Source organism: Lycorma delicatula, chromosome 11 (assembly GCF_047948215.1).
Source record: "Lycorma delicatula isolate Av1 chromosome 11, ASM4794821v1, whole genome shotgun sequence".
Lineage (NCBI taxonomy): Eukaryota > Metazoa > Arthropoda > Insecta > Hemiptera > Fulgoridae > Lycorma > Lycorma delicatula.
This window is the reverse complement of record NC_134465.1, coordinates 81,282,869-81,427,047: the sequence shown is the minus strand read 5'-3', so window position 1 is coordinate 81,427,047 and position 144,179 is coordinate 81,282,869. Positions and strand designations below refer to the sequence as shown.

The 144,179-nt window shown below is 28.8% G+C and overlaps 5 protein-coding genes and 1 long non-coding RNA gene across 20 annotated transcripts in view; 3 read left to right on the top strand and 3 right to left on the bottom strand.

Moving 5' to 3' along the window:
* The window catches only part of LOC142331981 (uncharacterized), a 19,187-nt gene extending 12,569 nt beyond the window's left edge, over nt 1-6,618 (top strand). Inside the window, exons 2-4 of the mRNA XM_075378031.1 lie at nt 2,170-2,323; nt 4,555-4,684; nt 6,188-6,618. Coding sequence (XP_075234146.1) covers nt 2,170-2,323; nt 4,555-4,684; nt 6,188-6,307 — 404 coding nt within the window. The 3' untranslated portion in view covers nt 6,308-6,618. The remainder of the gene's footprint in view (nt 1-2,169; nt 2,324-4,554; nt 4,685-6,187) is intronic.
* Nucleotides 6,619-13,808: 7,190 nt separating this feature from the next.
* On the bottom strand, nt 13,809-44,233 carry LOC142332565 (uncharacterized). Of its 5 annotated transcripts, XM_075379049.1 has the most exons (7): nt 43,821-44,229; nt 39,259-39,380; nt 36,630-36,833; nt 22,747-22,839; nt 21,693-21,775; nt 20,141-20,345; nt 13,813-14,257 (listed from the first exon to the last, which is right to left on the bottom strand). In XM_075379049.1, exons 3-7 carry the CDS (start codon nt 36,711-36,713, stop codon nt 14,165-14,167), a joined length of 558 nt encoding a protein of 185 aa, XP_075235164.1. In that variant the 5' UTR covers nt 36,714-36,833; nt 39,259-39,380; nt 43,821-44,229; the 3' UTR covers nt 13,813-14,164. The 5 variants fall into 5 exon arrangements, with proteins under 5 accessions (XP_075235161.1, XP_075235162.1, XP_075235160.1 ...); XM_075379046.1 differs by lacking the exons at nt 22,747-22,839; nt 39,259-39,380 and adding an exon at nt 22,623-22,661 and having other exon boundaries at nt 13,809-14,257; nt 43,821-44,233; XM_075379045.1 differs by lacking the exon at nt 39,259-39,380 and having other exon boundaries at nt 13,811-14,257; nt 43,821-44,231.
* Nucleotides 44,234-45,195: 962 nt separating this feature from the next.
* Nucleotides 45,196-47,073, top strand: LOC142331980 (protein FAM200B-like). The gene is made up of 2 exons (XM_075378030.1): nt 45,196-45,949; nt 46,649-47,073. The coding sequence occupies exons 1-2, from the start codon at nt 45,196-45,198 to the stop codon at nt 47,071-47,073; spliced, it is 1,179 nt and encodes a 392-aa protein (XP_075234145.1).
* Nucleotides 47,074-57,351: 10,278 nt separating this feature from the next.
* Nucleotides 57,352-143,124, bottom strand: LOC142332566 (putative prefoldin subunit 5). 11 transcript variants are annotated; one of them, XR_012758329.1, is made up of 6 exons: nt 142,980-143,124; nt 139,341-139,472; nt 128,724-128,798; nt 126,304-126,409; nt 102,492-102,714; nt 57,352-57,476 (listed from the first exon to the last, which is right to left on the bottom strand). XR_012758329.1 is itself a non-coding variant. In XM_075379053.1 (5 exons), exons 2-5 carry the CDS (start codon nt 139,359-139,361, stop codon nt 57,409-57,411), a joined length of 270 nt encoding a protein of 89 aa, XP_075235168.1. In that variant the 5' UTR covers nt 139,362-139,472; nt 142,980-143,124; the 3' UTR covers nt 57,352-57,408. The 11 variants fall into 11 exon arrangements, 7 of the variants coding, with proteins under 7 accessions (XP_075235168.1, XP_075235166.1, XP_075235171.1 ...); XR_012758328.1 differs by lacking the exon at nt 102,492-102,714 and adding an exon at nt 64,273-64,390; XR_012758330.1 differs by lacking the exon at nt 57,352-57,476 and adding an exon at nt 90,041-90,444.
* On the top strand, nt 75,497-96,841 carry LOC142332432 (uncharacterized). Its single transcript, XM_075378878.1, has 4 exons — nt 75,497-75,568; nt 78,138-78,275; nt 83,666-83,854; nt 96,768-96,841. Exons 1-4 carry the CDS (start codon nt 75,511-75,513, stop codon nt 96,839-96,841), a joined length of 459 nt encoding a protein of 152 aa, XP_075234993.1. The 5' UTR covers nt 75,497-75,510.
* Nucleotides 96,855-101,639, bottom strand: LOC142332568 (uncharacterized). The gene is made up of 2 exons (XR_012758331.1): nt 101,576-101,639; nt 96,855-101,088 (listed from the first exon to the last, which is right to left on the bottom strand). It is a non-coding gene; the product is annotated as an uncharacterized LOC142332568 (long non-coding RNA).
* Nucleotides 143,125-144,179: the final 1,055 nt, after the last annotated feature.

Genomic DNA, 144,179 nt, shown 5'->3' with positions numbered 1-144,179 from the left:
GTCCACACTGAGAACACATCTCAGAATCTACCAGGCCGAATTTCTGCAGTCTGTTCCTAAAAGTACCATGACCAGAAAGAAATTGCGTCACATATTTATTAGAGTGTACCCAAGAGGCGTCCGCAAACCAACAACATTTGGAAAGAGATCATGCATGTAATACCCACACTCTGTCTCATCCCATCTAACTTGCCACAAGACATTGGCATGTTATTCAATTTCTCGAACTTTATCCAAAGTCAACTCACTGGACTTCATAGCAACATACCACTGCTGCTTCTCAGATGCAACAGGAAGTGCCAGACATAATTGAGGTTATAAAAGAGCAAATCGTTTTATATGACTGTTAGAAAGGCTGTGCTGATATTACTTTCACAGTCCTGCACATTAAGTACTATCAAGCTTCAATTAGTTCCCTTCATCATATTAAAACACGGCTAAGAAGCACCGCTGGTGAAAACAGGTTAAATGGATTAGCTATGTTAAGCATTTTCCAACAATGGGTTTTCACTAATGAGGAGCAATTAGTTGAAGCTGTAGTCAGTCAATTTGCATCGAATCCTTGCAAACTATTGTTACAAAATTAGATTTTTTAAATAAATATTTTATTCTTCCTTTTGTTATTATATATTATTGCATAGTAACCCCCCTCCTCATGGACTACCCTTACCCAATGAAGGAGATTACATTCAGAAAGCTGCCCCTTCCGTTTTGAACTGGTTATGTTCCTGATTATAATTAATGTATATGTGTAATATTATCATAACTACAATGTTTCCTCCAATTACTCCTACTTCTCTAATCTACAAGTCTAATGCAGCTCCTCTGTGGGTTGTTCATCTCTTCATATTCCATCTCCTTTACTTATCCTTTATCCCTTCAATGGGAATCAGGTCAGCTACCATCTTCATTCCATCAATAACATTACATTCTAATAGCTGATAGGGTAGCCACTTTCCACTGCTTTCTTGGGTGTAGTGGGATAGTGACTCTGTCTATTGAACTCCAAGTACTTTTGTTTGTTATTGAGGATTGTACAAAGTCTTAACTAAAAGCCAATTTGCTCAGTTGTTAAAGCTAAGCCTCTTATTCCTAATAAAACCTAATCTAAGAACTAACAATATTGTAATATGCTTTTTTCTTGCAAAAAATCCACATAAATCAATTTTAAGTGGCTTTTATTGAATTACTGTATAGCATATTTTCAAACAAATGGGCCATATTTTTTTCAACTATTAAATTATTTTGCCTCTCACATTATGGCAATTATTATTATTATTATCAATATTTGTTAATAAAATTTGTTTAAATATATTTAAAATTACTAAATGATTAGCCATTTTATGTAAACTGTTTGGCAGGATTTTTATAATCCATAATAAAATATTAATGTGAAAAAGTTATGCTTTATGTTAGAGTTCTTTAGAAACTTTACTAACTTAGACTATGTATACAGCTTTTGAATCTCACCCAAATTCAAAACAGTTTTGTTTAATGATTCTTTATGTAAAAAAAATTATTCATGTAATAACAACTGAATGTGTTATTTTTGCTAAAAAGAATAACCACTTATTAAGAAATAACAAACAATATCCACTTCTATCAAATCACACAACAGAGCTGTTTTCATATAACTCAATATAACACATCACTTATGAGAAAAGGCCTTATTATGCTGCCATTGCCATTTTTTATCAATTTATTATTGAACTACAGTATTTAAAAAATGTTTCTTCAGTTTATTTAAAATACATAAAAAGTTTTTTTTCTCTAAGAATTTTTAAAATTATGCTAATTAAAGACGCTCAGAATTTTCTATACTTCTGTTCAAAGTATATATACAATATGTACTCAAATATTTTTCATTATACTTTACAAAATAAATTGTTAATAATTTTGTATTATTTTTTATATTTATTACCTTCATGTACAAGTATGTAAATTACTTCATAATTTAATTTAATTTCATATATGAATCGCAACAATTTTTATTTTATAATTAATTATATATTTTGTGATGCTGCCCAGGAAATTACTGGAGCAGTGGTCTACTATAATCAATCCATTCATAATGTATTCATGTGATCAAAATAAAGATTTAACACTATTTCATTGTATAATAATAAGCAAATAAACTAAAATTTTCCTAAAGATTGCTTTAATTTTCAGAAAGTGTCATTACTGAACCGTTCAATGAACAGAAATTCTTAGAAAATTGTTCTACTAATGGAGAAAGCAGATCATTAAAAAATTTACAGTTTCCATTTTTATATTTTGAAGAGTCATGTGCAGAACTTTATGAAGAATGTGCCAAAAGAAAAAAGTATGTTTTAAATTTATTATTTAAATCATTAAATTGGTTAATTTATTATTACTACTTTTTTTTTTAATTTTAGAAAATTATTCACTGCAAAAGCTCAAGGATATTATCGGATTTGTTTTGTAAATTATATCAGTAGCATCTGCTGTGGTTATAGGTAATTAAATCCCATTATGTACAAAGTTCCCCATTCAAGAGGAAACTAAATTTTATTTTATCTTTCAGTTTTAATAGGTGAACAATCTGGAAAATGGGCCCTTTTTCTGAACAAAAAAACCATCTTAGCATTTTAACAAAAATAAATTCTATTCAGAAAAAGAAAATATCCAAAAGAAAAATTTCAAACCGGTGTGTAGAAAATAAAAAAGAAGAAATAATACTGTGAGGTTGTAATAACAGTGTGTACGATTTTGTTCATTAGGATTCAGTTATCAGCACTGTCTGCAGTAGTTAGCAGATAATTTTATAAGACCATCACCCAAATGACAGTTTTGCTGTTGAAGGTAAGGTAATAAAACTTAAATAGTAATAAAAGCATTAAATTACACTAAAAAAATTTAAAATTTTTCAAAAAATATATATTAACTTTCACAGTTATAAAGTTATACTGTGCAGCTGTACAGTATACTATATAAAGTAAAGTATGCTAAAAATTTAATGAAGGAACACGTAAATCTTGAAATTTCATGACCCCTTTAAGAAAAAAGTAAACAATTTTACAATTGAAAAACTCCAGAAGAATAAAAGTATGTATATTGGTCTGTTTTTGCTTGACATCTTCATCCTTCATGAACAAATTTGAATGAAATTTGGCATGATTATTTCTGTATATGGAGCATTGATGCCAATTCATTATGGTCACAATCGATCAAGGGAGCAGGGAGATTCATATTTCAAAATATTGCTCAAAGGATAGATGTATTTTTTTTACATAATTTAATGTTCCTTAAGTAGCCAAGATATTTTTTGATAGTTTTTGGTCTTATTCAAAGCCCAATAAAGGGCAATAAATTGGGTGGGGGGTTAACAACTTTTCCTTTTTTATAGTTTCCGAACTCAAACTTAGATTCTTATACTAATTAGATGATTCTACTACATTAGTATGTCACTTTAGCTATGTAGTAGGGGAGTTTTTCTCCCCTAGGGGAGTATTCAGGGGTGGGGATAATACTTTTTTTTTTTCTTTTTTTCATCAGTTATTGTTTTGTTTGATATCTACTGAATAACTATAATGAAATTTTGTACAATGACTTCTGAATATGGGTCACTGTTGTGACTTAACTTTGGTTACAACCGGTCAAGGCGGTAGAGAGGTACAGTCCCATATATCAGAATGTCTAAATCAGAATTGTACTTAAAAGTAGAATAATTTTTTTTACGTAATTCATTACTTGTGTACTTACATATAAGATTAATTATTTTTTATTAATTTATTAGGAAAAAATATTTAATCTATATTAAACATTAGATATATTTTTCTTTTTCTAAAATTGATCCTTTAGGGAATCATATTCCTGCACTATACAAATTATATTAATCCGATCAACCCAAGTACAGAATTAATAAAATAAAATAAAATAGGATGACACTTACCTTATTCCATAATCCAAGCAGGAGCGCTTTCGCGAGTATCTTGCATCATCAGTTGCTTTATAATTTTTCAAATCTTTTGTTGCAAATTACACATTAAAATTCAAATTGAGATTTAAAATTGTTAAAAGATCCTTTTCCAATTAAATCAAGACAGAAATAAAACTAAACTTTTTTTTTATATTCAAAATTTTAAATTGTTAATTAAAATTAAAAATTGCATTTATACAAAATATGAAGTCATTAATAAAAAATTAAAATCAAGGAAAGATTTGAAGAATTATAGAGCAACTGATGACACAAGGTACTCGTGAAAGCGCTCTTGCTTGGATTATGGAATAAGGTAGATGTCATCTTATTTTATTTTATTAATTCTGTTATTTTGATCGGATTAATATAATATATATATATATATATATATATGTAATTAGTAATTACTATTACAGCATAAGTAATATGTTTACTACTATAACTGAAGATGGATATTATGATTCATTACTTGTAATGTTCTTTGATTTGTATTTATTGATAATAAACAAAGTGCTAGTAAGGTAACCACTTGAAAGAATAGAATTTTATTATTTAAAGTAGACAAAAAAAATTTTTTCATTCATAATATATTACTTGATTTATTGTTGTTTAAGAGTGTTTGAAGAAGCATTAACACCAAAAAAGAAGGTAATGAAAGAAGAAAAACTAACTGATGTAAAGACTACAGTAAAACCAGAAACAAGTAAATCAAAGAAAGCAAATGAAATTATTTATGATGAAGAGGTAAGTAATTTTTACAATAGGATTCAATATTTGATACAACATATCAAGACACCTATTCTAACCTCTTAACTGATTAAAATGTATTGTGTTACACCTACTAGAAACAGCGTGCATAATTTGTTAATTGAAAACAGACAGTAGTATATATTTTTAACAGATTATTAATTCACCATAACATAACCCGACATATGTGAATATGTAGGGAATAATGATTTAAGGTAATATATTTATATGAACTGAGGTCAGATTATGTCAAAAGAGGTACCGACTGGAGTCACTTTCTCTGTGAGTAATAATGGTCACATACAGTCAACCAGTAACTGTGATGTACTGTACTGAGAAAGTTTTTACTTGTAAAATTTTACATCATCACTAGCATTTATATAGACTTGGAATACTAATGTGTAATAGTATATTTGTCTCAGAAAAGGGAACATGAAACCACTTAACTCCTAATTTTACTTAGTGGGCATCTGATACAGATTGTTTAATATTCTTGAGAGGGGCTGTGACATTTCAGGAGCCTCTACATTGATAATCATAAAACTGAAAGGTTGTTATTATCAACATTTAGAGCCTTCCAATCCTATTATCACGGTATTTTTTAAACAGCAGTCAGTTTCAAAGCCATCACATCTGATTATAAAATCTGACACGTTAATATATTAGTCAAAAAGTGTAGAATTTTTTTTATACTTTTCAAATAAATTATTGAATTTTTTCATAAGCTCTCTTTACAGAACTATTCCAAAAATGAACTTCCAATTAACTGTTAGAAATAAATCTGTAGCTAACAACACAGTGCATAACCACCAGTAATTTCTACATGCTTATCTACTGTCATTCTATTTTGTGCTGTTGAAGCAAAGACTGGTAAAATAGAATATTATTGTCATTTCTACCAAGAGTAAGGCACATGACAAGATTTATTTTTCACACGTTTAGTACCTAATGGCTACAAAATCCATTGACAATTGAACCTTGTTAATGGTAAGAATGAGTGAATTACAAGTATTCCATTTTCGGCAGTAGTTGAAAACAACTGATGAGTTATCTGTGAGTATTCTATTAGTATTCTATTAATTTATAAAGTGTACAGTAGTTGTTTTATAAACAGTAAAAATGAATTATTCTTGCATTGAGTGAATTGTTGATTTTTTTTTATAGTTATCTTACTGTTAATTCAATATTAGTTTCTATTATTTAATGTAAAGTTTTTAGTAAATTGGAATTGCATTTTAATATTAATAATTTAATTATTACTAAATTAACTTTGTGATTAATTTGAATTGCTATTTTGTATCTATTATTTAAGAGTAATAAACTGTATTTATAAGAAATTCTTTCATGCACTATCTCAATATCCTTGTTGAATTACAAATATTATATATATTTATTATAAACAAGCAATTAGAACTCAATTTCTGAATAGCTCTCATAATTTATTACATAGTTTTCTAAATATGTCTTATTATTTCTTTTAAATAAATACTTTTGTTTCAGGAAGAAAGCGATGATGAAACTTATTTTCCAATTGGTAAAACTGAAGTCAAACCAGTTATAAAAACTGAGGAGAAAAAATCTCTTGCTTTCAAAAAGAAAAGACGTTTAAAAAATCTTTAAATATATATACATAAATTTAATTTTTATACTATTAGCATTATGGAAAATTAATTGTAATTATGCTAGTATATAAATTTATATTATTGCATGATAAATTTAATCATAAGCAAAACCAGTATGTACTATGTTTAATTTTTCTCATTGTGCCAATGAGTTATATCATTAATTAATGCACTATGGGATTGGAACAACTGCTTGCTATGTACATTTTTCCATATAATAAAAAATAGGTTTAACCTTTATCTATAATTTTATTTAATTTTTTTGTTAATCTATCAAATGAAATTACAATAAATTATAATTTGAAAAACATACAAGAATTGTTCGTTATTTTAAACTTAAAAGAAAAATATGCCCACAGTCACAAGTACAATACTGTTATTATTAATTTCATTATTCGGCAATACATAAAAGAACTACCAACTTCCTTGTAAAATAAAAAAAAGTTATCCAAGTAAAAGATAATTTTGTTATTTTAATAAAATTAAATGAATAACCTTTATCAACCCATGCACGACATAATGTAGCATCACTAAAAGACTGATAAAAAAAATGAACTATTATTCAGTAACTTTCTACTGTTACAGAATATGAGAGATGACAGTTAATGATATTGGTTAGTACCACTGTTTTTTTTTTTTATATATATATTAAAAAAAAGTAATTTTTATTAGTTTTTTTAATAAAATTGGAGTTAAAAAATTTAATTTGTGTTATTAATTTATAAAATGATCAATTTCCAGCACCAATTAAAAATGATTCATTGTATTCACTATTATTCATTGATTTAACAAGTAAGCTAAAATTAAAACAGTGTCCTAGAATTTACAGATATTTTAAAGAAAACAAACTTGTATTTCAATGACCTAAAACCATTTCATTCCTGATATTAGTAAAGAGAAATATATTACTATATAGTATACACAAATAATGATTTATATTTATGATAAGTGGACATAAGTTTTATATAATAAAACATATGGTTTAATAACTAATAAAAATGTAAGTAGTAAAAATTCAAAATTGACTTAAAATTGCATAATTATTAAAACTATTACACATTAAAGTTTATAAAGCATAAATATGTAGATCCACAGTAGTTCTAAATACGGTGTCTGAAGTAATATTTATTTTTATTTTTTTACCCAGGATTCACACGTGGCTTCCAGTAGAAATTCATCTGTGTGTTGTGATGATTTAATTCAGCGATTGTATTATATATTTCAGTGACAATAGGATGTCTGGAATACATTGGAATTCCAAACGTTGTCTCAAAGTAGGTTAAGTAACCCCTACCTGTTGCACAGACGACTACTATGTTTTATTCAAACTATTATTTGTCGAACTGTCATTATTTTTTTGTACCTTTGTTTAAATTTGAAATTACTGTTAAAGGTAAAGAATGAAATGGTTTATAACCTAATATGAATTTTTATGTAGTAGAATTTATAATATTAAGTAATAGTTAATAATTAGTTTTATTTGTATTAAAAAAATTAATTAATACAGTATTATTAAAAATACTTTTTTTAATAATTTTTTCATAAATATTGTCATGTTTATTATGTGGAAAATTTATCCAGCATATGAACTTACTTTCTAATTAATGCTTCGTTATTGCTTTTACGTGACTATTATTTTGAAATATCTAATGCAGAATTGATTTATTATAGATAATTTTATCATAAACTAAAATGAGTATGTCCATTCTACAATGCAGCTTAGTACATGGGAACCAGCTTAGTTCCGGTGCTCCAGAATCTCCAATACATTTAGCGTTACTGGCTCAGCTATTTGGTGCGAGGCTGGATCTTTCCCCCTGTTGGGAGATAAGATCCGAACAAGTGACCAGTTCGTGGCAATCGCCTTCCCGCCAATTATAATATTGGTGGGTACAGGAATATTGACAACAGTGTGTATTTTATACTTTAATAAATTTGTTATCTCTTTCATTCGTTCCTCTCCCCTTTTACAGAATCTAGATTCTTGGTGAAAATTTTAATTTTTTCATTCGTAATAAATTATAAGGGCTCGTTGGTTTTTTTTATTAGTAACTAACTGTTCTTTTACCCTATAACAAATCCATTACCTCTGCCAAATAAGTTAGCGATCTGAATATTGTTTATTCTGTTTTTTATGGTTATTCTGCTGAAATAAATTAGACCTATTTACTGCTTTATTATTATAACTATATTACATAGTTTCGTTTATCCAAATTATTTTTATCTTGATTTTTTAATTACGCATATAATTTTTATGTACCTTTTTAATTTGTATTCTATTATTATTCTAATTAAAATTAACATTTCAATATTTAAATAAACAAATACTTTTTTATTGAATTATATAAAATTAAGTTTTTGTCCCAAAATTACAAGTACTTGGGAAAATTTTATAAATTAAATTAAGAAAACTAATTAATTATCCAAAAAATTGAATGTATTACATGTTATATATATATTTTTTAATAACCTGATTAAATTTAATAACCTGTCGAATCTCGTTAATTCAAATCTGAAAGTAAGAGAAAATTCCTTTCAGTCGTGGAGATTTTTATTTGAGTTTTTTTTATAATTACGAAGTCAAGAAATAAATTTCAGATTAGTGTGGCTCAAAATAAATTTTGTTTGGCTCAAATTTATGTTTTTCTTTTTTGAAGAGAAACTTGTTTTAAAAAATTGTCATAATTTTTTTTCCAAACTTGCCAGTTTTGTGTTTGTTCTACATATGAAGAGAAAGAAATATCAATCATTGGATTTCTAGAACGTCTGTAGCATTTTAACGTTGTTTTTGATTTTCTTTGTCGGAGTTGCTGATTTTCCTTCCTTAGCATTTTACTTTTTTTATGTCTTCCGTGTTTTTGTTATTAATTATGCCATCTTCTGTCCTTTACGGTAGATATCGGAATAATATTTGTCCGTTCCTTGTCAACCATTTGCACAGTCTTCAATTTAATATATAATATTGAGTTTTCCCTGTCTTCAAAGAAGTGAGAAATAATTTTTCTTATTATTTATTTTTTCTGTATATTATTTTGAATTTCCTGTTTCCTGGTACACGAGTGGAAAATTTGGTGTAGCCTATTTTTTACATATACATTTTACTTTTACGTGTGACACAATTGTCACCGAGTAAGATTATTTTACATTTCCTTTTAGGTCTTGTGCTTTTTATGTATAATCAATTATTACTTTCACAATAATTTTGAATTATCCTAGTTATTTAAGTTCAGTTTTATTTTGAATTGTAGACTGTTTTCAAGGTGAATGGATCCAATTTCAAATTTTAGAGGTTTCTTTTATTATGATCACTTCAGAAATGGGTATGTAGGCTACTTCACGCATAAAAAAAGAAACTTTCCCATCATTTGGCTGGTTAGTTCAAGAGAAACCGTAGAAAAACCTTGATCACAAAAATATTACAGAATATACCATTAATTATAAAATAAAAAGTTCATCTGATTAGCATCCAAATTTATAATTTAAGTATAACTCACCAGGTTGGTCTAGCGGTAGAGATTCGTAGTCGTAAATCAGCTACTCTTGAAGTCAAGAATTATTGTATCCTAATAAAAGTAGTTGCATTTATTTGGATGCTGGATCGTGGATATCGGTGTTCTTTGGATGTTTGGATTTCAGTTGGCCACGTCTCAGATATGGTCGGCCTCTTCTTTTTCTGTTTAGTCTCCGGAACCACCGTAAGATATTACTTCAGAGGATGATATGTATTAATGTAAATAAAGTGTAGTCTTGTACAGTCTCAGGTCGACCGTTCCTGAGATGTGCAGCTGATTGGGGCCCAACCACCAGAGAACATCAGTGCCCACGATCTAGTGTTCAGGTCGTATGAAGATCCTTTACTAGGATTTAAACCTTAAAACTCTCTCGGCTTCAAAATCAGCTGATTTGTGATGGCGAGTTAACCACTAGACCAACCCTGTGGGTAGATAAGGTCGACCTGAGTCTGTACAAGACACCTCACTCACACGCCACAAAAAAGGGATGCAGCTGTGTATGGTCTCCGAATGCAGAAAACTGCATGGAATATCTGGAGACTTCCAGGTATTCATATAAGAATAATAATTTAAATATTATCATACAAGTAATAACTACAAAATAAATCACAATTCACAAAACGTTAAAAAAAAATTATTTGAGGCTCGTTTACATGCACATTGAATGGTTTGCAAAAAGTTCAGGGTTTTTAATTTTAAATAGTATAGTTTAAAAATTCATCGACAGTAATATTGTCTCTTTAAAATAAAGTTTTTTAATTATATTTTAAATAAATTAATATACTTTTTAAATGGTTCAGTAATTTATTTGAAGGGTATTAAAGCCCTTTCTTGTAAGCTGAAGTATTGTGTTAAGTTACACGAAAACTGTTCGGTATGCTTTTCCTTTTCCCCCCACACTTTTTTCACAATTTTCAACTTAAAAATTACTTAATATAGCACGTTTTATAATGATTAATGAATGAAACATTAGAGGAAACACACTAATGTGTTGTTTTATACTGGTCATTTTAAACATTCTCCATATTAATATACTTTACAAATTAATAAAATAACAAGCTTATTAGCCATCATTACTGAATTTATTATTTAAATAATCAAAAACTTATTGTTAATTAGTCAAGGTTAGGGAACAAAGCGTGTGTAGGTTAAGTTTGGTTAGATTAATTTGGTTACTGATGAATCGTACATATATCACATAACTGAACCAAACATATTTCGTTTAAACAAAATAAACACACTAACTTACTAAACTGAAATACAAATAACATCAAATAAAAAAAAAAATTTCATTTCACTGGATAGGATTCACTAATGTATTTTAATATAATATTAAATAAATGTTCATTTTTATGCCTATTACGCCATAAGAATTCGCACAGATATGAATCCAACATTAGCCAAGCAGTTCCACTTTCCCTCATATTACGTTTTTTGGAACAAGCCCACAAATTTTCAATATTTTGTGTATGAGCTCCGGTGATGGGATCTACAAAATTTTCTGAATGATTTACAATGTAATGTTGAAAATTATATCCATCCAAATGAGAAATACCATCATAGGTTTTCCACTTGTCAGACATTATTGTTGATCCTTTTTGAATGCATGCTCTTATTGTCTGAATTAATGTATTTTCAGTAAGATTCAGAACAGCATACATGAAACAATTAAGTATTTCTCTGAAACTATCTCTAAAATACCCACTGTTTTCTGAAACCCACTGCTGTTTCTGAAAATGAGGACTCATCTATTTCTACAGTCACTCCTGGACCACCGTTTCAATAAATGATCATCATACATACAACTCTCTCAGGTACATTTAACAATCCGTTATTGCTTATTTGACATTTGTAATTCTTTCGAACAAAACATAGTTGTACATAAATGTACATAAAACAGTACATAAACAGCACAATGTTTTCATCGCTACAAATTATATAAAATTGATAAATTTCTATCAAACTGCAAGTTTATAACAAAAAACTACTTTTAAAAAAACAGATCATTCTACACCTCCAACAGAATGCATTCTACATGTATGAATATTGAATTAAGCACATTTATTTATATGAATAAAATGATTTGAACGAAGTGGTACAATGGTACTTATACAGCAATAAATTGACTGCAGAATGTAAAACAGAAGTTAACAGGATTACCAATGTGGTTTTTTCTTAATGATTAGTAGTAGTAGTGGCGGCGGTGGCAGCGGCATCAGCACCAATGTTATGACGCACAAAGCACCCACTGCTTTACCTGACTGAGTATGATCTTGTAGAGGGACGGTGGTCCATATCATTCTGTACAGGCTTGGGAAGGAAGGTTCCTGGCTGAAAAGCCAGGATCAACTTCGCTCTACCTTCCATACAGATAGTGTGTGGTCTCAGATCAGGTTAGATACTTTCGAAGTTGGTTGTTATCGATGACACATCTTTTCCTTCAGAACTGGATCAAGTGTGGTTGAATGACTGTATTGAGCTAGGGAAACTTATGGTCAGTCAGACCAGAACTGCCTTAATGTTCTATTTTGGATAGTTGTTTTGATTGGGATATTATCTCTTTTTCCTATTATTTATTAATGTTACTTTGTTGTTTGTTAGATAGCTAAATGTGGTCCAACTTATACGGTTGTTGGTACAGAAGAAAATGCTATCTACTTTTAGGGTGCAAGATACACACCATCATGTTCTTCTGAAAGTAATAATTAATTGTTTAGTACTATCAGTTACTTAGTTAAAAAACTCATGAATAATTTTTGTTTTTTTACTTTTTACAGTTTGATGTTATACTCATTCGGTATTATTTACTGTTTAATGTTAGTGTTAATCTTCTTTCAGTGTATTAATTTTGTTACTATATATTGGTTTTATTAAGTGTAACTGATAAATTAAACAAATTAACAATTTAGTGTTTATTGATAATTCCAGCTTATTAGCTCTAATTTTCAAAATAATTTATGTTTTTGAGATTGTTTTTTTAAATAAATATTTTTAAAAAATGTTAATACTAAAAAAAATTAACTAAGTAAAGAAAGTAACTAAAAAAAAGTAAGCAAGTAAGTACAACTTGAACATTTTAATACTACACAGTAAATTGAGTGTATTGTCTTTAATTTGTTTAGAACATTTAGAACAAGTGAAAAAATGCCTTTTCACTCTGAACAATTTGTTATATGAAAAGTATTGATGCAGTCATTGTTATGTAACACAGTGCTGCAGTTTGAGTGGCATTGTGTATATATATATATATATATATATATATATATATATATATATGTGTGTTTTATTGAAAATAAATATGACTTGGATACTGACGTTTAATATTTTCCCAATTACCTTTCTCTCCAGGATTGTTATGTCCTGAGAAACTCATATTTCAAATGTTATTCAAACATCAGTTTTTACAAGCAATAGACTAAAAATACAATGATTAGACGTAAGACACGAGGTATATGGAACGCTGTATCCATGTATTCAGAGAAGTAAAAAGAATAATTTATTCCGTAATCAAAAATAAATATTTTGTTTTCATCTTTTGCCATAAATGTCTTCTTTTATACCTCAGCTATTTGCCTAATTACAGTTTTGCCATAATAGAAACCAAGGATTAGAAGTGTGAGTAAATTTTTGGGCCAGAAGATCAATATAAAAATGACAAATTTTGTTTGAAGTAATTAAAGTTACAAACACTAATTTTTTTATTGGCCAAAAATCTTAAAGTTGATATTATTCACAGGAAGATCAATAAAGATGCAGTAACACCAATGGAAACTTAAAAGTTCAGAGGTTTTGATATAGTAAAGGGCAACCTAACTAAAATACATTTTAAATATACTTTAATGAAGAGATGCTGTTTTCTATAATTAGCATCAAGAAGTCTTCTCGAGTTGGTAAGCTGCTTCAACTAAAGAATAAATAAACAAAGAGGTAAAAAATATGTGAAATTATCAACAAACCAAGTAAGTCACAATTTTTAATTTTGTTATAAGTTGAATAATTTTATGTTTTGATTTTCTATTTCTAAGATTATAAATAAGATTCTACATTTTCTCTTAATATTGATATAGATTTTGTTTAATTTAGTATATTAATGAATAACACATTCTTATTCTAATAAAAGGATTAAAATGATATTTCTTATTGATGATTTACACTAATTAGCTTCTGACCATCCACAGGTAAAATTGTAAGTAGCAGACTATTGCTCTATGTATCTTAATGCTACTTGTAGCTTTTATTGTAACTGTATTACAGAGAAAATTAATAATAAATAATACTTCAGCAAATTAATTATTTGAACACTTAATTAGAAATAGAATATAAATATCATTTGAAAGAAGGAATTAACTATTCAAAAGACTGCTTGGTACATCATATATGTCTGGTCTCCAGGAATTATTATCTTCAGCCAGTTCAGCCTTTATCCAGCTTGGAACCTAAGAAATTAAGACAAAACAAGCATTTAATAAATAAATGAGAAAAAATTACATCAAAGGGCTTAAAATAACACAAAGTGAGTACTGGAAGCTGACAATTTTACATTACAAAAAACACAATGGAAATGATGCTTTTGACATCTTAGTTCTACCATGGTTCATTCACTGAAATTCAATTACTAATTTTTTTTCAATCAATCATTTGGTCTGTTCCAGTTTCTGTTTATATTTTGATTAAAAAAAAAATTATACTTTATTTATTATTGGACAAAAGGAAAGTAATTTTCAATTTTTACCCTTTTTAAATAATTTTTTCCAGCTTTTCTTTGTTTTATTCAACTTATCTTACATGATTTTGTTCAGAATTAAATTCTCTTCAAGCTTTGTTTAAAATTTGTACATGTTTATTACCCACTTAAGAAAAATTATTTTATGACAAAAAAACACGGTTTTTACCCCAGATTTCTCAAACACTACTGCAGATATGGTTCTAGAACCTAGTTTATTCGATTTCTAAAATCAGAAACCATAAGAAATCGCTAATTCTGCTCCTTAATTAATGCTCTAAAAATTTCAGTACAATCTCATTTCACTGGGGTAGATGAAATCCGAGCGTAATCTTCCACTAACTTGCAAACGAAGCATTTTAGGACATATGTTTAAATGAGGTTTCTTCATTGCTATCACAAGTAGGATAGCTTATAAAAGTCCTGGGAGAACTTCATGATACAATCTGTATATACCTGGGTGTTTCATTTTAATCCCCACAAATGATTTCTTCAAAAACTATGCACAATAAAACAAAATGATCTAATCAAAAGTTACTCAGACTGGAGGGGGAGGCACTTCATGGTGATCTTGACTGTTATTTAATGTTAACATAAATTTTTTTAAATGGGATGACCTACTTTTGGCCCCACCAATGAAAAGATCAGAAATTTTACATTGGAATATCTGGTCACACATATGATCTTAAAACTTTTTTTGAAGGTCATACTGCTAACTATGAGAAGTAGTGGTATATAGGTGGTATATAGGTATATAGGTATATAGGTGCTGGATTCTCTTCACAGATATTTACAGTCACTGCTTTCTAAGTTGTGAGAAGACGTTAACTGGTACTGTCTTTGAAATTCAGCAAATTGTTTAATCGGATACCGTATGTGATTAATTCCTAAACCATGAATTTCAAAAAGCTGGAAGAAATAAAACATAATCTTAAAATGTCATGACTAAATTCAAGGGTATGTTGACGTGACGTTTGTCGCTCTTTCCATTGGCGCTATCAAAAAACCTTGGCACGACCTGCAAAGGGGACCTCAAGATCATGATCAAGTTCACTGTCAGATATTCCCCTCCTATCCTCGTTAACTTCTGTAAAATCATTTTTATGATCTTTCCATAGTTTGTGAGACAAATGGCCTAGTATGAATATTACATTGTATGACCTTCAAAAAATGTTCCAAGATCATATGTGTGACCACATATTCCAATGTAAACTTTTCCAATCTTTTCATTTGTGGAGTCAAAAATAAGTCATTCCATTAAAAAAAAAATTGTGTTAACCTTGAAATAAATTGTGTTAACAGTGAAATCCAAGGTCACCATGAGGTGTCGCCCCTTCAGTCCAAGTAACTTTTGTTGAAGACATTTTTTTTTTGTATTGTGCGTAGTTTATGAGAAAATCGCCTGGGGGATTAAAATGAAACACCTGATATACCGGATATTCAAAAAGGACTTCATAACATAAAAAGCATATAAAAATCTATTGAGATAACTTACAGATTTGGTTGATGTCTCATTTCATAGAAAAACACATCGTTTTTTTGAGTTTTAATGGATGGAAAACACTTCTGCGTTATCATCATCTGAACACAATATATTTGTTGTAATAAACAAAGACAGCATACAGCCCTCGCATTGAGATAGGTGCAGAGCATTTCTGTTGTAAGCCTATGATTGAGATTACACAAAAGCCCAGTGGCAATCCCTTAATGCCTTCCTGCATTCTTCATTCCATCAAGGAACTTCTTGGTTTTCCAGATGTTAAGGGGATATATTCAGACATGGAGTCTGAACCACATGGAGTCTGGGACATGGAGTTAGATGAACCACCATTAGTTTTTCTAGCAGAAGTTACATTCTTGCCCAAGCTCAATGTTGTAATCGCAGCAGTGAGGGTCTTTATTTGTTCTGACAAAACTTGGACCAACTTGTAACTGCAGGGACAGTTCCTTTGTTATCTCTGAGGGTTCAATTCCAGCCAAGTCACGGTGGAAGATAATCCCCTTGCTGGAATTTAAGGTATTATGTGGTTCCACCACCACCTCTTCCTTCCCAATGAACTTAAGGACCACTAGTTTCCGACTCTATTTGTCATCAGTAACCTCAATCAACAGGGCGCCAGTCCTAAGTTATTTAATTGATTTTGCAGATCCACACGCTGCAACAATGCACTTGAATTAAGAAAGCTGAAACCTTTGTAAACTATTTACCTTCTTCCTTTTATTTCACTACAATAAAGCAAATTACTGATGTTTTAGCATTCATTACATTATTTCTCTTATCATCATCAGACACACCCTCAACTGATAACGTCGGTCGAAGACTCTTTAAGCTTCAGTGTTTGTTGGTTTTTTCAAGTGAAACACAACCATCGAGGAAGAATTTAATGGGATAGACATACAGTTCCCACAAGCACCAACTATATAACAGACCACCCCACCAGAGCGCACACATACCTCCAGGAAGAAGAACGGACGTACAGTCTTTATTTGCTTAGGAATCAAAAACCATTCACCTTCGGGCTATCACAAATGTACTGCCAAGTTTCATGAGGGTTTTCGCTACCCCGTATTCAAGAGTTATGGGTGTTCACATTGCCACACTGGTGTAAAAAATTGACCCATCGTTAAAAATTACACTGTCTAAAAATGTATTATTGTCTGCAATTCTATCCATCATTTCCACCGAAAACTGCAGCTGAGCAACTTTGTCGTCATCTGTAATGTGTTCAACCATGGTTAGTTTGAATGGCTTCAAGTCCAATTGTTTACATATTACATGCCAAATAGCCATTTCTGAAATGCCAGTCATCTCACATGATGCATGTTCAGTTGATTTCTTCGGACCACGTGCAAAGCTTTCTCTGAGTTGTTCCACAGCATCAGAGATGTGTGATCATCCTAGTAATTTTATATGTTTAACAAAAGAACCTGACTCAATGAAGGTTATGTACCAAGAATAAATTGTATGCCTACTAGAAGGCTTCCTACTTTACTCAATACGAAAATTATGTTGAATTGCAGTTAATGACTGCAAATCTTGAAACTAAAACACATACCAACCATGTTCTGCACCAGTAAATGTATCCATTTTTAACATCACGGCAGCCGAATTCAGTATTATGAACTACAAGAATCAAAACTTGATGTGTTTTGCTACGAAATGAGACCTCAACTGATTCTAAAAATTATCTAAAGAAATGTTTATATGCTTTTAAAGTTGTGAAGTCCTTTTTGAATCACCAAGTAATGTAAATCACTTGCAATATCAAATATCAGATGTGCAAATATGGAAAGTTGGTGGATCACTTCATCATATTGGCTAAACAATTCTTTGTATTCGATCCAGTCTGCCTTCCCAACCACCCATCCACATAGCTGTCTCTGAGACAAATCACCATCACCAATCAAGATAACAACCGGTCTGTGATCGTTTCCAAAAACATTTTTGGAAATGCGCCAGTTAAGAAGTGGAAATAGGGATGCTTAACACGACAGATCGATGCACACAGATGTATCTGATGAAGATGATACAAATGTGCATGATCCATTGTTCAATAAGCAGAGAGATCTAAGTTCTGCCTCAGTCAGTTAACTATCCTTCCCCGGGAAGAACATGACTATGAGCCCCACGAATGATAATGGGCATTGAAATCACCAATTATTATGCAGGGTATATTTTTTATCCCCTACTTAGCACCGGTGAAATCAACCTCCGCCTTCCGGCGTGCCGAAAGGGATTTTTTCATAATTTGATTTTTTCCTTCCGAACGCCATTTTGTGATTTTCAACAAAAAAAATTATTTCTCAGGAACGGGTAAACCTACTTTAATTAAATTTTTCAAATATAAAACTAGCGTCTTGTTCTACAAATTATTGTTAATAACAAAGTTATTGTATTCAAACCTAAAGAAAATCAGTTTTCAGAAAACCAATTTTTCAGTTTTACTTTGGATATCATGAAAATACTTCGGATAAAGTGATTGCAGACCTGTACATCCAAATTAAGAAACAGAATAAAAGTTATTTTTACTGTAATTATCTGTAATTTGTACACAAATAATTACAAAAAAAAAAAAATTATTTGTAATACAAATAATAATAATTTGTAATTATTTGTATACAAATAATTATTATAATAATTATTTATTGTAATAAATAATTCCTTTAAAACATATATTTTCCTGTCTAAATATTCCTTATTTATTTTTATCTTCCTAAGATGTTTTCCTGTTTTGATCAAAAGTTTTCATAATAGTTCAGTAGAATTTTTTTAAAAATAATTCTTGGAGTTCATTTTCAAATAAGTTGTAAAAAATTGTTTCACTGACCACATAAAATTGTAAGTTACGGTCACTCTTGCAATATTAAGTAGAGAATAAAACAAAACACACTACAAAAACAAATAATGGTATCTTTCCTAATGTCTTTTTCATTCAATCAACTAAAAATGATGAAAACGAGAGTTTTTTATATTGTTGCATATCAGCTCGCCATGTATCCTAACAAAATAATCAATGTTACAATCAATACCTTCATCACACTGTTAACCATTAAGTAACTGACAGAGAATTAACATCATCTTCTCAGAGAAAACAATACAGACTTCAGATTCTTTATAACACTTCTAGCACCATAGATGTTTTATATGCAAGCTATCACATGTTGTTATAGCCATATGAAAGATTAGATTGTGTATTATATAGATATATGTAACAAAATATATATACATAAACAAAAAAAAAAAATTAATTATTTTTTTCAAATTGTTGAGGTGAGATCTTGAGATTATATTCAAAAATATTAAAACAAAGCAGTCAACATTCAAGATCCTTGAGACAAAATTAAAGTTAATAACATTTCTGAAAATTCATGGCTATTGTTTAGTCAAAAAAACCTTTTGATTAAACAAGCCTGTTTAATTTCTTGATAAGAGGATCAATATCAATATAGATTCTTAATAAAAAAATTCTAGAAAAATGATTATATCAGCCAATCAAAACATAAGACACAAAATCCTATCCTTTCATATTGTGCTTTTGTAACGTAATATTTGAAATCACACAGCTCATTGTACAGCTTAGGAGAAAAATGTTTAATCAGCCTCCTTAAAGTCCTCTACTTTGTACAGAATGATTACCACTAATTATCCATCTAAAACAATGGCTTACATGAGAGAGGTTTAAAAATGACAAACTGTAAAAGCTGCATTAATGATTAAAATTACCAATAGAGGAAACTTAGAATTAATGTAACTTAGGTAGAATGAATAGAAAAAAAAAGAAAAACTTGTTGGAAGTCACAGGTATATATATAGCCATAAATATATATATGTGTGTTAATTTTATTTCCTGTGATATTTTTAATTTTTTTATCTTCTTTAGTTCTATTTTTAATTTCTAAGTAAACAACAGTGAAAAGAATAAATACATTCCACATACATTTAAAAAAATGAATCATCCTCAGTACAATCCAGTGCTGTACATTTAAATATTAATGAAAATGTATAAACATAATATTAATAATTATTAAAACATTAATATTACTATAATAAAAATTATGAAGATTATTACTTTTGTTCTAAATGTTTGATACTTACAGACTCAGAAGTATCTGTTAAAGAATTTTTAGAACAGGATGAATTGTTTTCATTATTTTGTTTACCCTCTACAAAAGTAAGTGTACTCAATTTTGGCAAAGGCACTGTAGTATCAACCAGTACTAAAAGACCAAGCCATAATGGACATAAGTCATACAATGTGACAATCTCACCTTTAGCGATTTGATTAGGTGACGCATATAAGCTGAAACATAGATTAAATTAATTAATTAGTTGCAGAATGTGTTATAAAAAAGTAGTATGGAATTCAGATTTCATACTTTAATTAAGAGTTATCAGACAACTGCTCTATGGTATGACCATCAACTCAAGTTGTGGATTAAATTAATAAACTATCTTAATATGTTACATACTATTATAAGTACAGGAATAGATGAGCCTAAGCAAAATAATAAATTATCCTAATAAGAGGTAGTAGTCCCTCTACAGGTTGATATCCCTTTCTTTTCTTACGCTTTTTTCCTCTTTCTTTTGATAGGTATCACAAGAATTATTTTAACAGTTTCCAATTAATATATTTTCAGCTGCTTCTTATTGAAGCTCTGTGGGCTGATGACTCTTACCTATGGGACTTTTCAGAGATTTTTTTTCTATCAGGGTAAGTCATTTGAGGTGAAGAGTATTTTAGAGGATTAAACAGTTTTTAATCAACTGCAATAAAATTTATCTGAAGGGGAAAGTTTAAAAACTAATTTAAATCAAGCCACTGGTAATATTTTGATATTGTTGAGTGTGGCACTGATGTTTGTTTGGATTAGATTTAAAGGATGATTGTGATATGTGATCTTTCAAAGAATGTGTGTAATTGAAACTGGATTTGTTCATTTATAGTTTTGATTTTATGTTTGTATACTTAGAGCCACTCAAGCGAGTCTAGTTCATGTCCTTTCATATTTATGCATAAGATTTCCAGGTTTCTGATGCTTGTACAACTGGTTTCAAAGAGGTGGTTTTGTAAAAATGAATTCAGTAGTCGAGCGAAGTGTTTTTGTGTTTTTTATATAGCTATTCCAACCAGTTTGTCCTATGTAGAGCTTACTACCATTAAGAGTAACCAATTTTATAAAAGGCAGATAAACTGAATTTTTTAAGTGATTTTTATTAGGTTATTTAGTTTTATTGATGGTGGTTCTATAATGAATGCATTTGGTATTAAGTCTTTGACTGAATTATAATACACTTCTCAGTGGCAAAGTATTATACTAAATAATAGAAGAAAAGTATTGCTGCCTGTTTTTTTTTTCAATACCCAGAAGCATAATAATTATTAAACAGTTCATAATACTCTAGCCAGAACTTCTTGCGAACTTCAACATGATAAATTTATCAATGGAGTATAATAAAAAAAAGGTATACATAGAAAAGCTGAAAAGCTTATAAATTGTAGAGCAAATAACTTCCATTTTAATCATAGAATGCACTGAAACATCTCTTTGGCACTAATCCAACTTTGTACCACTGAAATGTTTTAGCAGCCTTATAAAAAAATAAAAGTAGCTCAACTGCGTGAATTTATGTTCATTTAACTTACGCAAGTATTTCCTCAGGTTCAGCAACAATATCTATCTTGAGATTAGTTGATGCTAATGAACTGGTAGAAGATGAATCAAATGCCTACAAAAAAAGAAAACTTTCAAAAATCAACAACATAAAAGAATTATTTATTAGAAACAAAAATGAATCTGAAATAATGAGAAAATTATATTTCATAATCATTTAATATTTTTATTGAGCTGCAATGGATTATAGTAATGGATAAAGCACTATCAATACACGATTTACTTCACTCAATACATGGATATACAGTGTTCCATACACCAATCTAATCATTATACTTTCAAAGTCTATTGCTTGTAAAAGCTGATGTTTGAATAACATTTGAAATTCGAGTATCTCAGGACATACAGACCTGGAAAGAAAGGTAATTAAGAAAATATTAAATGTCAGTATCCAAAGCCATATTTTTTCATTTACTTAATTTAATATGGACAAAGCTATATTTATTTTCAATAAAACATGCGCTTGCACGCACGCCCGCACACGCACACACACACACACACACACACACACAATGCCAGTAAAACTTTAGCACTGTGTTACATAACAATGACTGATCAATACTTTTCATATAACAATTGTTCAGAATGAAAAAGGCATTTTTTTTTTCACTTGTTCTATATGTAATAAAACAAAATTAAAGACAACATACTCAGTTTACTGTAGTATTAAAATGTTCAAGTTATAATTATTTTCTTACTTTCTTTTTTTTAGTATTAGCATTTTTTAAAAATATTTATTTAAAAAACAATCTCAAAAACATAAATTATTTTGAAAATTAGAGCTGATAAGCTGGAATTATCAATAAACACTAAATTGTTAATTTGTTTAATTTATCAGTTACACTTAATAAAACCAATATATAGCAACAAAATTAATACACTGAAAGAAGATTAACGCTTACATTAAACAGTAAATAAGACCGAATGAGTATAACATCACACTGTAAAAAGTAAAAAACAAAAATTATTCATGAGAATAATATTAACTAAGTAAGTGATAGTACTAAACAATTAATTATTACTTACAGAAGAACATGATGGTGTGTATCTTGTACCCCAAAAATAGATAGCATTTTCTTCTGTACAAACAACCGTATAAGTTGGACCACATTTAGTTATCTAAGGGACAATAAAGTATTAATAAATAATATGAAAAAGAGATAATATCCCAATCAAAACAACTGTCCAAAAGAGAGAATTGAGACAGATCTGGTCTGTGACTGACCATAAGTTTCCCTAGCTCAATAAAATCATTCAACCACACTTGATCCAGTTCTGAAGGAAAAGATGTGTCATCGATAACAACCAACTTCGAAAGTATCTAACCTGATCTGAGACCACACACTATCTGTATGGAAGGTAGAGCGAAGTTGATCCTGGCTTTTCAGCCAGGAACCTTCCTTCCCATGCCTGTACAGAATGATGAGGACCACCATACTCAAAGACCATACTCAAATCAGGTAAAGCAGTGGATTATTTGTGCGTTATAACATTGGTGGTGCCTAATACTTCAGCAATCGCATTGCATCTGACACCAAAATAAAAAAATTATTCATTTTTAGTTCATTATCATAACTTTTTATGAATTTTGCAATTTGTGAAAATAACTGATGTGATGGAAAAAATGAAGGTTATTTGAGGATTTAGTACTAAAAAATACATAAGAATCGGTTATCAAAGACTAAAAACCACAACCATTGCGGCTTGTGTTATTAGTTATAACCAGTTTTTATTATTATAATAGTCTCTTGCTCAATAAACAACAGACATTTGGTAATGAATTGTGTAATTTGGCAGAACTGATATGATCAAATAAAAAAGAAATAGTCATTTGAAAATGTATTAACTTAAAAATACATTTTGGAAATACTACTTATGCTACTAGTGTTCAACATGCATGCTGTCGCTATCTCAATCTGTAATTAGGTTCATTTTTCATGTTGGTTGAAACCTTTATTGTTGCTTACAATATGGTGGAAATGTTACTTTTGAATTTTTATTTTCAATTCTTCAAATGTGAGGAGTTATCATAATATGTTTTACTTCCTTGTACGAAGTAAATTTTTGTATTTTGACAAATTTCAGATTTCAATGGAAATATCCATTTCGACGATCCCTGAATCCATTTTGTCTAGTTTTAGTGTGACGTCTGTACATACGTATATATCTTGCATGATTCAAAAATGTTTAGCCATAGGATGTTGAAATTTTGGATTTAGGACTGTTGTAACATCAAGTTTTGCACTTCCTCCTTATATCGCAATCGACTGGACCAAAAGTGTCCAAAAAAACCCAAAGTCCAAAAAAAATTGGATTTTGGAATTTTTCTAAAATGTAGTAATCCCTCATTGAGAGCTTTTCAACAATGTCACAAGTGGTACTTATCTTTATTGGTTCCAGAGTTATTGCCAAATAAAATTTTAATTAATGAAATAATTGGATCTTACAAGGGGAAGACACACAGTGTTAATCCAACTTAATCTCCTTTTTTTTCAAAATCTTTTTTTTAATTTAGATATATTGATGTATTAGTAATTATTAAGCTCTGATTGTAAAAAACAAATATGATAAATAATGATTCAATAATAACAATAAAAAAATATCAGAAGCCATTTATGAAATAAAATTTTATATACTTTTAGTTTTAAAAAATGTGTATGTAATTTAATAGGTGTACAAAGAAGTCATGTGATGTCAATATATCATATTTTTTCTGGTTAAATGTTACATGCTTTGACATCTGGCTAGTTTTCAGGTAATAATATATCTCCCTAATTATTCAAAATTAAAATAATTAATTAGTAGTGGAACCATTGCAATTGTCACATTACAATTTTATTGCATTCATTTTTTAAATGAATGGAAACTCATCTAATAATTTTCTCCTTTTTTAGGCATCTCCTGTACCCATTGGTGACATCCATGCTCCATTTTGGTCACATTTCTGATGAAAATTTAGTAAAGTTGAAGTACTACTTTTTTCATTCTAAAAATTGTTAATTTTTTAATCTTAATAGTAAATTTCTTAATCTTAATAACTTTTCTTTTTTTTTTGTTTAACCTCCGAGTCCACAGTTTAGCATTACTTCAGAGGATGAGATGAATGATTTGTAGTGTGTGTGAAAAATGCCATGCCTGACCGGGATTCGAACCCAGGACCTCTGGGTGAAAGGCCGAGACGCTACCAATCTTAATAACTTTAAGATTATCAAAATTCACTTACAAGATTTTTAATGATGGAGATGAAATTTGACCAAAATATTTCTTCATACTTAAATATTTTCTATCATTATTTGATTATTTAATATTATACTTGAATAATTAGATGTCATTTTGTTCTCAGTAAAATGTCTCATTTTTTACTGACACAGTTTGAGAGATGTTATCATTTAAAAAATTAAAGTAGCTGCCATTTTACATTTTATAATTTAAAATTACTATGTTCATGAGAATCTTTTTGCATGAATGTGTATAATTTTTTTACTTCAGTGTATACTGAGATATTAATTTCTATTTAAAAATAAAAATATGGTATTGATTTGAAGAACACAATACATGAACTGTTCTGTAAGTTTTCATCCTGACAAGTAATTTTTTTTTAAATTTTCAAAATTTTTAATGTAGTCATCTTGCAATTTAATACATGTAGAGTAATCTCTTTCCAACTTTTTATTACAGTTAGTGTAATGCGATTTGTCAAACTCCACAAATCAAGCGGTTATCTCAGTTTTGGTCTTATCATTTGAAGTGAATCTTTGTCTAGTGAACCATCCATTTCACGTTTGCGAAGAGGAACTAATCGCTGGAGCCATATTCAAAGATATATGTGGAAGCATTTTGAAATATAGGTTATTGGTGTTTATAATTGGCGTATTAACACCATGTGTGTGACCATGACTCTTCCTGCAGATGGAACCGTTTTCACACTCTTTGACATCCTTTCATTTACTCTGCCACCCATTGAATGGAATGCGTTTGGTCTCTGGCGTGTTATTATTAATTTCATGTTTTATCTACCGTTATAAATCTGAAGAAATTCATCATAATCCTGTTTAAATAAGTATTTATCATAACATCCTCGAGAAGTAGAATGTGTTTTTGGTAGACTGTTATCAAATCTGGTGCACATTGGAATACCAATGTATTCATATCCAAAACATTGTGTAAAATGTGGTGAAGTAGGTCGGTCTATCAAGACCGACCTACTTATTACATACCTTCAGTCAGTAATAATTTAATATGACATTGGATTTTGTGACAATTTCTTTGTCGGTAATGATTTTTCGCATCCTGTGAAAATACTTAACCATAGTCATTTTTACGTTACAGCGCCATCTTTGTGTCAGACCAAGAACTTTCCAAATTATCCTAGTAATATAATAGTGAAAAACTATTTTTCGTACACCCACCTTATATTTTTGTCATTCTGTTTTGTTTATTTATATAAATTTTTTGTTACTACTATGATTTTATAATTGTTAAACAACAAAAGTATTTGATTTGAATTTAATTTTGAATAAGTGGTTTTTAAGTATTCATATAAATACTTCATATATTCAGATATAAGTTGTTATGACTGCTATGTCTAATAATCTGTATGTAAAAATATAGTCCCACTTTGTTTATAGAAATTTTTGAAATAACTTTAATAAGTTTACTCGATTAATTTTCAAGAATTCTAAAACATATCTTTTTTACGTCTTTAGTGGTTATTCTCAGCCCTACCTTAGTCTGAATAAAGACCAGCAGAGGAAAAAATTCTTAAAATATTCAGCCTACGCATGGACTCTCCCGGGGATATTGTGTATTATACGTTATACGATCGGTAACTATAACTGATTCTATTTTTTTTATCAATATTTCAACAAATAATATTTAATATATGCGGTATGTATAGTAGTGTTATACACAGTAATCATTTTAAGTGTTAACCATCAAAATCTCATATACAGGAAAATCTTCAAAGAAATTTAAATCTGGAACTTTTCATCTATCTTTCAAAACCTTATAAATACCCTATTGACATTTTTTAAATCTTCATCATTTTTAGAATATGGCGACCAACTTCATTTTATAAATGGAAAGCCCCAATTTTTATAACATTTTTGATATTTAATTCCACCCATGACTCAAAATAGATTCTAATTCTTGCACATTTTTCACTAAACGCAACTGTTCAGTAGATATACCTGATCTCCATTTGTACCTATCAACTATAAAACATTGTACCTGTCAACTAATACTGTATAAAACATTTATAGAACAGACAGCCTTGCTTACATTTTAATTGATGGTTGTGAATCTATTTCATAAATTTTAATTGGTATAGTAACTGAATTATTTGTTGATATTAAACTAATTATTTTTCTAAATTGTATTAAAAGATCATTTTGTCAAAAATTTTATTGTATAGTCTGAAGTAATAATATTTATTTTTATAGATTTTAATGAAAAATAATTTGTCGATTTCATTAAACTAATTTTCATAAATTGAAATAAAACAATTTATTTTTTCAGTGTTGCATTTTTTGCATTTATTTATTAGAACAGAATCAGAACAAAATTTGGATCTCATTTATAGTGTTGTAAAACTGTTAAGACAAAAAATCTTATAGTTTTTAAAGTTATCCAAACCAATGGAATATAAAAATACAATGAAACAAAGATTAAAATTACAACTCCATGGACTTAGGTTCAACTAATGATGTTTATGTTATCGACAAGTACAACTAGTAACTAGTATACTCCTGAATCACTGCATTAAAGAGAAAATATCTGAGAATAAAAATTATGACATAAGAGATGACTTACTCAACTGAAGCCCTCATGGAGAGCCATTGAAGATTTTGAAATGAAAAGTGGAAGACTGCGATGCAGCATTTTAAAGAGAATTGAAAAAAAAATAATGTAAAAAACTTTAGATTACAAATCAAAAGGGCAGTCTTCTAATATTTTTACAGCTAGTTTCAAAAGTAGCATTCAGGAGATCCAAATAGTTAACCCATATAAAAAAATAGATCATTTTGAGGTAAAATCATTTACTAAATTTTATTTTTTTAATATTTCATTGTTTAACAACTGTTTAAGATTACCTTTGAATCTAGCTGTGAAAAAATAAAATGACCACCATTTTATCCCAAAGTTTTTTGATTTTTTTTTTAGTACCTATAAAATGATTTATCAAAAAAAAAAACTTTTGTTGGAAAATTGGAAAATTTGAAGTATGCCACCTAACAAATCATATCAAAGTAGTATATATTTTAATGTACAAAGTATAAGATAATTATTAGATAATTATTAATGAATTATAATTTATGTTGGAATGTTATATTTATAAATCAAGATGTAGGTGATGTACTTAAAATAATTGTTGCTGTTTTCTATCATACTTAATTTTAATTGTGTTGTTTGGATAAAAGAGATTTATTTTACACTTTGACTGGCCTACTCTAACTTTAATTACATACTGTGATTAACAAGTTTGATAAAATATACATATATTAATTTTTCAAACATGCTGCTTACGACAGATAATAAATTTATAAAAAAAACAAGGAGTCTTGTGGTCTTCCACTTCCTTACACATCTCATCTCCCCACATCTTCCGCTAATATTTTAATTATAATGATAATTATAATAAATAATATATTACATAGATTATAAATAAAACCTTTTGGAGTAGCATCAGAGAATGCATAATTAATTACAAGATAAAAAATAGATGTTATTAAAGTCCATATTATGTATTTACATACAATATAAACCCATGAAATTATGTTTTGGAAAATATATGAAGATATTAAATACAAAAGATAACTAACAAATAATTCACAGTCAAAAGGCATTAATGAAAATTATTTCAGCATGTGTTTATGTGCAAGTTTAACAGTTGCAGAAAATTCAGTTTTTTTCAATTTTTAAATTAGTATTATTTAAAAATTCATCAACAGAGTAATATTGTTTCTGTAAGATAAAATCTTTTAGTTGTATTTTAAATAAATTGATTGGAAAATTTTTTAAATGGATAGATAATTTAGTAGAAATGGAGCGGGGAGCATAATAAGACCTTTTCTTGTACGCGAAGTATTGAGTTAAGTAGTAGGAAAAAACTTTTATTGTCCAGTTTTTTTATAGAAGTGGAAACAATAAGTTACTATTCTTTCAAAAAAAGATTACACATTCATAAATATAAACAAAGGATATGTTAACATTTAAACTTTATATATATATATATATATATATATATATATATATATAAAGTATATATACTGGTATAAAAAAGGATTGGCTAAATCCTCTCGGTCTTTTAAACTGCTAATATTTTTTCCTAGAAAATTATTGTTTTATATGTTTCTAACATCAATTTTTTAATTATTAATTATAGAATGTCATAAATCTATCATTAAATGTAGGGACAATATCTTAATACTATCTGTTAAATGTTATCTTTTGTGTATCTGAGATCAAAAAAAATAATTCTATCATAATTTAAACATCTGATATGAAAATGGGAAAAGATAGAAAGCAATTTTATGTCTTGAACTTCTTTGAATATGAGGATTACTATTCCTTCTTTTGAGCTCTAGATATATATATATATATTAGAAATGCTATTATATAATAATTTTAACCACTAGACCAGCTCGGTCTACTTTTTTTTTGTCTTTTGAATTGAGAGGAGAGTGGAAGAAGTGTTAGGAGAAGACCAATTTGGTTTCAGGAAAAGTATAGGGACAAGGGAAGCAATTTTAGGCCTCAGATTAATAGTAGAAGGAAGATTAAAGAAAAACAAACCAACATACTTGGCGTTTATAGACCTAGAAAAGGCTTTCGATAACGTAGACTGGAATAAAATGTTCAGCATTTTAAAAAAATTAGGGTTCAAATACAGAGATAGAAGAACAATTGCTAACATGTACAGGAACCAAACAGCAACAGTAACAATTGAAGTACATAAGAAAGAAGCCCTAATAAGAAAGGGAGTCCGACAAGGATGTTCCCTATCTCCGTTACTTTTTAATCTTTACATGGAACTAGCAGTTAATGATGTTAAAGAACAATTTAGATTCGGAGTAACAGTACAAGATGAAAAGATACAAGATGCTACGATTTGCTGATGATATAGTAATTCTAGCCGAGAGTAAAAAGGATTTAGAAGAAACAATGAACGGCATAGATAAAGTCCTACGCAAGAACTATCGCATGAAAATAAGCAAGAACAAAACAAAAGTAATGAAATGTAGTAGAAATAACAAAGTGGACCACTGAATGTGAAAATAGGAGGAGAAAAGATTATGGAGGTAGAAGAATTTTGTTATTTGGGAAGTAGAATTACTAAAGATGGACGAAGCAGGAGCGATATAAAATGCAGAATAGCACAAGCGAAACGAGCCTTCAGTAAGAAATATAATTTGTTTACATCAAAAATTAATTTAAATGTCAGGAAAAGATTTTTGAAAGTATATGTTTGGAGTGTCGCTTTATATGGAAGTGAAACTTGGACGATCGGAGTATCTGAGAAGAAAAGATTAGAAGCTTTTGAAATGCGGTGCTATAGGAGGATGTTAAAAATCAGATGAGTGGATAAAGTGACAAATGAAGAGGTATTGGGCAAATAGATGAAGAAAGAAGCGTTTGGAAAAATATAGTTAAAAGAAGAGACAGACTTATAGGCCACATACTAAGGCTTAATATGAATGAAACACTGCATTGCACTTTTCAAGGAAACATAACAATGCTGACTGCATAGTCTTCCCATTAGTGATAAAAGAATTTTTGTGTCCCATACATTCTGACCCCATAGAAGACACCCTCCATGTGATGGTTTCGGTCGCCACACCACCCTCTCTGTACCTAGCCCTTATGGGTTTTACTGGAGGTCATCTTCAATACCTCAGCAATGACATCTTTCAGTCTAGTCTCAGCTGGGATGCCCCCGATGTGAATGGCACAAGGGACATTCCCATTGGTGTACTACTAACATAACCACCAAACAAAACACATTTTGCCAAGTCTCAAACAAGACTGAATGACTTTCTAAGATTGAAGGAACTGAATATCTGTTCGGCTCAGCTTTTCCAATTAACATGCAGATCAAGTGTCGAACTGATAATATCAAGCCGACAGATGGTCTCCATGTGCATTAAGTCGTGCCTAGCGCATTCATATGTCACATCCAATAATCCACATTTCGGAAGCATACCAGATTCCACCAGGCTGAATTTCTGACATCTACCCCAAAAAGCACCATGCCCTGTAAGAAATCGCATCACATACTTGTTCAGGTTTACCCAAGAGGCATCCACCAAATCAACAACATTAGGGAAAATATCATGCGTATAACGCCCACACACTCTCTCATCACATCTGACCTACCACAGGGCGGCACCATCCTGTTCTATCTTCTTTATTTTCTCCAAAGTCAATTCACCTGACTTCTTAGCAGAATAATGCTGTTGCTTCTCAAATGCAATCAAATCTATCGGTTTCACGCCTGTGAAATTATACGGTAACCATCCATTACCGTTAGCAATATAAGGCATTGAGCTTGTAACAAAATATTCCAATAGCATTTTAATTTTAGCCTATCTGCCCAAGCAGGTGCCACATATTGCATAATTGTCTTGCAGATGCCCTTGTACAAGATACTCAGTCTTAAAATTAAGACCCCAATCAGGATTGACCACACGTCGAATTTCGAAGAAGACATTGCAGGTCATCCCTGCAACGTATTGAAGGTACTTCTTAAAATGCAATTTCTCATAAGAAACACCCCGAGGTACTTTTGAAACTGAACGTATTTAATATGTTGGCCTGACATCGATACATGGACTCGCCGACTCACAGTCAAACGGCCTTTTAGGAGCGTCATCATGGTCTTCTCTGGACTAAATGTCATCTTATATTGATGGCCCCATAGCTTGAGTATCCTGCATGCTTGACTGGCTTGGAATTCAACCTCTCTCCATGAACCTCCTTCGACCAGCAGGAACCCATTGTCAGCATAAGCCACGATGTGACACGTGCTGGGGGTAACCTCACCCGCAGAAGTGAATCAAACTCCATCAACCCAATAAAGGACCCAACACACTGCCCAGCAGACAATCCTTGGACAGTGACTACCCAACTTTATGGCTGCCCTCACGAAGTAGCACATCCCAATGACTGAAGTAACTTTGCATAACCTGCAATTCTCTTACAGTACAATCTCTCTTCTGTAATTAGTATATAGCAGAAGGCTATCACAGGTTATTAAATGCCCCAGAAACGTCCAGGAAAATTCCTATGACATATTCCCCCCAACTGGAAGATACCACACTCATCACATGAAGTATGATATCCTCAGTACCCTTTCAGGGACCAAACCTATACTGATTATCCATTATTAAACCATCAATAAACGTCAACCTCTCATTTATACGAAGGTGCAGAACCTTTTCAAAGACCTTACCAATAACCAGCAGTAATGTCAAGGGTCTGCATAACGAACTAACAGCAGGATCCTTTTGCCACCTTTAAACAATAATTTCATAATCCCCTTCTTCCAATGCAGCGGGAAGTATCCTCCAAACAAGAATTTATTAATAACCCGTGTGATACTTCTCACACTTAACTCTACTGAATGAACAAGGAGCTCCGCCATTATCGCATCAAGGCCAAGAGCTTTACCTCTATCTAGACTACAGATAGCTTCAAATACCTTGGCCTCAGTAATCTCCAAGGGGAATGCACCCTCACAAAACTGAGCAACATCATGCCTCATTTGCTGATAGTATGTGGTCTCACCTATTACAGTATCATCATCAGGCAGTAAATTATCAAATAGTCTGTGCAAAATTTCAGACTGTCTGAAATTACACCGAGCCGGGTTGAGAGAGCGGACAGAAGAACATCCTTTTGTCGTTTGTGTTCCAAGACCATATACACAACTCCCCAGAGATCCTTATTCTCCTGTTCGTGCACAAAGGATCACCAGAAATCCCTCTTTGCTCTCTGAACTTAGTGGAAATATTGAAATCTGCAATGATATTCAGAATTTTTCCATCACCCACAGTTTTTTTGTTATTTTAATTTTTTTAAATATTTTAAAATGTTTTTTCGTCCATTTGTCCATTGTTAAGTATAAGCTCCTAGAGCATTGTAAATAAGATGGAACCAAATGAACTAACTCAAAGAGTAGTGTTACTACTGTTGTGCAGTTTCAGATGTATAGACATGTACAAATATGATCTAGTGTAGCACACATTCATCAGAACGATGCCAGTTGTGAGATAGTAGTGAACCAGTAAACACGCCATTGTCAGTGCTTTGTGTGTCTGAATTATTGTGTTTTACATATTTACAACTTTATTTCTTTTAATTAGTCATTAGTTACAAAATGCCTAGTTTGTTTAAATCATCCTAACAATTTTTGTTATGTATGTGGAGAAGTGACACTCAGTCCCAAAGGTTAAACCTTATTACTCCATTAGTAAAAAAGTGTTATGAACTTTATTTTGAGTGTAAAGTCGAATACCAAACAAGGGCCTGGCTCCACGTATGTTGTTTATGCTGTTCTAGACTTCTCACTGAATGAAAAAATGGCACATGCCAATTGCTATCCCTTTGATTTGGAGGTAACCCAAAGATAACTCTTCTGTCTATTATTTCTGCTTAACAAACATTAAAGGGATTACGTCAAAATAATTTTTTAAATGCTCATTTTTGTTTCAGTTCAAGAAGCTCAGAATTCTTCTTTCTAGTCTTCTGCCCAAATAATTTTCATTAAAACCTGAATTGTAAATTATTTTTTATTCATTTCTTATATTTAGTATCTTCATGTATTTACCTTAACTTCATTTCATGGGTTTATACTTTAAATAATTAATATGGAATCTATGACTTCTATTTTTTTGTCTTACGATTAATTACGGATTCTGGTGATTCTGCCCTAATCAAGGTTTTACGCTTTACCTTGATTAATTGGGTCTAATGCTGGGGCAGTGTTTTTTATCAGCAGAGTACTTATCTACTCATTCCTAATGTAACCTATATAATCTATTATTATGTACCGATCAGAATAAGAGTTTTATTTTTTTATTTGATGATTTATGTTTAATATTGATATAATCTCATATCTATGTTTACAATTTCAGCAAAGGTTAAATATCTTATCATATATAACACTGTAACAATAATATTATTCTTATCAAATTTAGTGCTGTTTATAGCTACAGCAATAGAACTTTATGTACATATAAAATAACTAAACGTGTATTAAAACCGGAAACTGATGAATGCGCAAGAAATTACAATAAAACTGAGAAAGAAAGGTATGTAAATTTGATTGGCTTAATTTTAAGAAAGTGTGACTTTATAATAAAAAAATAATAATCAGAATGGTTTAAAAGCTGCTAAAGATGTTTGTATACAGATATACAAGAGATGGAGCAAGAGTGGTAATGTTTTGTTGGTAGAGATTGTGAAGAATAGATCAATGAATCTATGATAGCTACATCTGAATAAATTTGTATTATACATAAAAATAAAAATGTATTTTTCTGATAAAATTACATAAATTAAAATTAACAAGTTTTTAAATATTTTTTCTTGTGTTGTTATGAAAGTAATAGAAATGTGTTGTTCTTCTGTATAATAGAAATTCTATGAATGTATCTGTAATAGTCTCGTAACTTTCTCTACTCTACATGATTAGTTTCTTTACTGTACGTGATACAAGAGTAGATTTTGGTTGAAAATTTTTTTTTGTGAAAAGTTGGTGTGTTTTACATTATAATCTTACACACATCTAATTGTATAGTTATACTTTTAATTTAAATATTTTGTTTTAACTTAATACAGAATTAAATTTGAAATATATTCAATACAAAGAACTTCAGTCAAATTGTACTGGAAGACAAATAATTTTTGATAAACATTTGTTCTGCAGAAATTCATTTTTTATATCTATATATCAGAGTTTGTTAAACTTTTTTATAAGTGGAACCCTTTTTAATGCCCACCTTTTTTGTGGAACCCCTGGTTTGCTTCAATAGTACGGTTTTAATGCAATTTTTTATCAATGGATTATTTGTAACAATGAGAAAATTATTTTGAACAATACTTATTTGCTTCAAATAATAATTTTAACATTAATCCAAAAATTCTTAAAATATCTTAAAACTAGTTATTTAAACAGAATTTGAATTTTAATGAAATGAGTGGTACTGCATTTTATTATCACAGATATACTTAATATTAGGTTTTATAAATGAAAGTTCAATTCTCATGTCAGGTTTGGCATTCATTCTGTGACGATATTTATTTTTTGTCGACACGTAAGCTGAGAACCTTGTTTTGCACACATATGCAATTGTAAATGGTAAAAGTGGCAACATGCCTTTTTTGACAAATGAGGTGATACATCTTTGAGTATCAACTGCACCAGAATTCCATTAATATCATTAATTAAAATTTTTCTTGCAACATTGAATCAGAGGTCATTTCAATAAAAGTTTTGTATTCTTCTGCTAACATAGTTGTTGAAGGTTTTGCATTGACAATAAACCACAATGAATTTTGATATTTAACCTGTTGTTCATTTGAAAAATACTTATTTAAGGCATCACTCAAACCTTTCAGGTTCTGAATAATTTCTTCAATATATGTTTTTTCTATTTGAACACCTTCTTCTGAAAAACGTTTTATTGTTGGGAAGCAATAAAAATCATTGGAGCTCACACAAATTGTCCAAAATTCAATATTTTTTTTAAAAGAAAGAATCTTTTCGTGGGTAGTAAATTCATTTAGTTGTTTTCCCGAAGGATTAAATTAAGTTCATCAATTTTTGTAAAAATATCGCTTAAATAGGCAATTTTAAACAGCCTATTTCTATCAAATAATTGATTTTTCTATTCAAAATTGTGGTCTAAAAAAAGGCAAGCACTTTTAGCTCAAAAATACGGGTTAGTATCTTTCCTCGAGATAACCATCGAATTTTAGTATGTAAAAGAAGAGATGAATGTACACTTCCCTATCCTCACATAGTATTTTGAATAAACAATTATTTAGTAGCCAAGATTTTATGAAATTAATCATTTTGACCTCATCAAAAGCAATTCTATAACTGGGAGACAATTTTTTTACAACTGCGCTCTTTTGCAACAAGTGTGGAATATTTTTACAATATGGATCATGCAGTGGCTACTAGAACAGTTGTGGCGATATTTTTAATAAGCTGTACAGCCCCATTAATGATGCCACTCATGGCCTTTTACTCCATAGGTACAGATATCAAATACAGTTGTCCCATGGTATTTGCTCAAGAAAAGAATTTGAGGAGATCATATATTTTCACTCCGTAGTATATATGGTAGAAATTTACAGAACAGAAGATCCCCCAATAATGCATTTTTGTGCTCATATCTAACGATTACAATTAAAACTGCGAGTCCAGCTATGTCGGTAGATTCATCCATTTGTAATGAAAATTTGCATGATTTCAGATGAAAAGTAAGTTCATTCTTTAAAATGGCCGCTAAATCTCTGATGCGCTGACCTACTGTCATTCAAGATTGGGATCTTAGCAATTTCTTTTGTTGATTTATCATCTGACATAAATTTTACTATCTCCATAGTAGAAGGCTTAATAAGATTTTCCGCAATTGAGAAAGCTTCACCGCGTTGAGCTATCTGATAGCTGACTAAGAAGCCTCAGTTGCTTTCTCATTTACCATTTTCGTAATTTGAGTCATAAAACTTTTTAATTTTAAGAGTTCTTCACTTTTTTGAATAAAGAATTCAACATCTTTTTCTTTTAATTTGCTATTAACAGATTTCAAATGCCGACGCATTTTAGCTGGAGCTATTTGGGAGAACTTGCTGCATATAACACACTGAGGATTGCCATGAATCCTAAAGACATAACTTACATCATACTTCCTGAGCTTTTTAGTAACTGCTCTGGATTGATTGCTTGTAGAAGCAATAACTGGCGTAACTTCTTTTGAGGTCATTTTATTTATAGCACTCTCGTTATAATCAACATTATCTTTAGCAAAAGACTTAGTTGTTGAGCCCGAAGTAGAAGAGTCAAGTTCTACAGTAAAACGCTTGAGAGTGACCTCCTTTCCATCCTGTAACAAAATTTTGAAAATGATTTTAAAGCAAAAAATTGTGTGGCAGCTACCTTTTAAAACAGAATAAAGTTTATATGGTTACTAACATTGATAATATGATTAACAGCGGAATATAAAACACAAACACATTATTAATACAATTTATGGGTTTTAAAACTTCAAAGACAAAATCAATAAAGTTTATCAATAAGTAAACATTTAAAATAAAAAAATATGACACACATCGACAAGTGACTATTCCATTTATTTTGTTATAAATGCAATTGAATTTGACTGGACTTATGACAGATGGCATTAATTAAATTCTTAATTATCTTGGATGAAAACTATTTATTGACAGAAAATGAAATCATTTCATCATCTTTAGCTCTGTTACACTAACTATACTTTATCAATGAAAACATTATCTGAACTCCATTGTTGGCAATAGTGTTTTCATTTTGAGGTTGTGTCAAATGCAAAGACGATATTGTGATTGTTTATGCAGTGCTTATGGTTTTATTCATTTATTTTCACAACCATGCTAATGATCGCATATTAAAATCACAGATGGGTAAGTTAATGTATACATACTTGCGTGAACACATTAATATATTTATGGATACACCTATGGATTTTAAAAGATTACTGTGTAAATTACCATATTTAAATAATGTCCACAATAATGCAGGCAACCATGCACACCTAAACGCCTGATGTGAAGACAGGATTTTGGCGTGATGTTACACAAAAAATCGTACTACATAAACTAGTGGAAGCGATGGTTATTTGGGATTCTATTTTTTAATTTCAGGGGGGGTTAATTTTTATAGTTTTGTTTTGAATGTTAAGAAAAAACCAAGTAAGTTTCACGGGACCCCAGGGTTGCGTGGAACACAGTTTAAGAAACACTGATCTATATAATTCTAGGGAGATCCCCTACACAGAGAGAATTAAAACAAACTAAATTTATTTAATACTAATTTCAACTTGTCATGTTGATATCATAAACACTTAAAACGACTTATTTCTCACCTTCAATACTTCTCTAAACAGAAACAGACTGACTTCAAATCAGCATGCTGGCTATAAGAAAACAAAACCACTCTCAATATAACAAAAAGGAAAAATTACATTTTGATGAAAATAATGTTGAGAAACAATAAATACAAACTGCTACCAAGCATAAGCTGGCTCTTTGAGATCCTGATAAGATAGTAAACTTTGTTTTTCTCATCTTCCATCCAAGGTTATAATTTTCATTATCAATTCTGCAAATGAATTTCTCATCCTACTAGGTTTTTTACTTTCAGGATAACAGGATTTGATGATTAGTCAGTGCATCATTGTTGTGTGTAGAAGGTAGTTTTTGTGAAATCTGGGATGAAATACAATAAATAGGTGTAAATATAATATGTATATAAATACATTCTTGCAGAAAATATATGAAACTATTAAAAAAATTTGATAAAGGTAAACAATGAATTATGAAAATATGTTTTCATATCTGTCAGTATTATTATAAAGGAAAATTGACTAACAAACAGAAGTTGATAATTAATTTAATAATAATTTATCTAAAATAATAATTTACATCAGTTTCAGTTTGAAGATACAAATTAAAACTATCAATTTTAACAGTTTTATTGTTTTTAATTTTCTGATTACAGAAAAACATGCGTACTGTACTTGAAAATTATGGTATCTTATTGATTGTGCTATGGTTAGAAAAAAAGAAAACTTTATTATATAAATAAAATTTACATGGAATTTATCTACATTATTAATGCACATAAATCATTAATTTAAAGTATACTAAAATGTTTCATATTAGCTGTGCATAATAAAGGCAAATTTTGAAAACTCTTGCTTACCATGGTTGGATAAAGAATGTTCATTTTTATCTGTTGTATTGAATCAGTTCTCCCAGTTTAGATATATAATTCTGAAATTCTCATTGCTTTTTAATTAGCTCAAATTTATTTTTATATTTATATTTTTATAAAAAGGTACATATGCTTTCTATCATACAGAACGATCAACTCAACACGGCCATCATTGGGGTTACATTTTTTATGAGAAACTTTAAAAGGGGAATCTACCCCAGATTTTTCCTTAAATTAAAAATACAGTATTATTATTTTTTAAATTAATTTCCAATATGGCTGCCAATCTCATTTTATCAATTTTACCCCATATTTTTATTCTACGTCTGCCTAGAAAATATTACTTCAAGACATTTTAATTCTTGGATATTTTCTCTGAACACAGCTGTTATGGGGCAATGGGCTGACAATTGTAAAATTAAATATGGCAGCCATCTACCTATATTATTTTAATTGAAAACCTAATGCATTGGTACCTGGTTGTTAAACATTATTCTCAAAGTTCATAAATTAAGTAAAGTTGAAAATAAAGTAAAGTAAGATTAAAAGAATTTTACCTTGAACCAGTGTCATTTTAGTTTTATCTATTATGAAGGAAGAATTACAACAGAATTGCAGTGTCAGTTATAACAAATTTTCAAAATTGCCACCATTAGTAAAAATGCAGGCAGTTCCCCTCCTGAAAACATCGTTATCAGCTTTAGAAAATGTGTTGTAATAAATATAGTAAAAAATTTTGACCACCTTAGCTGTTATTTCTTCCACTGAAGTATACAGAGATGTGTACAATTGGTCTTTCACATATCCTCAGAGAATGTAATCTAATGAAAAAAGGTCTGGACTTCTCACTGGCCAAGCAATTATTTTGGAAATAAACTTTTAAAACCTCTTTAACCTCACCGTAGTTGTGTGCTGGAGCTCAGTCTTGTTGGAAATACATTTGCATTCAACAATCTGAAGACAAGTCATTAATAGGTGGCAGTAGAAAGTTTTCCAACAATTGACGCTCGAGAGCGTAGAAAACCAAAGCCAAAATTTGATTATTGATAACGGCGCACTAGCAGTTTATGGAAAATCTCACTTTATTGTGTCCTTCTGTGACAATCAATGCATTTTCTTTTGACATATAATGATGTACAATACTTTATACCAATAAAGTATTTATTAATTTCTTGACAATTCAAACAACCATTGAATAAGGGCAACACTAACCATCAGTGATTGTACTGTTAAATTCGAGAAATCTTTCAACAGTGCAAAAAACATCTGATAATTATTTACCATTAAAATTGCATTTATTAGTTTATTATTGTCAGCCCATAGCTCTGTAACGGCTGCATTTAGAGAAAAATACCAAAGAATAAAAATGTTTTAAAATAATATTTCCATCCAAAAATGCAATAAAAACATGGGGTTTACATTAGAAATAATATGGTTTACCACCATACTGGAAAAAGGACAATGATTTCAAAAATGGTAATATTGTATTTTTAATGAAGGGAAAAATCTGGGGAAGTTTCTCATTTAAAGTTTCTCATAAAACTTACAGTTTCTGAGATCCCTACTTTGGCCATCTTGAGTTGATCACTCTGTGTAACAACTATACAGAGATAAAGCAATGTATATAATATTTTTTTTATAAAGGATGGAGGTATATTAACCTTTTGCTTTATATGAGCTGTCCCAGTCTTCTGATGCTGTAAATCACCTGAGTACAAGAAGCACCAGTCCTTCTAATGAAAAAAATCAAAGAATCATTCGTATAACTAAATATCACCTGCATTTCAGTGGTTTGGGATACTGATAGCAAACAGCATATTCCATTCAACGAAACATTGGGAAATCACTTCATCCTTTAGTTTCTCAAGTTAGTTTGATTTGGATTTTAGATTCCTAAGAATAATTAACTATTACATATTTTATGATACTTAAATTACTCATAAATGTAACTGTTTATACACATTTATTGATGATTAATAAATAAGTAAATAATTATCTGTTTCAGGTTCAATTTATATTTAAAGCTGCTGTTGGTTATGGGTATACCTTGGGCATCACAACCATTAAAATTAATTTTACCCAGCTTAGATCTGCTATGGCAAGCCATATTTTTCTTTAATTTACTCCAAGGTGTACTGATATTTATTATATTTATATGTAAAAAACGAATACTTCATGCTATCAATACTAAGCTATGGCCATCAAAAATTATCTTTACATATAATGAAAGCTCTTCAAAAAACAGTAAAACCAACAAAACATCAAGTTCAGGAGTCATGCAAAGTCAATATGCAAATAAAACTGATGAAAAAGAACAAAATTATGAAATGATTGAATTAAATATTAAACTGAAGAGTAAATGACATAAACCACAACAGTTTAATGCAGATTATATCTAAAATGACATAAGGTATAATAGGTATACCTTATTAACATAAGGTATATGAGATAAGGATAATTACAATGTATCAAAGACTGTAAAAATATATATATTTTAAATAGAATTTCAAATTATTAAATAAAAATTTGTGAATTTAAATTTATCTATCTTTTTCTCTCAAAAACCTTTTCAGCTAATTATTATCAGTTCTTTTGCCAGAAGATAGCATTGTTGCAAACAGCAGCAATCTTAGAAGATTAGAAAAATGTAATAAAAAAATACATTGTACTCATACAAAATATATATATTGTACTGTACAAAATACATTGTAAGTTGTTTGTTCAACATATTACTTCTGTTAAATATTGTACAGTTGTCAATTTCAAATAACATATTTATAGTAGATTAGATACCTCTATTTTTTATTTCTTATTATTTATAAGAGCATCACTCTAATAAAGATTATTTATTTCCGAAATATTTTTTTTTCTTGTGGGTTTTGAGTATCGACTTTAGTCATTAGTCCTTTTCACAAACAAAAAAAAATTAAAAACTTACAACTCTGATATTAAGAACTATCAACTATTAAAATATTCTTTATACTAAAATAGAAGATCTATCATAATTTTTATTAGCATATTTTAAAAAATCTTTGTAATCATTAGATAAAGATTCCTCAACTTTAACAGTATAATGAAAAAATAAATTTTATGACTAAGTATTATATATGTTTTCTTACATAATTGTTAATAATAAGGTAGATCTATATTGTTTTTGTAGTTATGGAAGTTTTTCTTATTAATATTTGTGATAATTCTCACTAGAGAACTGCTTCAAAAATTACATTTTTTATAAGTATTTTTGGTGCATGACTATCAACAATATTATTATTATGTAGTTGCAATTCCTAACCAAAAATTTCTATATCTGTGATTAATATCAAGTCCCAGTCAGGCATTGCATTTTTCATCTGCTACCAAATTCAATTTCTATGTTTCATGCGCAAACTTCAATATTATGTGGAAATATAAAAACTAAATATTATTTACAATCAAATTCTCATTTAGTAAATGTTGAATGTTACAAAATTAATATTTTTATATCTGGTAAGAATTAATGAGGTATAAATTAAAATTCAAAATCTTAGGTAACATTATCTCTATGGTAAACGATATTTATCATGATAAAAAATTTCACCATAACCAATATTAACACTAATGTCAGTGAGATTAGAAAAAACAAACTCATGAGAATTACCACGAGAGTTTTAACAAATTATTTGATTTAAAAAATTACAATTTGTAGAAAAATCTGTAAGGCGAGTAGAAACATATTTTGATAATATTTAGCAAAACCTGGCATTTAAAGTCACCTAATAATAATTTAACAGTGGCTGTCCTATATGTGTATGCTAAGCGAATTACAGATACAATTTATTTTTATTTTATAAATTATACAAAAAATCATAAACATCTTTACTTTGTTGCATTCATTTTTTTACTTTTAATTACAGCAAGTAGATATACTACACCTGGAAGAGGTACACCTTATACACTTGTGTTTAAGTAAATAAACCCGTTAGTGAGACGATAGACACAGAACAATGTAGATAATAACAAGAACACTTGTAACACTAACAATTAATAAAAGAGTAAAGAACTGAAGTAAAATAATAATGATAGCATCGGTGATAATAATTGCAATCTGTCATCCAGTACTCCCCAGTCTAGAACATAGAAGTATTTCAACCTTAATTATCCTCGCCGTTGGTATTTAATGTTGTACTATTTCTCAAACACACGTATTCGTGAATCTCATCGTCCTGCACCATGCCGCTTCTGAAATTGTAACAGTTACCTTGTTTTGGAAGCTTTGTATGAAATTGTTACTTTTGTTGTTGTTCCCACATAATATAGATCAGTTCAAAGGGAAACTTTGTATATCAAAATTTTATTAGACGATGTTAGGGTAAATTTCTCCTCATTAGCCGATTCTATATTTCTTGTTGAGTTGTTTTCTTTTCTCCTTCACATGATATTTCCAGGTCAAACACCAATCTAGGTGTAATCCATGATACCGTACTCGCTCTGATTGTGTGCTCAAATCACCATCCAGATTCGCACTAGGACAGTCACCTCTTCTGAGTGTGATGTGCTTTGATTTATTCTGATTAACTTTCTTTTATTAATTAACATCTGTTTAGTCATGCACAGATCTAATGTTGATTGCAAACCCTCGAGACTAGTCCAAGGTCTTCATCAACGGCAAGGATAGCTGTGTCATCGGTGAATGAGGCAACAAGCAATTTTCCAGAATTGGAAGGTCTGCAGTGAATATTGAATACAACACAGGACCCACTACTGAGCCTGAACACCCAACCTGATGTAGGAGAATCTTCATAACTTATCAGAATATCTGATCTGTGAGAAATATCTCAAGATAATTTTGTAAGACAAGGTAGATTGAGGAAATTTTAATTTTAATCTATAGAGAGAGCAGGCAACCAGACCTTGTCAAAAGTCTGTTGGATATTTAAGAGGCCACTGAGCAGAATTTTCTTTCTTCTAGGTATTTCTTCATAGACTGACTTCATATTTATGTATATATATATATATATATATATATATATATATATATATATATATATATATATATATATATATATATACACACACAGTAATAAAATTAACAAGAGGCAAATCCTGTTTGTTACAATATTCAATAATAATAAATACTTACATGACCCGTATAAAATTCCATCCATTCTTCTACCTTCACAGCGTTTAAATCATTTATTTTAACTTCATTGATTTTTATTTTAAGATTAATCTGCAGTGAAACTTCATCATTTACTGAGATCTCAGAGAATAAAAATTTAGGGGTAAGTATACCACCATTAAAATTATTTGTGGTAAAACTACTAACATATACAGTTTCATCTTAAGTTGTTCAAATACGGCATTTTCAACCTCAGTAATTTTCATCTTCACTATTACTTATAATATTTTTATGTCTTACTTTACGTCTTTAAGGAATACTTTCCTTTTTGGAATACTTTATGACTTTTATGTTTTATCACTATTCGACTAAAACCTTATTTTAAATAATAATTTAATTTGTTTTAAACTCAATATACGCACTGAATTCACAAAAAAAAATCAATCTAACATAAACTTTCTTAACTACATGTGAGGTTATAACAGCTGTATTCACAAAGTAGCCAGTTGGAAACTGATTCTATTTTTAAAAAAATTGTAATTTTTAAGAGGTAAAATCAGATATTAATTAATAGATAATATACTAAAAATGTATTTTTAGCCTATAATAATTTGTCTGAGCAATAAATAATTTTCAACCTCTATGGCAGTGATTCTCAACCCCTGTGCCGCGGCACTTTTGTGTGCCGCCAAATTTTGTAAATATATAATAATGATAATATTAAAAAATTATTTAAAAAAAATAAAAATATATTTAACATGAATATATATTTAAATCCACAAAAAAAAATTATTTTATTATTTACTTTGCAAGGCGTTTTTTCTTAGTGCTGAATTGTGATGAAGTGGCATGCATAGCAATAGGAATTGTCTTCAGTTGGCGCACGCTTGTCATTTCTGCGTATAAACGTGTTGTTTTTAGTGATAGTTGGAATTTACAAGGTGTTGCATAGTAGTTACTGCACCTTTTATTTCGTTAAAATTAGCAAACGTTATTATTCAGTTTATTATTAATTAATTTGCATATAATTTCAAATTATAAATTTGTAAACTTATTAACTTTGCAGTACACATATCCATTGATTTACGTTTCCTTTTTGTTTACTGTGACTGAATACGTTCTCTGTGTACACATCTCTCAAAAAATCCCAAGCTTATGTGCTGAATTGCTGCACGCATACAGTGTCCGCATTTATTCACATAAAATTTAATTTTTATTTATGGAAAATTGTATTTGAGTGAAAGTTATACAATTTCAGAAAGGTTAAATTTTCCATATTCATAAATTACAAGTTATTGAATAATTTTAATAATTATAAATTCAAATGTTATATTTGAACCATTTTTTTTTAATTTTTCGACAATATTTTTTTTTATTTTTTCAGACCCTTCTAAAAATGGACAAATGGATAAAAAGAAAAAAGTGTAATGATGAAAATAGAGATAATGATGACGTTCACGACCAAGTTAATGAACCAACCCCTGAAACAAGTAAATATACACCTTTCTCAAAAAAGTACGTTGTCCCTCGGAAATATAATGATGATTTTTTTCAATTTGGATTTACCTCGTCAATGGAAAATGACATAGTTGTTCCCGAGTGTGTAATATGTGGTTTTAAATTATCAAACAGTGCTATGGTTCCTAGCAAACTTCAACGTCACTTGGTGACTAACCATCCTTCGCTTTCAACAAAAGAGAAAAGCTACTTTGAAAGTTATTTATCATCAAAACTTAAGCAAGGAAAAAATTTTAAAAAACAATTATGTGTGTCTGAAAAGGCTCAAGTCGCTTCTTATGAAATCGCTGAATTGATTGCAGTAAAATTAAAGCCTCATAATTTGGCAGAAGAAATTATATTACCTGTGTGTCGTAAAATTGTTAAAACAATGATTGGTGGATCTGCTGATATTGAAATTTCCAAAATACCCCTTTCAAATGATACAATACATCGCAGGATAAAAGACTTGTCTGAAAATATTGAGCAGAATACTGCAAAAACTCTTGCAAATTCGAATTTTGCTATACAAATAGATGAAACAACCGATATTACAGGAAATTCTCAATTAATTGCATTTGTTAGGTTTATTCATGAAAATGATATTATTAATCAATTTTTATGTTGTCGAGAGTTATCTGATTTTACAACTGGTAAACATATTTTTAATGTAATCAATTCATATTTAGAAGAAATTAAAGTTTCTTGGAAGACATGTATTGGAATTTGCATAGATGGTGCTCCAGCTATGACTGGACATATAAAAGGATTTGTTGCACATGTTAAAGAATTAAATGAAAATATATTAGTTACCCATTGTTTTTTGCATCGAGAAGCACTTGTAACAAAATTTTTGCCATCAGATTTAAAAATAGTTCTGGAACAATGTGTAAAAATGGTTAATTATATCAAATCTAGACCATTAAAAAGTAGATTATTTAAAGAATTATGCCAAGCAATGGAAGCCAAGTACGAATCTTTATTACTCCATACAGAAGTAAGATGGTTGTCCAGAGGAAAAGTTTTATCTCGTGTTCTGAAATTAAAAGATGAAATGAAAATTTTTTTTGAACAAAATAAAAATCATGAATTTGTAAAACTGTTGGAAGATAAAATATGGTGCACTAAACTGGCTTACTTATCAGACATTTTTGTTATTTTTAACAACATCAATTCAAGTATGCAAGGGCCTAATGAAAATATCTTAAACTCAACCGATAAGCTGGTGGGACTCAAAAAACAAATAACTTTATGGAAAAATAAAGCTCAAGAAGGCAATTTAGAAAAGTTTGAGTCAGTCCCTAAAGACAGTTATAAAACAATTAAAGTAATTTTTCTTGATCATTTGACAGCGTTAGAGGAGAGAATTGTTCATTATTTCCCAAAATTAGATATTAAGAAATTTGATTGGGTTCGTAATCCATTTCTCATTACAGACATTTCTGTATTTGACTTAACTTTGAATGAAGAGGAAGAACTTATTTTGCTTTCCAGTAATCGAGATTTAATTTTAAAACATTCAGAAGAATCAATTAATTCATTTTGGATTAACATCAGATGCGAGTATCCAATCATAGCCAAAAAAGCTTTATACATTTTATTACAATTTTCCACATCTTATTTGTGTGAATTCAGATTTTCAGCATTAGCCAACATTAAAACTAAAAAAAGATCAAGATTGTTAAATGTAGAAGACGATATGAGAGTAGCATTGTCATTTTTACGACCAAATATAAATGAAATTATCAAAAAACATCAAGCTCAAATTTCGCATTAAAAATATTTTAATTATTAGCTTTTAATTTAATCACGCAATAAAGTTTAGTTATTTTGTAGTATGTATTGGTTAAATTTGCATATTTAACAATTTGTCATAAACTATATTTATTCAGTGTGTTGTAATAAGACAATAGTTTTTATTTTTTTCTTTATGTGCCGCCAAATTTCGAAATCGTTTAAAATGTGCCGCAGCAGAAAAAAGGTTGAGAACCACTGCTCTATGGCATTATGAACTGCAACAGTTCATAACCCAAACCCAATATAGTACTTTTTTTAAGTACTATTAAAAAATTTAAAAATTACTTCACATATTCTAAATTAATAAAAAACTGAATTGAAAATTTCATTATCAGAAAATGTTTTTGCAGTTTCAGTATTTATTGTCCTTTTTACTTGTTCAGTATTTTTTACACTTGTAAGTATTTATATATATTAGATACTAGTTAACTTGGCACTCTCTGTTACATCTCTCGGTTTTCTTATTGTTCGATCCATTTTCAACTGACAAAGTCGGTCGAAATCTTTTTGTTTTTTCAAGTGGACCAACATCCAGCGAAGAATTATTAATTGGGACTGACATACGGTTCCCAAGAGTACAAGCAAAATACCGGTCCACTCCTGCAGAGGGCGTGTGTACTGGAACTATGGTTGCATACTACTGGGTTCACCCTGGTACCCCTTGCTCTAATACATAAAAGCAAGAAATTCTTGCTTTTATTTTTTAGAGTAAGCAAAAATTTAAAGAAGTTATTTACATTTTTCAACAGAATGACAAATTATATTGTCAATATCTATTTTTATAGTGATATTTTTAATTATTAAATTTTAATTTATTACAGCAAGATAAAATTAATAAAATTAATCCAGTTTAGATCAAGTAGAATTATTTCATTTTATTTAAGAAATGAAAACTAGTTTTTTAATTTAAAGTGACACTTCAATCATTTTTGTCATAACCTTGTTTTTTATGAACGTTTTTGAATAAACAAGGTGTCTGTTTTTGCCATGAAACGCTTAAAATTTTTTGTACAACATTTAAATAAACCAGCCGTTGCAAAGATATTAACAATTAAAACGTTTATATGGCCACTGTGATCAAGTTCATTATTTTTATATAAATAAACCTCTAGGTACTTAATAGTATACATTTCAACTGATATAATTTGTGAGAAATAAATATCTATGTAAAAAATACAAAATGGTGGATAGCAGATAGTGTTTCCAGACATATTATAAAGTTTTTTACCCTGTATATTTGTGTTTCTGAGTGTAAGGAAATTAATTAAGCAGATATACAATTGTCAGAAGGAATCTTTGACAGAAGTTTATATTGCATACAATTAAGAGAATCAATATTATGTAAATTATTGTATTTAAGTAATTTTATAATCTAACTTCACCTGACATTTTACTTATTTGCAATTACATACTGGACATTTTAAATTAATCAATTTATGAACTAAACAAACTAAAAATTTAAAACAGCAAAAAAATTCTGCTGAATAAAACTCAATAATTAACATATACAAAACCGAGTTAAAAAATTATACATTATATATTTAAGTATAATCACACAAGAGTATATATATATATATATATATATATATATATATTCTTGCTATCAACATGAAATTTGGTAAACATATTTTGTACATGGTATACACAAAACTACACAGACTGTCAGCAAATCCACAGTATTTTACTAAATATTAAAATAATCCATGCATTTTGTTCAATGTAAATTGCGCAGTATAAAAAGGTGAAATATACTTAATACTATCTTTAACAAATCCAAAAGATGCTAAAATGCAACTATTTTTTGAAGCAAGTAAACAATGCCACCAACAAATCTATTGTGGAAGAGTAGGGTATCAAACTCAAGAGTAGGGTATGTACAAATAATATTACATTTCTTTTCTGATCGATGTCACTAAATTATATACATTTATATTCACCTATGTATTTATTACATTCAGATCATCATAATGTGAAATCAAAATATTAAAAATTGTTTTTTTTTATCTTCAGAAACATTTAATTAGAATTTTGAAGAGAAACTTTATTGTACAAAACTTAATAGAAAAGGTACAATTAAAGTTAAAATAAAATTTCAAGAACTATCATTTTACAAAAAAGCAGACTTTTAGTAGCCATTTTCCTAGATTACAACAGAAATAGCTTGAACTCTATGGATGTATTTTATACCAATGTATATTGCATATGTAAAACAATATTTTTGTAATGTCTTCACCTAATAACATTAATGTGTGTAAATTACAGCAAGCAATATTTATATTCTAAATGACTGTAATACAATAAAGAAAAAAAAGATAAATTATGAACATTTACTAAATTATAACAATAAATTATTAAATAGTCAAATATTTAGATACTCAGAAAGAATTAATGATAATAATTACAAAAAACATAATTAAATACATCATAGTTTCAGCAAAAAAATGAATTATACATAAATTACAAAATAATCTAATTATATAAATTTGAATAACTACAAAAGGCATCCCATGTGATAATTATAATCACACACCTTCAAGATGCCATATAAGTATAATGCAGGTCAATAAGGACGCCAATGGGTAAAGGCATGCTGAATAAATTGGTTTTTATATACCCATAAGTAATAAATTTAAAAGTTAAATAATATTGTTAACTTTATGTAGGTAACAGGTTGGTGGAGTTTACTAGCTGTAACCATAGCAAATACAATTACTGAAAGTTAATTACTAAATAAATTAATTTTAGATAAACTGTATTTATTAATCTTGAATACAAATTATTTCCTGATGAATACATATTTCTCATAGTCACATTATGAACTTATCTAAAAACATAAATAAAAATCAAATCTATCCACAAATTATTTAACAAAGCTCCTGTGGTTTGCAAGTGTTAATATGTAAGAAAAAATGGAAAATTCATGCTTTCAAAAAAAAAATTATTTCAAATAAGTTATTTATTCATAAAAATAAAATATTTTTTTATAAGTAAGCATATATTTGCCGATGTAAATGTACCATAATATGAATAGGTAACTTGTCTGGCAAACCCATTCCCAAGAATAAAAATATTCTATGCCAGGCTTATAGGGGAAACTGAGGAGTCAAATGGTTTCCTTCACAAGCCAAATATACTATTGTGTACTATATGACAGGCAACACTGAAAAACATGTGATGTTCAACCCTACAAAAGACATTCAATTTATTCATCATAGGACTGACTATATAACAAATATTACAATCAGAGAAAGCAACTCAGACTAATATTTGATTGTATGTCTATCACAGCCATAAGAAGGAATTGTTGAAGTTACTGTTTTACAACAAATACGTCTTTTTCTATTGAAAAAATTAATAAGTTAGAATGAAATAAGTAAATCTAATTTTAATGGATTAAAAATAAACCAAAAAAAATCTTAATGGGAATTTGCAAACTTAATTTTAAAACACAACGCTCAAGAATTTGGCATTATTCTTTTAACACCATTAACACTTTGATTAGTTCTATTGTAAACATTGTTTATGAATTATGGTTTAAAAAAAAATTAATCCTAACTTGAGGGCTAAACGAGTTTTTCAATTTTTTTTTCCAATTCAGTATGACTGTATTTTTATATTAATATTTGTGCTAACAAAAGTTTTTGCTAGCATAAAATAGAATTTTAGTAAATATCTTTTTTCAACATATTGGCTGAAAATCAAAATTATAAAGGCTTGTATCTATAAATCTTGTGTCCTCCTACAAAGTAGTATTGGTTATATAACATAAATGCTATTTATAATATAAGCATTTAATGTCTGAGGAATAAAAGTGGAAAAGATTTTACACTCAATGAAAAACGTACTACACTACAAGCTAAAATAAAGTCAGTGTGTACAAAACAATTATGAAAATGGTTCCTATTAATTATTAATAATTTCATTACATTTAGTAGAGGAAATAAAAACAGGCAAAAAAATAACAACTTGCATTACAGTGCACAGGTGTAAAATTTTTGTTCAAAATAAAATGTTTAATTATTTAACCAAAAAAATAATTACAAAGATACTGAAGATTAAAAAATTAAAGATGGCTGCCATTTTGAAATCTTCTAAGCTGACATTGTCAAAAATTTTTATTTTGCAGGCTAAAGACACTAGTCTTAGATTTGCCTAATTTTTTTGTTGAAAATCACAAAATGGTATCCAGAAGGAAAACAAAGCAAAATAGGACTTATGTCGATATTAAACTTTTTGCTAATTTTGGTGCCCTGAATCATTTCTGGAAGTTTGGCTTTTTCCGAAACGCTCCATATTCCTAACATACTATCACTGATGAGTTTTTTTTATTAATTTTAATAAAAAAATATAATTTGACATTGTAATTATCAAGTAATTACATATTCCTTTATTTAATTGTAAAAAAAAAAATTAATTACTGTCATTATGTAGCTAATATTTGAATATGGTCATTATAACTTAATAAATTATTTCTGCAACTATAATTATAAAAAAAGAAATGAGCACACATACACACCCTAATACATATATGCCAGATAAAATAAACTACTGCATACCACTAGTGGCAGATAATTTTAAAATCTATACAATTACTACTAATATTCTAATACAAATTTATGACATCAAGTTTTAAATATTTAATTATGTATAAAGATAAACAAACCATAACCATTATTGCAATAAAGTGAATATTATATTCATTTAGAAACAGACGATGAGATACACATTAAAAACTCTTAAACTAAAAAAATAAAGTAAATTGATAAAAAAATTTGACCAGGTAATTTACAAAATAACAAATAATAGTTAAACAATTTTTTTATGTCAATAAATTGTTGCTGTTTATGTACACTAAATTTATTAACTGAAATATTTATTTTAAAATAAAAATATTTTTGTAAAAAGGTAGAAAAAGGGAGTTATGCACTTGAATATATATAAAAAAAGAAAAAACAAATTAAATTACATATTAAGTTAATATAATAAATTTTAAACAATGTTGGCTGTATTCATTTTGTTTATATTGTGATGTCTGACCAATATAATCATTTAATGATAGTTCAATAAATGATGAGAAGCATTATTTCCACTTTTTCTCAGATATAATTACTACACAAATAATTTACTTATTTTTAATATTTAATGAAAGTTATAATTGTGAATCAAACATGAGTGGGATCTAAACATCAAAGATACTTGGATGACTTCTATTTAACTAAAAATAGTTCACAATTTATAATGATCAATATTACTCATTTTGTCTTTTGTTTAATTTTACCAAAATATTAAGGGTTGGTTGTGAGTAATTTAAAGTGAATAAATAGATAGACGATAATTGAAATTATCAAGTATGAGATTGATTATCTCATCAATCAATACCACATCAATATTTTTTATTGTTAAAAAATATTAGTATTGCTGATCAATTACTTGTAATATATCTGAATTCTACTAAAAATACATATCATTAAAATGACCCATGCATAGTCGGGCAAGCTCTCAAGTGTATAGAACTTCTTGTATTACTGATTATTACACTAGAGGCCAAAATCCAATTGTTACATTGTATAAAGACAAATCATTCACAGTACATCTGCAATTGGTCTGCTCAGTTAACAGATTCAGCCTTGAACTGATTACATCCACAAAGAAAAGAAAGAAAACAGTGGAATTAGATACTGCTTAAATAGTAACAAGTGAAAAGAGAAAATTAATATTCCCTAAAATAACATTAAAAAATTAGTTTTAATAAAATAACAGTATTATTATTATAAAAAAAACATGAAAATTTTCACATTTATCTTATGACTTGCAGAGCATAGTTTACACCTAAGCTAGCATGTGGTGTTAGTACATCTTTGGGGAAGAATGAAGTTAAGTTAAGTAGTGGGTTTCTGATAAAACAATCATAAACCCTACAAAAGGTTTACCACTTTCTCATTCAGGAGCCTCCAGAAAACCTGAACAATTTCTTTAAAAAAATTGAAGATCTTTTTAAAAAATAACTCTGACTCTATAGTGAAGACTTTGGAAGAATTATGCAAACATTCAATGAGGCTGTTAGGCATCTTTTCCTAAAATGTGAGGGGGATTTCAATATAAACATTGATATTTCAATATAACATTGATAAACAAATTTGATATTTGCCGTTAAAGATCCTCTTTCCAGTTGATGGATGTGCAGTTTAATTGAGATTCTGCATCTTTTTAAGACATACAGCTAAGGTTGAAGGATCAGAATAGACACATAAAAAATTCTTTTAGGCTGAGGTATTTGAGCTTACTCACTCCTCTAATATAAATTGACAATCTTTGCAATCTATACATAAATTCATCCTTAATGTTTAAATAATACTTTAAAAATTTATGAAATAAAAAAATTGTAAATTGTTATAATAATTAAAACAAGAATAATATTCATTCAAATAAAATAATCAAAAAAGTAAATAAAAATTCAATATCACAGATTTCAGTGATTTAATCAACAGATTAGTAAACAAAATTTAACAATGAATAACTATAACATAATAAAGAATAGCATTTAAGAATAAATAAATTTATTAAAAATATACTGTCAAAGTAACATAATAAATTTACCATAAGATTTTTATCATTTTATTAGTCAATTATATTTCAAGTTATGTCATTAACATATTTTAATAATGATCTCTGTTAAGTTGGGTTTCAATCAATGTAATATCATAATTGTTTGCCTGATAATCATATGGCATGTTTTCCAAGTAGATTATATAAACATTAGTAAATGTTTATGCACGCGCACACACACACATTAATATATATATAATATATATATATATACTATATATATGTATACTATATATATATATATATATATAGTGTGGCTTTCAATATAAATATTGAGTTGGCTTAATTAAACACGTGCAAATGAAGTAAAAATGACTCACAAATATGGTACACTATTAATTTGTGATGAGGGATTGATAAATTATCTGGTTTTCACCATAAATTCCAGATTCCTTTATCTGCTAAATTAGTCTCTTAATAATTAGTATTATGTGTATTTTATAAATAATATAATTAAAACCCACCTGGTTGTCAAAAAATACAATATTAAATGTAAAGTGTAAATAGTCAAAGCAAATTTATATATATATATATAAATTTGCTTAATGCTAATCTATATATATACACACACAATAAAAAAATTATGTGAGTTGGTTATTTTTAATTGTCAACCCCTAAGCATCATTATACTAGCATGGGACTGATTCTTGGATCAAATGCAGTTTTTTTCATCCAAGAACGACTCTTCTCAAATTTTTATATCAATCTTAATTTAACTTTTCTTTAACTGGCCTAATGCTATAAAAATATAAAACTTATTTTTTATCAGTATCATATGATTGATATCTATTGTAGATTTCTTATAACATTAACTTTCTAATACTTAACTTAATTCATCTGTCAGTAGTTTTCTAACAATTATCTAATGATTTAATTTCTATTTTATAAAGTTTATATTTTTTAGACACAATGATTCAAATATTCGGACTCAATGATTCAAACCAGGCTATATAAAAAATAATGTAAGGTATGACAAGTCAACAATTAAATTAATTTAATTTGATTACAGTACTGCTCTTATCATTAATACAAAACACTTACCTTACAGCAACAATGCTGCAGGATAGACCCAATGACTAAAATAAAAATTATGATCCCAAGAGAATGTCCTTGCAGCAAAACAAATACTAAGTATGTTATACTAGTCTTTTATACATAATTACTTCTTCCCTACAAACACTAATACTTTCATGTTTCTTTATTGGCAGCTATAATGAAAAACTTTTAAAGTGTGATAAGTACAGAATATTATTATAAGTTTGTAATACTTCCACCCAGTACACTACCACTGAATTTCTGTATAAATCATGTTATTTTTACATTAAAAAAAAAATATATGTATATATAATTTTTACAATAATTTATTCTGTAAAAAAAAATTAACATAATTATAATTTATAAGTTGGCCATAATCTTACAGTAAGCAATCCTTAAGAGACTGAATACTAAAAATACTTTTGAATCAAAATATTCAAAAGTATAGTTTAAAAAATTATGATTCTTAAGACATGCCACTAGACAGACTTTAATGAACGTGTGTAGATAGAAATATTTTCATAAATATTTGAATGAGATTTCTAAGTACTGTTTTTACAAGGGACTCTATAATTAACAAGACAAGTTGATGAGAAAAACCTGTTCACTCAGTGACAATGAGAGTCAAGTTGGCAACCTTGGAATACATTTAATCAGCTGTTCGATCATAATTAATCTAACATAACCTCTTTTGTTGATTTCAGAATAACAGCTCCAATTGAAACTTGTTTTATCATTCAGTGATAAAACTTTTGCTATCAGCAGGTATGAAACAGGCAGAAATTTACTCAAGAATGTTGGAAAAAGTGTTTAAACTGCTGTAACGTGTACAAGTGAGTGGAACAGTTTAATTCAGGCAGAACAAGTATGACAGATCATCGCCCAAGACAACCAGTTGAAGTTTTCGACTGCTGCGTTACAAAATTGCATAAATGATCTTATTTGCCAAGTCAAGCGAGTCAAAATTTCCCAAATTGCTAGTTTGTGTAAAATTATTGTTGGAACAACGCATTCAATCATTCATCACATGTTGAATTATTATATGATGAGTTTCAAGACAGTTGACTAACACTCATAAAAGACACCTGGATTTGCATTTGTTCTTAGCTCAAAGAATGGTTTGAAGTGGAAGGTATGACTTTCCATGTAAGAAGAAATGTGGATACATCGTTTTGAGCCTGAATCCAAATGGCAAAGTCTTAAGTGGAAACATCCGGATTTGACCACAAAAAAAATTCAAAACTCATGCGTCAGCCAGTAAAGTGAGTCTTCTGGGGCTCGCAAGACCTATGACTATTTAGAAGAACAACATAACATGAGACCCGCAATAGGGTGAAAACATCAGGGTACTCTCTCAAAAGGTGCTGTCTTGCATGACAACACGCACCTTCACATCGCTCATAGAAAGGGAGAAAAATCTGAGAAGTTGGGTTGGGAGGTGTTGTCACATCCTCTTACAGCCCAGACCTCGCCCCATCTGATTTTCATTTGTTCAGCCTGCTCAAAATGTTTTACAGGACAAGATGTTTGATGACAATGAAGCAGTCAAAAAAATGGAACACGAATGGTTCAAACAGTAAATAGTAAAGACTTCTACGCTGTGAGAATCAGAAAGCTCACAGAATGGTGGATAAGTATCTAAATGTTTCTGGAGACTATGCTGAAAAGTAATGTAAGTTTCATTGTCATTGAATAATCGTTTTTTCTCTACATCAATTTATCTCTTTAATTATCGAATGTCCCTCATACATTCACTTTTAATTTTTTTTTGTAAAACAAAGAAACAAATCAATAAACAAATAAACTGTTAGAATATTAAGGCATTTTTACTTTAAGTACAGTATTATAAACTGAACAACCATTAAGAGAAATATTATATATTAAACTCACATTTCAACTGAGAATCTTTTTTTGCAATGTTAAATATTCTTTTTCTTTAAAAAATCACAGTTTACAATATTTTTAATAATGTCAATACTAATCACAATGTAGACAGTATAGTTATATTTCTTAAAAAAAGGGAAAAAAAGAATTGTGCGTAAAAATTATTTAACAAATCTTGATCATATTTTATTTATTATTTTTTTTGTAATAATTAAAACAAGTTATATACATTTGTAAACAAATAAAAACTTTTACTGAGAAAAATGTACTATAAAAAAAATCAATTAAAAATATAAATAAAACATATTTTTCATTCAAATAAAAACTTATTCATGCTTTTTGCAGTATATATATCCTTTAAAGAAAATATATACGTATTTAAATATTTTGATAAGTTAAATACTATTTTTTTTTCTACAAAATAAAATTGATAACAGTTAATTTGTTACAAACTAATGCGATTAAACTTAATCATTTTACATGTGTATGTATATTTTAATATAAATATATAAAAAACTGTTCCAAAAAAAGTTCACTTAAAACCTGAAAGTATCACACAATCTTTCTTCTTCTGCAGCTCTTCAATGTAATAAAGATATATTATAAAGTACTTGATGTTTTTAACACTTACAACATGTGAAACAGAACAACTTAAATAAATATTAAGTATAAATAGAATTAACAGTCAGTTCCTTTTAAATATAAATAATTTTTCTTTTTCCCCTCTTCTAAATTCTTTCTGATCTGATACACACAAATAATAAATTCTACCTACCATTTCTTCTTATGTTCATCCATTGAAACACCACCAGGACCAAGTAAAACGATCATAAGAAGTCCACCCACTACGGATAATGTCTAAAAATATATAAAACAAGGATTACGAAAAAAATAATTATGAAGATATTTTATAGTAGGATTTTAAACATATCACAACATAAACATAAGAAAAATATATACAAGATTAATATTTCCATAAATTTATCAGGACAACATAAAAAACCAGATGGAATATAGCTGGGTAACAGGATATAACTGAAAGTTACATGCTTATTTATTGCAAACTGATATCTCAAATGCACAAAAGTCTAAATGTCGTACTAATTCTTTTAATTGCAGTCTAGACAGTTCCTACACAAACGGGTATCAGTACAAAAATACTAATCATAATAATATTGATATTTTAGGCAAGTTAAAAAAATTAATGAACGGTATGGATATTATACTAACAGTGGCAGTGGGTGTATGTAAGTTAATCTGAATGTAAAAAAAAAAAAAAATACCGTAATGAAACAGGAAGGAAACCAATGAGAGATTAAATACTATATATAGAGGAAACGTTTATACCAGATGTCGAAGAATTTGTTACTCAGGTAATAAAACACAAAGAATGTACTAAAAAAAAAATATCAAAAAAGCAACCTATACAAGGCCTGAAATATTTTAAACAGAAAAGAGATCTGGTGCTATCAAATACAGATTGTGGAATTAAAACCAGAATGCTGAAAAAATATTTATATGGAGTATAGCACACTTTATGGCACTAATCATTCACAACAGGAAAACCAGAAAACAAACAGAAGCTTTGTAGTTTAGAGGTTTAGACAAATATTGAGTAAGTTTATAAAACAATGGACAAGCCTGATAGGAAGGTAAAGAAAATGTAAGATATAAGGTGAGACTGAGCAACAAGAGATTGACACTAAAATAAAAGAATGGGGAAATCCAGCAAACCAGTTAAAAAAAGAGATTAATGTTATAATTTATGTTGATTGTAATTCAGATTTCAACATTATAATACTTTATATAGATTTATTTGTAAAATAAACCTACTAATCTTGAAGAAAGATTTTTTTTATAAAACAGGCTTGGGTATATTCCAGAAATGGAGAAAGAACTGAAAAAGAAAATTTTTGGATTTTGAAAAAATTCATGTGATTAATTTTATAGAAATATGGAATTTAAAAAAAATGAAATTTCTTTTTTGGCAGTCTTTTATTATGCAGAATTTCTGCAGTGTATTTCCTACTAATTACAAATAGCAAGAGTAGTAGAGAAAACTGTGTGCCACCTTACTCAGTATTGATGGATTCTTGATACAATATACTGAAATTATGTTGAACTGAACTAGGTAAAACGATACAATACAATATAGTGGAATCAAATAATCAATAAACATATAGATTCATTTGTATATGAATGTGAAGAAAATAACCTAAATGTAACTAGTAAACAATAGGCTTCGTTCATTTTACGTAAATAAATTTTGTTCTAAAACAAAACAGTAAAGTATTTTATTTAATAAATAAAATTGATTCTGGAATGTCAAGCCAAAAAAATTTTAATATACTACTACCACTGTATGCATAGTTCTCTCTGGAAAAACTATGACTAGGAGGAACTCCCACTTAACATTTTTTCTTCTTCAAAACACTTTTAACTATATCTTATCATTATTTAATAAAATACATAATGAAATTAATAAATAAAAACATATAATATACACAAAAACACCAACCAGATGATTGCAACAAATGATAAATAGTTGTAGTTCTCCCTACAGTTATATTGACCCACTTTTTTAAAACTTACAATTTTATGAATAATTGTTACATAAACATGGTTCCACCTAAAAGTAACTTTACTTTCATAAAATTGTAAAACACGCTTGACTGTAACTGTTTCAGAACAAACTAATGCCAAAAGGTTGAGTTAAAATGGGTGTTGTTTTGAACTTGCTCGGTCAATAATACATCTCTACAAAACTTGTTTATCAAAAAATTTTTAAAAACATTTATATGTTTTATAAAAGAAATGGTACAAAGGTAATTTGTGCTTTTAATCATAATCACAGCACTTACTAAATATATTTGTAAAATATAAACACTACCTTGGAGTCTTCTCCAAGGTATACAAGTAGATAACCTGAGCTTTTGGTTTTTTTTTTTTTACTAAGAAAATAAATAAATTATCGTTTAGAAAATAATATAACAGAAAGGTAGATCAAATTGCTCTTAGTCTATTCATAGACAAAATGTAAGAATTTAACAATTTGAAAATTAAAAATTTTCAAGCAATTACATATCAGTAAATTATACTAATCACGATGTAAATTCCTGGTTTTTAATACAACTGAATCAATATACAGCTTATTTTTTGCCAGTACATGTGTGCATGTGCGACATATTTGAACATATTAAGTAACCAGATACACACATATACACTAATAAGAAAAATAAAAGTGTCTAAATCTGTAAACAATGACAAGTGATATTGAATGTATTATATTCAGAACTAGCATTACTATGAATGATCAGACACCTGTTAACACAGACGCAAATCAACTATAAAAATTTATTCAAGTGTGATTAATGATTATTTTGTTTCGTAATAATATTCGATTTTTATTTTTAAATGTACAACTAAGCAAGTATTGACTAAGTAACCCATGGTTATTAGCATTTCACTTTCTTTTCCCCTTCCACAACAACTTATTTTTCCACAAGTCATTTTTCTCTACTCAAAGCCACAGAGAAGTACCCTAAAAAAGCCACAAAAAAAGATCCTCAATCTTGTGGAACTTAAAACTTCACAGCAATCCCAAAAATCTACAGGGCTCATTGCACACTCCCACTTCCATAGAGGGATTATACTGAACATTTTAAAGAGTTTTATGTGATTCACTTCCACATGTCACTAATTCCAGAAATAGTGAGGCTGTCTTTTAAAGAATGAACTCTGTATCTCTTCTGAAATTGCTCTTAAATTTCTGCACGAAAAGCAATTGGCATTTGAAGCTTTGTAAACAAAAGTTTCAGTAATGCACTACTTACTGTAAAATATATTGCACGGTATATTTACCACAGATGAATAATGTTAAAATATACCATAAATAATGTTGAGATGGATGGGCATATGTAATTAGAGGAGCCTTGAAGGACTGCTATGGAGTCTTGTTGCTATGGAGTCTTGGACTGCTATTTTTTTTGTCTTGTTGACCCATCTGCGAGCAGATGGTTCATCATTAGCCACTCTTTCAGTTTTTCTTTTAACTCTTCGTTCCAAGTTTCTGATAGCCAATCATTGATTCATTTTCAAAATTATGCTCAATTCATAATCCATGTGGTTTTAATTTTTAAGGCTTTAGTGTCTCAGGAAGAGACAACTGAGCTAATATTCCGAGACAAAATAATGTTAAGAAAAAATAAACATAAATTAGAAAATACTACCTTTACAACTGAGTTGGTAGCTCAATTTGCTTCATAAAAAGTAATCTTTAGTTACCCTCACCACATTTACCTTTACAAATAGATTTCAGAATGTATTTTAAGTTCCTATAATTACATGAAGAATATGAAATGCATGGATTCTGCTGATTTATATTTTTCACGCTTAATGATGTCTGCTGAGTTCTCAGTCTGCTTCTCAGAGCACGGACTTATGTTTACACCATAATTCGCCCCATGTCATTTTTCTAACTACTCACTTTCAACAGGGTTTGACAAGTTGTAAGATTCGTCTGTCATTGTTCTCAGATTCGTGTGTATAGCAGTCTGTTTAGAGTAATGTAGCTCTACACAACTCTACAGTCTAGATGTGCAGTGAACTAATATTATTTAAATAAGACAAGTGTTTCAAAGCGAGGTAAGGTAATCCTTTTGGGACTTTGTTTAGGTGCACTTATTTGTTTAGTGATATATTATTAATTAGTTCATTTATTTTTTAGCTGTGAAGCATGAATTCAAAGAAAAGAAAACTAGATGAAAAAAAATTAGGTGATTGTTGGAAAGATGATTATTTCTTCATAAAGCATAATTCCACATTATCATGTTTAATTTGTAAAGAATAGTAGCTGCTTTTAAAGAATCCAACGTTAAATGACATCATGAAAGTAAACATAGCAGCTATTTGAAATTTGATGTGGAAGTGAGAAAATAAAGCTTCCCAGTCTTAAATCTAAATTAAAAGCCTAACAAAGTACATTAATTTCATTGTTACAACTTTCATTTTTAAATATTGTTAAAGCAGGTTATTCTGTTAGATTACCAATTGAAAAAAAAAAAATGAAGCCATTTTTGGAAGGGGAATTAGTAAACAAGCAAGCCATTGTAAAGGATATTCAAATATAAGTCTGTCATGTAAAACAAGAACTTTCTGCATTAATGATATTTCATAAGAAATAGTTTTAAATTTGCCTTACAATATTAAACGATTTTATAGCATATTCTTTAGCTTTAGATTAAAGCACAAATATTTCAGACATTTTACAGCTCGCAGTATTTATTTGTGGTGTTACAGGTTACACAAAGATTGTTAAATCCTGCAAGCTTGAATGATACTAAAAAAGTTGAAGATGCAATCCTAACCATAAAAAATGTTGTCTGGTAATGGCTTACATTTTACATTTTACAGCTGTAAGTTGATTGTCAGTGAATTTGAAGGAGAAATTAAGTTATGCCTTAAATTGGCAATGTAGAATTTATTTTACCAGTTTTAGATAGTTGAGTCGCTGTTAGATGAGAATGTTTAAGATGATTTTTTGAGTTATGGAAAGAAATTTAATTTTTTAAGACTAAGGAGAATGTGCCTGTTGCCAAATTAAGAAATGAAGAGTGGTTGCAAGATGTATGTTTCTTGGTAGAGATTACAGAAATCGAATCAGTTAAATATGGAGAGTTTCAGGGTCAGAATAATGTAATTACTGATGCTTGTAATTTCATTAAAGCATTCCAAATTAAATTATTATTGTTGGAGAACCAATTTAAAAATCATAATGCACAACATTTCCATTGCTAAAGAACGGCAACGTAATCATTCAAAATTTGCTTACAAAATGAGAAAATTTATAACAGCCTTTAATTGTTGCTTTCCAGAGCTGGAAAATTATGTGAAAACATCCACGATGTTCAGCTCTCCATTTGGTGTTCATGTTTTTACAGTTTCAGAAACCCTACACATGGAATTAATCAACCTACAATGTGGTAGTGAACTAAACAATATATATCCTACAATTCCAAAAATAGAATTTTATGGCAAGTACATAATAGCAAAAAACCTTTTTTAATCAGTTGTTTTACCAAAAATAATAGTTAGTGCCTTTCAATCTACATACGTATGTGAAGCTTTTTTTCTGAAATAAAATGTAACAAAAACAAAAATAAAGCGTCAATAACAAACATAATTCAGGAAAACCAGTTAAAGTATGCAACTTTAAATTTAGAAAGATTAAGTAAGCGAAAAGAAACTCAAGTATCATACTGAAAGAAATAGCCCCCCGCATTGATATTTGTTTCTTATTTAAAATAAAATTCAAAATATTGTTTGATTTTTGTGACTATTTTTATTTTATGTTTATTATCATACAAATACATATTTTGTTGTTGGTTCAGTGGGTATTTTCTTTCCATAACTGACAGAACACTTTCAGTTTATCTCTTGCATTCAAATTATTCACTTACAAAACAAAAAAATTCTCAATAAGCACTAAATTTGTGTTATAAAGCCAGATTTTGAAAAAAATTGCAATTATTCTTATTTATGTGGTCCTTGGAAAATTTTAGGTCATCAATGCAGCTCATGGTGCAATTTGGGTTGGCCAGGATTGACTAACACAATTACTTCACTTCATTTTCAAATTTTCTCTTGATAAACTGGGGCAAAGATAAGTGCAGAATAAGTCACTCTTGTATTCCAAATTACAAAGTAATGACAAATGTGAAGGAAATTACATCTGATAATGCTCATAATAAAGTTTACAGATTCAATTCATAAATGTTCAATGTGGTTTCCTATGGCTGCACAGCACACATCTAAGCGGAGTCTGAACTTGTCCCACACGTTACGAAGAATCTCTTGTGTTACTGAGTTACTAAAGTTAAATCTGAGATGAGATGTATGCTGCACTGCAGTTGCTGACAGATTTACCATACTCAAGAACACAGAAAACCTTACAACTGACATGTAATGGTGGTACAAGTATGCTAGTGGTTGTTTACAAAAATACATGCACTCTAGCAATGTTATTTTAAACTTTCAGACCTACTCTCTCAACTACTACATAGATCAGTCAGATATAATTTATAATTCAGGAAATATAGAATTACTAAATTGAGTCCATCATTTAGAATTGCCCTGTATATTTTTTATCTCAACTTTATGCCAGTGTGAAATACACAAAAGAAAAATCTAAACATTTTTTTCATTATTGATTGAAATGGACATTAATGATTTTTCATTATTGCAAACACTTTATCAAGTTTTTTCAAAACATACAAGTTTTTTTATTATCAGACAAACCATTCCTAATTAACTGCCATTAATTGAATAATGATAAAATTAAGATATACCCTAAATTAGACAAGGGTAATTAGGAGTGATAGTTATATATTATAAAAAATGTCAAAAATGGTACTGCTCTTTTATTTACTTGGCACAATTTCAGAAACTGAATTTGAATGTGTAGGTTAAGAGAACAGTGAATAGAAAATAAAATCCGTATTATTTTCCATTTATTACCAAATGAGTCATTAAGTTTTAAGCTCGACAGTGATAGGAAGTAACTAGTTAGTGGTAAACAAGAAATACCATCAATTATGTTAAACGAGAGGTACTAAGAGAGAACATAGTTTCTAATTATAACAAAATTAAAACTTACCTGGAAGAAATCAATAGATAATTATTTCGGATAACCTTAGCCAGTCTTTTATCTTTTTATATATATTTTTTTTGAAGTTTTAGGGCCATCAAGTGCTATGGTCATTAGCCCCTTCCACCTCAAAAAGAAAAAAACATACTTTAAATGTGTTTTGTAACGCTTTTTTTATCAAAGTTTTATCCGTCCAAGCAATAGACAATTTATTTTCATCTGTGGAGAAGCAAACCTATCCATTTTCTGACGTGATCTATTTAAGAATTGTTATGTAATGGTCAGAATAAAATATTTAATATATTTTAAATTACGCTATAAAAGCTTATTTACATTAAAAGCGTAAAAAATAAAAAATAGTTTATTTTCTCGATTTCCAAATCACATCATGAGATAAATATTAAGATAATAATAGTAAGTGAAGTTATTTAAGTATGAAGTTATATAATGAAGTTTTTTCAGTATTGAAGTTATTTTTATACAACTATCAAAAGTTATCCTCTTAAAAATTAAGGAAGAATATTGCAATGTACATTATATTAAGAAAATAATATTAAAATGTTTTAAAAATTAAATATTGACCCAATACCAAGGATACGAAAGACAAGGATAAGATAATGGACTGGGTTCCTTACTGTGCAGGAAGCAATACACCCACAGCAAGAGATCTGTTATAAATGGGATAATGTGGTTGGAAACGTCCATTAATGGATAAGTAGAGAAAGAAAAACCTCTCCTTGACACCCATTTATTAAAAGGAATAAGGTATTTATACTTATTTCTTATTCTTAAACAATAAAAACAAATAAAGAAAAATAAAATTTAGACACAACAGTTTACATATATGTATAAAAAAATTGCAAATTCTTGATAATTGTTAATAACGAGGCTCTGCATTATCCGATATCTTAATAAAAAGCTGGAAAAGGTATTATATGAAATTTCCGTTTCTAAATAATTAAAATTAAAAGAATTAGAGAAAAAAATAGAAATACATTTTTTAGAGATGGGGAAAACTTTAAGAAACATTTTTCTAAAAGATATTCATATATATATATATATATATATATATATATATATATATATCGGTTAAATTTAACAAATTCGCTTTAGTAAAGAATTTTTTCCTAAATCTAAACATCCTCTTCAATAAAAACTAAACTAAGAAAAATAAATAAATAAAAAAACATTTGTGCAATTTAGATCCGGGGTCGATAATTTAAAAAAAAATTTTAGATATTTTTTGATAAGTCTATATATATGAAGTATAAGCTATAAAAAAATTTTTGAAGAATATTTAAGTTGTAGGGAGATAGAACAAAAGAACAAAAAACTAATATTTCTTCCTTTTAAGAGGTGGCAGTTGATTTTCTGAAGAAAAAAAATTTGGATTATTTATTTATACATTGTAGGTATGTATATTTTGCTACATTTAAAAAACTTTTGTATTTTTTTCTATATGTTATCAACGGTTTCTGCAATAAGCCATTGAACTCAGCTGCAACTTTTTAATAAAATTCATTTTTCTGCTATAAATTTCCAAACCAAGAGGCATCTCTTTTGCATTGTAACTTATTGTGTTGGACATTGTCAATTAACATAGTACAGGAAAATAAATGATGTTGATATATAATATATATGGTTTTAAATATAATATACAAGGCTCAGCTGATAAATTTTGCACACTAGTATGCTACACGGAGACTAAAGGTACTATCGAGTTGGGTGTAGCAGCACATGATAACTAAAATTCCCCTCTACAAACCTGTGATAATCTCTTGAAATCCATTCACCAGTTGTTTTCAGTAGCAATTAAAATGGAGTCAAGCACAGCCAATATGTCAACACGGTTAAAACAGCGTGCAGTGATCAAATTTTTAAAGGCAGAAAATGTGAATCGAATATTTTTCATCATTTAAAAGCAGTTTACAGTAGTGAAACTGTTGATAGGAGTACTACTGTGAATAGGTGGGCGTTGAAATTTAGCAAAAGTGAAGCTGGTAAAGTGACAATTGAGGATGCACCTTGCAGCAGACAACCAGTCTATGACTGACGAGAAACATCGAAAGAAGGTGGGCAATTTAAAGTGTGGCGACGCACTTCAAATGCTTCAAAGTGACTGGCGAGTTACCCAGCAATGCATCGCTATTCAGTTAGGCATATCTAAAGAACGAGTAGGCCATATTATCGAGCAATTGGGTTACCGTATAATCTATGCACAATGAGTAATGCACGAACTCTCTGATGACTCTCCGCAAGCTGAAATTTGAGCCTATTCCCATCCACCATACTCGCCGGATTTGACTCAGTGCTACTTCTACTTCTTCCCTCATCTCAAGAGGGATCTCAAAAGTAATCATTACACCACCGACGATGAGGTGAAGGAAGCTGTGGTCACTTGGATCTGAGAAAGACCACCAGAATTTTTCTGTGAAAGAATGCAAAAACTTGTCACACGCTGGGAAAAGTTTAGCAGTGTAAATGGGGATTATATTGAAAAATAAATACTGCATTTTGTAGCTACGGTATTGTACTTTTACTTATTTTTTATTTTATTTCAATACCTCTTTTCATGTCCATGCTATGTATGTGCAAAATTTATTAGCCGAGCCTCATATAAAAATGAAGCTTATTTAAATTTAAGTAAAATAAATTTATAAAATATAATAAATAATAGAGCAAAGTTGAAAATAACTTTTATAAAATATGTATACCATTGCTGTTATTGCATAATAAATATCCCAGCATTTTACTCATATCAAGAAAACAACGTTGGTTTTGAAAGCTGGTTAATCACCCAGGTTCTTGGTTCATGTAAAGTAGAGGAGTGTATAAGATAATAAGTTATAAGATATAAGATAATGATAAGATATAAGTTATATATGAAACAACACTTTTCAATTAAATTAATTTTATAAGCAAAATGATGTGACAAAAGTAGATAATTCCCTGTCTGGATTCTTAGTTATAATATCTTTATCGGTTTATTTAGAAATGAAAGTTAAAATAATAATTTGTCCACTGACCTGATCCACTAGTAAACTTATTGTCACAAATCAATTGTTTAACAGTTGATTTTCAAAGTTGAAGGTTTTGAAGTTCAAATTCTAGTTTACATTTGGTCACTTTTATACGGATTTGAATATTAGACAGTGGATACCAGTGTACTTTGGTGGATGGGGTTCAATTAACCACATGTCTCAAGAGTGATTGACTTGAGTCTATACAAAACTACACTTCATTTACATGCCATACATATCATCCTCATCTCATTGGCCTGGTGAGGGGGTTGCTCATTGTTCAGTTGTTTAAGAACTTGATTGAGTTCCATAAATGATATTTTTGTTATTTATATGTTTTATCACACTAAACATTTTATTAAAAAATTAAACCAAATTGCCAAATCATGTCTTTTGAAAGCTATGAGCCATTACAATGAAAATTTATTAACTTGCAGCTATCACAGAGATATGAATTTTAATTTCTTTTAGTTTCATAATTAACATTAGTAATCATGTAATAAAATATTTAAAACAAATTTAGTTTTGTTCAATATTCTAGCCATTCTACTACAATGTGTGTATTTTTACTTTGAAAAATTTATTTGAATGTTTATGAATGTAGTATTCTTTATATAAATATCATGCAAGGAACATCAAATTAAAATGGAAGAAAACTAACTGCAAGAAACATGTTGAAAATTTAAATGCATGGTTTATATGGTCAGATCATCAGAGGTGACTAAATGAGACTATGAATTTGAAATTAAGATTGGTAGATGAAATAGAATAAGAAGTTTTATGTGTGTGTGTGTGTGTGTGTGTGTGTGTGTGTGTGTGTGTGTGTGTGTGTGTGTGTGTGTGTGTGTGTGTGTGTGTGTGTGTGTGTGTGTGTGTGTGTGCGTGCGCGTACACGCGCTTTTATATTTATGTGTAAATCAGTGTACATTCCTTTTCTGTAAATATCAAAAGTGTTTTTATAATCTTTAGAAATTAATTTTAAATTAGAAAATGGTAACATCTGTTTATTTTCAGTTTCTTAAGTGCTTGTGCAAAATTAGAATCATGTCCAATGTCTGTTTAGACTCGCTGGACCCATTTCAAAGTCTTTTCAAGACATCTTTGTTAAAGACACTACAAACTGTCTGTCCTAAAGTTGCAAATTCTTTGTGTATAATGCACAGCTCACATCACTTCCATATTTTCATTGTTTGTTGGCAAGGTTGATCTTCCAGAGTGAGGGTCGTTTTCAATATTTTCTCCGCCCTCTTTGAAAGCTATGTACCACTTAAAAACCATAGTTTTCGATAGAGTGGCGTCTCTATAAGTTTTGGTTAAAGAATCAAATATTTCTGTAGCAGACTTGTTGAGTTTCACTTAAAAATTGATAGTATAGTGTTGTTCAATGTTTCCTCCATCGCAACCACGATGAGGTTATAAAACATGACTACACACGAACAGCAGTAATACGCGACTGACTGAACCAATCCAGTTAAAACAAGTATACATGTAGAGCCAAGCTACATGAAGGACGTTTTACATTACCTGTTTGTAGGAAAATCAGTACACTTACTTTTGAGACAAACCTCATAAATCATTATTAATAAATAAATAAATAAATATATATATATATATATTTTTTTTTTTTTGTCTTCAGTCATTTGACTGGTTTGATGCAGCTCTCCAAGATTCCCTATTTAGTGCTAGTCGTTTCATTTCAGTATACCCTCTACATTCTACATCCCTAACAATTTGTTTTACATATTCCAAACGTGGCCTGCCTACACAATTTTTCCCTTCTACCTGTCCTTCCAAAATTAAAGCGACTATTCCAGGGTGCCTTAGTATGTGGCCTATAAGTCTGTCTCTTCTTTTAACTATATTTTTCCAAATGCTTCTTTCTTCATCTATTTGCCGCAATACCTCCTCATTTGTCACTTTATCCACCCATCTGATTTTTAACATTCTCCTATAGCACCACATTTCAAAAGCTTCTAACCTTTTCTTCTCAGATACTCCGATTGTCCAAGTTTCACTTCCATATAAAGCGACACTCCAAACATACACTTTCAAAAATCTTTTCCTGACATTTAAATTAATTTTTGATGTAAACAACTTATATTTCTTACTGAAGGCTCGTTTAGCTTGTGCTATTCGGAATTTTATATCGCTCGTGCTTCGTCCATCTTTAGTAATTCTACTTCCCAAATAACAAAATTCTTCTACCTCCATAATCTTTTCTCCTCCTATTTTCACATTCAGTGGTCCATCTTTGTTATTTCTACTACATTTCATTACTTTTGTTTTGTTCTTGTTTATTTTCATGCGATAGTTCTTGCGTAGGACTTCATCTATGCCGTTCATTGTTTCTTCTAAATCCTTTTTATTCTCGGCTAGAATTACTATATCATCAGCAAATCGTAGCATCTTTATCTTTTCACCTTGTACTGTTACTCCGAATCTAAATTGTTCTTTAACATCATTAACTGCTAGTTCCATGTAAAGATTAAAAAGTAACGGAGATAGAGAACATCCTTGTCGGACTCCCTTTCTTATTATGGCTTCTTTCTTATGTTCTTCAATTGCTACTGTTGCTGTTTGGTTCCTGTACATGTTAGCAATTGTTCTTCTATCTCTGTATTTGAACCCTAATTTTTTTAAAATGCTGAACATTTTATTCCAGTCTACGTTATCGAATGCCTTTTCTAGGTCTACAAACGCCAAGTATGTTGGTTTGTTTTTCTTTAATCTTCCTTCTACTATTAATCTGAGGCCTAAAATTGCTTCCCTTGTCCCTATACTTTTCCTGAAACCAAATTGGTCTTCTCCTAACACTTCCTCCACTCTCCTCTCAATTCTTCTGTATAGAATTCTAGTTAAGATTTTTGATGCATGACTAGTTAAACTAACTGTTCTGTATTCTTCACATTTATCTGCCCCTGATTTCTTTGGTATCATTACTATAACACTTTTTTTGAAGTCTGACGGAAATTCCCCTTTTTCATAAATATTACACACCAGTTTGTATAATCTATCAATCGCCTCCTCCCCTGCACTGCGCAGTAATTCTACAGGTATTCCGTCTATTCCAGGAGCCTTTCTGCCATTTAAATCTTTTAATGCTCTCTTAAATTCAGATCTCAGTATTGTTTCTCCCATTTCATCCTCCTCAACTTCCTCTTCTTCCTCTATAAAACCATTTTCTAATTCATTTCCTCCGTATAACTCTTCAATATATTCCACCCATCTATCGACTTTACCTTTCGTATTATATATAGGTGTACCATCTTTGTTTAACACATTATTAGATTTTAATTTATGTACCCCAAAATTTTCCTTAACTTTCCTGTACGCTCCGTCTATTTTACCAATGTTCATTTCTCTTTCCACTTCTGAACACTTTTCTTTAATCCACTCTTCTTTCGCCAGTTTGCACTTCCTGTTTATAGCATTTCTTAATTGCCGATAGTTCCTTTTACTTTCTTCATCACTAGCATTCTTATATTTTCTACGTTCATCCATCAGCTGCAATATATCGTCTGAAACCCAAGGTTTTCTACCAGTTCTCTTTATTCCGCCTAAGTTCGCTTCTGCTGATTTAAGAATTTCCTTTTTAACATTCTCCCATTCTTCTTCTACATTTTCTATCTTATCTTTTTTACTCAGACCTCTAGCGATGTCCTCCTCAAAAATCTTCTTTACCTCCTCTTCCTCAAGCTTCTCTAAATTCCACCGATTCATCTGACACCTTTTCTTCAGGTTTTTAAACCCCAATCTACATTTCATTATCACCAAATTATGGTCGCTATCAATGTCTGCTCCAGGGTAAGTTTTGCAGTCCACGAGTTGATTTCTAAATCTTTGCTTAACCATGATATAATCTATCTGATACCTTGCAGTATCGCCTGGCTTTTTCCAAGTGTATATTCTTCTATTATGATTTTTAAATTGGGTGTTGGCAATTACTAAATTATACTTCGTGCAAAACTCTATAAGTCGGTCCCCTCTTTCATTCCTTTTGCCCAGCCCGTATTCACCCACTATATTTCCTTCCTTGCCTTTTCCAATGCTTGCATTCCAATCTCCAACTATTATTAAATTTTCATCTCCTTTTACGTGTTTAATTGCTTCATCAATCTCTTCGTATACACATTCTACCTCATCATCATCATGGGCGCTTGTAGGCATATAGACGTTAACAATCGTTGTCGGTTTAGGTTTTGATTTTATCCTTATTACAATGACTCTATCGCTATGCGGCTTGAAATACTCCACTCTCCTCCCTATTTTCTTGTTCATCACGAAACCTACTCCTGCCTGCCCATTATTTGACGCTGAGTTAATTACTCTAAAGTCACCCGACCAAAAGTCGCCTTCCTCTTCCCACCGAACCTCACTAATTCCTACTATATCCACGTTTACCCTATCCATTTCCCTTTTTAAATTCTCTAGCCTACCAACCTTTTTTAAGCTTCTAACATTCCACGCTCCGACTCGTAGAATGTTATTTTTTACTTTTCTGGTGACCCCTTCCTTAGTAGTCCCCACCCGGAGATCCGAACGGGGGACTATTTTACCTCTGGAATATTTTACCAAGGAAGGCGCCTCCATTATTGCTTTTGAAAATGCAGAGCCACATTTTCTTGGAAAAAAAAACAGCTGTAGTTTTCCATTGCTTTCAGCTGCGCAGTACTCAGAGGACTGAGTGATGTTGATATGGCCGTTTAAGTCATTGTGACTTGCGCCCCTAACAACTACTGAAAGAGCTGCTGCCCTCTTTCAGGAATCATTCCTTAGTCTGGCTCTCAACAGATACCTCTCCGATATGGTTGCACCTTCGGTCCAGCTACTCTGTATCCCTGAGCACTCAAGCCCCCTCACCAACGGCAAGGTCTCATGATTCATAGAGGAGGATATATATATATATGTTAATAAAAACATTAATACTATGAAGGCCTGAGGATTGTTGTACATAACTCATATACATGATAGTTCTGTAACATACAAGACACTCTAGATTTTCAAAGACCACAAACAGTATCCTGGAAATTGAAAGGTGAGAAAAAAGGATAAAATGCCAATGGCCAGAAAATTTTTAATTAATTAAATCATTGAAGTTAAAAAAAATACACCTAATATCATTTAAATTAAAAAAATATATATATATAATAAAGTAATCATGATCATTAATTTAATAATATCATTTTTAATACTGGTAAATCATTAAATATGAACATAAATTAATTAATCGTTATAATCATTATTTGATTCACTCTTCCAAATTTCAAAGTTTAATAATGTTGGATGCAATTTCTATATGGGTGAGCCCTTTCAGATCAAATGCTGCTGGTATTTACAGATTATTTTGATCATAGCATTTAATGTTACATACTAAAGAAGAAAATAATGGAGAATAAGTACACATAAATTTTATATAAAATGTATTCTATTTCAGATTAGATGCTGTTAAATTTAACTTTTGTGTTAATATGAATCTTTTTCAAGTTCTTTGTTATTTAAATTTCATTATCTGTCACAATAAATTATATTAACAGTTTTCAATTAAAACTTAAATTATTACAACAGCAATCTAATACAACTTTATGAATTCATAAAACTGAGGAATCTTAGTTTTATATTAAACAAAAACCAAAGAAAGCTTATTTAAAATAGCATCAACTTATTACAATATACTTTTTGATTCTAAAATAAATTATATTTTTTATTCAAACATATATAGTCTAAAATTAACTACTAATAATTTTATATTTCATTTTTTCATAATTTTTTTGTCACATTTCTCTTCTTTTTTTTAAATATGAGAGTATATGCCTGAATAAGTTGCATTGATATGGACTTATAAGCTAGTTTATGTATGTTAGAAATATAACTTTTATTACATCTTAAAATTATTTTTGGCCATAATTTAAAGATACAAGCAACAAAAGAATAACTGCAGTACAAAATAAATAAAATCTAAGAGTGGAGCTGAGTAACTATAAATTAAAATGTTTGAATTTTAAATAAAAAATAAGAAAAACTATTTAGAAACAGTTGACTTGATTGATGGATACAAACATTATAAATGGAACTGTGTTAAACAAACTGATACAAACATTGTGACAGTTTATGTTACATTTTAACTATTCTACTATTCTCTAAAATATTGTGTACTTAGAAACAATAACATGAAATAATTTCTTTCAATACAACATAATTTTAATAAAATAATCAATTATTATTAAACAGCCTATAATGATTATCAATCAGAGCACCTTAAGTTTACATCATTACCAGAAGAAGTAAGTCGACCTAAAATGAATGCAAGATCTTCAATCTTGAATATTAATTATAAAAATTGTTATTTTAAGCATGGGTTCCATTCAACAGTGTTGTTTTCTGGTGCTTAAAAGTTAATTATTTAATGGAGTAATTATTTACTACCAAATCAGAATTGATGTGGTGTAATGTTATTCAACAAGGCTAAAAGAAAATTATAGCTTACCAGTTAAAAAAATACAGGAACTGTGATACTCCTTGTTCTATGGGATCAGAAATTAGGCCATAGTTGGGATAAAATACACAAATATTTGACGCAAATTTCAAATTTGTAGTCAATGAGTTTTCAAAATATTTGGCAAATCGAAATAATATTGAATATCCCCAGCCCTAAATTTTATCAACTTAAATTAAAACTTTAGAACTTTAAATAATTTATTAAGTATTTTCATCTTAACAAAGCTCGGTTTTCTACAACCACTATACAAAATTAATGTCAAAAACTACCCCTCCCTCTTTTTAATTTTTTCACAATTTAGCCATCAATGTCCCACAAGTAGAATTTTTTTGAGTCTTTAGAAGAATTTTGTCGAGCCAATCTGGAAATATTAATCAAATCACAAACCAACACACCCATGTAAATACATGTTACAGAAATTTCTACAATTTTTTGTGTTTTCTTTTTGGTAGTCTTGAAAAATTAACGTTTACCAAAAACCTTGATGTAAAAAATTTGGCTATTCATTCCCTTTATATTATGCTACTTCATCAGTAGTAGAGTTATAGTCGGAAAAGTGAAAAAAAATGTATCAAAATTAAATTGTAGGTATTGTGCTAAATAAAAAAAAAAATTGAATAAACCAAATTTCACATTCAGCTAGAGGTGCATAGATTACATGCACACACTACTCAACATCAGAATTTTCCAACCTTCCCAACTCATAGATACAGGACACATAACCTGTCTATATAAAAATATTTACCATAACATGTAAAAGTCATAAACTCAACATGATTTAGCAATATGCGATTTACAAATAAACAAAGTTGTATAACAGAAACAACATACTGAATGAATGAACACAACATAAATAAGAAAGAAAAAAAATACAGTATATGACCACATACTGAATACGTTTCCATCTCTTAACATGCATCATCAGATATTCCTTAAAAGAATCTTATGGAAGCATATTTTCAAGTGACAGAAAGTTGTTTAACTTATCAATTCATTTAATTGTATTTTAAATTGTACATCCAAACATAGGAAATATAGGCACTGCTTCCAATGATCAAGCTTAATCTCTTAAAAGCATTCTACTTCGCAGAATAAAACACACAGGAAGAATTTTTTGTTATTACAAAATATTTTTACCATCAGATTTCAATAAATTAGAGCCTAGGTGAGTGATTAAAAATGTTATTTTCATTCATTGTCAAGTGCTAGTTTTTACAGCTTACTCTATCAAATCTTTTATAATTGTTTGAACATTGCAGAATCAACATGTATGTTATAAATATATTTTTATAACAAATTTCATAGTTATATAAAAGATATATTTTTTTTTTATTTTAACTGAATTCTACCCATAAAAACTAGTACAGTTTTCCTTTCCAACTTGTTTCCACCTTTTCTTTTACAACTTGCCTTATTGAGAATTATATGAGTATGATTTGGACATATATTTTAAACTGTAATAGAAAACTGTTCATATTACTTTAAAAAAATTTAATAATTACAAAGTAAATATTTGGAGAAATTCTCAGATCAGAGAAGAAATTTGATCAGATTTTTCAGTTTAAAATTCCTAAAGCAATGTTCATTATAAATAATAAAATTATAATCAAGATACAATATACCAAGATAATAATTATCATCTACTTATACAAATTAAATTCTGTGTCTTTTCCAAAAATAAATTAAAATAAAGATATGTTATTTGTTTCAGGGAGATGTAAATTGTTTGAAATGTTTCCAAGTGATGCTATAATTAAGAGCAATCCTATGTTGGATAATACAATTTTACGTAAGTGTGTATTATGTTTAATTTCTTGACTCACGAAAAAACAAAACAGATAGGTGTAGTGCAGAATTTATAAATTTTAATTGCCTTTTAGAAATACCTTGAACAAGAAACAACAGTAACTCCTTAAAATATCCATAATCTCATTAACATTGTATACATAGCTTCCAATAAATCTGGAAGGGATATACAAAAAAAAAAAAAGATTCAAACAAAGATTGTTACAAAATCAGAGAATTCCGTCTTTAATCAAAATAAATTTTCATCAAATATCCAATGAAGATGTCAAAAAACCTAGTTATATCATAGTCTAGAAATAAAGCAGAGGGTAACAGCATACCATCAAAACTAAATCAACCACCTTTTTTTATCATACCAGCAACATAAGAACATCTAAACTAAACATCTAAATGGATTGAAATTATTAATTTATACGTACAAAGTTGGAAGGAAGAATATAATACATAGCCAGCTACAAGGCAGTTTCCCCAACATGCAAATGTAAATTCTATGACAGGTAGAAAATATTGGTTTAGCAATCAACTGATACATCATTACTTCATGAAGATGATTTTGTTAGGAAGCTGGAGTTTTATGAGGAATTAAATTAATTATTCATTGTAAAATAAATCATCATTTCTTAAGCTCAGTGATAAAGTCTGATGAAGCATATTTTAAGATTGAATGATCAAGTAATCACTCTTAATGTGGAATTACAAAAAATAAATGTTGAGATCTTATTTCTTCAACTGAAACAGAATTCACATCTTAAAATTTTACATGAGTAAGATATTGTTATTGTTATCACAAACATACATCATTATCTCAAACCATTTAACTACTCTATGTTTGGCAGCAAAATAGGGCATCTCCTCACTGTGCTCTTCAACTTAGAAACTACCTCAATCAAACCTTTTCTTGACTGGACCGGATACCAAGGAACAATTAATTAATGAATGGCTACACCATTTTTTGCTCTGAGAAATTTTCATAGACATGGTATTTTCTTCAAATCCAAATGGCTGAACCTCTTCATAATCTCAACTGAAAAACTTGATTTATTTTAAAAATAAGGCTGAAGTCTTATTGGAAAAAATGTGTAATTCAGTGGGTTGTGAATTATGGGTAATCAATGGGTGGTGTAAACACCACTTGTAAATAAATATAAACACCACTTTAACCTGTATATAGTACAGGTTAACTCTAGTTTACAGTGAAATAAATAGCACAGATAGGAATTAAATACCTTTTTATTAACAATTATATATATTACTTGACAGCAACAGTCAAACAAAAGTTGTATTAGGCAATGTTATTATGTAGTACTTTTCATTAATCTATTACAACGCTATTATTACTCAAATGTACAGAGTGTGAATTTAAAGTTATGGTGTTGTGCTGTAGCTACTGAAACAACACAGAAGTATGCAATAAGAAAAATTAATACAATAATATGGCCAAATTATCACCCAGCCAATATGGTTACTTTCACGTTAATCTTAAAACGATAAAAATTAAATTGATTCATTTTAAAATTATTCATTCAACATGAATTTTCCTACAGAATGATGTTGGACTTATATGATAGCAATTACAGGTACTATATATCTAACTCCGAGTGCTGACACCTCGGATCAAAAGTATAACTTCAGTATAACAGATGAATGATACACTAATCCATCGGATGAAATTAATGTGGTAATTACCTTTAATTAAAAATCTGAATAAAAAGTAAACATGTTATACCATGAAGATGTTAGTAAAAATTGGAATTCTTGTTAAAGAAAAATGTATTATAATAAACAGATTTAAGATCCCAGGCAAAGTAGTTAACTTTTTCCTTCAGTATCCCAGCCTAGAGTATCTCAGGGAAGGTTTAATTACTGAGCATTAATTAACCTATTACTACCATTTTTATTTTTAAGTTCTAATTAACAATACTTCCTAGCCTGGTGATAATGGAATGTAATAATCTACAGGTACACTTACTAACTGGATGCAGGTGCAAGTGGACTCTTTTCCAAAAAGTTATCTGGACACTTATGGAATATCATAAAAATCTATCAATATAAATTACTCAAGTTGAAAAATATTAATGTGTGCCTTACATAGTTAACTTTATATTGCTAGAAATTGTTAGTAATAATCTAAGGAGTAAATGCATTTTAAGCAGTCCAGATTTTCTCAATTAATAAATGATATTGAATAAGATATAGAAAAAATTGCTTTATTGGCAATTCTACAATGAAGTCTTCAGCCAGAAAATGTCAAGTAAATATTTCAACAATGAAATAGGAATTGTATCCACAGTCATTTAACTAAGAACTGTTTTGTTAAAAGTGACCATAAAATCCTTCTTACTCGACATTCTTTATTTATGATTACCGTTCTTACTTTATGATACATAAATAAATTTATTGATTAAAAAGATTATTTCAATTAATATATTTTGATGCAATACTTGTAACAATATACCGCAATCCACTACTTGCAAAATATTATTTATTATTCCTATTATTGTTGCATTGTTGTTTTTGTTTTCATCTTTTATGTTTCTTTATTCTACTTACAGATTATACAAGGACAGAAATGATATTCTCTGTAATAAGTTTATTATTAATAATGATGGGATTTTTCTTTTCATTCTATACATTTCGCAATCCAAGGTACATGTTTAAACGACTAGCTGGTGGTATTCATTTTATAACTTGTAAGTATTATTTCAACCGGTTTAAAACTAATAATTCTAAAAAACTCTTTTTACAAAAATTTTACATTTAAATTTTATGAATGAATAATATTTTAAATGTGAAATGAAAATTAGCATAATAATCATTTTAAAATTAAAAATTACTCAGTAATAAGCTTACTTAAGTAAATAAATAGAAATCTTTTATTTTGATCAGTACATAATACTTTATACAGATCATGTTAAGATGGGTAGATATGTGTAGTATTCCATAGATAAAAAAAGTAACTGCCAAAGACTTTACCTGGCGGGATCATAGGAAATAGAGATAAAAACTTGGATCACAGCAGCCCTTCACAAAATACACAATTATAATTTTAAAATAGATATTAATTATTTAAAATCTAAACACATGAAAAAATTTTAACATAAATACATGATGGTACTCAATATAAAAAATAAGTATAAAATATTTCATAATTCAAAAGTCATTTATGAAAATTATTTGGATTCATATTTATTTACAAGTTGAACAGAATGCAGATTTAGGTTTTTATATTTTTTATTTAGTATTTGAAAATTCATCGACCACGTGTTATGTTTCTGTAAAAGAAAATCTTTTAATTATATTTTAAATATAATGGTGGGAAAATTTTGTAAGTAGTTAAGTAAGTTATTAAAAAATGGTAATGGAAACAGAATAAGGCCCTTTTCTCAAAAGCAGAAGTATTATATTGAGTTAACATGAAAAAATGTATTTTCTCTGGTTTGATTGACATTTTAAGATTAAATGACTATTCTTTTTAACAAAGATTGCGCATCTATAAATACAAACATTTTTAATTTTCTAAATATGGTTTACGTAATTCATACTGATGGGCTCCAGATAATGACCTGACAGCCCATATTTGTATCTTAAAAATTTCTTCAAACTTTTTAAGGAAGCCCGAATAGTTTATGTTAAACTTCACATAATAAATATTAAATAATGTTCATTATATTTAATAATGATAAGTTTAACATTTTATTAAAGCACTTCAAAGGAAAACAGGAAGTTTGATGTTGTTCCAAAAGAAATCAATTTGATCATGTGAGAATTCCAATTAAATCTGTTTTCTAATAAAGCAGCCAGGAAATCCATAATAATAATTAACAAATAATAATAATAATAAATAATATACAGTACTAATAATTAATCCATATACAAGGAATTTTTTATTTCTATGTTGTAGCTGCACTGCTTGAACACACCCATAATGCAAGTTGTCTGTCTAATCTGAGATTATTTTTAATTGTTTCTCTTCTGACCATACCGACTCTGTATGACAAATATAAATATAATAGAGCTGTTGTAATGTCTTAAATTATTTCCATGTTTTTATATTGTATATATCATGTTTTTATATATCCATCTTTTTTATATTTAATAATGTCATAATATCTTAAATAATTTCATATTAAATAGTCATAATTAGCTATTTCATGAATGTATCTTGGTAGAATAACAAAATTGTAGAAATGGTTTATTATTCATTATCAAAAACAGTAGAAATAAGGTATCAGGAAGTGTCCTTACTACAAATAAGAACAATCTTCTTTTTTTTTACTGACATTTTAAAACCCCTGATTAAATATTTTACAAACTCCATCATTTATGGGATTACATAACATTATATTATTGCACCAGTCTGTAAAGGTTATTTGAGGTAAAAAAACAACTTATATCCATAACATATTATGTTATTTCTACCTGAATTAAATTATCCCAACAAACACAATATATATATTAATTTCTTGCTGAATATTACTATTTTGTTAATGGCCCATAAACTGTACCTGTCAGATATTTCAATAATTCTATTTCAACTGCTTCAAATATCAATTTTTCTGACCCATTAATTAAGGCCCAACATTTCAAATCATGTAACAAACAAAACAGATCTAAGAGGGTGTAAAGTTTCAAAATATATCGTTTTACACTTTAGAGACTAATTTTTTCCTTTATATATAGGTCACTTAATTCTTAATGACTAAAGTTTTGGGTATTTATAATCTTTTAACATTTTTATACAAAAAGAATCCACAGTTTTTGATTAGGTTATTAGGTTATTTTATATGGGGAATTTTTTTGTTTATTTCTATGTTGTGGCTACATTTCTTGACCACACCCATTCTGAAAGTTGTCTCCGTAATTTGTGGTTATTTTTCTTTGGTTATTTATGAGTAGTAATTTTCATGTTATAAATAGTGTTTTGTGTAAGTTTATTCCACTTTTTATTAAAAAATCATATTTTCATAACTTTTGTCCTGTGTGTCTAAAATAATGGACATAACTCCAAGAAAGTGTAAAAAATTGTTTTTCTTCTGAGCATATCAACTCTTTCTATATGACACAACTACAAATAACTACTGAGTGTAGTGTTGCACTTGGAATAGTGAATAGTATCTTAAAATGATTTAAAGACATTGGTTTCTTTTCACCTCAAAGGAAATGTAAATGTGGCTGTAAAAGAAAAACTATTCCCAACACAGGATTGGTTATTAGCAAGAAAAAGTAAACGTGACCCAAAATTATTTGCTGCAGACCAAATTGAGAATTAGCAGCCAGTGGAACAGATTTACACATGACAACTGTTAGATGACGACTTTTGCAGCTGGATGGAAAGCTTGTCAGCTAGCTAAAAAGCAGTTACATTCATATGTTTAGGAGCAAAGAGTTCCATATATTAGAAAAGCATCAGATGAAAATACATTATTGGCTCATACACAACTTTCACTTAAACCTCCCCAGAAAAAAAATGTCTTGGAATTGTTTCACATTTGATTGTCCTTGTTCATTACTTCCAGTAGATGGTATGTTGAAAAGGTTGTGATACAACTTCAAAACAGAAACTCTCACAAGGTAACAGAATGTTTCAGTAAGATCATACCATACTGCCAAAAAAGCGGACAAATTTATCAAAGAACAAAATTAAAGTGTTTCCATGGCAGGCAACTGGCCAGATATAAACCAGATTGAAAATCTTTGAGTAATAGTAAAAACAATGTCTTTCAAAACTGAATTGTACAACAAAAACTGCCCTCATTAAGCAACAATATTGATATGATTTTATGATGAAGAAATTTTAAAAAAATGAGTAGTGTGCTTGTTGATTCGATGCCAAATTGTGTACATGAAGTGATTAAGAATATAAGAGGAAATTTTAATTACTAGATATTCACAAATTCTACAGGTATGATTTTTTTCTAAATAAAGTTATCTTTTATTAAATAATATCTGTGTTCGGATTAATTTGCATGCTAATGAATACTCCTGTTATAATACAGTCTTATACTCTTTAATGACATCAAATGAAAGTTGAAGAAGTAGCTTAATGAGAAGAATGTGAAAAATATTTGTAACCAACTTATTAAAATATAAAATTTGGTAAATTAATTGATGATTTACAATTTTTCGTTTGTACCTCAAATTAAATGTAAATCAGAAATGTTTCTTAACTAACTATCCCACCAAAACTATCCTCTTTTTACATAATTATTATATCTTAAATTAAATTTTTGTTTATTCTCCAATTCACTTATAAGAAACTTTAAAACTAAATCATTAAAGCTGTTTCTATTTTTTTCAGGAAATAGATAGTACACAAGTGCTAATTAAGCAGGCATTACAGCATTCATTTAAACTATATTTTAGATTAGTTAAACCTTACTTGTACAAAAATCTTGATATATATTTACCAGGTGAGAAACTTAAAATTGAACCACTACAGACTAAACAAAATTGTAGGCATGTAACATTTTATGAATTAAATGAAAAAATGAAAACATAAATTAAATTCTGTATTTGCATCTACAAAAGTTTACATATTTACCATATTTAAAAAAAAATTCAAAGTAAGCAATATATTTTATGTGCTCAAGTGTTCATATTGAGAGTCAGCTAATGCAAAATATTGTCAATACCCTTTCAACAAAAAATCTACAGATCTCTTTATTTAATGTTTACCTTCATTTCATTGAGAGTGTGGGAATTTGATTCCTAAACTCTATCCTTCAAACAGTCCCAAAGGAAAGAATTGCAACTAGACAAATTTGGAGAACATGGATGCCAAAGCACTCGCCTGACAGTTTGTTCTCTTGTAAAAACCGCATAAATGCATGCTAGTAAATCTTTGTTTGTGACTTGTTACTCTATGTTGTAGGAAGAAATCACATTCTTTTTCACAGCACAGTTTTAAAATTGTGCAGCACACTTTTAATATCATACACCAATTTTCTCATTGTGAACTGGACACTCAAACATCTGGTGAAGATTTTCAGTCATAAAATACCTAGTGTTGTAAATTAACATGCCCAGATAAAAGAAATCATGCCTCATCTGAATTAAATACAGCATCAGGTCTATCTGTCCTTCAACAATGTTTTTGGGAAGTCAGTCGCATTAAGACATTTTGGTTTGTTTGTTCTCTTAAGTTACTGCAAAGTTGCTCACGATATTGTTTCAAATTTAAATCATGAAGAATCTTTACAACAAGATGTGTATTTTACACCTCTGTTATGATAACTTATATATGAATTTTTTTCAGATCCACAGAAATTCTTTTTCCGTTATAGAATCTGTTGTAGTCTCTGGAACCTGATGGAAGGTTGCCTATTTTCTGTTGCATTTGAAACCAACTCAAGATGGCATTTTTTAACCAAATCATGTCTGCTAATCTTTACTGGGATACTGGCATTTAGAAATTTTTCCATAATTTTTTACGGGTTTTTAGAAAGAATCCAGAATTCACATAAGCTTTCATTAGCATTGTTTTCCTCTATCAAATAAAGCATTTTAAAAAAGATAACTGCAGAGAAAGAGACTATATTGAATGGAACATGCATGAACAGTTTACAGCTGACAATAATAGATAAGAGTAGTAACATACACAACTAATAATGGCAGTAGCAGGAACATTAGCATCATTAAAGACAGTACTCAAACAACTGCAATTTGAGCCGATTTGGTTTGGTTTTAAATTCTTCACCTGGTATATCAAATTAACTAACTAGTAGTATCAACAAACAATTAACTATTATTTTAATGAAAGTAATGATGAAACATTAAGATTTCCAACATATTTTATTTATCTTTCTGGTAAACATAATCTCCTAATTTCTTTTTTAAGGTAAAAAATAAAATTTATAGCATATGAAAAATGCCAAGCTAACCCAGATTCAAATCTGGAACTTACTGAATAAAAGGTAGACAAATAGACATAACCATTCCTGTATGGAGGTTGTTAATATGTAAATATTATCAAAATTTGTAAATAAATAAATTTTAAAAAAGTGTTATATATAGTTCTTAAGCCTAACCTACCTTTGTTAATGTCATGAAAGATTATTAATAATTCAAAAATTATTTTTAGGTTTATCAGTAATGGTGGTCATAGAAGTTTTAATGAGTTCAATTGTCTATGAGAAAGAGCATCTTCCAGTGGTACACCCAAAGAAAGCTGATTATTATTATGGCTACTCATTTTACCTAGCATGTTTAGTTTTCATTTGCAATTTATTGGCTGGCATCGTATTCTTTTGGTATTCAAAGAAACGTAAAGGTAATAAAGCACCTACAGATGAAATAGCCATGGCTGATGAACCGACCATAATTGGTCGGTAAATTTAATATTAAATATAACTAATACACTCATTAAAAAAAAAAAGAAAGAAAAATTTATTGTCATGATACTATAAACCTATGTTAGTAATATAATTGTCAGATGTCCCTCAATATTCCCAGTGTGTTCATTTCTCTTTTACAGATTTTAATTAAGTTTATGTAGTGTAGAATTTTTATAATAATTTAAGAATTCAGAATTCTATTTTTTTCCTCAACTTTTTAATATATCTATAATTATGTAAATGTAAGAAACTATCTTTACTAATTATAAGACCCCCTATTTTTATCTAGGTCCACAATTTGAAAATAATGAAGGTTTCAGGTATAGAATTAACATGAATTATGCTATTCTACTTAGTATTTAATCAGACTTTGACTGGTAAATGAAAAAAGTAATTGCAAAATAATTGAGAAAAGAAAAGGTGTGCATATAATTTGTATTCTGTAAAAAAATACTATTATAAAAGTAATTATTAGTAATTTAATTTAAAGTTTTCAAAGTAAATTTTTGCCAATGAAATCATTGAAGTTTATTTATTAATTATTTTTTGCAGTTATTAGTTTTATGATGATTTTGATATCTGGATAAATCATTGATTTATTTTTAAACTGAGCAAAGTTCATATTGCTGGACATTACAAGTCTACAACTAATGTAATCCTTTTTTACTATCAAATATTATATCACCAAGAATTCTAATGTAAATAATGGCCTTAAGTGAATATAGATTAATGTTGAATAGTTTTTATATATAGCCTGTATAGAAAATGTGCATTAGAGGATAATTTATATATCCTCTATAATTCGTCAGATGAAAAATGTTTATGTCTGACTGATCATAGCTACTTTATTTACCAACAATTTGGCTGAAATATTTGAAAGGATATCAAATTAATTCATGTCACATCTTAGGTGCACAGCCCATGCAGGGCCCTGGCCTGAGCCCACTGGACTGCTCTAGTATTTAACTCGTCATCACAGATCAGCTGATTTCATAATCAAGAGTTCAAAGGTTCAAATCCTAGTTACTACTACATCATGGATACCGATGTTCTTTGGTGGTTGGGTTTTAATTAACTACATATATCAAGAATGGTCGACCTGATACTGTATAAGGCAGTATAAGACAGTTATTTACATCATCCTCTGAAGTAATACCTTACAGCGGTTCTGGAGGCTAAACAGGAAAAAAGAGGACCCTGGCTTCACCTTTCTTTGAATGTCTCTGCCTGATGTTCATCAATAAAGGTTGTTTTTAATCATTTTCATTACATTTTGACTTTAATTAAGATTCAATGCATTCTAAACCTGTTGTTTATTCTGCACAAAGCAGCAGTGTATTTTGCAGTCTAGACCCATCAAAATTACACCTTGAGGATCACTTGATTTTATGTACAGGTTTTCCCCCCCCAACCTTCAGAGAAGCAACTCTTATGTACAAGCCAGCCATACCACTTTGGATCAGCCCTGACTATATTATTTCCCCAACCCCATCATAACTGGAAAGTATTTGCCATGTGGAGGGGAGACACCTGATTGAGGACTAGAAACATCTCACAGTACTGTTCTACACTGTTTGCCTTATATTTCTTTCATCTCTCTTTTTTCTGTTTAGCCTCCGAAACCACCGTACGGTATTGCTTCAGAGGATGAATGATGAATGAATGATATGTATGAATGTAAACATGTAAACGAAGTGTAATCTTGTACAGCCTCTGGTTAATTGAAACCAACCACCCCAAAGAACACCAGTATCACGGTCTAGTATTCAAATCTATATAAAAGTGACTGCCTTACTAGGATTTGAATCTTAGAATGCTTGACTTCAAAATCAATTGATATGCAATAACGAGTTCACCACTAGACCAACCTGCTGGGTTATATTTCTTATGTCTGTGTTATATAATACTATCTGCAATAACAATATTTAAAATTGCACATGTCAGTGTTACTTTCTTTAAGAGTAATTATATTCATTATAAAATTAGTTCCAGTAGTGGACAGAAAGATGCTATAATTTGTAAGATTCATTATTATCTGCATTTTAGTAAGCTTAACATCCTGACTTCCAATAGTATGTTCTGTCGATGAGTCTTATATATACATACACACATAGACTAAAACATATATTGTTATTAATTATACTTTCCCAAATAAAACAGCAGTTCAACAATATGCTGAATGGTTACAATCTAAGATATTGACTACATCACAATAAAATATATGATTTTAGTTACCACAGTTCTATTTTCAAAGGTTACTATTTTGTAAAAAAAAAAGACTGATATTATTTGATTATTTGTTTTTTTCTTAGTGTTTTATTTTGTTGTCGATACAAAACTTCAACCAAAACAGTAGGTAAATAAGATAGCTATAGCTAACCAAAGACATTAATCTCTTCTTCATTGAACACACCGAATTAGATAACGCTTAATTTTTTTATTTGAATATTTCAGAGAAATGAGGGGTCTTATATATGAATAAATATGGTAGTTAGTTAGTTAATTTCTTAATTAAATTTTTTTTAACATTAATTAGAACAAAATATTACATCTAATAATTTATTTTATTATTAATCTATAAATATTTTTGCATAAAAGTTTTCTTTATGATTTTATAACCATTTTTCATCTATATTTACATATACTTCATGTATGCATAAGTAACAAAATATTATAGATTTAGAAAATATATTTATTCATAAATGTATATATATAATTATATATGGTTTTTTATTTTAAATATTTATTTTGCTTTTCAGTTAAGATTAAAGTATAGTTTTATAAATCTCAAAAGACATTAATTACTTTTATACATATGATAATTTTAATGTAGAGCGTGTACATATTTATTCATAAGAAATGAACACTTCAGAAATTATTTTTCTTGAAAATGTAATACAGTGATACTTTTTGTTTTTAATTTTTTTAAATTATACAACAAAGATCTATAAGCAAAAGTAGATTAATAATGTTACATAGTATGATTATTTTTTATTTATTTTTTTAAGGGGTAAAATAAATTATATAAACATCATTACTCAGTTCAAAGATTATAACTATTTCTTTATTATCTATTTTATTACTGTGGAGTAATACGGTTTTACTCCCACTGCTAATTTTAAAAGTGTATAAAACATACTATTTCAAAACAGAAAGATAATGCATTAATTCGTTGCGTTAAACTATTTGTCTCAGTCTTTCTTGAGGCTGTATTGTATGTAAAGCATCAAAAGGAATCAATAGTAATAGTCATAAGTTCTTTCTCTGACAGTAATGAAATCCACTAAACAGCAATTCTCTGTGGTGAATATATATCATTTGCACTTTGGTGAGCTTGATGGGACTAATGTAAAATCATTTATTTGGCTTGGTCAAGAAGGCAATGGTATCTTGCTACATGGCATAGCAGTAATTCTGGTATGGTAAGGCTATTATTTTTGAGAATAGTACATCATTTTAAAGAATGGCCAGAACTAATTTTTGATTCTGGTCAGGTTGATGATCAGCCGTTATCATTATATTTTTAGTGCTAAACATGCATATTATATACATGGGTTTTAATCATTTATATAATAAAATTATATGTTTACATGCAATGAAGGTAGTGAACATGCAATGAACATTTTACTTATCTTTTTTGTGTACTGCATTAACTACGTATGATACTATAATTACATAAAGCAATGAAATTCATTATATCTAATCGACATAATTTAACTGCATGTATGAATTTATATATATATATATATATATACATAAATCCTGTTTTTGTGTAAAACAATAAAACTAGATAAAATAAAATAAGTTAGCAGAACTAAAGTACATACATAATAATTTAATTATACTGAACAAAATAACAGTAAAAAACTGTCAATAGTTAAAATTAAATTTTACATTGAACTTGAAGACTCAGTTCAATTTTTCACACTGACAAAATAAATTCGTCAAGTTAAGTTTTTAAAATATGAAATCCCCTGATGATCTTTGTTTGTAAAATCACAAATAGTTGCCAGTTTCATCCTCTCAGTTTACAGACAGACTGCATGCAAACTAGCCAGCCAGATGTTCGTATGATGAACATGCTGGCTCTAATTCATTTAACCTCAGATTCAAACCCTGGCAACAGTATAATGTTTTTCACCCATCATTTCAAATCATATCAATAATAGAAAAACCCTCACTGTAATAAAAACTGAATAAAGTTTGTAAGTAAAGGCACTTAATACTTTACTAATGCCATTAGTTTTCAGTAAAATAAACTGTGAAATTTTAAGAAGCCAAAATACAGTTACTGCATATTTATTTTTTGTTACATAACTACTGACCAGTGATACCTAATGAATGTATTTGCAAACACGAATCCAAAATCCAAAATGCGCTGTTAATGCTTAACTCTTCAAGAATAGATATCATACTTTCTATGATTTTATTGTTTTATATATTTTAACAATATTAATATTCATTGCATCAGCAATGGGAAGAAGCATTTTGACAGTTTCTTTGAGGAACGGTTTTTTCATTTTTTTTCGGAGTAGGTTGCAGGCCTGTTATTACTGGATCTGAGCTAAGCAACAATCTACATATAACATCTAGATTGCAGAATTCTCTGCTGAACTTACAAGCAAAATCTTGATGGTACAAGCGAAAGTGTTTTTTTTTAGCCTCAGCACAGCAGCCTCTTCTGACATCATTGCTATGGGTAATAAAGCTTTTCAATGATGATAGATCGATAGATCCATGGATTAATATTTTATGAAGAGTAGGTATAAAAAAAGTAAGACTTCATGAATATAATTTCACATACAACTTCACCATACCTAAACAAAAGGCTTTGAATTTATCAGTGTCTATTTTATGGTCATTAGATATAGCCTCTAAAATGGTTTTTGACAATGTATAATGTATAATCTATGCCAGTTATTGCCGCTGATAGCTCACAATCCATAAAAGATCTTCTACTCATGTTTCCATCATTGTTATTTCAAAGTCCTGCTTTAGGAACAGTACTATTAAAGCCAATTGTGTTTTAAATTCCTCTTGTATCTCCATTTTTCTTTGTTGAATGATTTGCTTATCACTTTGAGTTCTTATTTGCCATTTTATTACTAGCAATGTATATGTAAGATAAAGCAATCCTTCAAACAATCTTATTTTGGCATGGAGTATCAATAAGCCAAATTTAAAAAAATCTTCATTTATCTGCTTTGTCATCGTTGAATTATTAAAATCCTCGAATGATGTTCCGCAGATGTAGCATTTCATCTCGGCATTGCATACTTTATTGACAACCATTGTCAGCATCATGACATGTTTTACCAAAAATGTTTTGTTTGTTAGTGTGATTCCAACTTGTTAGTGTAAGTTGATTGCAATGAACTTATTTTATTTTCTACATAACTAATTCTTCTTTCATAATATTTGTTTCTTTTACAAATCTTATTCAAATTGGTCTGCAAAATCGTGGAGATGAAGGCAATGGATTTCACTGCATCACTAGGGATATTTGAAATATCACTTCCAGCAGTAAAAGTTTCTTAGCCACTTAAAAAAGGGAAGGATTTTAAAAAATGTACTTCAGAAAGATTCAATGGTTAGGTTTTTAAAAAATAAAGGTTAACGTACAAGCCCCAGTAACTAATAAGCAAGACTTGAGCCATCAGACTTTTGAGACAGAAACACATAATTAATTAATTAACATAAAATAGATTTACAAAGTCAGCTATAATTATATGGTAATCATTTCAAACCATTTTATTATTTCTTTCATTGTCTTAGTTCAAGCTCCACTCCATTTTGCCAGAAACATGATCATATATGTGTATATAAATATTTACTTATTTGTTGTGTCACTTATTATTGATGTATCAATTTTAATAACACCTTAATAATTATGCAATTTTTGTGATATTTATTTTAAAACTTTAGTAGATGTTTCTGAGGAAATAAAAAGGACTTTCTCTTTTAGTTTTTCAGACAAAAAATTATTTTATACATTGAAATTAATTTTAATATTTATTTCTTTTCAAAAGATATAATATTAAAAAAGCTTATTAATATTTTAGGTTTATCTTTTAATTATATTAAGATAATTAAAAAAATAATAATTTCTTATTACATAGTTTTATTTTATAATTTTATAAATTGCTGTATTGTATAATATTTTATTGCTCCAAATAAATTGATCGTGTTTTTACCCTAAAACTATTTTTCATATTTCTTATTCTTCACTTTTTATGTTGGGTAAATGTTTTGCTGAAGCATGATTATTTGATTTATATACTTGTACATGGTGTTTTGGATGTCAGTGTTAAAGGTTTGTTATTCATTAAATACAAAAATTAATAGACAGTTCTTTTCTTCATTTTTATATTTTCATAAAATGGCAAGATATTTTCCAATGTACTACAAGTTTTGACCAGTTCGTTTCTCTTCTCAGAAACATATGCTGCTAACTAATGTTCAGTTCTTTACCCTTCACCACTTTCTGTTTTTTTTCTTCACCACCAATATTTAATAAAAATGTATGCTAAAAAAAAAATTTTACATGCCATAATTATATAAGACACATTTAAAAAAACTAAACATAATGAATAATAGTTTTAGATCATAATGAATTTTAGATTATATTTAATGATTTTCATAACTTTAATAATTCAATCAATGATTGAGAATGAATGAACAAAAGGAGAAAAGATGGAGTCAATTGTAATTTGGTGAAAATTGTACATGTCAAAGTTATTTTAGTGCAGTTCTCACAAATTTTGGCTTGATGAGGGGGTTTTTTATGCATGCCTGATTGAATTCAGTAAGTGTAGATAAAGCATGCATACAAAGCTAGTTACTCTATGATTGGACATATTATCATTTTCACACAAAAATAAATTTTATAAACTACTATTTTGTTAATAATCTACCCAGCAATCATTTGTTATTTATCATTTGTTAATTATTGATACTACTCATCTCAACTTCGCATTCAATAGAGCTGCAGGCTGGTGTATAAAAAATACAGACTGGTACATAGAATTCATCTCATTAAGTAAAAATAAAATATTTTGGTAGGAATAAAAAAAGAAAAAGTAAAAAAAAAATTTTTTTACTCAAGGATGAATTTTAACTATCATCATATAAATATTCTCATTTTTCTTGATTTCTATCTAAATGAAACAGAACTAATGTAGTAGAAGCTTCTTGATTATCCAATTGTGAATAAATAAGTAAGTAGTATAATGCAAAATATCAAACCACAATACCATGAAAATTAAAAAAAAAATAAATGTTTAAAGTTACATGTATTTCACAAAATATTTATTAATTATAAAAAAAAGTTATTGCCTTTTAATCTAATACTTAATATAATTAGTATAAGCAAAATACGTCAAAGTTTTGTAAAATATTTTAATGTTTATGTATACAAAGATAAGTGTATTGTAATATTTAAAGTACAGGGTACATCAATGAAGTAAGAAATTTAAAAATACTGATTTTTAAATAAGATTTTATTTTGAGATGAATGTTTCAATAGTTTTTTGTTAAATAAGACATGGCATTTTATTTTTTTAAAATAATGCTTGAAAGGTGGATGGTAGATGGTCCTCGCCAATTGTGACACAGATTATTGATTCATAGAATTCACACAGATTCTATTGCAGAATAACCTTCTATGTATAGTTACTGCAGAGTCATCATTTTTATAAAGTGGTTTAACACAGAATAACATGATATGAACTTGAAAACTGTTCCCTATTTACTAAATGGCATTAAGTGACTGGCAATTTATCATTAAATTCAGCGTCTTCATCTAAACATCAAATGAAGAAATTTAATTAGCATTTCAAAATTTAATTAGAAAAACTCATAAAATTTCAAATGTAATAATTCTTTCTTTAAATAATACAAATTAAAATAGTATTTTACTCAAATTTGAGCATTAGCATGATGAATTTAAATATAAATTAGTAAATGTGCAAAATAATTATTGAAATAAATTTAAAAAATAGGTTATGCTCAAAAACAGTTTGAAGTTTACTTGCAATCTAAAACTGTATGATCATTCTGATCATTGAACAGCCAACATCAATAGTAGGCCCAGATCAGATAATAGATAAACTGGGCATTTGCCCAGAGCAGCAGATTTTAGATAACAGCAAAAATAGTAGTAGAGAAAAAACAAGCTAAATAAAAAACTATAAAACATGAACATGTTGTACATTTTCAACATACTGCAGATGCTTAGGAAGTTAGACAGACCATCCTTCAATGTGTTAAATGAAATCACTTGGGAGCAGCATGCATTCTGAGAGCTTGAATAGAATCCCTGAAATTGGTAATAAATGAATTGAAGGGCTTAAACCTGTCTTTGTCGACAAACATTGATGCTTTCAAGTGCAATTTCGCAAATATATTTTTTTGCGTGCATGTAGTTTCAGGAAAAACTATTATTTTTATGACCGATGGGTGGAAATGTAATTTGAAATAAGGACATTCAGAAAATTACAACAAATCCGTCATTGTTTATTTTGATGATTTACAAAAATGAGTTTTGTTTTAAAGAACTTATAAGAGATTTTGTAGGAAAAAGTGAGGAGAAAATTGTGTTAGAATTCAAATCAATTAAAAGATTTTTTTATTATTATTTGTAATCATACATTTTTTAAAACCAATTTATTTTCTTTCATGTTTTAATTATGAATATTATCTGTTATACTTTATTGAAATGAAAATTTTAAATATGTGTTGTATTTTTTGATATTATTTTTTATATAAATATATTTTATTTTAAATAATGTTTTTACTTTTTAAAAATATCTACAAAGATTCGCTGTCAAAAATTATGTTTCAAAATAATAATATGTAAAGGATGGTGAAAATAATTTTGATGTATGTAATTTTGAATGATGGTGAAAAAGCTGGATCGGGGGCCTGATAAGTAGACACATAGTAGTCATTAATATCGGTAAAGAAGAATCATCATTCTCATTAAACAGAATTTTTTAAAATAATTTTTAAGCACAACCTATTTTTGTTATTTTGTAACTTATAACAAATTTAAATTTATGTATTTCCCATGTTCTAAAAAATTAAATTTTGATGTAATATTCATATAAAATTAATTTAAAGAGAATTCTGATTATGAATTTTGGGAAATAATTGTATGACAATGTGTTATTATATCAAAATGGGAAAAAGTGTTATTTCTTTTAAATAGTTGCAAAACAAAACAGTAGTTTAATATTGGGTGTTTCCACATTACTAAAGTTTCTAGATACTTTATTTATTTTAGGTATAAAGATATTTTCTGACAAAATTCTTCACTACATGAAGAGTTCACTTTTTTCACTTTTCACTATATGTATTTCATTTGCTGTATTGTTATATTTTTAGGTTTAAAGTTATTGTAAAATATTGGCATGTATGCATGTATGTGTATAAGGGTATGTACATAATATGTAAGATTATAATATAAACATTAAAATAGTAACAAATGTAAACTAAAAAGACAGATTTTATTAGTGTAATATATGTTGATGAATTTATGTTTATGTTAAGTGTATTTGTGTTACTTGTGTACTTTTATAGTGTTAAATTATGTGTATGTGTGTGTAAATTTTATGTAAATGTACTAAATTAATATTTTATTATAAATTAAATTTATTATAAATTACTTATAATTTACAAACTTAAATTTGTCTAGTAAATGTAAGAATTTTCAATTTCATAGGAAGAATTAATTTTGTGTCATTTAATTAATTTCAATTAGACCAAGCTGGTCTAGTGGTTAACTCATCGCAAACCAGTTGTTTAGCAGCTGATTTTTGGTGTCAAAGATTCTGAAGTTCAAATGCTACTTAGTTAGTTGCGTTTATACGGATTTGAATACTAGTTAGTAAATACCAGTGTGCTTTGGTGGTTGGGGTTCAATTAACCACAAATCTCAGGATTGGTCAGCCTGAGTCTGTACAAAATTACACCTTATTTCTTGTCATACATATAGCCTCATCTCATTGGGCCATGGAGAGGGATTTCTTATTGTTCAGTTGAATAGATTGCAACATACACAATTACCTTCAGGCCACAGAATTTGAACAGAAAAAGAATTATTGTAAAATTACTAAATTTACTAAAGACAATGAAAGTTTTGCCTACTACATTAAGATAACACATAAATTGAATTTAAAAGAAGAGCATTTTGTTACTAAGATTCATTCTTATCTGACATATATCCCAAAAGTCAGGGAAAATCACATTTCCAGCTCTAGATAAATGATACCAACCTTTAGACATGAATTACATTAATTAAACTATTAAATTGAACAAAAAAGACATGAATTAGAATTAATCAAATTAACATAATAAATATATTATCACTAGAGATCAAGGCAGTTTACTGGATGCTTTATCTTTTGAATGAAATAAATATACAATCTTTGTTACTATTAATTTAATAAGTACATCAGAGACTTTCATTATCAGCATTTTTATAAGCATTCAATAGACACTGATTAATCATATTTTTAGATTAATTCATTATTACTCTTAAGTATTAATTAATATATTAGTATTTCTAGATCCTTTCATAAAACAAAAGTTGACATAGTTTAAGATTAATTTCAGTAAAATTCTGGATTCTAAACTTTTTTCATTAAATTCATTATTTCCATCTCTTTTTTTAAAATAAATTATATGCTATAAATGATATTTTCAGAAATTAATTGAATTAACTAAAACAAAAGTAGTTTAAATCACATAAAATATTATGGCTTAGGATCAGTTTTTATATTAGATTTTGGTAAATAAATATGTTACTCCAACGAGTATGTAACAGTTAAATATTACTTTGATGTTACACACTGATACATATACTACTCCAGAAATAAAAAAAATGGAACTGCCTTGTAACTTACCTGTAAAATGGAAACCAAGTGAAAACCTTGATCAGAACAGCATCACAAAATTTAAAACTAATAATAAAAAATGGCATGACAGTAAAATCACTTAAAATAAAATAAATTGTACATTATTTTATAAGAAATTTACAAACCCAATCGATTATTCAACAAGTCCAGTATTATTTTATGTAAAACACAGTAACCCTACTTATCAAACAAAAATGTAATTTATAAAAGTATATAGATATTACAATAATGATATAATAACATATCTAAAACTGGAAGATAAATAAATTAAAGATTGCATAATCAAATTAAATGTCAAAATAGATAAATTAAATACTTTAAATATTATATTATATTACATTTAGGCTGATTTACATTTTGATTGAGGCTGATTTTACATTTAGGCCTGAGCAGTATAAGTGATAAAGAGCATGATATTTTAATGAACATAATCGCTGATGTTAAATGATGGTGAGATAGAATTTATACTTTAGAATTTATACAATTCTAAAGTATTATATTCCTTGTGTAGTTGGTTTGAATGATGCTTCAACTTGATTCAACATTAACAGTTTGTGATCACTGCCCAAAAACAGTAACATTATTAAAATACAAAGGATGAGGATGAATATCCTTGAATTTAACCAGTAATAATCTGCCTTCAACTTTTAGGGCTACTTGGATGTAGATTATATGTTTGTTCATCCATCAAAAATGATGTAAAAATTCCTTACTCATCACTAAAAAATAAGGTACTGCGAACAGGAAAACCCAAAGTCATCTGAACCATATATTTAAAAAAATATACATTACGTCTAAATCTTGTAAAAGTACAAATGTGCCAATTTTTGAATATTATTTTGCTATAAAGTAAACAGCAACATCAGATTTCTGTGCCAGCATGTTTTCTGAGTAAAGAAATAATAGTTTATGGCTAAACATCATAATACGATTTGCTTTCAGTTGTTGAAGACTTGCTTAAATACCATTGATCACAAGGTCTTAAACAATCAGGTATTCTTTGAAGCTGTAAGTCTTGATTTCAAATTTAAATAAATGTTTAATTGTTAATGTTCACACTTTTTTTTTTGAGTTTAATCATATATTTTGAAATTAAGATAAATATTATATTTAAAATATTAATAATTTACTAAATTTTGGTTCATTAAATTACTTTTTACAAAAAAAATATTTTCACATATTTTTATTCTAAGTTGCATGATAATAGAAAAACAAAGCTAAGCAATTATTGTGTTGTTGTATCGGGTAAATAACAGAATTTCATGATACATTTCATCTAAAAATTCATATTCTAACTATAATTTTCTTTGTTACTAACAATCACTATTTTTATTTATTTTATGCATTGCACAAACTTATGTTACTTAAATCATTGCAGCACATTTTATTAACAGATATACACTTAAAAAAAATCCATTAATGTATTCACATGATGAAAATAACAAAAAAAAAAAAAAAATAATGGTTAAAATAAATGATAGATAAATGAATGCATTGTCCAGTGAAATCTCACTTCAGCCTTTATTTAGTCTTCAAACAGAATTGGTTGGGAAGTTTTGTAAGTTTTAGTCAATAATTATTAAATGATATGAGTAGAGTTGAACTTATGGCGTGATTTTATGATTAGAGGTATTATACAATAAATCATAATAGAGAATCAACCACTCAAGCCTATCATATGATTAAAAATCGTATTACATAAATAATGAAAACAGAGTGACTGTTGTTGAATTGCTAATATAAACATGCATATTATAATATTTTATGCTAATAAGATATTTAAAAATAACATATTAAAACAGATTTTAATAATTTTTTTTCTGTTAAATGTAATATTAATTCTTATAGTTATATTTTAATTTATGACATTAATTATAAACACATAATTTTTTAAAATAAAGTGTTTAATTAAAAATCATTTAACCTGTTTTAGATGAAGACTTTAACTTTATAGAATTAGAAACTGAAGAAGATAGGTGGATGAAATTTTTTTTCCAGAGAGGGTAAATAATTAAAAAAATTTTTTTTTTATAAAATATAATTTATTTATGTAAATCATATTATTTTATTAATCTAAAAGAATATTAAATTGCTAAAATAAATTAGATTTAGTTTAAAAAGGTCATATAATCAAACATAACAGCAATAATGGACATCTTAATACTTTTAATAACAATAATAATATTTTGTACAAAACAAAGATTGGTCTTAATGGGTTCAGTTGAATACTGTTGTTTTTCTATAAGATAGAATTCTCAAGAGTGTACACAATTTTATTTGTATCTAAGCTGATTACATAACATAATAATACAACTTCAAAATAACAATCACTTATGAAGAAGCATAAAGTACACGTTCCAAGCACAATAAAAAAAATGATAATATAATGAAAAAACAAAAGAAATAAAAAAAATTGAAATAGACCAAAGAAAAATAAAAATATCAAGTCGGTTGCAATAGAGGTTAATAAACAAGTATTTACTCTGTTAACCTGCATTAAATTATTTATAAAATTATTTAAATCATTTGCCATTATCTCACAAATTTACATGGATATTCTTATCTATTTTATAGTAGAATACCTTAAATAACATACACTCAAATAAACTACTCATTCGATTGTTTGACTCTCATAAGATATCCTTTTGATTTAATATATTTTCAATTATTTTTGACGATCTAATGATTTATTCATCACATCACTGGTCTTTGATTACCTTATGACAGTCACAAGAAAGTCATTCTTTAAAATGTCCCTCATACCATTGCTGCACTGTTTGTTAATTTAAAGACTTTGTCTCTTCAATATTGATGAATTGAATCCATTTCTCATCAACAGTATTGCTACTGGGGATTTTAATTCTCAAACAGTTACTTTTTGCAATGAAACTGTTCTTTCATTATTGTTTCTTAAGATAATGTTATGATTTTTTTCTGTTATTTAACCTACAATCATTGACTTCATTTGAAAATCATAAATACTAAAAATAGAAATTACAAATTTTATGTTAAATTACCATTTAAAATATCCTTTCAAGACTTGATAGCTTTTTTATTTTCTTAATATAAAAGAATATATATATATAAATGATTTTCTCAGGCCTATAAAATTAGAAACATATACAACTGTTTGTAACAAGCTTAGTTTGTTTTTTTTTAAATAAAGATTACAAAAGAATACTGAGAAAGTATAGCTTTTCATGACAATAGACACTAATGAAGAAATTCAATACTAGTTAAGAAAATCAAAAGATAAAAACAGAATTACTGAGTACTTTAAAACAAAAAAAAGTAATATTAAGAAAGATACTGCAATTAAAGGATAACATATAAAGGTGGAGTGGTAAAACCTCAAAAGTAAAGAAGAAAAAATGAGCAATGAAAAGCAAATAAACCCTTTTGGAAAGGAAAGAACACATGACAAAAAAAATTAAATTAAATAAAAGAAATAGAAAGGAACTAAAAGGAGATAAATAAATGCAGAAATATAATGAACATAGAAAAATAGCCTGATAGTTTTAAGTAACAAAAAAAAATCTAAATAATGCTATAAAAAAGGCTAATGAATACGCGACTAACCCTGAAAAAATTTTAAATCTTAATCCAACGATTTTGAAACCACTAATTTTTTTATATAAATTCTTAGAGCAACGCATAAAAAATTTATATTGGGTTGGCAAGAAGTAATTCCGGTTTTGTAGTGCAAAATAAAACTCAATTTTTTTTAAACAAAGAATGAATGAACTTTTATCAATTATATATTTTCTATTTTGCCTAATAACCTTTTATCTTTCTTTCAACTTCATGATTCTGTCTCTTAAAATTTCTGGTCCATATAAGCAAAAAACTGATTCGAGTGAAAATAAGGGTCATCATTATTAGTGAAAATTGTACCATTCAAAGAAATTTGCAAACTTCAAAATAAAAATTGTAATCTGATAGTCCAAGATCAGGGCTATACGAGGGATAAGACATTACTTCCTGACCAAGCTCCACTAACTTTCTTTGAGTTATCAAAGCTGTTTGAGGCTTTGCACTGATTTTTCTTTAAAACTTTCAGAACCATTTTTCTTTGATTGCTTCTTTCATTAGTTTCATTAGTTTTTGACAGTAAATATCTCAAATTATTGTTTGGTTCCTTGGAAGCAGTCAAAATACACAACACCTTTGTAATCCCAGGAATTGATATGATGATTTTTTAATGAAATTCAGTTTTTGATTTGGCTTGAACTAGTTCATCATACTTGGACAATGATTGTTTTTGATTTATGTTATTGTAGATGATCCATTTTTATCACTGGTCATAATTAATTAGAAAAAAGGGGTCGACTTCATTGGATTTGTTCATTGATTTTTCACTGTGTTAAATGAATCTCTTTTAATTCGTATGAAACCCGAATATTGATATTCTTATTAAGTCCAAGACATTTGATGTGACTTTCAGTTTGTATGATACATTTAACCTCTCTGCAATCTCTTGCACAGTTACATGACAATCTGATTCAAATATGGCTTAATTTAGCCTTCATCGACTTCTGTAGATCGACCAGATTTGATCATCTTAAAGTGAATCTTTAAATGAAAAATCTCCAGAATGAAGTTTTTTAAACTAATTCTGACACGTGTGTTCTGTTAGGCTTTCAACACAATAAACTTCACATATCTCTTTGTGAGTCTTTATGGATTACTTTAAAAAGTAAAATAAATTTAAAATGTCCATTTTTGCACTCCATACTATAATTGACCATAAACTAAACATTTTGTTTAGTTTAAACAAATGTTTAAACATAATTACACTCAATTTGCTTCTAAATTAAGCTAAAATTGTCAGCTATAAAATGCCAAAAGAGAAAAATCATAACATTGACAGAAGTCATTCAAAACAAACGTAAAGTTAACTATTTGTGAAAACTGATTTTACTTTCTTGCCAACCCTAGTATATATGAGAATGGATATCACATGAACTGAAAGAGATCAGGAACTAAGAAAAAGATTCTTTTCTAAACATTATTGTTTTCATATTACAGTACTATTTTTATATTTTAAAAAAACTGTATAACTTATTTATCTAGATATTTAATTTTAACTTATTTTGATGTATACAAATTTTTATTAAAAAATCTCAACTTACATACAATTTTAAAGTTTGAGATCTAGAACCCATCTACCTTACATAATTACAAATTCTTGTCACAAAAAAAAAGAAAACAATATAAAACATTCAATTTTTTTTTAAATTACTCAGAAACTGAAGTTTTATTCTGTGACTAAAAAAAAAATTAACACAATATTTTAAATATTCAATCATAATAAAAGAAAAGTAAACATATAATTCTATTTTATTATTTATTTTTGTAACTTTTTATTTATTAATAACATGCTTTTTTACTTTTATAACTTGCTAACACTTCTTTTTTCTAGGTAGAATACTGTCTTGTACAGAGAACAAAGAGTTTTATTGAAAATATTATGTTAAGTAGTTTCTTATTTAATAGCAAAGTAAATATGTTACACTTTCTCTAACAAAACTTTAATTACTAAGAAGTACCAGGGTAAAATTTATCTGATATCTCATATTTTTAATTTTATATGGAGTATAATGTTTGGCAAGTACGTGAATTCTGTGTAAAATAAAAAGAAATTAAAATTACAGTAAACAATTTATTTTCTTTCACATTTATATTACACAGAAACATTTTAAAATGCTGGCACATTTATTGAATAAGTTAGGTTTGATTATAAACATGATATAAATATCTGAAAATGAGAATTTTTCTGTTCTAAAAAAAATTTGGTACTTATTAGAAAAGTACATAAAATATTCTTCAAAAATACACTACATACTCACTCATATACAAAACAGGAATATCAGATTTAATTTTAAAAACTATTAATTCATATGAAAATAATTAAATTTCAGATGGCTATAGAAGCATTAAATATAATGTGCTATATAAAATTTAAAAAAAAAATATTTTTACAATAAAGAATACCATTAGGAAAAAAAATTCATATTTAAATATGTCACTAGTAATCAATAATGTAAACTAATAAACATCAGAATCAGAATCACCTTAGCAATGTTGATACTCGTATTTTCCACATAAATACACAGTAGCTGTTGATATATTTCAGCAAATATAAAACAAATCCAAAAAAAAGAATAATAATATATGGTACTGTGTAATCATAAAACAGCATAAAATATGTAACTTCCTAATAAAATTGGTAGTACTTCAAAAACCTCATCTGGCTGAAATCAGAAACATTAAAATGTGATTTATTTATGTACTTTACACCTTTACATGAGTAACAATCATTGATTTACATAACTTAATAATATTAATGGTTTATGCTTAAACCATTTTATACATGAAATTACCTGCTGTTGTTGTCCATGACAACATTTGTATCACAAATGACTGCTAACAAATAGAAGTAAAGCTATGCCAGTTTTTAAGGTTTTTGAAGACTACCACTATCAAACTAAGGACCTTTTGTGTTCTCCATATTTAAATTTTTTTATGATTAGGTAATCATCAATATTACTTGTGTATTATTCAATTAAACAGAGAATATATCTCAATCTGCCATATAAGGCTGAAAATACCTTGTCGTCCATTTAAAAATTATTACAATTTGAAGAAGCATTAATATGAAAATATGCAAAAATATGAAAATATGCCTACATAATGAATAACAAAGAAAATAACATAAGTTATTACAATTTTTCAACTTACTTCAAATTTAAAGAAAGAGAACCTTTTCTCATACTGTATTTCAAAAATAAGAAATAATGCTTCTGAAACAACATTAAAATATCCATTAGATATATTTTTTTATATTGAATTTGGTGCTCTTTAAAATAAAATAAAAAATTATAACAGAATGCAGATGTAAAACCGAAGTGTTTATTGAAATGATATTACTTTGTATCAAAATATCAGATTGCAAATAGTATATTTTCTTCTTATTACATAAATATTTTAATGTGTAAGATAAATAATTTTAGGTGATAAGAATTCTAAGCTGTAAGTACGAAAAAAGACATTATTATAAAATTATCATTTAATTAATGTTATGTAATTACTCAAATTAATGTAAAAGGTATGTTTGTATTATTGCTGTAAAAAAAATAAAGAATTATAATTTATATCATTATATATACTACCTGTTAATTTTGTTTTTATTTATTTATCTACTAGGGTTGTCTAATGCCATAAACAGGCTGTGCCAGTGATTTTAATTCATTTGATATTTATGTATTCAATTTGAATTGAAATGATCAACTTAAGATAAACTTTTGAAAAATATACATAAATTTATAGACATCACAAATATATAAGATTTTCAAATTGGATTCATGTATGTAATTTTTATTATAATTTTCAAATTATATTAGTAACATTTAATAACACAAGCCTGCAAAATTTGGGTTGTGGAATGTTTTTTAACTTTAATAGTCGATTCCTACTTATTTTTTAGCGCTGAATCTGAAAAAACCTTCACTTTTTTCCATCACATCAGGATTTTTTGCGAATTGTGAATTTCAAAAGCTGTAAAAAGTTGAAAAATTGCAAATATGTAATACTATAAAATAGATATGAAACATTTTTTTATAATAAATTAATATAATATATTCACTTTTTTACTTACACTATGCATACTTATAGCTAAACAGCTGAGTAGTCTGATGAGATGGGTGGTGGGTGGGTTGGGTTGAAAATGACGGTGGAGAGTTGGATCTCCCTTGCTCAGTGAATGCATGAAGTCAACAGCTTGTGACAAGACTTAACAAGATATATGATGTTTACCAGCAGCTTTCTGCACCACTCATGCACCGTGCTACTACTAGCAGTGCCTTTTCAACCATCATCTCCTAAAAAAAAAAAAAAAAAATAAATAAAAAAAATAAAAATAAAAAGTCTTCTGGTAAATTGAGTTTTTTCTGTCCTCTGTGATCAGATGCGTTTTTGTCAGTGGAAAATATATTTTTAGGCCATAAATCAAAATTTCTGTTTTCAGAATGGCTTCAAAAGGTTCGCAAAAAATCTGCAGATTCTTTTTTTTACATTTGTGGTGGAAAGGCAAAAAAAATATATTATAACAAGTTTCAATGGACAAGTGTACCTCACATATTTCGGAGTGAAAATAGGAGATCAAGACAAAACGTGGGCACCCACTACTTTTGCTACACATTTGTTGAAGGATTTAGATGGTGAACAAGAAGTGTTCAGATTTGGAGTTCCAATGGTGTGGCGAGAGCCATGAAATCCACCCAATGCATGGTGCGATTGTTCAACTGGTGTTCATAGTTACAATTTGAAAAGTAAAAGAAGAATCACTATCCAAATATGCCATCTGCTTTATGCTCAGTTCCTAGTGCATAATCCAGATATACTAGTGCAAATTCCACCAGAATATTTACCTGAAATAGGCGGATTCCAGAAGTGATTTAAATAAAGATAACATCAAGGAGTACGAACCCTGAGGTAGCTGTGGACTAGAGCTTTATTCACAGTCTGAACTAAATGATTTGGTTTGAGACTTACATCTGACCAAAGAAAATTAAACATCGCTTGGTTTAAGGCTTAAAGAGAGGAACCTGCTAGCAGCTGGCACCTCATTTTCATGGTTCAGGTACAGAGAAAAGGATTTTGTTCCATATTTTTTGGAAGAAGGAGAATTAGTCTTCTGTACTGATGTACATGGACTTTTGACTGATTTAACATTCCATATGAAAGTACCAATTGAAGACTTCATAAGTTCATCCAAAAGAAACCTCAAAGTTGTCCTTCTTCACAATGGGAATGTGTAACCAAGAATACCTGTCAGACATTCTGTCCATTTAAAAGAGGGTTACGACAATTTTGAATTTGTTGTCGATAAAATTAAATGTCAATCATAAGTGGATTAGATGCAGTGATCTCAAAATAATATCATTGCTCCTGTGACAGCAAGGTGGATACACAAATTTTTCTTGTCTTTTGTGTGAATGTGATAGCAGAGACAGAGAAAACCATTGGATAAGGAAAGATTGGCCAAAAAGAGCGTTATTAGAACCTGAAACCAAAAATGTGCTCCAAAAAGCTCTCAAACATCCAAATAATGTTTTCTTTCTTCCTCTGCATATCAAGTTAGACATGATCAAGCGATTTTGTCAAAGCCTTAACAAAAGAAGGTAAATGTTTTAAATACATCTGTGACAAATTTCCAGTCTTATCAATCACCACATTAAAAGAGGATGTCTTTACTGGTCATGATATAAGAAAACTTCTCAAAGATGGTAATTTTGAGGAACAAATGTAAGTTGCAGAAAAAGAAACCTGGAAAGCCTTTAAAGACATAGTAATCAAATTTTTTGAGCAATAAGAAGGATCCAAACTTCAAATCAGTTGTTGATAACATTATGACATTAACTTGAACATATGTTTTTAAATCATTACTAAACTAATGACCACAAAAAAAACCAAATAATTTTTTTTAAATTTATGTATTTGGAAAGTAATTTAATAAATCGATTATTTCATAAAAGTCAATATAGCTCTGTAATCAATGTAACTAGTAATACCAGAATTGAATTGTGCAATACTTGAATAGTAAACTCCCGTTTCAGAGGAATTTGTGAACAAAGTTTGCACAAATTTGTCCAAGAAAGATAAACCTAATTTCAGCAGGCCTCACTGCTGAATAAATAGTGTATTATAATTATTGATTAATAAAAACCATTTATGAACACCAAAATAATTTACTATAAATTTATCAATCATTATATCATAAGCTTTTTCAATTCATAGATTCATCATAAGTTATAATATTACTTTGAAAAGCTATTTAAAATTAAATCTATTTAAAGCTTGTTATTTTTAAGAGTTGAATGGTGGTGTTTATTAATTATACACATCATTGATAAACATAATTTTTGTTTCCTAACATGCAATACATTATTTTAATCTGATTTTGATGCTGAAAAGGAATATGAATTCAGAATCTTTCTATCACCCACCATTTTAAAAAAACTTTTCAATTTTAATTAAAGGATTTTTCATATTTCAACATATGGTTAGTATTTTAAGCTCCTGTATTGTATTTTGTTAGCTCATTTTTTATTGTTTAAATTTGCTAACATAAATTGTAAACTGTAAATAAACAACACTACACAAAGAATTAAATCATATCATAGTCACATATTATGATATCATATCTAACACCGAAGAGTGAGCCTTAATGGACAAGATTAATCATGACTGTGCAGGTCAAAACATGTAGCTGAAAACAAACCTGTGTTGTTTGTATTAAGCACTGGATTTAGGAATGAATTAATGTTGTTCAGTCTTATTGCTATCTTATGTTTGTTAACAGTGCAGTGTCATAATGCCTCAAAATTGTGTAAATGATGTGGGTGCCTTTTGTTATGTATGTGATGAGTTTACCATAAAATCAAATAGAAAAAACATTACACCTTTAATTAAAAAAGCGTATCATTTGTACTTTCAGTGTAAAATTGGTGATCAGGATAAGACATGAGCTCCTCATATAGTATGCAATATATTAGTATTAGTATTATAGTATACCTATTTTGATAGGCATGCAGTTGCATGCCTATAACAAAAATAGCTATAAGCTATTGACAAATTAATAAATTTGTTAACAATTATTAACAAATATTGTTATTTTGATAGGCATAACTTTAAGCTATGCCTATCAAAATAGCTATAAGTACATGTGTTTTCTTTGCGAATGGGACAGCCGTGGTAGAGATAAACATTATGTTACCAAAAAGTGAAAGAAATGAGACAACTTTTTTTTTCCCATTTGTAATTACAAATGGGAAAAATATGTGCATGAGCCCTTAGTTGAATCCCAAAAAAATTTTAACCCTCCTCTCCATATCAAGCTAGGACTAATGAAAGATTTTGTAAAAGCAATGAAGAAGGATAGTTCTGGATGTTTTTTAAATCAGGCAGAAATTTCAAAATGTAAGTGAAGGATAAATTGCATACTATAATTGCAATGTAAGTGAAGGAATATTTGTTGGTCCTCAAATAAGAAAGCTGATCAAAGATGATGTATTTAACTCAATTTTAAACAAAGTAGAAAGTGCAGCTTAGGCTTCATTTAAAGATGTTTGCAAGCAATTTCTCGGCAACAAAAATCCGAAAATTAGCACAATATTTTTAATAAAATTCTTACTTCATACAGAGCTATGAGATGTAATGGCTTAATACATATCCTCCACTCACATCTGAATTTTTTCCTGGCAACCTCACAGACATAAGTGATGAACACGCTGAACATTTCCACCAAGACATTTTGGTGATGGAAAGCTGCTATAAAAGGAAATGGAATACTAACATTCTAGCTGATTACTGTTGGACATTAATTCGTGATGTGCCTGAGGCTATTTATAAAAGAAAAGCATCATTGAAATCATTCTAACACAGGTATGGCCTTGCAGAATTATAAATTTTACAGATTTTAACTATATTTTCCCTTAATTTTTTTGAATTTAATTTAGTTAAAACTAAGGGTGATAAAAAAATTGTATTTACAGGAAAACAGTAATAATGATAATAATAATAAATGTCAATAATTCAAAAATTATAGTCATAGTAATTTCAACCACAACAATAATAAGAGCAATAATAATAAATGTCAATAGTTATAATAAACAGTGATTACATACAAAACAGAATTTGTAGTAATCGTAAGGATTTATTTACATGTAATTCAGTGCTATTGACAAAATACATTAGCTTGACCGCTACTCTTAGCACTTTTAACCACTAGTCTTGTATTTGGTAGAATAGTAGTACAATACATAAGAAAACCATATTGTTCTTTTACTGCAAATACCTTTTCTGTTCACAAATAAAACTACTCTAACAATTTATGGATGAAATTTATACATTATCTTTTCCACTAATAGTCTAATATAACTCTCCGAAAAATTTTTTATTTTCATGTACTAGAATTACTTGTTACACAAAATTACTTGTACATCACCCTAATCACGTCAAACTCTCACACTTAGAGAAAGTATTACTCTCAGAGTATCACAGGAGAAACATTAAAAAGTTTTTTTGTCAATCACTGTAATCTTAATAATATTGATGACAGCGTCGAACTCTCATAATAATTCCTAGCTTACAACTCTATCATAGCACTAAATTGCAGACATTCATCGAAATATCATCTTGAAGAGTGATCTCGTAGACACTCCTGGCAGAGCATCAATCTCGCTGACTTACATCATAACGTTTCACTTATGATGTTATGATGTCAACTGATCTTCCCTGGAGTATTTATATTCCTATCTACTTTAACAACAGGACTAGTTTCAACTGCTTGAACAGTTTCAACAATCTAACTGTTTCACTGTTGGATTGTTATCTAAAAAGTACAGTAAAACACTTTTGAAACTACATGTGAAAAACTTTAAATGATGATTATTTTTGTTAGGGTTGTCGTAGTCTGAAGTTTTTACGTTAAATGTTTTTCAATGTCCTTTAAAATGCTGTGTCATAACCCTTTCTTTCCATTTTAACTTTCTAAGTAACTTCTCTGAGAGCTTGGGGTGGTCACATACCGAAAAATACTGGGTTTTGGGGATAGAAGCATTTGCTAAATTTCATTTTTCTGTATTAAAATATAATTATAGCATTGCCTATTTCGTTAACTCCTGTATATATATATATATATATATATATATATATATATATATATATATATATGTAAGAATATTATTCACACTCGTTTTGGTCTTCCTTGGACCGCGGGAACTCGTTGCTTGATGTTCAGTTTTTTCTTCTTTGTTTCCCACTGTTTTCATATTTTCACTATTTTCCCCCTTTTGTTGGTCAGTCCACTTACTGGCTATTCTTGGTTTGTGATCTTTGTCTTTGAAGTTATTTAATCTGCGATTATTTTCCTGAATTCTTCTCTAACATGTATGATGTTTTCTGTAATCTTTGTCGTAGTCGAGTTGGAGATTTCACAGTGGAGACCTCAGGTTCTCAGGAGAATTATAAGGGGGAAAGTATTTTCATCCATACCTCCTTTCCCTTCAATCCTACATCAAAACCCCCTGGAATTTATCCCTCCCGGGTCCTTCTCTGGCCCAGACTCCTCTTCACAGGTAATGACCCTTCACGATTAGAATTTACTATTTTTTTGCATTTTCGTATGAAGATTATGGATTATGTCTTCCATTTCTTCCTGTTTGCTTCTTCATTTTCAGTATTATATTCTAAAAATGTTTGGACCTCATCGTATTTATGCCAGGTCAAGATTAAATGATCAAATTTGACTTTTAACAGTTCAATATCTTGATTTTCCATTCTAAACGATTCCATAAATGTTTTAATTCATGTAATGGAACCCTGATGTATACACCTTTGATGGTTTGTTTTATTTGGGCTTGAAGCACATATGTTGCACATCCACCTTTCAATAGCTCCATCATCCGTATCAGATTTTTGTATAATTATAAAAATAAAAGAGTTAATTTCTTAATTAAAAAAAATAAAATCTTAAAATCTAATCTATTACATTTTTATAAAGGACTTGTTTCAAATAAGAAAGCTGAAACACATAACATGAGTGGAGGAAATATTATCTATTTTACAGTAGTAGGCTTAAATTATGAAATGTAATCTGGGCTTAGAGTACAAGTCAATAAGTCGGGTAATTAAGAACAAAATATTGACAGAGATAAACAGGAATTAACAGAAAGGGAGAAAGGGAAATCTTTTGGTAAAAATTGTGGAGTAAATCTCTAGGAGATCTCTAGTAAAGAGACCCTTTAGTAAAGGAGGTAAATTTCTAGTTTTTTTGGGGTCAATTTTCTCAAAATTTTGCTAACATAACTCCACTTTATATCAAACTCAGTATATGTGTACATGCTTATACCACTTAGAAAAAAAATTTCCTAAAAATTAAAATTATCTCCCCATAAAATCAAAAAAAAAAACTATATTTTTATTTATTGCACATTTTTTAACCAATTGTTTTAATGTCTTCCTTAGCATAGCAGCAGGAAAAGCAAAACAATCAGAATTTAAAAATATCGAATTTTTTAATTTTTAAAAATTTTTTTGAGTTTATACTATTCTTTAGTACTTTTTAAACAGTAAACAGAAAAAGTAATCGCAAGCTGAGAGATCAGGCGATCTGGGAGGCCATCTAATGTCACCATTTCCTGAAATGACACGTTGTCCAAACAATCGGCGTACAGCTGCCATCGATATTCGTGTAGTATGTGACGTTGCTCCGTCTTGTTGAAACCAGGCTGTGTTAAGAATTGGTGGAAATTTCTTTTGTTGTTCCACAACAAAGGTTTCAAGCACGGCTACGTAACAAGCCGACGTCACTGTAATCGCAAGACCGTTGTCATCCTCAAAAATATAAGGGCCTATAACACAGTAAGATGACATAGCAAACCACACGGTCACTTTCTGGCTGTGCAACGGACCCTGGTGTAGCTGCGTAGGAATTTCTTGTGCTCAGTATCTGAAATTTTGCTTGTTAACAAATCCACTGAGGTGGAAATGCGCTTCGTCTGATATCCACAGTTCGTGAACAAACTCTTCGTTATCATTTATCTTCTGAAACATTACATTACAGAATTGTGCTCGCACAACTGCATCGTTTGGTTTCAGTTCCTGGACGATCTGCAACTTGTGTGGATGGTATTGCAAGTCCTTCACTAGCATTCTTCGAACACTTGTACTTGCAATTGTAAAGATGCTGAGAGACAAGAGATGCTGATGACCGATGTGGACTTCGTGTGACAGCATCTTGTAAAGCTTGAACATTCTGTAGTGTACGGACGGTTCGCTCACGGCCTGGAGGTTTCTTTTTCATTGCCGAACCAGTTTCCTCAAAATTAGATATCCATGTTTTAATTGCATGTGCTGATGGAACACGGTCGTGCCGTCCCAGATTAAAATGATGGTGAAATTCTCTACGCGCTCCCTCCACACTTGTCACTGTCACGACCACTCCAAGGATCCATGACAACTAAATGGCAGGTTAGGTTAGAGAGGACGATTAGTGCTACTTATCAAGTGGTACCAATCGCCCACAGCTACCAACACAACTTTCAAAATTTCCCGTTTCTTTGAATCATCCTGTATTACAATAAAATTTCATCATAATTCCCCTCAACAACACAAAAAAAATAAATTTTGAGTAAATTTTTATTGGCTGAACATTTTTTAGTGGAATTTTTTAAAATTGTTTCCACTTAACAAAGTAAAGTAAGTAAAATCAAAAAATCTTCTTGGAAGATGATTTTAAAGGCGAAGGAGCAGAATAAAATTACTCATTTTTTTTTTAATTTCTGAAGCCTTGGTTTATTTATACAAAAAATAATAATTTCACAATAAAATTCATCATAAATTATCCCCACTCCAAAAAATGAAATCTTGAGTAACTGTTTTCTTGTATAATTTATTTTTTCGCAGTAAATAACCAATACAGGAAGCTATTGCAACTTTGTTGCCACACCTTTTACTTTAACTCTAATTTTAGAATGTTCATATCTGATAATTAAAAAGTTACTCGTTTAACGTAATTTATAACTACTACTTATTTATTAATAAATAATTTATATTATTATTCCTTTTCTTTATTTAATTTATTTACTTATTATTTTATTTATATTTCTTCTTCCATGTTAATTGTTTGAACACCTAGTTTTACTTTTTTATTTTCCTAATGTGTACATTGCAATCAACAAAAAAAAATTCAGTTAGTGAACAATAAGCAATCTCCCCTCCCCACGGACCAATGAGGTAAGGATGATATTTGACATGTAAATGAAGTGTATGTAATCTTTTACAGATTCTGGCCGATAATTCCTTAGACGTGGGGTTAATTGAACCCCAACCACCAAAGTACCGTTGTCCCAGTGGAGGATCCCTTTGGAATTCCTCATTTGAGGCGTAGCGTCAAGACCGAAGTCGCAGTGAGAGAATCTCATGAGGTCCCCTCATTAAAGGCATGGCGACTATTTAAAGACCGAGTCCCGGCTGTCTGGGAGAAACGTCAGTTCTCAACTAGGCAGTTTGAGGCGATAGCACCCCCTGGAGACGTGTTCATGCTTGGTTTCGGATCTGGCTGCAGGGGGAGGATAAAACTGATGAACTCAAAAAACCACCAAAGTACAACGGCAAACTTTCTGCATGTTTCTAAAACATAGAAATTATATACTTAACACTAATTACATTAATTTTAGTTTCAATTTTAAAATAAATTTTTTTCCTTAATACTTTGTATTTTCTTCCACATTTGGTACTTAGCCCAATGGGCTAGTCTAGTGGTTAACTTGTCACAAATCAGTTGTTTAACTGTAGCTTTTCAAAGTCAAAGGTTCTGAGATTCAAATAACACTGAAAGTTAGTTGCTTGTATACGGATTTGAATATCAGACAGCGGATTCTGGTGTACCCTGATGGTTCTTTCTTTTTCCTGTTTAACCTCCAGGAATTACCGTTCAGATATTACTTCAGAGGATGATATGTATAAGTGTAAATGAAGTGTAGTCTTGTACAGTCTCAGTTCAACCATTCCCAAGATAATTGAAACCCAACACCAAAGAACACCAGTATCCATGATTTAGTATTCAAATCCATATAAAACTACCTGCCTTTACTAGGACTTGAACACTGGAAGTCTCGACTTCCAAATCAGCTGATTTGAGAAGACGCATTCACCACTAGACTAACCCAGTGGGTTGTACTCTGATGGTTAGATTCAATTAACCACACACCTCAGGAATGGTCAGATGTTCCCAAGGAATACAAAACTACATCTCATTCTCACCTCACTGGACCATGGGAAGATTGCTTATTGCTCACTAATTGATGCAAAAAACACATTTGGAAAAAAAGGATTAGTACTTCACAAAGATTGTTGCCTTAACAGAATGTTTTGTGAAAATTAAATTTAAAATAATGGAAAAATATGTTTAACATCTCAGATCATTAATACAAAATAAATTAACTTCCTGCAATTAAAACTTTAGAAGTTAATGAAATTATTAATTTCAATACCATAATTTGAATATATACAGAGCATTTGTAAAGTTGCTGTGAGTACACTTTAGAATTAAATGATGCATTCTGTCTTTTGGTGTTAGGAATGGAATTCAAGGACAGCAGGAGAATTCTAATCACCCTACAAATTGCAGAACCTGGAAAAAAGCCCCTTGCTGCTTAATCTTTCTTTTATCGAGCGGATAATTATTTATTTAAAGGTGATTATGTTTATTTTGTTTTATTTATGGATGGTATTGTTTGCTGCGTTCCAATCCTTCAGACCAGGGAGTGGGGCTTAGGTTGGTGCTCTGTGTTTCTCAGCAATAAACCAATACATCAGTTGTTAAGTTGTGATTGAACATGCTTCGTTTTGTTTATCTTAATCAATAGTTATGAAAAATATAATGCTTCTTTTGGAAGACATGATCTTTAACTGATTTAGTGAAGCACAAGTTTTCGGAAAAGTTTCCAAACACTCCCATTTCTTTCTACAATGCAGTTCAACTCTCATCAAAAGATTCCAGGCAATAGGCTATGTTGTAGATGCTGGCCCAAACTGGAAAATCACCTAAATTAAATGAACAGAAGCTGCTTGATATTTCAAATGCTGTGGCTAAAAGTTCCTCGAAGTCAACACGTAAGTTAGCACAGCAGTAAGATATCGGACTTGCTACCGCACATAAATCTTAAAGAAAAGAACTGAAACTATTCCCCCATAAAGAAATGTGTGTTTAAGAACTGAAACTTACAGATTATGCCAAAAGACTAAATTATTGTCAACATTTTAAACATTTTATTGATCAAAATTCCATAGGTATCTTTGACATTATATTTTTAACAGATGAAGCACGGTTTCATCTGGAAGGGTAAATTAATTTAAAAAATACACAACTGTGGTCAACAATTAACTGTCATGAATTACGAGAAAAATCTTTACACAAAACAAAAATTGGAGTCTGGGTTGGTGTGAGAAATTGTGGGTCCAATCTTTTAGAAAATACAGTTTTTACTAGTATTTTCTTTTCTGTTTTTTATTTAGCATAATTTCTTGGGAGTAAGCAATTTAAATTTATTTTTATTGCTATCAAGTATTTGCATGTTTTCTATACTTGAAAGTGTATTACAATTCCTATGCGAGAGCATAATTAGATTTTTGTTCATTATAAATATATTCAACTAGATAAATAGGCTAGATTTTTATAGGGCTAGTATTGATAAACTATTACAGTACACAAAATTTAACAGAACGGTGTTTAAATCATCTGGAAATTCTCTCAAAAAGAACTCAGCACAAAATAAATTAATAATAAAAACAAAGAAAGATAGGAATCAGTAGCACAGACGTCTATCAATCAATAGTACCATGTCATTAACATAATTTGAGATATATTTTTTAAAAGTAGTAATTAATTTTTTTACTTTAGAAAACTATAAGGTCTAAATACTTTATTGCAAAATGTTTATTTCCTTCTGCAGTCTAGATTAACCAAAATCCAGATTACCAATATTTTTAATTATATGATTATCATAAAATCTACTTGAGGAACTTCTAAATTACTTTTAGATAAGCTAAAAGCTAGATATTAAAGATATTAAAGCTAGATATTACTTTTAGATTTGTTCAATGTGCACTCAGTTCACAGATATACTAATACCTCTAAGTTTATTATATATAAAAAGAAACTGCTACAAAACCGCATTGAACCAATCCAGACAGAAAACCTTTAATCTGCCTTCACGTTAACGATTAACTTTTATAGACATAACAAAAGAAATATTTTATGATAGCGATTCAAATCATCAAATCTAATGAAAAACCCTAAAACTTTATTAAATATAAATAAAAAAATGTTTATATCACAAAGGTTTGCATTCAGTCAATCAACTTACATTAGTTAGTAAAATACAGTATAACTAACAAACAAATAAAAACATTTATTTTATTAACAAAATAAAGAAATAAACTTTATTAAGTTCTTAATTACAAAACAGCCTTGAAATGCAAAGAAAATTACAACAGAACCGTGTTTTTATACAACAATTTAATGTTTTAATTAAAGTAAATTTTATTACTGATTATATGCATAGACTTATACATACATACATGCATATGTTTCTAGATTTATATAATAATTAAAGTTGATTGCAGCCTCCAGAAGCTAAAGTGGGAGGGTAGGTTTCGATGAGAAAGTGTATGTTTAAAAAAGTTTTATGTCTGTATATAGCAAGCAATTCCACCAAGCAATCTATGAATAGACAAAGACAAGGACGGAGGAGAGGAGTTAAAAAAAAAGAAGAGGTTAAGAAATAAGATGGACTAATAAGTTTTATGATGTACAACAGATGAGCAGGAGGTGTATAAAAAAAAACAAACCCAACAGGATGAAGTATGATGGAATTTAGAAAAACAAAGTAAAAGAAATAAATAGAAAAAATAAAATATAGAAAATAATTAGCCATAAAATACGTAGTTTTTTTTATTTATTTTTAATAACCAAACCATAATTTATTTTTCTAACTTTAAATTACATACTAATTACTATAATATTAGAAAAATAATGTAATAATAATAATAACAAAACTGTCATTAATTTGAAATCAATCTTTTTCAGTAAAACGTATCATAGAGTATAATGATATGGTAATATTAATGTATTAACTACCATCTAACTCATACAAAATCAACAAGGCAGAAATAAATTTTGAGAATTTAAAATTTTTTAACTGCTCCTCAGATTAAACTCTCATATTTCATGGATAAGTCTCTCATTTGAAGAAGAGCAGCAACATATGGTCTGGCAATTAAATAATGAGACAAGTCTTGGAAAAAATAAAACAATCAATTATCTCCATTTTATTCAAAATACTATCCCCAACAAGCATCAATCACTGGTATTACATATCAATGATCAAACTACCTATGTAACTCATTTATCTGATAAAGCCTTAAGCCTTAATGTGAATTTCCATTGGATATTTCAAAATCACTAAATAAAACATAAGATATTTAATTTCAATAATAACTTTAATTTTGAATAGAATATATTCACAGTAAAATAAATCTATAGAATAGGGTGCCTGATTGAACAAAGATATTTTCAGGACAAAACAACCTAGATAATTACTGACTGATGAGTTAATGTTTATTGGGAAAAAGGAATCGATAATCTCTCGTGCTAGATACCTTTGTAACAGTTGTTAGTACCCTTCAAATCAAGGTTTTACCATGGTTACCCTTGATCTACCCAGGCAAATGCTTTGAGGTAGTTCCTTTTTTCATCTGTGGAGTAGCATATCAACCTAATTCTGATGTTATCTATATAATATATTATGTACCCATCAGAATAAATAAAAAACTTATTTACATATTTCTATTTACTGCCTTTAATTTTGTGGCAATTAAAAAAAAAAATTTAATTAAGCGTAGGTATTTTTAGTTTTTGTTAAAAGTTATCATCAGCTTTTTAAAAAGTTTATTGTGTATGTTTTAGTTTTATTTAAAATATACAAAGTCTACAAACAATGATGCTTCTTTGAAAAAGTTATCCGCTCTTCTTAAAAGACAAAAGGTGAAAAATCAATGTCTTGATTCTTAAAGAAGACAGAAAAACAACAAAAATAGACTCCTACTAGAATAGGCTTTGTAATATAAGATAGGTAAGATAAGATACTTTTTTTATCTAGTATTTCACCAAATTTTATTGAATTTTCTTATGAAAATAATTTGAACATTAGAATGAGCTTAGGGAATACAAGTTATAAGAACGTACCAATAACTAATGATGAGGCCAAATTAACATAATGATCTCAGTGATGGAATGGAAAGTATCCTTGCCTTTCATGTAAGAAGTTTTGGATTCAAATCCTGGTCAAGAATTCATAGAATTGTCATTATTGCTCCTAGCTATTATTTGATATCAGTTTTCTGTTACTGCAATAAATTAATATATCAACAAATTGTCTAAGTAAAAAATGTTTTATTTAAAAATATTTCATTTCTGTAATATAGATCTGCACTTAAAAAATAATCGATTGGTAGGTACATATATTGGTAGGTCTATTGGTAGCTTACAATATAGTTTACTGATGCCCCTTTGTAAGGTGATAGGAGAGGAGATCCCTACTTTAAATCAAAATTGGCCTCATTTCTGAGGAAACCCTATTTAAAAAAAAATGAGTTAAAAAGTGATTCAAGTGGCTTATTTGTATATAAACAACCACTTCAGCGGTAGAAGTCAAATAGGGAGCATTTCAGTTTCATAATGAAAAGATCTCGGGTTCAAGTCTTCATGTCAGTTTTTTAACTTTTATTTTTTTTCTTGCATGTATACAAGGTTCGGCTGATAAATTTTGCACATATATGCGTAGGATGGGAATGAAAAGAGGTACTGGAGTGAGATAAAAAATGAATAGAAGTATAATACCTTAGCTACAAAATATAATATTTATTTTTCAATATAATCCCAGTTTACATAGATACATTTTGTCCAATGGTTGACAAGTTTTTGCATTCCATCACTGAAAAATTCTTGCAGTCTTTCTCGGATCCAAGAGTGGCCACAGCTTCCTTGAGCTCATCATCGGTGGTGAATTACTTTTGAGAAGAGGAAAGAAGTGGAAGTCGCATGGAGCCAAATCCAGTGAGTATGGTGGGCAGAATAGACTCAAACTTGCAGAGTGCCATCAGAGAGTTTGTGTGGTAACCACTGTGCACAAATTTTAAGGTAACCCAGTTACTTGATAAAATGGCCAACTCATTCTTTAGATATGCCTAACTGAATAGCGATGCATTGCTGAGTGATTCGCCAGTAACTTTGAAACAAATCGTTCACCTCCTTTCAATGTTTCTGGTCAGTCACAGAAACTGGTCGTCCGCTGTGAGGTGTGTTCTCAATTGTTGATTTACCAGCTTCACATTTGTGAAATTTCAACACTCACCTATTCACACCTATCAACAGTTTCACTACTGTAAACAGTTTTTAAACGATGAAACATATTTGTAGGATTTACATTTTCTGCTCTTAAAAATTTTATCACTGCACGCTGTTTTAACCGTGTTGAAATATTAGCCGTACTTGACTCCATTTTAACAACTACTGAAAACAAACCAGTAAACGGATTTCAATGCATTATCGCAGGTTTGTAGAGGGGGATTTTAGCTATCATGCCCAACTCGATAGTACCTTTTGTTTCCATGTAGCACACCTGTGTGCAAAATTTATCAGCCGAGCCTCATACATTTAACACAGACTTTTTATTATATAGTATTTATTATAAAAATATTTATAAACATCTGTAAAAACTGCACTAGTTAATTATTTTATTTGAATATTACAATCAATAACCTAAAAATCTTTATGAAGATGTAATGGAGATATGCACATAAAGAATGAAGGAATAAATAGACAACAAACAGATTTCATTTTATAAAACAAAAACACAAATTTAAACAACAGTTTATTTCAATTTTCAGTATCACTGTTACAATCAGTAGATTGATCAATATAAAAAACAAATATAAAGAGCAAAACATAAATATTTTTGATTGTAACATGCAAGATGAAAATTATAACAGATTTATATATTTACATTTTTTGAAGTTTTATAAAACAAAATCTGTTTGTTAGGTTAAAAAATAATTGTTATACTCAAAAAAATAACAAGCAAACATTAAATTCATAGAATTTTTTCCAGATTCTTATAAATACTGTTGTTATTATAAATACTATACAATAAAAAATCATCTGCATTAATAAATAGTAAGAAAAAAATTGAAGTAAAAGCGAAAACTTAAACCTAAGACCTTTCAGTTATGAGACTGTAACACTCACCACGGCTGCTTAGGTGAAATGAAACCAAAAAAGATACTTGAACTACTTAAAATCTTTACATAGAAACTGGGTTAAGTTGGAAACTGCCATTTTGGATTTAAAGTAAGGATATTCTCTCCACCCTGAAAACAAGTAAAAATTCACCATCTCTGAACTTTCTGAATAATTCCCACAAATTTCTCGTATGGTTTTGTATGCGACTGTCAATTAGGTCACTGTCACTAATTACGTTACCGGAAGTTCTGTGCTCAGTGGGTTCTAAAAATGCTTAAAGAAATCCATATAACTAAATGAATGGGCTCTGCCTTAGATCCGTTGTAAACTGATTCCTTGTCCTTAAGTTACATAGTAAACACTTATAATGGAATCACCTGAAGAACCTTCTACACAAAACAAAAAATTAATGATTGAAATTAACCCATTTTATGAAGAACAAGTCCTGAACTTATAAAAAAGAAAAGAAATATGTATAAGTTGAATTGAGAAGGTCCATATTTATGATCAACTAAAAACAATTGTTACATCAATTTAAGCTCTATTTTTTGTTTTCTTTTACTTATATCCTTTATAGTTACAGTATTTTAACTATTTCCTTGGGTATCAGGAATAAGAAAGAAATTTGAAAATTTATATGATTTCTAGATGTTAAGATGAGTTGCACAGTTGTTCTTACTACTGATACATCAATATTCTACTAAAAATCAATTCAATCCTAACTATTTCATTGGTTATTTAATTATTACGTTACTACTATTTATAGAACTATGCAGAAAAAAAAGTCAAGTTCAGCAGAACAGGTAGTTTGAATAGTATATTAAATGAAGAAATTTATTACAAAATTGATAAGTGACCTAGAAATACAAGGGCAGTTCAAAAAGTAACCTGTGTTGTAGCATAGCGCAAGTAGTAGTGTTAGTGGCACCACCATTGACACATCAGCATACTCTCTGAATCCCTCACCTACCTTTCAAACTGCGTCAGTGAGCTGTGTACTCCCATAAGATTTCTTTAAGCACAAAATGTTTTGGCAGCAGACATCCATCATAAGTTGTGTACTGTGTATGGCCCAAACAATATGAGTGACGGTGTAGTATGGTAGTGGGTCTGATTTTTTTAAAAATGGAAGGACAAATATCCATGAAAAACAGAAGAGTGGTAGGCCTTCTTTTGTGAGTGATGATCTTGTCAGTGAAATCGACAAAAAAGAGCATGAAAATCTAAGATTCACCACCTCTGAACATTCCGAACAATTTCTGTAAATTTCTCGTACGGTTTTGTATGAGACTGTCACTGATAAATTGGCTGCCAGAAGTTCTGTGCTCGGTGGGTTCCAAAAATGCTCAAAGGGATCAATAGAACTAAATGAACTTAGTTGGCCTACGTGAATGCAGAAATGAAACAACAGCTGATGGCCTGGGGCCATACCAATTTTCCATGCAAGCCAAAGAAAGTCTGCCAAACTTTGTCAGCAAGGAAGGTTATGGGTACAGTTTTTTGGGATGCCAAGGGAGTTCTTCTAGTCGAATTTATGAACATGGACAACGATTACTTCAGCAGTCTACTGTGAAACTGTAGACTGTCATTCGGCTTGTTTTTTTGAATGATAATGCTCATCGTCAGAGTGCTTGAAGAACTCAAGAACTTTTGAATCAATTTCAATGGTACATTTTTGATCTTCTCTCTTACAACTGACATGGCACCAAGCAATTTTCATCTCTTCACTCGTATGAAGAAATAGCCTGCATCGTAGCACTTTGATTATGATGAGAAACTTCAAAATGCTGTGAAAGGATGGCTAGTTACCCAGTGGCTGAACTTTATGAAGAAGATATTTGTAAATTGGTGAGGCGACTATGTTGAAAAATAGTTAAAAGCTGTATATAATAAAATATTTTTATCTATACATGTTTTTTATTTATAGCCAAATGGAGGTTACTTTCCAAACCGCCCTTGTATTAAGTAACAAATGAAACAGTTTTAGCAAGGGTAAATGAGATTATAAACTAACAAACTGAAAAAGAAAAACTAACTCTTTGAGATAGATGCATATTAAATGAAAATGGTATTAAAAGGAAAACTTAACATTAAAAAATGTCAATATAAAAAGATCCACAAGATCTAGATAGAAATGAAAAAGCACCCGAAACTAAAAAAACAAAATGAAATGAAGAGAGAGAACTTTAATTTTTATTTTAATTACTAAATTTATTATCTTATACAATAGCAGAATAATTCAAAATTTAATACACCTAATGTTTTAAAACAATTCAATTAATTTTATTACTATTTTACTTTATCCATGAAAAAGTCATTTGTAGTAAGTCATTGTAAGTAAATCCTGACATTTTTACTTACAATGACTAAAAAACAATTTTACCACATCAAAAGAAAACAATTTTTTTTTTTATATACTATGAAAGAATCCTAAAAAGAATATAAAAAAAAAAAATAATTCTACTTAAGAAACATACATGGTTTTTCCATAACACGTTCCTTTCAGAATATCAAAAAACTAGACTGTTTGTACAAACTTAATATCAAAGGTGAATTCCTTAAAAGTACTAAGCTATGTGATACAACATGTAAAAAACCAATAAACATCCTCAATATAGTCAGTAAAACAAACAGATACACATGTACAAAAATTCTACATAAGTTTTTCAGTTTTTAACATATAACAGAACTAAATTTAAATTCTATAATATACATTTAAAAAGTTATTCAATCTGTATAATAGTTGTATGCATTCATTCATTCATAGTGTTCTGCCATTACAGCAGGTTCTGTCACAGCTGCTGCTCACCACCTTGTTCTATCCTTTGCTAACCTCTTTGTTTCTGCATATTTTCCCTTTTCCATAATCCCACCCATCATTGAAATTATTTACAAAAACCATTTCAAGAATTAAGGGGAAGATCCGCCACGATTGAAATACAGACTAAACTTTATATCAATATATAACCGGAAACATTTAGTTTACTGGCATTATCAGTAATTTTGTATTTTTAACAAAAAAATTTATTTCTCCAGAACTGTTATATATCAAGCTGGAATTTTGTTCACTGTACATTTTATACAAAAAATATTTTTAATGTGATATTAGCCTGAAGTTAGTACACAAGGTAAATACAAACACAGTTTTAAATAATTATTTTGGTTACTCTATACTTACAATCCCAGACTAAATTTTTTTTTTTTAAATACAATTAAATTTGTTCTCTTTTTAAAATGACTGAGTGTTATGACCACTGTTATTTGCTCAAGAAAACTTGGATTTCAAATCTCACTGGTATACTTTGGATTAATTATGTCCTATAATGAATTTTTTATGTTACTTGACGACAATTCTTCATCCTATAATGAAAACTCAATGAATAAAATAGTACTAATTAAAAAATGTTAAACTCCCTGAATTTCTTGCATCCCATAAATATGTGCTCAATTACTTTTACTGACACCTCCTGAATGGTGAATGTGTTATATCTGGTATCTTCATGTATTTATCTTAAAATTATTTCCTATCTTAATATTTTAAGGGCTTTAATTATGTCTATTTTTAAAATTATAATTGTGTATTTTTGTATACTGCTCTAATCAAGATTTTACCACAGTTTCCTGCGATATGTTCCAGCAAATCCTTGAGCAGCCCCCTTTTTTTACAACTGTAATAACATATCCACCCATTTCTGATGTGATTTACATAATGTATTATTATGTATCGACCAGAATAAAATATTCATTTTATTTAATTAAACCAACACCTGATATAAATAAAAATATCTTATATAAGAATGAAGAGGTCACATAAATACAAATTTAACATTCCCAAACTTATTATAGCAGAAATAAAACTAAATTCAAAGAATCTGGTTTATCCAATTCTTTTTCAAAAGTGTACACATGGAAAAATTCAAAATACTCATTAGCAATTCAATAGTAAATTACAAATTTCAAAATCAGAGAATGTTTTTATAAGTAACAAAACTTTTAGAGCTGAGAGTTTATGACAGGTGTGTCATGTTTCAATAAAGGAAGCGTAAGTAATTACAAGGTACTGTAGAGACAGAGCTAAAACCTGGATAGTCATTTATGGTAATGATTGTGTAGTGACTAAATGCTGAAGAAAAAGAAATTGGATTACAAAAAAACCACAGAGAGGAAATTATGCAGAAGTAAACTAAAAGTATATTATTATTATTATTATATTCCTATGTAATAAATATAATCATGTACAATAACTTATATGTATGACTATGATTGTGGAAAATTAATGTTTTCATTAATTGCTTTTATTTTATGAAATTTATTAAAATTCATATTTTTAGGATATTAAGAATATCCTACAGTGTATGTAAAATCTGAAGGTGGGTCCTCCCTATAAGGTGTCTCTACTTGCCTCGCCAACACTACTCTTATAACCTGCATGCAGAACACTTACTACCAGCTGCTACAAAAGTAAGCCCTCCAATGATATTGCTTCATTGATATTTTTTATTAGTGTTTATCCTACCATTCATTTCTTTTTGCTATTATTTATTTAAATTTCTCATTTAATTATTTCATCTGTTATGTATTTATTCTACTGTATTAATTTATTTATTTGAGCTACTATATATTATATTAGTAATATAATACTCGGTAGTATTCATAGTTTTTTTATAATAAATTTAATAATGATTATAATTATATTACTTTTACTAACATTTCTTTAACACTATTTATTTATGTATTTTTTTGTACAATTTAATGTTTTCAGTTTATAGTTTTGTATGCCTACAAATCTCAAAAGAATATTAGTTACTGGTGCGTATATACTATTTAGAAATAATTTTCATAAATAACTATGCCCTGTCAAAGGAAATCATAACTATTATGGCCTATAATAAATAAATAACTCATTTCATACACTTTTGTATTACATTTGTTTCTGTTTCACTTTTGTTTCTGTTTATTTATGACAAAATCTTATTTAAGAAAAAAAATCATATACTATCAAGAAATAAATAAATAACTTTATAATATACATCTTGAACAAAAGATTAATCATGGATATGTTGCAAGTGATTGTAAATTAATGGATGTGACTTTTGGAATACACTACTTTGGCTGCTGTTATGAGAAGTCGCTAAGTGATGTTAAGCGAAGTGGAGGGGATGCCACCGTGCACTACTGACCTCCCTTCAGATATTACATACACTATAATAATCTCAAAAATGACTACAGATAATTTGATACTATTTTTATGTATTATTGGTAGTAAGTGCAACACGACGATTTTTTGATTAAACTATATCTAAAAATTTTATAAAATATTAAAAATTATTAAATCTTTGAACAAGCTGTATAAAAAAAAAATTATTTATACTAATATTTTCAAATCTTCAGGCCACATGCTTTAAAAAAGTTCTGATAAACACTAACAGAAGTTGAATGGCAAAATCGTGTATACTAAAATTATGTTCCTAACATTTGTATGGAGAAACACTCCCCTTACAGAAATTAATATGTACTGAAACAAGACAATAAAAAAAAATTTTAAAGTAAAATAGTTAACATAATATTGTATTTTAAAAAGAAATGGAATAGACTGACAAAACAACCTACAAAAACTTGCAAAAAGATTGCAGATGAAAACAATTAGCATACAAGAAAAGTAGAAGCTTCTATACAGAATATGAAAAGACAACCATGTTGATGAATAAATCTAAAAAAACTGAACCTTATAATATAATAACCAATTATATCATAAAAAGGAAAATGAAGTTGGTGATGGATACAAGATATCCAAGTTTAATTAATTTGGTGAGAGAATGTGTGAGAGGCTCAAAACTACATAAGAAAACAAAAAGTAAATTACTTTTAAACACGTAGTTCCTTCTTTTTATTATATATATATATATACTACAGTTAAAAAAAAAAAACAAGACTGCCAATCCATCAAAGTATGTGACAATATCTCTTTCTTTCATCCCAACAAAAAGTTCCAAATTCAAATTAATATAAAAGTTACCAACCATATTGTATTCCATGGACAAGTGTTCAAACTTCTTGAGATAAATTAATAATAATAAAAATTAATATTAATAGATATTTAAGGATAAGTTAAACACAATAATAAAGAGAGAAGGTTACAAATGAAAATCCTTAACATCAATTTTATTATGGTAAATTAAAAAAAAAAATAACACAATAATTAAGAAAACAAAAAAATTAACAGCACATTTAAAAAATATATTTATTAATAAATACGAATCATTAAGAAATATAGTAAATTGTAACAAAATGAAATCATAATAAAAAAAGACAATAAGTGTGCAAGTATTAATAGTATATTTGATAAATAAATAAAAAATCCATTAATAATAAATTTATTGTGCTTGTACTTGCTTCTGAGCAGCAAGCTGAGCTTGAAGTTTTGTATCCATTACATCTATTACAGCCGCAACAAAAAATTAAATACTACAAAATTCATCACAACATAAAGATAATTATCAAATTAGAATAACAACTTGTTTCTAAAGCAGCAGGATTTCAATAATACAACTGCTATTATATCTACTACAGAGTATAATTAATTAATTAACACCTCAAGGTAGGAAATTATTTGAGATGGGTATTCAACCACTTTGGGAATTACCTACCTAGAACAAAGAACTAAGTGCTTTCTTTATGCTTTTATATTAATATCTACGTAAATGGAAATCATCCACAGAATACAGACATGACTAAAACTTAAACGGAAAATGGTTCAAAGAAAAAAGAACATACAGGTCAGTAATAAGAACAGTTAAACTGTATTAGAAATATGCTTCACAAAGAAAACCAAGGAAAAGAAAATCAAATTAGCCGAGACAAAAATCTTAAAAATGAATGCTTGGTGAGAAATTAATAAACAGAATTAAAAAGTAAGTAATGGAAACTATTAAACTGGTTAATTGTCAACAAGACAGATTAAAGAGAGAAAGATGAAAAATATGGACACTTCATAAGAAATAAATTATGCTGTCAAGAACTTATGAAGATGTAGTTTGGGTAAGCAAGAGATAGGCCTAAGAGATGAACAATTATAGTCTCACACCTTCAAATTTGTTCTTATTTGCTTATATTAGCCTCATAATTTTAAAATATAAGGAACCATAAAAAACAAGTAATGCAAAACATATGACTGTCATACGACTTGCATTAATATTATCAACATGATCAATGTTTCATGTTGCTGTGCATAATGCATGCCTACTACATTAAATATCTACTCCAACAGTCCTGAATAAGTAATGTATCCAATCTTAACAACAATTTTAGAATCTTTTCTTTAGAATTTTGCATACTGGATATAAAAACTAACTAATTGGATAGAGATAGTGCTTGCTGTTACCTTATTGCATCACATTTCCACTTCAAAATTTTACCATCACATTTCAATGTGTGTATAAGTGCGTGCACTCCTGCATCACAAAATATAAAGTTGGGAAAATCCTTTGAACTGAAGACTGTTAATTATAATTCTTCCAGTAGTCACATATTACAACTATTCCTGCAAGCTTACAACATTTCAGAACAGGAGTCACTTTTACAACCTCATGTTACAGCTAGCACTAGGAAACATTGTTTATGACCAATCCACCAAACACCCAGCTACCTTTAATAATGTGCTTTTCAATTACATTGCTGCTTTTACTATACTCCTCTTTTCAATAGTTTTCTCTCTCCTTCAACACGAAGGAAAGAGAATGCACATGCATTCTCATGCTATTATAATACAATATATATTATCTAAATAACTGCTCCAATCAAATACCATATAATCTGTTATGTCCAATTCACTAAACAGTAATATTCATGTCAAGCCAGGTCCAACAAAACCAATAGAAAAGTAATTTTAAACATGTTTTGTACTTTGAAATGTACTTTAACATTGAACTAGAAATTTCTTTTTACAACTTCTCTTTTCTAACCTATTATATTAAAAAAAAAAAAATAGTTGTCTTGCTAACATCCAAAGTATTCTCCATAATGCTTAAGATAGAACTGATTGTCTAATTATGACTCTAAAGATAATGCTACCACGGACTATAACTATCTTATCACCTGCTGTCTGGCCTTGCTGTCAGTTTTGACATCTAATTTTGATATTTTCTTTTCAGTTTAGTTAGTAGCATTACACATCTAAGCATGAAAAGATTTGAAGCCAGCCAGGCTTATAATTATTAGGAGGTGGAATGATTTTTGGAAACTGCCTTACAAAAATGAGTGAATGGTGAATAGGCAATAGACTACAAAAATTGGAAACTGTGAGCAACAGCAATCACATACAAAAAAAAATTAAAACCCCCATAATATATGTTACTATCACACACACTTAAAGACTTCCAACCTTCTTTAGTGAAAACACAAAAATACACTAGATAAAATAAAGTAATAAGAAAATATTCATGCTGCAATGGAAATAATCCCTCCTCAACAAAATTCTTGTAGAATTTAGAATGAATACCTAAAAATAAACTGAATAATTAAAAACAAATTTAAATTTATACAAACAAAAAGTAATATACTCAATAGAATGATATAAAAAAAACAATATTTAAGATTAAATTACCTTCTCTAATTTTACTTTTCTCCATTCCCACAGCTTGGATTTTTTCCATCTGTTCGGTAACAAAAGTAACTTTCCTTTTGAAATAGTCTTTTGCTCCATCAATATCCTGATTAACAGAAAAAAATCAATACACACATATATAGTAAAAAATTAAATAAACTAATAATAATAAAAATGATACATTGATATGAGAAAAATATAATATAAACTAGAGTAATCTTTCACCACTACTTATACAGTTGGCTTCGAAAGTTTCTGAAATAATTTATTTTATAAATTTACAATATACTGCCCCCTCAGAGTAATTTATTTAAGAGCTAACACTTTAACTAATTTCATAAAAAAATTTAAGACATTCCTGAAGCTATTACTAAATGCCTCTTTCATTTGTTTCATTCTAATATCACCCTTATCTTTTTTTCTTTTGGAATTTATGAATTGTTTCCTTTTATAAACAAGTGAATATAAGATGTCAACTCAGAAGAGAATGTGCTTTAATGCAACACTATGTAATCTTTTATCAGTATTGATCAGAAAATATGATAATGCATTGAAGAAGATAAGATCTAGAACATAAATTGTTTATATATAATTTATTTTATCTTTCTTTCTTAACAATAAAATGACCAGTTTATAAAAATAAGACTTTTTTGTTCTTTGTGGAAAAATTTAATTTTCACAACTACAGAAACAAATCAATAAATACAGTTTTTAAAATTAAATTTAATCATAAATGAAACAGTGTACATAAGAATATTTAAGTTTTAACAAATTTATTGATATATATCAGTCTTTCAATAATTAAACAGTGTTAAAGTTATTTAATAAAATAACTGAAACTACCAGACTTGTTGGTATTCCTAATATAGGAAATATCAGCTGTTCAAAAAAAATATCCATTATCATAGCCTCTTTTGTTTTAATTTCAAAATGTCGGCTCTGCTTAAAATATGTATTGTGCTGTGATAAGATTTTAAAACAGGCCAAAATTCACTCGCAGATGTTACAACAGTAGGTCAAAAAATATATTAATCATTATAAACTGATTGGACAGTTTAAATATAGCAAAACAAGCATCACTGTTTTTTATCACAACAGAAGGCTGGTGGAAGTTTGAACTGATGCTTTGGAAAATGATCTTATTAACAAGGGTAGATACATAAAAAAATTTTAAATTGCTACAATATGTAGTGCAAGTATTGACACTATTGATTCCCTTAACAAAGATAAGTTGAATTAACACAAAACATGTTCAAGGCGAGTTCTAAGATGTTCACTTTAGATAAAAAAAGGTACCTAAATTTACATTAATAAGGAACTAAGTGATGATTTTTTTAACGGAAGGTAATACATTTTAAATCACAAAACAACTTGTGTTGAAACTTGGCATTCATAATTTTCAGCAGGAATCCAAACGTTAGACTATGAATATCTGATAGTCATTAAGACTATGATGGAAACATCTGAGTTTACCTACCAGGAAAATAATTCAAAAACCTACATATCAGCAGGTAAAGTGATGCAAACAGTGTTTTTGGACTATCTAGGCCTTTTTTTTGCAATAACTTGGAAGAACAAGATGTAATTATCAATTATCAATGAATAATAGTGTGACATGCTAGAAAATAAAGTGAAAGCCACAATAAGGAGGAAATATCCTGGTTTTCTCTCAAAAGGCATAATTCTTCTGAATGATAATGTTCATTTCTGTACAGTTCAAAAGACAAAGGAAAGCTATAGAATTTTTATATTTCACCAAATTCAATGATAATGAACAAGTAAAGAATGCAATAGAAGAATGGTTCAAATACAAAGGTGAAAACTTCTTTACTACTGGAATAAAGAAAGCATACAGAAAAAGAAATCAAGTGCCCAAATGTCACCTAGGATTATGCTGAAAAGTAGTGTTAGTTTCATTATTTTTGAATACATAATAATTTGTATACAGTCATAAATTAGTCTCTTTAATTACTGAACGACCCCATTAGCATATAAGGAAAATAATATGTAACATACACACATATATTTTGTCTTTTTTTTTTGTCTTCAGTCATTTGACTAGTTTGATGCAGCTCTCCAAGCTTCCCTATCTACAGTTTTATATATACATTTTATTTATAATAAATGTATTACATCTGTTTTTAATTTTCCTAGAATTAAAAAAGAAGAAGAAATTTATGAAAAATTAATATGAATATATACACAAAGTTGGGGTAAAACATTCATGAATAATAATTAAGATTACACCTTGTTATATTAACCCTGTTAAAATGAATGTTTTAAATGAAGGAAAACTATTATAAAAGTATCCTTACTTTCTTTTTTCTCAAACACCAGTAAGATTTCTTTTTTGAGTAGTATGTATATAATATACCATAAACAATAGTATTATATTTTAGTGTATTATTTTATTATATTACCTTTTGTAAATAGTAACCAGTTCCAACATCGATAATAACATTTTCACTGTCTGCTATTGTCCCAGGTACATACATCTTAATTTCTTATTCAAGAAAAATAGAGCTTTTAATTCACTTAACATAATTAAACAAGTACAGAAACAGAACTAGTAATAATAAATTTAAATTATAATATAATTTTTTTTACAAAAAAAATACACTTAGAATAAGAATTTTTTTGTAGTTTTTTTTTTTGTAGAAACTATGATAAAAAACAAGACATGACTTCTGAGTAGATATTTTTTTAAATTACATTACAATAACTGGAAGCCCAATTTTTTGGTGTAATCTCTCATAAGTACAATTCACTCATATTTTGTTTATTCAAATAATTACATGAAATCAGTTTGCAAATTGTAATTAGAGATCAATGATTTTTATTAATATTACTTTTTTTTTATATGCATATATTCAGTCTCATAACAGATTTTTTTTAATATATTTCAGCAGTTAGTTTTGTACCATCTCAGATCAATAATTTATAAGACACTTGCCATTAATTGAACTCATGTGCATATATAACATTGGCATTCAAATTTAATTAAAATAATTCATCCTTTACCTGTTTTTGGTAACTTTTCACCCATTTTTTTCTGCTCCTTTAAAAAAAAATTAACATATTAAGTTCAGTCACGATGACATAAAAATATATAATAGGGATGATATACTGCATAAGTTATGTACAAAAGCGTAATATTTCTAGTCTCTGTTAGGGAAAAGAATTTTAGGGCTCAAAGCATGTAACACTAAGCATAGAGTAAAGTAACTTTTTAACAGAAGTATAAAACAAATATAATACCACATAGCTACAATGATGGTAGCACAAAATTTACGTGAATATATTTTTGTCCTGTGCAATTAACTAGGCATAGACAATTCAATTTAACTGCTATCAACATATTATTCTCATTTTTAAATATTTTTTTTTTTAATATAATTAAATTTAAAATGTTTTTCTTTGCTGCAACTTTTCTCTTTTGGCATTGGAACAAACAATGCTACTTTGTAAATGGTTAATTTTTTAATCATTAATGGCTTTCCACATCATGTTCTCAGAAAAACAAACTACCCACAATTGAAGCATATATGAATAGGACATATGCTGATTACAGTATCAGTATTCTTATCTCCCCTTCAGCAAAACACTTTCTCTTATATAAGTAACACAACCAGCTGAACCAGTATTTCCCACTATTCCGGTAAAATCAACACACTAGTGGCATAGTCTGTTAAGAGTTTGGTAACACCAGTACTGTTATACTATGTCAGTTTCTCATACTGACACCTAAAACAAGAAACTGCAATGAAAATGAAATTTGATTTAAGTAAACAGAGAATTTTAAATACGGTATATCACCAAACAAAATCATAATAATAAAATACATGCTACTTCATACATTTATAAAAAAACACTGTTTTAACCATAAACGGTCATAACAAAAACATAAATATAAAATTATTAATTTTCTATTAACAAGTAACAGTAATCAATAACCCTATTTCATTTTCACAATTTTTTATTTTTGTGATATTCAGTTCTGCTTTATAATATTCTCATTTTAATGTGGAATTAATCCGATTTAGTTAATGTTGAGCAGCCTACTATAGTTATGGGTACCAAAGTTGGTTTTTATATTTTCTTACATTTTGCATATTTTCATTGTTACTAACAAACATAATGGATGATTATTTTTTTTTAAATTATCAAAAGATAAAATGCTTGAGGAGAATTTGGTGAATATACAGTGAAGACAAAAAATAATTTTGATTGGAATTAACAACTAACAATGAAGACCACCCCAAATTAAAGGTAAGATCGATCCAAACTTGGCAATTTAAATAAAGAGTGCATAAAGAAATAATGGATTCCTCATCAGTTATCAAAATATTATTTCTGGTAATGCATCATCATACATTAAAAATGGAAAAATATTTTAAAACTGATGAATCGATGGATTCAAAAGTTTTGGGGTTGTTTCACATTTGAAGGCCCCCTGTGCTTTGAAGGTAAGTAAGGAACAAGATCTAAAGGTCTTTGTTCATTACTTCCAGTTGATGTTATGGTGCTGGATACTTTAAAATTCTGAAGTTAAGGGGTTATGGACACAACTTCAAAATAAATTCCCAAAAGGCTACAGAGTCTTCTAATAAGATCTGGTGCCAGGCCATACAGCCAAAAAAATTGGAAAAAGTTTTCAAAGAACAAAATATTAAAGGTTGAATCCATGTAAAAGTGAGCCTGACTACAAAAAAATAAAAATGTTCTAAGATAAAAGAGTACTCTTTATTATTGTTGTTTATGAGCTATATTTAATTGTCCTGACAAGAATTATATTTTAAATTTAAATTTTAATATTATTTTGTGGTATTCAAATTAATGAATCATTCCAAGAGTAGTGTTACATATTTTATAATAAAGTTGGAAACAAGTTCTTTTTTTTATCAGCTTACTTCAGACAGCTGATTTTTTGCTTAGATGAAAGTTTAGTAACATTGAAAATATTTAGTAATAATTATTAGTAAGTTTAGTAATATTGGAAACTACAGTAACATCCAGTTGGGGGTAAATATTTAATAAAATACATAATGTATAGAATTGCAGGTATCAGTGTCACACCCATCACAGCAAAAGACAATAAAGTAAATTATATCTACTTTGAGTAAGATAAATATTAAATATGCTTTTATGAAAGTGAGGTTATGTGGATAGGCATTATATCATGTATTAGTTACTTGTTACAAAATCAATATTTACAAGAAAATTAATATATTATTTATGTCATAACCATGACACTTCTATGTTATCATTCCATAAAAATCTCTATCACCCCAATTAAAATAAAATAATTAATACCAGCAATTTTATACATTTACAGAATATTTGTACACTAACCTAAGTCTGATTTTATTAAAGATTTTTCTTTATTTAATGAGGATTTTAACAGAAAAATAAATCTGAATCCAGTTACATAATAATTTTTGGTGATACAGTATACCTTACCATATAAGAATTGGATCATAAAGTAAATCATTTCAGCCTCTTCTGAAAGGTTATTAACTTATTATACACTTTTTAGGCAAAATGAGTTCTACAATCCAGATGAGGAAATTAAGGCAAAAGCTAAAAGGAAGATGAAGAAAGTGCATTTAGTAAAGGAACGGGAGAAGGGCAAGAGAAGATAAAGGAAATTAATTCTAGTACTATCAGCAAGTTAAAATTAAAGTGTTTAAGAGATGCAGAAAGAAAGAGAAGATGTAGGCAAAGAAAATAAGAAGAAAAGGCTAGAAATAAGCACTAAAACTAGGTTCATATCGATGTCCACAGTCACTAGGCAAGACTGTAAAAAATGTGATAGGATCATTACTACACAGTTCTGAGAAAAATTTAGCAGTAATAAGAAAGCTGGTATGTGATACACCTGAAGTCAAAAAAGATCTTTTCAAGGAGAAAAGTTATCAATAAAGACGGATTTCCCTGAATGAAACCACTCAACAAACAGTAATACAGTTTTATTGTCGTGATGATTTGAGTCACCAGGCTCCTGGCATCAAAGATGTTCAATAAAGGATCCTAAAACAGGTAAACGTTCTTCCTTCCAGAAGAGACATATGACAAAAACAGTCAAAGAAGCATTCAGCTTGTTTCAAATGGAGTTTCCAGAAATTAAAATAAAACGATTAAAGCTCAATGAACTTTGTTCAAAATTATGTTTTTTAAGTTCACAGAACCCTCACAATGTATGCATTTGCATCATTCTAATCTGTTTCATTATTGAATCCCTAAAAAACGGTTGCAACCTTTCCTCCAAGCAGTGGAGAATTACTAAGAACTGTTTGTTGTGATATTTTGAATGAAAACTGCATGACTGGTATGTGTGATTCGTGTATCTGTGATATTAATGTCTTGCTTCCTTCTGAATGTAATCTCTATTCAAACTTGGAAACAGTAGGGTGAATGTGACAATTGTCCAAAACTCTTGGAATTTGAAGGTTCACTAGAGGATGCCATTTATGAATTAAAAGTCCAATTGTTAAAATTCAAAGTTCATTCATGTGTGAGAAAGATGCAAGCTAAATCATTTCAAGAGTATAAAACAAATACTGATGAGGACCACATAACTATGCAAATCGACTTGGCTGAAAATTATGTTGCGACCTATCAGGACAAGATACAGAGAGCCCATTGGTCTCAGCACAAGTAAAATTATTTACACGCTGTACCTGGATTAAAAATGAGACTCGCTTTTTTTGTAATTGTAAGTGACAAATGTGTCTGTCTGGGTGTTCCTGAGGGAAATTATTTCCAGCACTTCAGAAAATTAACTGAGTTTTCAGATGGCTGCGCAGATCAATTTAAAAATAAATTCAAACTCACTAATCTGTGCTTAATGCATTCCAATGTTGGTGTGGAAAGAAACTGTTGGGTAAAATTAACAAAATAATAAAATGAGATAGCTCGTTTTTGCCAAAAGAAATTGGACTTTAATTAAAAAAAAACAATTTAACCTTTTCAATTAAATCATAACCTTAAAAAAATTAAATGAAATTATGAAATAAACTTAACTTAATTCTGTACAAGGAATATCAGCTGAATCAACAAATCAATTATAATATTAAAAGATAAATACATAAATATACATTTTTCAAATAATTATTTTGAAAATCTTTTGCATTAAATACGAGTCTAAAAACAGTTTAAATAACTAAATGCATTATTATTCAAACTAAAAGATGGAATACAAAAGCAATAAATATTACTAGAACAAATCACAATATTAATTACACAGAAGTCCAAAATCATAACTTCACTTCAGGAGTTATTTTCTTTAGATTAATTTAAGAAAAGTAATATGAATTCAGTTCATGAATAAATAAGAATTAATCTCTGCGATTAACAAATTACATTAAATTAAATGATAGAGTTAATTACAATATAAACAAATTGTAATAAGTAATCATATAAATAGTTCATTAAGTAAGCAAGCTTTCTTGAAAATATTTAAGTTTCTTAGCCATTCTCATGTTAATGACTTCTTTTTTTCTAATTTGTAAAAATAATATAATACTTGAAAGAGCAAAACAATATTTAACACTGATTACAAATATTAACAACAGCAATAATCTAACACATTATAAATTATGTAGAATAGAAGAAGCTCAAATAACAAGTTTTAGTACTTAAATAAAACAAAGAAACAAAATTATAAATAATTATTGTCAAATGACTATAACTGTCTCATTAAAATTGTTATTTTCCAAATGAAATCAAGAGGTTCTGCAGTTACAAGAGTCAATTAAGTACAATAGAAAACATTCCTGGAAGTTGCTAAAATGTTATCAACCAACACATTCATGTTCAATAATGTTTGTGTCATACATATTCTTTTATAATCCTGAGGTACTATTTAATTACAAGTCAATTTTATAATAACAATAGTTGGCATTAATAGCACATAAAATATGTTATACATGAAAAATAATAACACAACCGTTATCTAAGCCACCTTTGTGACTACACTTGAATGAAGAAATGGTTTTATAAGCCAATCTTGAAATTCAAATTCCTAATGTATAATTAGTTGTGTATTTCACTAATTTTACTAAAAACATAACTGTTTAATATAATAAATGATGAATAATTTGAATTTGCCTTAATCACATATAAATATTTGTAAAAAATGAACTCGTGAAATTAAAGTACACATACATACATACATACAGACTATCCTTGGCGTAGTCTACAATGGCGTATCCAAAATAACAGAGGTAACATTTTGTTACTAGAAATTGAATAATACGGAGCATCTCAAAATTGTAATAACCAGCTTGGAGAGATTCTGCATCTATAAAATTGGCTGGTTTGTAGTTACTAAACCACTTTCAATACTAGAGGTTATCTACTGAATTTGAAAATTAACGTATCAAAGAAACAAGGCAAAGCGAACATAGAAATTTGTAAATTCACAAAACACTGACGAGTAGAAACAACAAGAAAATATGGCGACCGAGAATGCTGCACCGTTTATGAATGCACAAAGGCGACGAGAGTAATTAACACACTAAACGAGAGAAAAAGAGACGAGAGCGAAATCGCAGGCAATAACACATCATAAATGTCTGATCTATTCTGTGATAGAGAGAGAAGCAAAAGCTAATCGCAGGCTGGTCCTCCAGGCTGGAGGACCAGCCTGTGCATTCAAACATCGCAAACGTCTGAACTGGAATGAACAAAAGGTGGCGTGGTGAGAAGTAGGGGAAGCAAACTAGGCAATGGATAGGAGTGTGTGTGTGTGTGTGTGAAAGTGTTAGTATGAGAACGATTAGAGAAAAACATGTGGGAAAGAAATAGCAATAAATAATGCGTGATATGAATACACTGACACTAAAGATGACACAACAGTCAGTCAGACTGGCGCCACGAGTCGAAAACGAAAACAATAGACCAAAACAATCTATTCTATGACAACCCCTATGGAAGTGCACAATAGATTTACCAAGCCTGTAACAACTACAAGATCCAACCCTAACTTTGAATTTATTGGATTAAAAGCTACTTTACGCAATGGCGTAAACAAAGACAATGGATACTCTTTTCTACATCGCATGGACCATAATTTGGTGATAATGAAATGTAGACTGGGGTTTAAAAACCTGAAGAAAAGGTGTCAGATGAATCGTTGGAATTTAGAGAAGCTTGAGGAAGAGGAGGTAAAGAAGATTTTTGAGGAGGACATCGCAAGAGGTCTGAGTAAAAAAGATAAGGTAGAAAATGTAGAAGAAGAATGGGAGAATGTTAAAAAGGAAATTCTTAAATCAGCAGAAGCAAACTTAGGCGGAATAAAGAGAACTGGTAGAAAACCTTGGGTTTCAGACGATATATTGCAGCTGATGGATGAACGTAGAAAATATAAGAATGCTAGTGATGAAGAAAGTAAAAGGAACTATCGGCAATTAAGAAATGCTATAAACAGGAAGTGCAAACTGGCGAAAGAAGAGTGAATTAAAGAAAAGTGTTCAGAAGTGGAAAGAGAAATGAACATTGGTAAAATAGACGGAGCATACAGGAAAGTTAAGGAAAATTTTGGGGTACATAAATTAAAATCTAATAATGTGTTAAACAAAGATGGTACACCAACATATAATACGAAAGGTAAAGTCGATAGATGGGTGGAATATATTGAAGAGTTATACGGAGGAAATGAATTAGAAAATGGTGTTATAGAGGAAGAAGAGGAAGTTGAGGAGGATGAAATGGGAGAAACAATACTGAGATCTGAATTTAAGAGAGCATTAAAAGATTTAAATGGCAGAAAGGCTCCTGGATTAGACGGAATACCTGTAGAATTACTGCGCAGTGCAGGTGAGGAAGCGATTGATAGATTATACAAACTGGTGTGTAATATTTATGAAAATGGGGAATTTCCATCAGTTTTCAAAAAAAGTGTTATAGTAATGATACCAAAGAAAGCAGGGGCAGATAAATGTGAAGAATACAGAACAATTAGTTTAACTAGTCATGCATCAAAAATCTTAACTAGAATTCTATACAGAAGAATTTAGAGGAGAGTGGAGGAAGTGTTAGGAGAAGACCAATTTTGGTTTCAAGAAAAGTATAGGGACAAGGGAAGCAATTTTAGGCCTCAGATTAATAGTAGAAGGAAGATTAAAGAAAAACAAACCAACATACTTGGCGTTTATAGACCTAAAAAAGGCATTCGATAACGTAGACTGGAATAAAATGTTCAGCATTTTAAAAAAATTAGGGTTCAAATACGGAGATAGAAGAACAATTGCTAACATGTACAGGAACCAAACAGCAACAGTAATAATTGAAGAACATAAGAAAGAAGCCGTTATAAGAAAGGGAGTCTGACAAGGATGTTCCCTATCTCCGTTACTTTTTAATCTTTACATGGAACTTGCAGTTAATGATGTTAAAGAACAATTTAGATTCGGAGTAACAGTAAAAGGTGAAAAGATAAAGATGCTACGATTTGCTGATGATATAGTAATTCTAGCCGAGAGTAAAAAGGATTTAGAAGAATCAATGAACGGCATAGATGAAGTCCTACGCAAGAACTATCGCATGAAAATAAACAAGAACAAAACAAAAGTAATGAAATGTAGTAGAAATAACAAAGATGGACCACTGAATGTTAAAATAGGAGGAGAAAAGATTATGGAGGTAGAAGAATTTTCTTATTTGGGAAGTAGAATTACTAAAGATGGACGAAGCAGGAGCGATATAAAATGCCGAATAGCACAAGCTAAACGAGCCTTCAGTAAGAAATATAAGTTGTTTACATCAAAAATTAATTTAAATGTCAGGAAGAGATTTTTGAAAGTATATGTTTGGAATGTTGCTTTATATAGAAGTGAAACTTGGACAATCGGAGTATCTGAGAAGAAAAGATTAGAAGCTTTTGAAATGTGGTGCTATAGGAGAATGTTAAAAATCAGATGGGTGGATAAAGTGACAAATGAAGAGGTATTGCGACAAATAGATGAAGAAAGAAGCATATGGTAAAATATAGTTAAAAGAAGAGACAGACTTATAGGCCACATACTAAGGCATCCCGGAATAGTTGCTTTAATATTGGAAGGACAGGTAGAAGGGAAAAATTGTGTAGGCAGGCCACGTTTGGAATATGTAAAACAAATTGTTAGGGATGTAGAATGTAGAGGGTATACTGAAATGAAACGACTAGCACTAGACAGGGAATCTTGGAGAGCTGCATCAAACCAGTCAAATGACTGAAGACAAAAAAAAAAAAAACATCGCATGGAAAGAGGGCAGTAGATGGAATTGGCGGGTGCATAGATTGGTGTGGAATGACATAAGGACAAGGGAATTTACTGTGAATTCTGCTGAAGATTTCTTTGAACGTGCTAAATTTGTTGAAAGAATTCAAGTTGTTTTTGTATTATCAGATAAAATAACCAAAAGTAGGGAAATGCTGGAAAAGAGGTGGGAAAATGTAAGGCCAATCCCAACTCTGCAGTAAAAGCATGTTTAAAGCATATGTTTAAAGACTCTGACAGTTTAGTTGCTCGGCAAAATAGTAGCTCAAAATTTGAAAGACGCCAAATTTTCAACAGCAAGATGGACATCTACACAGATTCAAATACTGAATCTAGAACAAAACTGAATTCTAATAATTCAGATCAAGGAGAATCTAATACATTTTACACATGCAAATTAGAAATCAATGACTTTGTTCTGCTTAAATTTGCAGGTATGAGATCAAAGAAATACTTTGTTGGCCAAATTGTGGGAAAAGAAACTATGATTATCAAATAGATTTCTTACGGAAGAAAAGAGATTCTTGGATTTTCTTCTTTCCATAACAAAAGGACAACAGTCTTGTGTCTGCAAGTGATATTGTTATGAAGCTACCTGAACCATCATTCAGGGCTTCAGGGGAGGTACATTAAGGGCTGCTTCCACCATAACAGTCTGTATGGATCTGTCACAGTATAATGTAGATTGATGTTTCTGTAGTTTTTAAACTAGATCTATGTTATATTTCACAAAATTAAATATAACTACATCTATTTAGCAGTTTTTATTCATTTAATCAAACATATTAATAAATAACTCTCAGCAACTCCTGAAAATAACAAACATTGTTGTTAAAATCGAACAGTGTCACACCCGTGACAAAAATATGTCATACCCATGACAGAAAAGAACCTCTTTTATTTAAAAACCTCTCGTATTTATTTTGGACAGTTAGTTAGTATTCTTTCCATGGAACATGATCACTGTAGAATGATTTTTCACATTATTACTAGTTAACAGATTAAAATCCATTAAATTCACAGATATTTACAACAGTAAAAATGCAAATGGAGTGAGCTGTCCAGTTTTTGTCACACCCATGACAAAACAGTGTACTTAGGATATCAGGACAATTTAAAAGGAATAACTTTAAAAAAATTAAGTGAATATATTTATACTATTGACTTCTCATGTTCTTCAAATTTCTGAAAGTTGTTAATTATTGTTATTTAATTCTAGAAAGAGCAAATCCTTGTGAAAATATCACACCCATGACAATGGATTCACCCTAAAGTGCTCCTGTGGCCAGGTAACTCCCTAGACTTAAACTAAATTGAAAATCTTTGGGCAAGTCAAAAATCAATTCTCAAAAATGAATTATACAACAAAAATTGACCTCATTAAAGCAATATCAGTATAGTTTCATGATGAAAAGATTGAAAAGAAAAAGTGTACTACACTTGTTGAATCAATGCCATATCGTGAATGTGAAGTCTCGAACAAATATATTCATAAAATTAATAGAAAAAACTAATAAATGAATTTAACTCAATAACTCACCAAAAGAAATCATTACAAATAAAGGAGATATTAAAAACTAGATATTCACAAATTGTACAGTTATGATCTTTTTTCTAAATAATATTACTTTTTATTAAATAACATTCTGTTCAAACAATTTACACACTACTGTACCTGGTTTCAACTGTGAATAAGTATAAAGAATCACTGACCTATCTTGCTGCAAAGACTATACCTTAATTAACTCAAATAAAACTATGAACAATAAAGGATACAGATCCTGTTAATGGTACCATAACATCAGATCCTTTTGATTCTGGAGTGACTTTTTCCAAAACTTCTTTAGTCCTGAAGTTTATTTTGGGCCATTTTTAAAGATTGAAGTGAATCTTGAAAGAAATAAGCTCCTAAAAAAAAAAAAAAAATTATTATAACATAAGTTCCAGTAAAGATCATCAAACAAGATAAAATTAAATTTACCACAATTAATCTTCTATAGATTAACAAACAGGTTGGTATTCACTATTTAGTCTCCTAAATAAGTAAATAAGTAGTTTTATGAAACAAAGACTATTTTTATATAACAATTACAAAACAAGCTGTTAGTCAGGAATTATTGAAACCAAAGCCCATGGAATATATTCAAATAGAAAAATACAGAATTACAAAAATAGGCAATATCTTAGGAACAAATATATTTAAAATAAGAAGTCAAACTAAATTTGGTTATATTTTTGTTTTTAATAGTGGTATATCATCATACAATTTAGTCTACATAATCTAAACTAAAACTTTTTTATGATCAATCAAAACATTCTTCTAATATTTAAAAAAATAAGTATTTAACATAACTTCTAGGCTGAATAAACTACTTCATCTTAAAAACACATTTAGTAAAAAAAAAAGCCTAGAAGTTATGTTAAAACTTCTAGGCTTAGAAGTTTTAACATAATTCAGATACAATATTCCCAATTTATATTTAAAAATACCAAATTGGCTAAAAGGGTTGCCAAAAATACAATACTTACAATGCTTGTTGAACATTTGAGGGAATTATTTAATATTTGGTTTCTTATTTGCAACAGCAGGTGTATAAGGATGTGAGGTGATAACTAACATGATCTATAATCTAATCAGTAAAGTTAATGTAATATATTGAATTTGTATTTTGCACCAAAATGCCACACCTGCTAGATACCAATAAGTATGTGCATATGTATAGCATTTATTATTATGATTGTCAATTGGATTATGTCAATGTTTTGATATATACACACATACTTAAGCACTTTGTACAACATATTATTATTAAAAGCAATTATTTAAGATATTAACACATATCACACACATATTAAATTAGAATTTATTGAATTCTACAGTCAATAAATTACATATTGAGGATGAGGCAGCAAAATTGATATTTTCGAAGTACATTGCAGTTGAAACTACTGGTAGTAAACAGTGTTCGTGAGGTTAGTTTTTCAAAGGAAATAAGCAAGTTTATCCAAGAAAGGTAAGAAATTTTTTGTTAAAGATTATAAAAATATAATGAAACCTAAATGGCAAGCAGCTAAAATTGTTTTGATGAGAGAACTTTCTTGTGCAAACCAGACTTTGAATGTTTTATGTAAATGTCACATGGATAAAATCTGAAAATCTGATTCTAAATTTGAAGTTTCATCTTTGGAAAATATCTCTAAAAATGATGTGCCAACTTCACTGCTAATTCATACTGTTATTGAAAACACACTAAACTAAAAAAAATCATTCTGAAATCTACGTCATATTCTATTTCAGAGGTGAACAATTCAAAAATTGAATTATCACAAATGTCAGCTCCAAATGTTTCTACTACAGAACAACAATCAGAAATGAAGAAATCTTGTGTTGAAAATGAAATATTTTAAACATTTACTTTACTCTTTTCAAAAAGCCCTTTTTGATGTAAACTAAGAATGCTACAGTTCATGGAAAACGTGATGAAAATGGCTGTTTTTACTTGTTGGCAAGTTAGAAAATAGTCTATTACTCAAGAAAAATTTTTTTAAATATAAAGAAATATTATTTTGCCACTGCAAGATGGGTAGTTATCATACACCAAACATCATCAAAATTAAAAATAGGGATGCAATAAAACTTTTGAAAATCCTTTTCCTGTTTAGCCTCTGGTAATTAACATTCAGATAATACTTCAGAGAATGAATGAGGATGATATGTATGACTGTAAAAGAAGTGTAGTCTTGTACAGTCTCAGTTCAACCATTCCTGAGATGTGTGGTTAATTGAAACCCAGTCACCAAAGAACACCGGTATCCATGATCTAGTATTCAAATCCGTGAAAAAATAACTGACTTTATTAGGACTTGAACACTGGAACTCTCAACTTTCAAATCAGCTGATTTGGGAAGACACGTTCACCACTAGACCAACCCAGATGGCATCATTTATCACTTTACACCCTATGCCATCACAGGTATTTCTCTCATGATATAATGCAAAAATTGCCATTCTACATCAAGTCCAAAATCTGTTTTGTGATAGCTGACATTTAAAAAATTCTTTTTATATATTAGCCCGATCAGAGAAATAGATTGTTTTATAGCAGGATGGTGTTCTTTAATGTAATTTGTTAACTGAAGTTGAAGTGCACGGACTCATGTGGTATTATGTTCTAGATCAGAGGTTGGCAATCATTTGGTCAGTAAGGGCACAAAATAAATTCAAAAGTTATTGGGGGCCCCACACTATTATTACACAAAATTCAGATACATTTGGGTTTAAAATCAATAAAACAAAATTGTTTTTCACAGTCAACATTAAAACAATAAATTCTCTTTCTTTTTACAATTATTCATGATGGGTTATTTATAATTCCGTTTAATCAGTATGATATGTATTTGATAGTGAAAAACGCGATTATCTTGGGTGATATGGTTACTAATACAACATAAATAATACAATATAATCAAGAACAATAACCCTCAAAATACATAGCACTCTGAATATGGTAAAAAACTACCAAATTTATCAGAAACCAGAAGAGTTAGGCTCTTTTGCATTCAACAACTGACAAGACTTCTTTTTAATTTTGTTTTTAAATTTTTAAATTTTCCTTGTGATTTTGCAATTAAATGATGAATATTTAGAATTTCAAGTTACAATTCCTTAACCCTACTTATCCCAGACGTCGAATTCAATATTTTTTGCTTGAATTCACAATTTTTTAAAACTAGAAATACCACATAGAGTGGAATACACCAAAATAAAATCTAAAAAAGCAAAAAACATATTAAAGGAATAGAACAAATAGCGTATGGCCGGCCTATTCTTCAATTGCACAATAAGTTTTTTGTAACCAACTTAACTAATACAAACTACTACTGTCCTACCTAAAAAGAGCTACTGTAGGAACGAAACAAGACCCCCAAAAAAAGTAATTTGGGCAACCTATAGCACCAAGTGCAAACTGTATATAGTTTTTCTAACTGTTTTTTTTTTTTTCAGAATAATTAGCTCACAGTTAACAGAAAATCATAACATCAAACCAATAATCAAATATCACAACTTCTATTCCTTTAATAAGAATAATCAAATGTGTTCAAGTTGGCTATTTTCTGGTTAATATTTATTACATGTCAGTTGCTAACACAGTTCTGACTAAAGAAACTGTTCTTTTAATTTTGATTTTTTTTTTGCCTATAAAGTGAAAGAGAAAAATAGCTCTCGCAAAGTAGGAGGGAGGGAAAATCAATAATAAACCGTTTAGTTTTACGAAAACACGAACAAAACACACAATTTAGAAAACTGAGGATAGAAGATTTAAAGATATGTCAAAAAATGAATAATTATTCATCTTGTAATAAAATATTTATAACACAAATAAATAATAAAACTTTTTATCATATATTATCTACCTGATCAAGCTGTTGTTTCAATTGATTTAACTGCTGAATATTTAATTTTGATAAGTCTATTTGTTGCATTTCTGGTTTCCCCTCGCTGGAAGCCATTCACGTAGTAACAAAACTAAATAAATCGAACAGCAGGCGGCTGGTTGATACATCTACATAAAGTAAGGTTAGAAAAACTAGATCACAGAAAAAACATGAGTCTTCGCCAAAGAGATGTTTTTTATCTAACACTTTTTTTTTGACGTGATGAAAAATATTGGGGAACAAAGCCAGAGAAAAGTAATTTTATCATTACATTAATTCGATTTTCCCCTTGAAATGATGACACTTTGATTTTGGAAACTAATTAAGCCCTTTATATTAAAAATACAACATATATAGAGATTCACAATTAAGTTAAATCATTGATTGTCATAATTATTTTAGTTATACGTACCAATTGGATTATAAAATAAAAATGTGCATAAGAACAAAATGAATTCTGTGTCATTTTGTAAGTAGACTATAGCAGCTCTCTTCTCAGTTGTTTTACTTGCCAGTTATTTTATTGTCTGAATGGAAATATAACACTGGCAGTTTATTAAAATGCCTACAAGATTAATTTAAAAGTAAACATACTAGAACTTAATATGAGGAAGCTGACTTTTTTGTTCTTAAGAATCTTCAAAAAAATTTAATTTAGAATACTGTATTTATTTTTTAAAACTTCATATCAATACTAAATTTTAAAACATTTAACAACTTAAGATAAATATCCTTAAACATAAATATCCTGTAAACACTTTACCTTGGTAGGTTCGGATCCACAGCATTATCACTTTGGATCTTCATATAGTCTGGTGATTACATTTAATACTAGTGCAATAATATCTTCTGTTCATTACTTATTTATGAATGTAGTGGTTTTGTATCAACAAGAGAACTTTCATGAAACTAATATCCATATGAATATTTTATAAGAAAGCTTCACATTCATCAGTTTCCCATGATTTTTTCTTTGTAATTTCAGAGAAATGATGGTAAGTTGTTTAGTTATTTATGGAGGCTATTTATCCATTATGTTATATTATATGCAATGTAAATATAAGATTAAGTATTGATTTGTATAAAATATTTATTGTTTCTCACTGATGTAACTTTACAATGTAATATATTAGTGATTACTTTTGTTTTGCAGATATTAATTTTTTTTACATTCTTGGT

Excerpts from the sequence above, each read along its gene's own strand:
- LOC142332565 (XM_075379045.1), bottom strand. The coding sequence starts at position 43,841 with ATGGAATTTTATACGGGTCAT. Across the intron at positions 22,840-36,629 it reads AAAAGCTCAGGAAGTATGAT|ATAACTAAATGTGGTCCAAC; the intron begins GTAAGTTATGTC and ends ATTGTCCCTTAG. Across the intron at positions 14,258-20,140 it reads TAACAGATACTTCTGAGTCT|GTTCCAAGCTGGATAAAGGC; the intron begins GTAAGTATCAAA and ends TTAATTTCTTAG.
- LOC142331980 (XM_075378030.1), top strand. The coding sequence starts at position 45,196 with ATGGACAAATGGATAAAAAGAAAAAAGTGTAATGATGAAAATAGAGAT. Across the intron at positions 45,950-46,648 it reads GTTATCTGATTTTACAACTG|CGTTAGAGGAGAGAATTGTT; the intron begins GTAAACATATTT and ends ATCATTTGACAG.
- LOC142332432 (XM_075378878.1), top strand. The coding sequence starts at position 75,511 with ATGTTTCCAAGTGATGCTATAATTAAGAGCAATCCTATGTTGGATAAT. Across the intron at positions 78,276-83,665 it reads TGGTATTCATTTTATAACTT|GTTTATCAGTAATGGTGGTC; the intron begins GTAAGTATTATT and ends AATTATTTTTAG. Across the intron at positions 83,855-96,767 it reads GTATTCAAAGAAACGTAAAG|ATGAAGACTTTAACTTTATA; the intron begins GTAATAAAGCAC and ends AACCTGTTTTAG.
- LOC142332566 (XM_075379050.1), bottom strand. The coding sequence starts at position 139,361 with ATGGTACCATTAACAGGATCT. Across the intron at positions 126,410-128,723 it reads CTGGTTACTATTTACAAAAG|GATATTGATGGAGCAAAAGA; the intron begins GTAATATAATAA and ends TCTGTTAATCAG. Across the intron at positions 126,199-126,303 it reads GAAAAGTAAAATTAGAGAAG|GTATTCATTCTAAATTCTAC; the intron begins GTAATTTAATCT and ends GTTTATTTTTAG.